This window comes from Stegostoma tigrinum, chromosome 7, assembly GCF_030684315.1.
Source record: "Stegostoma tigrinum isolate sSteTig4 chromosome 7, sSteTig4.hap1, whole genome shotgun sequence".
Taxonomy (NCBI): domain Eukaryota; kingdom Metazoa; phylum Chordata; class Chondrichthyes; order Orectolobiformes; family Stegostomatidae; genus Stegostoma; species Stegostoma tigrinum.
The window spans coordinates 51,714,186-51,858,364 of NC_081360.1; the positions used below are offsets into that span (position 1 = coordinate 51,714,186).

Genomic DNA, 144,179 nt, shown 5'->3' on the forward strand with positions numbered 1-144,179 from the left:
CTTCAGAATACGAGGCCTTGCTACGTCCACATGCTGGTCTCTGTCCTGGACTTCCCTCCAGGACTTGTCCCACTGGGTGGCCTGAGTTTGCTCTGCTCCCACTCTGCATTCTGGCTGCAACTCGCTTCAAGGACTTGACCTGTGCTCACTCTGCTCCCAATCTGCACTCTGGCAGCGACTCACTTCCAGGACTCGTTCCGCACTCGCTCTGGGCTCCAGCCATGACTCACCTCAAGGACTTGGCCCATGCTCATTCTGCTGCCAGTCCAGGCTCCAGCCACAACTAGTTTCTGGGACTCAGACCGGACCTGCTTTTCTCACACTCAAGCCTCCGGCCACAATTCACTTCCCACACTCACTCTGCTCCAGCTGCGTTTTGCTTTCCATGCTGGCCTGCTCCATTCTCCATTCCCTCCAGGTAGGATAGTTTAAAAAGTTAAAAGTTGTGGGGAGGGGTTAACAAAAACTGCAGCAAAGAGGGGGAAAAAAGAAAAGGCAAAGGAACTGGTGGCACAAGAGCTCTGGCTGGTGCATCCTAATCTGCTGCTATTTTGTCCCTGAAATTTAGCATGAAATTTAAGTTCATGGTGACATCAGTTCAGCATGAGTGACTGCCTAGTTGCCCTCTCCAATTCTACCAGGTCATTGGACAGCTGAGATCTCTGTTTTGCTAATGTGTAGTCCCACTGTCAATCTCCAAATGTGCTCTTCCACTGCAGTCGTGGTTAATATGGTTACAGGTCCACTCCCACTTCTCTATTCCTGGAAATCTTTACTCTCTTCTTGCAATGAGAAAAAGCAGAGAGTTCACAGAAGAAGAATAATTATATCTGTAGAAGACGTTTGTGAGGGATGTATACAAAATGGCACTAGGATGCTAGAACCTGTCAGTGTTCACTGTTGGGATGGAAGTTATTACAGGTGTTATCCACTAAGGGGTTTGCCGATAGTATCCGTATCATAGATCATAGAATCATCATCATCGTTGAATCCCTACAGTGTGGAAACAGGCCCTTTAGCCCAGCAAGTCCACACCGATTCTCACAGCATTCCGCCCAGACCCATCCCCCAATAATCCACCTATCTACAATATGGGCAATTTAGCATGGCCATTCCACCTAGCCTGCACATCTTTGGACTGATTATTATCCCTGATATTCTGTGAAAGCCAGCTACAGCATGGAAGTGTTGATATGTGACCAAATGTTCTTCACTTTTGGTGAAACAAGTACGGTACACTGCTTCTCTGAATGAAAAAGGACACATGTTACCTTGACAAATAACAAATATCTGTATTTGTACAGAGACCAAAGGGTGATCAGTAATGGTAGCAGAAAATATGAAAATATGCATTTTTCATTAGTAGCTGGCCACGAGAAAGGTTGATCAAGACTTGGATTTCTATCAAATAATCTTGGTTTCATTGTCAGAGAGAGAGAGAGTTTGGCAGCACAGAAAGAGGCCCTTCAGCCCATTGTGTCTATCCTAATCATCAGGCACCTGTCTACTCTAGTCCCACTTCCTGCACTTAACTCATACCTTTGTATTCTAGGGAGTTTCAAGTGTTCATCTAATTATTTATTAAACGTTGGGTTGGTTCTCACCTCTACTACTCTTAATGAGTTCCAGATACTCACCACCTTTTGGGTTAAAAAAAAATTCCTTAAGTCCCCTGTAAACTTCCTGCTCCTTAACTAAATCTGTGCACCCTGGTTACTGACTCCTCTGCTCAGGGGAAGAGCTCTTCCCATCTTCACCTCAATCAGGTCACTCCTCAGCCTTCTCTGTTCTGAGGAAGACAATCCCAACCCATCTAATTTCTCTTCATAGCTGTTGCGCTCAAGCCCTGGCAACATCCTAGTGAATTTACTCTGCACCCTCTGTAGTGCAATCACATCCTTCTAATAATGTGGTGACCAGAACTACACACACTACTCCAGCTGTGGCCTAATCAATGTTTTATATAGCCTCCATCATAATCTCCCTCCTTTTATATTGAGTCCTTCAACTAATAAAGGCAAGTATCCAATATGCCTTCTTAAGTGCCAATCCATCTGTCCTGTTGTCTTGAAGGATCTGTGGACATGCACATCAAGGTCCCTCTGGTCCTCTGTACTTGATAGCAATCTGTCATTTGTTGTGTGCTCCCTTGCCTCATTAGTCCTCCCAAAATGCACCACCTCACAATTTTTGAATTAAGTTCCTTTTGATGCTGCTCTGCCCATTGGATCATCTTCCTGTGTTTGAGGCTTTCCTCCTCACTATTTGCCACACTGCCAATTTTTCAATAATCTGTGAACTTGTTGATCAAACTTCCTACATTTGTGTTTGGTCATTAATGTGGATCAGAAATAAAGGTTTTGATTTGAGGAAAATTGGGGTTTAATATGATAAGACAAGAACTGGCCAAAGTGTACTATGTGCAGCTAATTGCACAAAAATCTATAGCAGAACAGTGGAAGTCTCTCAAAAAGGAAATATTGAGAATGCAGGGCGAATATGTTCCGGTAAAGGTGAAAGATGGGACCAACTTTTTGCTTTTTATCATTTATATAAATAGTTTAGTGTGAATATAGGAGGCATGGTTAGTAAGTTTGCAGGTGACACCAAAATAGGTGGTGAAGTGGTCGGTGATACAGTACAATGGGACCTTGATCACATGGGCTGATGGGCAGAGAAGTGGCAAGTGGAGTTTAATTTTGGTAAATGTGAAATGTTGTATTTTGCCCAGGCAAATCAGGGCAGGACTTATATTTCTGTTTTGAAAGACTCCCACTGCTCTGATATAGATTTTCCTGCAATTAGCTGCTCCCAGTCCACTCGGCCAGTTCTTGTCCTATCATATTAAAATCAACTTTTCCTCAAATCAAAACCCTTATTTCTGATCCACCATTTTCCTTTTCCAAGACTACAAAATCTTGTTGAGTTATGGTTACTATCACTGAAACGATCCCCCACTGACACTTTGATCATATGCCCAGCTTCACTCCCTTCAGTTAGATGCAGCACCGCCCAGTTTTGTAGGTCATACTGGCTAAAAAAGCTCTTCTGCATACAATTTAAGAATTCTGTCCTCTGAAGTCCTTCACATTTGGCCAATTCCAGTTAATATTGAGGAGGTTTAAATCCACTATTACCCTATTATTTTTACACTTGTCTGAAATTTGCCTACATATCTGTCCCTGATGATTTAGGGATTATAATACATTCCATGATGTGATTGCCTCCCTTTTTAGTTTTTAAATTCTAACCATATGGCCTCAATTGAGGAACCTTTTAAGAAAGCATTCCTCCTAATTGCAATAATTGATACTTCAATTTTGCAATGCCACCTCCTCTTTTCCTTCCTCCCTGTCTTGTTTGAAGATCCTTAACCCCGGAGAATTGAGGTGCCAATACGACCCCTCCCTCAACTATATCTCCATGATAGCCATGTTTTAATTAGTACTGACAGCATATGTCAGATATAGACAGCTGAGATCATGAAAATCCCAGGAGGAGTATAAGGGTGGTAGTAGTAGTAGTATACTTAAGAGGAATGGGTCCACTGCATTTTATCATTTACATAAATAGTTTAATGTGAATATAGGAGGCATGGTTAGTAAGTAATAAAATGTGAGGCTGGATGAACACAGCAGGCCAAGCAGCATCTCAGGAGCACAAAAGCTGACGTTTCGGGCCCAGACCCTTCATCAGAGAGGGGGATGGGGTGAGGGTTCTGGAATAAATAGGGAGAGAGGGGGAGGCGGACCGAAGATGGAGAGAAAAGAAGATAGGTGGAGAGAGTATAGGTGGGGAGGTAGGGAAGGGATAGGTCAGTCCAGGGAAGACGGACAGGTCAAGGAGGTGGGATGAGGTTAGTAGGTAGATGGGGGTGCGGCTTGGGGTGGGAGGAAGGGATGGGTGAGAGGAAGAACAGGTTAGGGAGGCAGAGACAGGTTGGACTGGCTTTGGGATGCAGTGGGTGGAGGGGAAGAGCTGGGCTGGTTGTGTGGTGCATTGGGGGGAGGGGACGAACTGGGCTGGTTTAGGGATGCAGTTGGGGAAGGGGAGATTTTGAAACTGGTGAAGTCCACATTGATACCATTAGGCTGCAGGGTTCCCAGGCGGAATATGAGTTGCTGTTCCTGCAACCTTCAGGTGGCATCATTGTGGCACCGCAGGAGGCCCATGATGGACATGTCATCTAAAGAATGGGAGGGGGAGTGGAAATGGTTTGCGACTGGGAGGTGCAGTTGTTTGTTGCGAACTGAGCGGAGGTGTTCTGCAAAGCGGTCTCCAAGCCTCCGCTTGGTTTTCCCAATGTAGAGGTAGCCACACCGGGTACAGTGGATGCAGTATACCACATTGGCAGATGTGCAGGTGAACCTCTGCTTAATGTGGAATGTCATCTTGGGGCCTGGGATAGGGGTGAGGGAGGAGGTGTGGGGGCAAGTGTAGCATTTCCTGCGGTTGCAGGGGAAGGTGCCGGGTGTGGGGGGGTTGGAGGGCAGTGTGGATCGAACAAGGGAGTCATGGAGAGAGTGGTCTCTCAAAACGTCAGCTTTTGTGCTCCTGAGATGCTGCTTGGCCTGCTGTGTTCATCCAGCCTCACATTTTATTATCTTGGATTCTCCAGCATCTGCAGCTCCTATTATCTCTGATACTATGGTTAGTAAGTAACCCTAACCCTATCACAGGTGACACCAAAATAGGTGGTGAAGTGGTCAGTGATAGAGTAAAAAGGGACCTTGATCACATGGGCTGATGGGCAGAGAAGTGGCAGGTAGAGTTTAATTTAGGTAAATGTGAAATGTTGCATTTTGCTCAGGCAAACCAGGGCAGGACTTGTACATTTAATGTAGGGTCCTGGGGACTATTGCCAAACGAAGACATAGGTCTGCAGGTGGACAAGCTGATGAAGGCACTTGGCACCCTTGCCTTCATCGGTCAGAACATTGAATAAATGAGTTGAGACATCATGTTGCAGCTGTACATTGGTGAGGCTACTTTTCAAATACTGGATACAATTCTGGTCACTCTTTTATACAGAGGATGTTGTTAAACTGAGAGGCTGTGGAAAAAATTTACAAAGGTATGCAGGGACTGTAGGGTTTGTGTTATAGAGTGTGGCTGAATAGGCTTCGGATTTTTACTGTGGAGCATAGGAGGCTGAAGCATTACCTTATTAAATGTTTATAAAATCATGAGGGGCATGGATAGGATGAATAACAAAGGTTATTTTTCCTAGTGTGGGGGAATCAAAAACTTGAGTGCACAGGTTTAAGGTGAGAGGGGAAAGATTTAAAAGGGATCTAAGGGGTAACTTTTTCGCAGAGGTTGTTGTATGTACGTAATGAGCTGCGAGAGGAAGTGGTGGAGGCAGGTGTAATTACAACATTTAAAAGACATCTGCATGAGTATATGATTAGAAAGCGTATAAAGGGATATGGGTGAAATGTTGACAAATGGGACTAGGTCAGATTGAGATGTCAGGTCAGCATGGATAAGTTGGATCGAAGGGTCTGTGTCCATGCTGTCTCACTCTATGACTCTATCTGCTCTACTCATAAGACTCCCGCCATTAAAATATATGTCATCTGACCGTGGTGCTCCCTTGTGCCCTAACCTGATTATATATGCTCTGTTTCCAGACTGAGTTGGCTTTTCTTCTGAATTTGTTTGTACATAATCCATTATTGTATCCTTCATCCTTCCAATTGTCCCTAGACTGGGGCATATTGTCCTCCGCCAACCCAGTCGAGAGATCACCTTGGTTTCCCAGTTAGGAAATCAGCTACTTTCTCACTTACTGGGAAGACATGTAATCAGGAGGTGACGAGTTGAAGTTCTTAAGTGACTATTACTTGATCACTTAAGGGCCTTGAATGGTGGCGTAAGATCCAGTGCAGCCCCCCTCACCCAGCACCTAACTGGTGGGGTCATGAGAAGCTTTAGTATCTCTCCAGGGTCAACTCACCCAATTACTTTCCCTTTCTGCCACCCCTCTTGCCACCTCCACAGAGGGAAAATTTCCACCCCAAAGAACCATGGTTAAGACCTAGGACAAGACAAAGCACTAAGCAAAACACCATTCATATGACACTTTCATTTTTATCAAGTGATTTATTCAACTGTTACTAATAGTTACAGAAACTGAAAGAGCTGCAGATGCTGTAAATCAGAAACTAAACCAGAAATTGCTGGAAAAGCTCAGCAGGTTTGGCAGCATATTTGGAGAGAAATCAGAGTTAATGCTTCAGTTCAAGTGGCCCTTCCTCAGACCCCTCCCTGTTCCAAGGAAGGTCATTTGATCCACAATGTTAACTCTGATTTCTCTCCACAGATGCTGCCAGACCGGCTGAGCTTTTCCAGCAATATCTGTTTTTATTACTAAGTAGTTATTTTTGAAGAAGAACTCTTCGTTGTGCTAAAAGATAACATATTCTCTTCTGCCATCCTTTCATAAGATGCATATGAATCTGAAACATGTTTTTCATTCAAATAATGTTATTGTGTAGTTGTTATTATAGGCCACAAGTTATATATTTAGGTAAAGTTGGGTCAATTCTTAATCCATTTTCTGAAGTAGGGTCTAGGCCCGAAACGTCAGCCTTCCTGCTCCTCTGATGCTGCTTGCCTGCTGTGTTCATTCAGCTCTACACCTTGCTATCTCAATCCTTAACTTTTGACTAAGGTAGAGGCTAAAGCATATGTCTGCTGTTAAGTGTAATGCCTAGTTCACATATGTGTTCTTCAATTTGATTTTAATATGTAGTTTCAGTAATCCAGCTATGACCTTCAGTTTGTCTTTGATGGAATTGGTAGAATTCTACTGAACACAGCAGAACTTTTTTCAACTGAACACAACTTTTTACAAGTTCCACTCCTCCTAGGTGTTTATTTTGCCTACCACAATGTTTTGTGTAGTCCTTCTCCCAATATTTATATTTTGTGCTCCTGTAGCAGCTGTACAAAACTCTGGTGCAGCCACACTTGGAGTATTGCATACAATTCTAGTCGCTGCATTACAGGAAGGATGTGGAAGCTTTGGAAAGGGTGCAAAGGAGATTTACCAGGATGTTGCCTGGTATGGAGGGAAGGTCTTAGGAGGAAAGGCTGAGGGACTTGAGGCTGTTTTCGTTAGAAGAAGGTTAAGAGGTGACTTAATAGAGATATTCAAGATGATCAGAGGATTAGATAGTGTGGACAGTTAGAGCCTTTTTCCTCGGATGGTGATGGCGGCTAGCACGGAGGGGGACATAGCTTTAAATTGAGGGGTGATAGATATAGGATAGATGTCAGAGGTAGGTTCTTTATTCAGAGAGTAGTAAGGGTGTGGTATGCCTTGCCTGCCATGTAGTAGACTCACCAACTTCGAGGGCATTTAAATGGTCATTGGATAAACATATGGATGATAATGGAATAGTGTAGGTTAGATGGGCTTCAGATTGGTTTCACAGGTCAGCGCAACATCAAGGGCTGAGGGGCCTGTACTGCGCTGTAAAGTTCTATGTTTTCAAGCGCAGGCTAGCTGTTCATATCGACTCTTGCATTCTATTGTTTTTAACTATGGACCTCCCATTTGCTTTTAGACCCAGTATTTGTTAATTTTTTAACTGCAAATCTCAACTACCTTTTTAACAGATTTGGTCAATGTATTGTTTTCAGTGACACTATAAGATCCTTTCTGTTTTGTTTTAAAACACAAGTATTTCTGTTTTCTTTTAAATCCCAACATTAATTTGCTTCTATGATAACATTTTTAACGTAGGATATCAAACTCCAAAGTTGACATTTTGTATTCCCACACCCTTATTTCTATCTTTAGTCCTCCAACTGCCATGCTTTATTAATTGTTCTGCTATATTAATTGTGCATCCAAAAGTGAGCAGCAGGGACTTCAACACTGATTTGAGCCATTTAAGGGAGCAATTACAAATACTTCTTGCCCTCCGCTAACATTTCTCCCACATCAGGTGAGCCTGCCATTTCACTGGGAGACTGCCAAGTAAACCGTGTCAAGTAAATACTGGCAGTCACCAACTGAGTTCACGGGGAGGAGGCCCTGGTTGATAGACAACTTCGTAGTTAAGTCCCCAGTGCTGGAATAACCTGCCCACCACTAATGCATTCAAAGGTATCTCAGCACTGAGAATCCCTCTACTTCATTCTGTGCCTTAATAATGGCCACCTCTTGCCATAGCTTTGTCAAGGTGGCTGAGTTGGGGGCCTTTTGATTGGGCTAGCATCCTCAACTGGATGGTGGCCCTGGCAGCAGTCTCTGAATGTGCACCAACAGTAAAACGATGCCCGGGAGTCTCTCCACCCACCAGTGCAAGACCTGCTCCTCCTTTTGTGCCAAGCAGTGGAACTATCCTTGGCAAAATTCAGCTCCATTTCTCTATTCTCACAAGGACGCAGTGCATTATTATTGTTGACACCAGGGATACTAGAATGTCAAACAGTAAAAGAAAGATTGGAATTTTTAAAAATTACTTAGAATTCCTGGGGATGTATCAGATTTCTTTCTCAGGATACTAAACACAACACTTTTTCTAAAAAAAAAATTCATTCATGTGGATGATGGTAGCTAGGACAGCATTTATGGCCCATTCGTAGTGGCCCTTGATAAGATGGTGGCAAGTTGCCTCCTTAAACAGTTGGTGTGGGTACACTCACAATGCCTTTACTGAGGGAGTTACAGAATTTTGAGGCAGCAACACTGAAGAAATAGCGATATATTTCCAAATTAGGGTCAAAAGTGGCTTGGAGGCAATCTTACTAGTGGTGGTGTTCCATTATATCTGGCACTCTTGACCTTCTACATGGTCGTGGTCATGGATTTGGGGCTGTTTCTCAGGAGCCTTAGTGAATATCTGTAGTGTGTCTTACAAATGGTAAGTGCCACTGCTGCTGATGGAGAGATTGGATGCTTGTTATTGTGCTGCCAATCAAACAAGTTGCTTTGGCCTGAATGGTGTCCAATAGCTTGACTGCTGGTTGATCTGTTCTGATCCATGCAATTGGGGAGTATTCCGTTACACTTTAAACTTGCACATTGTAAATGGTGGACAGGATTTGGGGGATCAGGAGATGAATTATTTGCTGCAGGATTCAAAGTCCCTGACCTGGTCTTGAGGTCACAAGCATACACGGCTAGACCAGTCCAGTTTTTGGTCAACCGTATTCTTCAGAATGTTGATAATTGGGATTTCAGTGCTTGTTATGCCATTGAATGTCAAGAGTGACAGCCGGACTCTAGTTTGTCGCAAATGGTTGATGCTTGACTTTTGTGTGGCGCAAATGTTACTTGCCAATTGTCAGCCCCAACCTGGATATTGTTCAGGTCTTGCCATATTTAGACACAGACTGTTTCAGTATGTGAGGAATCTTGGTACTGAACATTGTGCAATCAACAGCAAATATCCCCACTTCTGACCTTATGACGAAAGGAAGGTCATTGATGGAACAGCTGAAGGGGTTGGGCCGAGAACACTACCTTGAGAAACTCCTGCAGAAATGTCCTGGAGCTGAGATGATTGATCTCCAACAACAACAACTATCATTGTTTATACCAGATATGACTCTAACCAGCAGAGAGTTTTCCCTTTGATTCTCATTGACAGTTTTGCTAAGGCTCCTTAATGCTACACTCAGACAATTGTAGCCTTCACATCATGAATTGTCTCTCTCACATTACCTCCGGAATTCAGCTGTCTGATCTGTGTTTGAACTAAGGGGGTTAAAGGCTGAGTGGCCCTGATGCCACCCAACCCAGGCAGTGAGAAGGTTATTGCAAACCAAATGTTGCTTGATAGCGCTGTTAATGCCACCTTGCATCACTTTATAGGTGGTCAAAAGTAGGCTGAAAGGGCTGAGTTGGATTTATCCCACTTTTAGTATCAATGACACACCTAGGCAGTTTTCCATGTTGCAGGGTAGATGCCACTCCTGTAATTGTAATGGAACAGATTGGCAAGGTGTATGGCATGTTCCGGCTCACAGTCTTCACTACTATTGCCAGAATATTGTCAGTACCCTCCAGTTGTTTCTTGACATCACTTGGAGTAAATCAAATTGGTTGAAGACTGGTATTTGTGATGCTGAAAAACTCCGATCGTGGCTAAGATGGATCACCCATTCGCCTCTTCTGACTGAAGAATGTTGTAATGCTTCAGCCTTATCATTTTGACTGATGGATGGACCCCCTTGCCCCATCATTGTTGAAGATAAAGATATTTGTGGAGCCTCCTCCTTTAGTGAGTTATTTAATTGTTCATCACAATTTATGACTGATTGTGACAGGATTGCAAAGGTTAGATTTGATCTGTCAGTTGTGGAATTACTTGGATATGTTTATCACTTGCCTTTTACGCAGAATTAATGAGTTGCCACATAATTTACAGTCTTTAGGAGTAGGCAAGCATACCCAGTGGTAGAGATACTCAGTACTGAGGTGTCTTAGACTGGTGTGCCCTAGAACAAAATGCAAAATCCCTGCAAATGTTCGTCCCCTTGATTTTTTTTTTCTTCCCCACCCTGCTCATTATTGTTTTCATCCTAATAAACCTGTTCAGAATTTATCCCATGAAAATATTGTGTGGTTTGTGCTCACCTGCAGTACTTTTTAAGAATTTCCATTTAATTTGGAAAATCTGCAATATTTAACCTATCGCTCAATGTTTTGACTTAGCAACAATTTTGTTTCTAATTGCTGCAACTAATTTCTCCAGAGCCCAACAGTTTCCATCCTTTACCTCCCTGCTGTGTCTTATCTTTCAACCACTTCCTATCTTAATCCTGCATCAATTACATGTCCAACTTTATACTTACATTAAAAGCATAGGACTGAATGTTGCCAAATTTTGACTAAGTGTCATTTTCATGGCGTTTATGGAGCAATTCTTGTCATGGGCCGTAATGACTTTTTTCATGCAAGCTTCCACTGCACTCTTCATGAATCAAGTGGTTACAAAGGCAGAAATGCTCGACCTGCATGACCTTCAGCTGTTGATGCCATTTACATTCCAACTGAGTGCCGTGTCAAATATCGCAAGATAGGAACTGCCATTCAGAGTCTGCAGCTTAACCATTATTATGGATATGGCTGAGAAAGAGAGATTGGCACTGCAGTTTAGACCCAGGATCCTGGAGGTTCTGGTGAATGGGATAGTAGTCATCCTTATTCTCCCTACTGCCAAAGGAGCCCACAGCATCAGGTGCTGCTGACCTGGACTGAGATATCCACCCAGATCTGCGCAGTATACCTGATAAGAGAGACACAGTAATGTAGAATGTTGGTCTTCTGCACTCTGCAAGTTTAAGTGCCACCACCTTCTTCCTACAACCTCTCACTCACTATCACTCTCCAGTGCACAAAAATCCCAAAGCTACCACTGTCACTATCGCATACTGCATCTCAAGTTCATGCCCTCACCCCCTCCCTTACCCTTTCGAGCTACTAATCCTTCCTGCCCTTTGCATTTCCTACTCACTCACCAAGACACCTCAACATCTTTCCTGTTGCTGCACTGACATTAGCAGCTCTTCAGCCACTTTCATCTCAGAAAATTTGCCAGGTTCATAAGTGATTTGCAAAGCCCTCGCATCACAAAGTACTCTGTGCCCGCCCATGGTATATCAGATTCCACCCTTCGATTTGGAGTTGCCACCATTCACCCTTAGTATCCCCTCTCCGGCCTGATGCAATGATTCCAATCCCCAGTCTTGAATTTTCCACATACCCCAACACACCATGGGCTGCTCTCATAAGCCCTTTGACATTTATTGCCCAAACCCCTAGTACTTAAAACATGGCCACCGTCCTAGATTCAGATGTGAACAGAAAAAGGGAAAAGTCAAAAAGAGAAAAGAGGCATATGTAAGGTTTAGGAAACTGAAGACAGATAGTGCCCGCAAAGAACACAAAGATAGAAGCAGGGAACTCAAGTAAGGAATTCGGAGGGCTAAAAGAGGCCATGAAATGTTTTTGACAAACAGGATTAAGGAAAATTCCAAGACATTTTATACATATGTAAGGGACAAGACGGTAGCTAGGGAAAGGGTAGATCCTCTCAAGGACAAAGGAAGGAATCTATGCATATAGCCAGAGGTGGGTGAGGTCCTAAACAAATACTTCTGTATTGGTATTCACAAAGGAGAAGGACATGGTGGATGGTGATTCTCAAAATTTTGATATTCCAGGGCATGTCAATATAAAAAATGAGGTGTTGGATGTTTTGAAAAGCTTTAAGACAGACAAGGCCCCATTACCTGACGGGATCGATCTCATAATGCTGAAGGAGGCAGGTGAGGAAATTGCTGGGAGCTTTTACAAAATTTTTGTACCCTGTTTAGTCACAGGAGAGGTCCCAGAGGATGAAGAATAGCCAATGCTGTTCCTTTGTTTAACAAGGGCAAGAGGGATAATCCAGGAAATTATAGCTGGTGAGTGTTACACCAGTGGTAGGGAAGTTATTGGAGAAGATTCTTAGGGATAGGATTTACTCATGTTTGGTAACATATGGACTTATTAGCAATAGACTGCGTGCTTTGTACGGGGAAAGTCACATCTCTCAAACTTGATTTTTTTGAGTAGGTGTCAAAGATGATTGAGGGCAGGGCAGTAGATGTCTACATATATACTTTAGTAAGGACTTTGACAAGGTCCCTGTGGCAGGCTGATACAAAAGGTGTTGCCACATGGGATCCATGGTGAGCTGGTAAGATAGATTCAGAACTAGTTTAGTCGTAAAAGTCAGAGAGTAACGGTGGAATGATGTTTTTCTGACTGGAGATCTGTGACCACTGGTGTTTCGCAAACATCAATGCTGGGACCCCTATTGTTTGTAATATATATAAACGATTTGGAAGAGAATGAAGATGGCCTGATCAATAAGTTTGCGAACAACACAAAGATTGGAGAAAGCTGCAGATAGTGCAGAGGATATAGACAGGCTGGAGACTCAGGTAGAGAAATAGCAGATGGTGTTTAATCTAGTCAAATGCAAGGTGATACATTTTGGAAGTTCTATTGCAAGATAGAAGTTTATAGTAAATGGAAGAACTCTTAGTAGCATCAACATACAGAGGGATCCAGGCGTACACTTCTACAGTTCTCTGAAAGTGGCAGCACAAGGGGAAAAGGTGGTAAAGAAGCCATATGGCATGCTTGCCTACATCAGTCGGGACATAAAGTATAAAAATTGGCAAGTCACATTGCAGCTGTATAGAACTTCAGTTAAGTTACATTTGGAATATTGCATACAGTTTTGGTTGTCACATTACCAGTAGGATGTGGAAGGATTGGAGTGGGTACAGAAATGGTTTAACAGGATGTTGCCTGGTTTGGAGGATACTAGGTATGCGAAGAGATTTAACACTGAAGGATGAGGGGCAGCCTGATAGCACTTTACAAAATTATGAGAGGCATGGACGAAATGGATATTCACTTCTTTTCCCAGAGTAGAAATGTCAATTACAAGAGTGCATAGGTTTAAGGCAAAAGGGGAATGCTTAAAGAAAATGTAGGAAGCAAATTTTTGACACAGTGAGTTGTAAGTGCTTGTCAGAAGAGGTGGATACAATAGCAACTTTTAAGTGGCATCTTGACAGACATATGAACAGGCAGGGAATTGAGGGATACAGACTGTGGGCAGGCAAATGCTTTTAATTTAGAAAGGCATCATGTGTCAGCACAGATTTGGTAGGCCAAAGGGCCTGTTGCTGTACTGTACTGTTCTTTGTTCTTTGAAACAATGCCCTTGACTGAATGTGATGGCATCTCCTGACTCACTATAATCCCCTTTCATTCAACTAAAGGCTGCTCCCTTACGTTTTGAGGCATAGCTATTTTGTTTAAGCACTTGCAGTATGTTTGCTGTGTAAATTATTGGCGCATGCTGTAGGTATGATATTGGCATAGCAGAAGGGCTTACAGCAACATGTCCACCGTTTTGACTTTTCAGTGCTGATATCCATCACAGCCTGTCTGGCTTTCTGTCTGCCATAAGAATCAAGAGAGTGCAAAAGTACTGTCAGCATTCAATTAAGCACAAAGTAAATGAGCTTTAAGAAACCAAGCTAAGAGCTCTGAATGTGTCCTGGCAGATGCATGGAATGGATGTGTGCACAGCAACCTGGTAGGAACACAAGGTATCGGTGAGCTCCAAAGTACAGTGAACTGCTGAAGTGGGTTATGAGTTTAGCCAAGGTCGGCCACAATGATGTGGTGCAGCTCCTATTTTGCTGATACCATTCATGGTAACATTCGCTGCCTATGGAGTGTGTCATGAGATGTTGGTGAATGAATGGGAATGTGGAGGCCCAGTGCAGCTTCTGCATCACATAGCAGCTCAGACGTTCAAATCAGAATTGCGCCGTCTAATTTGTCACCAGTGCCTGTGTGAATCAAGGACCGCACTGAAATTAGGCAAAATATTGTCCAGATCTTGCTGCATTTGAACATGGACTCTCTTAGTATCTGAGGAGTCACAAATAGTGTTGAACATTATGCAATCATCAGTGAGCATCCCCACCTCTGATCTTGTGATGGACGGAAGGTCAGTGATGAAGCAGCTAAAGATGGTTCGGCCCAGGACATTACCCTGAGAAACTCCTGCAGAGATGTCCTGGAGCTGAGATGACTGACCTCCAACAACCACAACCATCTTCCTATGTGTCAAGTATGACTCCAACCACCATTTGCTCCCTGATAACCATTAATTCCAGTTTTGCAAGGGCTCTTTGATATCATACATGGTCGAATGCAGCCTTGATGTCAAGGGCTGTCACTCTCACCTCACCTCAGGAATTCAGCTCTTTTGTCCATGTTTGAACCAGGGCTGTAATGAGATCAGGAGGTGAGAGGCCCTCGCGGAACCCAAACTGGGCATCCTGAGCAAGTTATTTCTGAGCGGGTGCTGCTTGATAGCACTGTTGATGACATCTTCCATCATTTTACTGATGATTAAGAGAGGACTGATGGGGCAGTAATTGGCCGAATTGGATTTGTCCTGCTTTTTGTGTACAGGGCATATCTTTGGCAATTTTCCACATTGTCGGTTAGATACCAGTGTTGTCACTGTACTGGAACAACTTGGCTAGGGAAATGTCAAGTTCTGGAGCACAAGTGTTCAGTACTATTGCCAGAATGTTGTCAGGGGCCGCAGACTTTGGAGTATCCACTGTCTCCAACCATTTCTTGATATCATGTGAGGTGAATTGAATTGGCTGAAGACTGGTATCGGTACTGCTGATGACCACTAGAGGAGGCCGAGATGGATCATCCACTCGGCACTTCTGGCTGAAGATTGCTGCCAATGCTTCAGCCTTATCTTTTGCACTGATGTGCTGGACTGTTCTATCATTAAGGATGGAGATATTTGTGGAGCCTCCTCCTCCAGTGAAATATTTAATCGTCCACCACCGTTCACAACTGGATGTGGCTGGACTGCAGAGCTTAGATCTGATCAGTTGGTTGTGGGATCACAAAGCTCTGTCACTTGCTTCTTTCCCTGTTTGGCATGCAAGTAGTCTTGTTTGTTGCTTTACTAAATTGATACCTCATCTTCAGATATGCCTGGTGCTGCTCCTGGCATGCCCTCCTGCACTGTCATTGAACCAGGGTTAATACCCTGGCTTGATGGTAATGATTGAGTGGGGGATATGCTGGGCCATGAAGTTACAGATTATGCTGGAATACAATTCTGCTGCTGTTGATGGCCCAGTCTCATTGATGCCCAACCCTGAGTTGCTGGATCTGTGTGAAGTCTGTCCCATTTAGCACAGTGATTGTGCCACATAACACAATGGAAGTTATTCTCAATGTCGAGGCGGGACTTCATCTCCATAAGGACTGTGCGATGGTCACTTTCACTGATATGTCACAGGCAGATGCAACTGCAGCTGGCAGATTTGTAAGGATGAGGTCGAGTATGTTTTTCCTTCTTGTTTGTTCCCTCACCAGCTTTCGCAGATCCAGTCGAGCAGTTACGTCCTTTAGGACTTGACCAGCTTGATCAGGAGGACTACTGCTGAGTTACTCTTGGTGATGGACATTGAAATCCCCCACCCAGAGTACATTTTGTGCCCTTGCCATCCTCAGTGCTTCGTCTAAGTGTTGTTCAGCATTGAAGAGTACTGATTCATTAGCTGAGGAAGGATGGTATGTCGTAGTGAGCAGGAGGTTTCCTTGCCCATGTTTAACCTGAAGCCGTGAGACTTCGTGGGGCCCAGACTCAATGTTGAAGACTCCTAGAGCAACACCCTCCTGACTGCATACCACTATGCCGCCACCTTTCCTGGGTCTTCCTGCCGATGACACAGGACATATCCAGGGATATTGATGGTGGTGTCTGGGACATTGTCTGTAAGGTATGATTCTGTGTGTATGACAATGTCATGTAGGTGCTTAACTAGTCTGTGAGACAGCTGTCCCAATTTTGGCACAATTCCCCAGATGTTAGTGAGGAGAACTTTGCAGGGTCAACAGGGGCATTTCTGCTGTTGTCTTTTCCGGTGCTTAGGTCAATGCCACATGATCTGTCCGTTTTCATTTCTTTGAGTCTTTATAGCGATTGATACAAATGAGTGGCTTGCTAGGCCATTTCAGAGAGCAGTTGAGAATCGACCACACTGCTGTGGAGCTGGAGTCACATGTAGGCCAGACCAGGCGAGCGTGGCAGACTTGCATCCCTGAAAGGCATTCATGAGCCAAATGGGTTTTTCCAACAATGATTTCATTGGTATTCAATAGATTCTTAGTTCCAGACTCTCTTTTTGTGTTTTTTTTTAATTATTTATTGAATTCAAATTCCACCATTTGCCGTGGTGGGATTCGAACCCGGGTGCCCAGAACATTGGCTGAGCTTCTGGATTAATAGTCCAATACCAGTAGGCAATCGTCTACCCAATGTTGAATGAAGATGTATATAGTGTTGGAGAATGAGTTTCCTGCTCACTTAATGAAGGTGCCTTAGTGGAGACACAAGTTAGTCTCTACGTTTGAGGCAACTCTCAGGCAAAGGAGACTTTATTCCTCAGTACCTCATCTGGCTTAGTCTCTGCATTATCCTCAGTCTCAAACAAGGCTGCAGCAGGGGAGGCACTGGTGTAGTGGTAATGTCACTGGACCAATAATTCACAACACCAGGCTAATGTTTTGGGAACACGGGTTCAAATCTCACCATTGCAGTGGTAAATTAGAATTTAATAACATTCTGGAATGAAAAGTTAGTGTAAAGGTAGCCACTATGAATTGAAAGAAAAAGAACTTATCTATTTCACTAATGGATTTTAGGGAAGAAAATCTGCCACCTTTCCTGGTTCTGGCCTACATGATTCCAGACCCATTGTAATGCGTTTGACTCTTAACTGCTCTCTGGCTAGTTAGGAAGGGCATTAAATGCTTGCCTAACTATTGATGCTTGCATCCTATAAATGTATATTAAAAATATTTTAACATCTTTGGAACTGATTGGAAATCCCTGCTGAAATTCTGAAACAAAGCAGAGATAACCTCCTGGCACAGTTACACATGATCATATCCTTCACTTGTGAAGATATGCACATTTTGGGTGTCCTGGGGACACTGTGATTGTTTCTGTATTCAAGAAGGGAAAGAAGACCATTGCGATAGCTACAGAGAACCTGCCCTCAGATCTGACACCTGGAAGGTATGGATCCTCCTCAGCCACTACCTCTTATTGGCACAGTTTCCATTTTCACACGCATGTCGACAACACTCGGCTCTACAATCCTACCACTTCTCATGACTCCTTTGCTGTTGTTAAATTATCAGAGTTCTTATCTGACATCCAATAGTAGAGAGGCAGAAACTTCCTCCATATAAATAGTGGGAAAACTGAAACTATTCTGCCAGATTCCAGCTCCAAATGGCTCTCTTGCTGTGGATTCCATCCATCCCACTGGTAACAGTCTGCAATTAAATCAGGTTGTTGTCAATTTTCGTGCCATATTTGATCCTGAGTTCCCAAGCTCCCTTTTATACTATTGTTAAGACTGCCTATTTCTCCTTTCTCCCAGAACCACACTGTTTTCCCCCTTGCCCTCACTTTCCACCCTACCAGCCTCCCTATTCAAAGGATCATCCTCCACTATTTCTTTCATTCCAGCATGATGCCACCACAAAGACGTCTTTCCCTCCCCTCTCTGTGAGCGTTCTGAAGGGACCATTCTCTACATCACACCCTAATGACTCTCTTTCACCTACAACACTTCATACCATCCCATGGTATATTCCCGTGTAATCACAAGAACTGTAACACTTGCTGTTTTATCACCTTACTGTCTAATACCCCAAACACTCCTTCCAGGTGAAGGAGTGATTTACTGATAGTTCTTTTAATCTAGTCAACTGATGCCATATTTGCTGCTCACAGTGTGGTCTTCTGTATATCAGAGGAGGCCAAACACATACTGAGTGACCACTTTGTGGAACACTCCACTCAGTCAGTGAGCATCACTCTTATCTTTTGGTTAATTATCACTTTAGTATACAATTTCCCTGTCATTCTCACATTTGTGTCCTCGGCCTGATGCAGTGTTGCAGTGAAGCCCAAAGCAAGTTGGAGTATCAACATTTTGCAGCACTCTGGAGTCAATATTGAGTTCAGGAACTTCAGGCATGTTTCATCTGCCTGTCCCAAATACTCATTGCTGGTATCTGGTTTTCTTAATTTTGATTTCAGCATAGCTGACCTAAATTTTTCTATTTACTGTTAGGAGTGTTGTTAGATGAAGTACTCGCTAGCAGAATGAAGCACAGCATCTTTACTGAGCACTTAGTAATATTTTAAGTGACAATCAGCTGTTTAACAAGCCTCAGAGCAGTCGTTCTCAACATTGATTTCAATTTCTTTATCAAGAGAGTGCCTTGAGCTAAACTAGTTTTTCAGTTTAAGATCCCATCTTAACCATCTTTAGTCCCTATACTATTCACCAAAGATTGCTCCCGTATTTCTGACTGGCCTCTTTTGTCTGTTCTATCTCATATAGATAATTAGTTTATTGAAAAATTAACATGACATAAGGAGCCAAATTGTGATAATGATATAAATGAAATATGTAATCATAATTTATAAGTGTTACAGGCAATCATTAAAAATAAAATGTAAAATAAAAATACTGCACAGTTATAAGTATTTACTTATACATATAATTATGATACATTGTAAAATGCAGGTTTCCTTGTGGGTGTGTTGTTGTTTTGCTGTCTATTTTACACTTCTTCCCTGCCTTGCCTATGCAAAAGTATGTTTGCAGTAAATACACATTTGACTAATGATAGCTGAATTCACAATTTACTTTTAGATGAAGCTGCGGCAATTGATCAAAATGAAGAGGATGACACTGACAGTGACAGTAGTGATGAAGATGAGGAAAGCAATAATGAAGACAGCGATGAAAGCGAAAGCTCAGATGAGGAGTCTGATGACTCATCTGGAAGTGAAGAAAGTACATAATTTTGATTTCTATAAAAAGTGTGTCTCTTTAAAAACAGTAAGTTTTACCACCATTCCCTTTTAAAAACAGTGAGTTTTACCACCATTTCCTTTTTTTAAATAACAACTACAGAGTTAAATTAACTCATCATAAAAAAATTAGACACATCAGTAGTTTAGTATGGAATATATAAAGAACCCTAAAACTCAAACAAAGATTTGTTATATTTCAACTTATTTAGCCCTTCAGCATTGTTAAATATCAAGATCTCTCTTACCTCTGCATTTTACTAGACAGTGTTGACTCTATCAACTCATCATGTTTAAGATTCTATTCCAATAGACTAAATTCATGCCCTGCTTCCATCCTAAATACTCTTCCATGTATTTTTGCAGAAATCTAACAAAAATCAAAACAATTGAAAGTATAATGTACAAGTTGCCTCTTGCCATTAGAAGGTAGTTTTAGTAGGTTATTTAGCTCAAGTCATTTGATTGACTCCTTCAACTTCAGCAGATATAACATTTTTCTGTAATTCAATGTTCTCTCACTATTACTATGCCTTTATAGGGAAGATGCTCCACAACACAAAAGACAAACCTAATTTTTGGGCTTTAGAATAATATCCATCATTTTATTTCTGATTGTTCTTCTTTCACACAAAACTCCAGAATATGAAAAATGCCACTGAAGTCTAAGCAACATTTTGTATGAACAGTAGCGGATTTGGAGACTTGTACTTGTATTGAAAGTTTATTTTATTCAAATGAAGATTGTGTCATAATTGTCTATGATTTATCCACATATAGTCAATTCATACGTCATCTTCACTTATGCAGGGTCTGCAATTCACAAGAAATATGTCTTTCAAAGTTTCCAAATATTCACATCGAAAGAGGTCCCACACCTTTTCGGTGTAAGATAGCAAATCAGCAAAAATTTATTTGTCACATAATTATTTAACTGAATAAATAGTGTAGGACTATTATGTTTACTCAGTTGATTAATGTATATTTTCCACAGTTTAGGATTTACACCTCATCCTACCAAACCCATGTAGTCTTCCTCAAACACACACTGCTCCTGAAGTTCACTGATTATTTAACCCTAAACACATGCACCACTTACCTAATAGGCACACTTCCTTTCTCACCAATTACGCAGTTTCACATGTGCACACACTCATATAAATTTTCTATTATGAATACAAAATTGTTGAAATAATATTCCAGAATCCAAAAGTGCTGATTTTAAGCCTGAAAAATACGTAATGACCCAAATCCAAATACCCAGATAAATGTGGGATCTGATTAAATGTGAGAGTGCAACACCGTTCAATTTCGAGCAGTCATTCTTAAAAAGGTTCTGGCTCTGTTTTGTCTTGTCATTGTATTCAACAATGAATGCTAATAATGTTAGGAAAGCCACTTTGGAGGAATTATTGAAGCCAACAGTATGGAAGATCTGAATTAATATCAGCAGAGATGTAGCTATTAACCTGAGGAACTTCAGCAATTAGTGTATCTTCAATTCAGTGAATGTTATTTTATCTCCCTGCTGAATCTGGCTAAATAAATCTCCATTGGATTCTCCAGTGAGATGCTATTAGAACAATATTCAGTATAGAAGGGATGTATTTAAATATCTACGTATATGTGTGTGTGTGTGTGTGTGTGTGTGTGTGTGTGCGTGTGTGTGTGTGTGCGTGTGTGTGTGTGTAATCCAAGCTAAAAAAACAGTTCTGGAACTATTCTATTGGCTAGTTACATTTACAAATGGTAATTTGAAAGTTACAAGATTAATTATGATGATTAGCCTTTAGAAAAACTAAAACATATGTATCCCAAGTCCTTGAATGTAATTTTCCAATGACTATCTTTTGAAGGTTGTAACTTAGCAGTTTTACGTTTATTTGTGATTACAGCAGATCCTTTAGTTTTATCCAGAGTGAACACTAAAAGATTTTGTATTAACTGGGAAGTTGTTTGGAAATAATGAAACTAAGCAAATAACTTGCATCATTCATGTTATTAACAACAGTGAATTGCATGAGTATGCTTTAACTTTCCTATCTGTGGCACCAAGGTACACAGTGGCATTATTGAATACTTTCCATATAAGGTCTATCATGTTGCAATTATCTAATTTTTTTTCACTCAGACAGGAACATGCTGTACCAGCTGGTTTTGTTTCCAAAGGCTAAAATCTGGTTTTCCCTTTGTGCTAGAGATGATCTGTTTATCAAAGTCAATTGACTTGTATTCTGGCAAGGCCAAATGTTCTTTTTTCATAGTGAGGGAAATGTATGTAATTCATCCTTGTATAGTGTAAATAAACTCATGTATTTTCAAATGCATATGCTATGTAAATTATGTAGTAAATTTTCTGGAATTTATCATTGCTGCTGACCAGTACAGGGAAGAGAGCCTTATTCACACTCCTAACTAAACTAACTAAATTCTAGGCAAACGAAAATTATACAGGCCCAGCATATACGTGACGGATTAGTGAAAAATGCTTTTGAATTGAGAACAGGAATGATTCAATATACTTGGAAGAAACAGTTACTTGGTATTAGGTACAGCCTCATCAAGACTGTAATCATGATGTATTTTATCCCAATATTTTACTGTTTCACTTGAAATTCATGATGTATCTTTTTATTGAGGAAAATTTGGTAATTGATTAAAACTTGTGACATCAAATTGTCCACATATTATAAACTCTGAATTTATTTTCCATTGAATAACATGAAATTTGAGCCAGGTTTGGGGAGCAGTCAGAGTCATTTTACTTGTTTTATACCATCACCAAAGTTAAAATTGCCCCTTTTTTTCAGAAAGGGGAACTGGGTGTTGTAATGGGGGACTATCTTTGTGACCTGGGTATAAATGCAATGATGGGTAAAACTGTCTCCTTGTCCTGCATGTAAGCAACCATCGTGCAACACTTTTGGGAAGTCATGACCCTATTTCAGAATAAGTCGTAGAAGAAAAAAACCTTACAATGACAAGTAGAAAAAACTCCTGACTGATTAAAACTGTGTCATTTCCTTGGCATTAACAGGTGGCGCTTGACCTTAAAGCTAACATTGATGAAAATGCAGAGAGGTGTTCCATTCTAGTACTAATCATAGAATCCCAAAAGGCAGAAGAAGGCCATTTGGCTCACTGAGTCTGCACCAACTCTCCGAAGAACATTCCACCCAAATCCAATCCCCTACTCTTCACTGAACTCATATTTACCATGGCTAAATCCACCCAGTTTGCACATCTCTGACACTGTGAACAATTTAGCATGGCCAATCCATCTAACCGGTACAAGTTTGGACTGTGGGAGGAAACCAGAGCACCCGCGGAAACCCATGCAGACACGGGGAGAATGTACAAATTCCACACAGGCAGTTGCCAGAGGCTGGAATCAAGCCCAGGTCTCTGGTGGTGTGAGGCAGCAGTGCTAACCACTGAGCCACCATGTTCCCTAAATATGACTCAAATAAATTATGACACACATACACAAAAAGGACTTTTTCTTAATTAGCTCTATTTTATGGACGACTCAATACCCCTGAAGTACATAAATAAAATTTCAACAACACTTAAAAGGATTGACACCATAAAGGACAAAGCAGCCCTCTTCATGTGACCCTATCCACCAGCTGCAACATTCACTCTTTCCATCATTAATGCACAGTGGCAGCAGTGTGTACCATTTTTGTGATGTGTTGCAGCAATTCATGTAGGCTCCATGAACAGCAAACCTTACAAATCCAGGACCTCTGCCCCATAGAGGAACAAGGGCAGCAGGTGTACGGGAATATCATGACCTGCAAATTCCCATCCAACTATACATCAGCCTGCCTTGAAACTATATCACAGTTACTTTACTGCTGCTGGGTCAAAATCCTGGAACTGCCTCCCTAACAGCATTGTCATAAAAGTACTGTCATAAAACCATTAAAGGCATTTTTATTTTAATATGGCTGTGATGATTTCCCGTTAAAATGGTGTTCGGCAAGTTAGAAGTAATAACAATTTTATATGTTAAAGAATTGTGACAGAAGGCCACTAACAGAGAATTCATTTGAGATTTTCTTGTTTGGGGATCATTTTATAAAAAATGTGTTTTGCATGCTTATTAGGAACTGTACCACGGAGCAAATGCTTTCAATTTTTAGCTGCTAATTGTATGAATATTGCTTGAGAAGGGGGTCTCTCCATTTATTTGAATTCACAGAATTTACTCTTCAAGAATTAATGCAAGAATTTAACACTATATTTAGTGATTTCTCACAAACCTGAAAATTTCCAACAGACTTTCCTTTTCTGCTTTTAATTCTAGCCAAGAGTTCCTCTGGATATCCCAGGATGTTTTACTTTCTTTTTGCTTAGTTTCCCAAGCTTGTGCTTCTACCAGAACTCAGTTTCTCTGCCAAACTGTTCCACCAACTGTAGTAGACAAACGTGATGCATCCTAGGATAGTGGATACACTGCTAGTAATCTCTCAAAACTCCTTAGAATCTGGAAAAGTGTCAGAATAGTTGGAAACCTGCCAATGTAACACATTTATTTAAAAGGTGAAGCCAAAAGAACACGTAACCATAGGCCAAGACAATAAAATGTGAGGCTGGATGAACACAGCAGGCCCAGCAGCATCTCAGGAGCACAAAAGCTTACGTTTCGGGCCTAGACCCTTCATCAGAGAGGGGGATGGGGTGAGGGTTCTGGAATCGATAGGGAGAGAGGGGGGAGGCAGACCGAAGATGGAGAGAAAAGAAGATAGGTGGAGAGGAGAGTAGAGGTGGTAAGGTAGGGAGGGGATAGGTCAGTCCAGGGAAAATGGACAGGTCAAGGAGGTGGGATGAGGTTAGTAGGTAGGAGATGGAGGTGCGGCTTGGGGTGGGAGGAAGGGATGGATGAGAGGAAGGACAGGTTAGGGAAGCAGAGACAGGTTGGACTGGTTTTGGGATGCAGTGGGTGGAGGGCAAGAGCTGGGCTGGTTGTGTGGTGCAGTGGGGGGAGGGGACGAACTGGGCTGGTTTTGGGATGCGGTGGGGGAAGGGGAGATTTTGAAGCTGGTGAAGTCCACATTGATACCATTGGGCTGCAGGGTTCCCAAGCGAAATATGAGTTGCTGTTCCTGCAACCTTCGGGTGGCATCATTGTGGCACTGCAGGAGGCCCATGATGGACATGTCATCTAAAGAATGGGAGGGGGAGTGGAAATGGTTTGCGACTGGGAGGTGCAGTTGTTTATTGCGAACCGAGCGGAGGTGTTCTGCAAAGCGGTCCTCAAGCCTCCGCTTGGTTTTCCCAACGTAGAGGAAGCCACACCGGGTACAATGGATGCAGTATACCACATTGGCAGATGTGCAGGTGAACCTCTGCTTAATATGGAAAGTCATCTTGGGGCCTGGGATAGGGGTGAGGGAGGAGGTGTGGGGGCAAGTGTAGCATTTCCTGCGGTTGCAGGGGAAGGTGCCGGGTGTGGTGGGGTTGGAGGGCAGTGTGGAGCAAACAAGGGAGTCACGGAGAGAGTGCTCTCTCCAGAAAGCAGACAAGGGTGGGGATGGAAAAATGTCTTGGGTGGTGGGGTCGGATTGTAGATGGCGGAAGTGTCGGAGGATGATGCATTGCATCCGGAGGTTGGTGGGGTGGTGTGTGAGAACGAGGGGGATCCTCTTTGGGCGGTTGAGGCAGGGGCGGGGTGTGAGGGATGTGTTGCGGGAAATGCGGGGGACGCGGTCAAGGGCGTTCTCGACCACTGTGGGGGGAAAGTTGCGGTCCTTGAAGAACTTGGACATCTGGGATGTGGGGAGTGGAATGCCTCATCGTGGGAGCAGATGCCGTGGAGGCGGAGGAATTGGGAATAGGGGATGGAATTTTTGCAGGAGGGTGCTTGGGAGGAGGTGTATTCTAGGTAGCTATGGGAGTCGGTGGGCTTGAAATGGACATCAGTTACAAGCTGGTTGCCTGAGATGGAGACTGAAAGGTCCAGGAAGGTGAGGGATGTGCTGGAGATGGCCCAGGTGAACTGAAGATTGGGGTGGAAGGTGTTGGTGAAGTGGATGAACTGTTCGAGCTCCTCTGGGGAGCAAGAGGCGGCGCCAATACAGTCATCAATGTAACGGAGGAAGAGGTGGGGTTTGGGGCTTGTGTGGGTGCGGAAGAGGGACTGTTCCACGTAACCTACAAAGAAGCAGGTATAGCTGGGGCCCATGTGGGTGCCCATGGCCACCCCCTTTGTCTGTAGGAAGTGGGAGGAATCGAAAGAGAAGTTGTTCAGGGTGAGGACGAGTTCGGATAGGCGGATGAGGGTGTCGGTGGAGGGGGACTGGTCGGGCCTGCGGGACAGGAAGAAGCGGAGGGCCTTGAGGCCATCTGCTTGCAGAATACAGGTGTATAGGGACTGGACGTCCATGGTGAAGATGAGGTGTTGGGGGCCAGGGAATTGGAAGTCCTGGAGGAGGTGGCCTGGACAAAAGGGGAGAAAATGGAGTCCAGATAGGTGGAGATGAGTTCGGTGGGGCAGGAACAGGCTGAGACAATGCGTTGACCAGGGCAGGCAGGTTTGTGGATTTTGGGAAGGAGATAGAAACGGGCCGTGCGGGGTTGGGGAACAATGAGGTTGGAGGTAACCATAGGCAGTTAGTTTAACTCTGCTATTGAGAAAAAGTCATTGTCTGCAAGGATGTAATTGCAGAGCACTTAGATATACACATAACCAGAAGAAATATGATCAGAGTCATCATGGCTTTACAAAGGGGAAATCACGCCTGACAAACTTATTAGAATTCTTTGACGATGTGACAGGAAGGTTAGATATTTGGTTTGCAGAGGACATTTATGACGGTACCACATGTTAAGCTAGTTAACGAGATAATGACCCATGATGTCAGAGGTAGTAAATGAGCATGTAAAGGGGATTGGCTAACTCATAGAAGACAAAGCGTTAAGGTAAAGTGGAACGTTTTCCTAAGTTAGACATTTTAGAATCCTTAACAGATACGGACTTCTCATGTCATTAAATTTCTGCTTGTGAAATTCTTTGTTGATCATACTTTCCTGTTTGTTCTCCATGCCTTTCAATATCTATTCATTGAAAATATAATGCTGCAGATGCTGGAATGCTGAAATAAAAACAGAAAATGCTGAAAAGCTCAGGGGATCTGGTAGCATCTGCAAAGAGAGAAACACAGATAATGTTTTGAGAACAATCTGAATCTTCTGCAGAAATGAGGACTGAGCGTTAGATAGCAGAATGGAAAAGGTCAAGGATAGGTTATACAGCAAGAAAAACTAAATGACAAAAATGTCATGGAACAACGTACAAAGCAAGTGATAATGTTTGTAATAAAGAAACAAAGTATTGGCCCAGTAAGTGTTAAAGCAGAATAAAGCACAGCTGCCTGAAAGCAAAGGGAAAGACAAGATATAGATCACACTTGGTGACAAAATGGAGAAAAGATGTCATGGCCTGAAATTGTTGAACTCAGTGTTGAATCCAGAGGGTTGCAAAGTGCCTATTCAGACGATGAAGTCCTGTTTACTCATGTTTGTGCTGACATTACTGGAACATTGCTATAGGCTGAGGCGAGAAAGGTGAACATGAGATCAAAGTGGTGAATTAAAATGGCAAAGAACCAGAAGTTGGGGTTATGCCTGTGCAGTGAGTAGCTTTCCACAAAGTGTCAACCAGTCTTTGGTCTCCCCAAAGTACATGAGATGGTATTGTACGCAATGAATATAGTACACTAAATTGAAAAAAACATACAAGCAAAACACTGCTTCGCCAAGAAGGATTGTTTGGGTTAGTATGTGGAAAGCAGGGAGAAGGATGTTGCACCTCCTGTAATTGTGTGGAAAGGTACAGTGGAAAGGGGAAATGGTATTGAAAGCCAAAAGGAGTGGACTAAGGTGTTTATTGTAGAGAGAATGCTATCTTTGGAATGCCGAAAGGAAAAAGAGGGAAATATGTTTTTGGTAACATTACCCTGAAGCGGGGTAAATGGTGGAAGATGATCCTTTGAAAATGGAGGCTGGTGAAACAAAGTGAAGAACAAAAGGGAGCCCTATCATGATTCTAGGAGGTAGGGAGGGCAAGGATGATAGCAGAAGTGCAAGAAGTCACCCTAACACAGCGGTGGGGCCTATCTTCTTTCAGCATTTCTGTTTTTATTCCTGTTTACATTTTATACGTTTATAGATTCTAGCACTGACCTTTCAAATCTCCTATGTTTTACATGTTAGAGAATATTAACAACAGTTTAGGCAGTAAAAACTAAATGCAACACATGCTTTAATCATCCTACATTTGATGTAATAGCAAAAGTGGATGAAGAAGATCATTATTGTGTTTGTATAAGTGGTTGCAGGTCTGATGAGATGGATTGGCTGTAGATTGACAAAATGTCCTAAAAATGACCTCAAAATAGAGTTTTCAACAATCTTTCTGAGCCTTGGGAAAAGTTTCTGTCAATGCTGTGGACCATGGATACTGGAAGGTAGCACTGTGCAATATGAGAATAAATTCATGTTCATACATAGAATCTGGTTCCAGTTAGTGGTCAGAGTTAGATGGACTGGACTTGTAAAAGTTGAAAGATATGTACTGCTGATCAGGAAAAGAAATACATAAAATGATTATTTCCTACCTTGCTCTGTACCTTTGTTATTATCTTAAGGCAAACAAAGTGGGAAATTCATCACAAATATATGTAAGGGACTTAAATATCTTATTTGGGTTGCTCCATTGTGAATGTTTATAACAAATATGAAACAGTTTTTCAACAAATGGGCAGATTTTGATTTTTTTCCAGAATTATAATATTTTCAGTCTGAGTGCTTTACATATGCATAAACTATTATTATAAGGAAATATTTGTCATGTGCCATGATACTAAAAAAATTTCAAACATTATGCCTTGTTCAAGAAAGGTTGTAAGGGTGAGCCCAGCAATTACAGACCAGTCAGTTTAACTTCAGTGGTGGGAAAGTTCTAGGGACAGGTATTCAGTATAGAATTAATTATTACACAGAAAAAAACAATGGTGGGTTGATTAGAAATAAAAGGAATTCCTAAAGGAGAAATCATGTTTAAATAACTTGCTGGCATTTTTTGAAAAGATCAAAGAAAGTCTTAATGAGGGTAATGCTGTTAATCTGGTGTAAGTGGACTTTCAGAAGGAGATTGATCTTGGTATTAGAACAAACAGAATATCCTTTATTGTCACTTGTACTACAATACAGAGGAATAAGAGTACATGGAAAAGTTTTCATAACGGCACCATCCTAGGTATAAGTACCTAGGTACAAATCTTACAGAGTTAAAATAACGTAATGTTCTTATACAAAGAGGATTAAAGGAAAGCATAAACATTACTTACTGAGGTAGCTACCACATAGTGAAAAGGTTTTAAACTACAGTCCAATAATAGAAGTTCAGCATGTGGTGCTGGGCTCAAGTCCAACAATTGTCCCCGCATTGCTGTAGCCTCCAGTCCGCTCCTCACCATCACTTAGCAGCAACAGGGGAATTTGTGCTGTACCGGGATTTGTACCTCGACCCCTCCGTTGCTTCATGGACTCAGCCCTTCCATGGCTGCAGGACTCAGCCCCCATTACTCCCGGGATGCAGCCTCTCCATCACTCTCAGGCTTCTCCCACTCGCCTCAGCTGCCTTTTCAGGGGACACTTTCCAAGTTTGCAGATGACACAAATTTGGAAGAATTGTAAACTGTGAGGAGGGCAATGTAGAACTCCAGAAGGGCGTTGATAAGTTGATAGAGTTGGCAGAGAGGTGTCAGATGATTTTCATTGCTGAACGTTGTAAGGTGATACATTTAGGTTGTAACAACATTAAAAGACAATATAAAATAAGGTATACAGGAGCAGAGGTACCTGCATGTAAATACACGCAGATTATTGAAAGTGGCAGCACAGGTAGAGAGAGCAGTAAGTAAAGCATACAGTATGCTTGGCTTTATAAATAGGGGCATAGAGTACAACGGCAAACAGATTATGCCAAATTTATATAATACACTTGTTAGATCTCAACTGGAGTATTGTTTGCAATTCTCAGTGCCACATCAAACAAAGAATCTGAACACATTGAAGAGAGTGAATTAGCAATTTACAAAAATGGTTATAATGATGAGGAACTTAGGTTGTGAAGATAGATTTAAGAAGTTGGGACTGTTGTCCTTGGCGAAAATAAGGCTAAGAGGAGATCTAATAGATGTTTTAAAAATCATGAGGGGGCTGCATACAGCAGATAGAGATGAATTGGTCCCGGTCACATAGGAAAAAGAAAAAAAAAATCATTGATTTCAAGTGATATTCAAAATAAGCAAGGGTAAAATGATCTAAGTCTTTATCATTCAATGAGCAGTTAGGGTATGGAATGCACTACCTTTGAGTGTGATGGAGGCAAGTTCAATTGAGGCATTCAAGAGGACATTGGATGATTATTTAAATAGGAACAATGTATAAGGGATGGGGAAAAGCATGTGATTGGCATTCGGTAATGGTGCTCAGTTAATGAACCAGTGCATGCACAATAGGGCAAATGACATCTTTCCATGCCATAAAACTTCTGTGATTCTGAAGTATGTTAGACACTCACAAACTTTCATCTCTGTGGTTGTTTCATCAAATAGCGGTCAGCACTTCAACTGGCATCCACTGGAGATGACTTAATGAAGTCTAAAGCTGCTCCTAGGTTCATTCATTGATTAGTTAATAACTTTCATCCCCTTTGTTTTGCACCAATCTTGCCTTCCATTGTCAAAGCCCTCCTTTTCCATGGCCACCAACATTGCCTGTTACTCACTTCACCCCTGAATAGCTTCCCTTGTGAGTGCAGTATGATCTTTTCTCCTGAAATAACAGTGTGAAGTGTTCAGCTACAATTAACTTCAGTTAATTTCATCAACATGATCAGACTCAGATGTAGCGATCCTGACAATGCACTGGCCCAGGACTTCATCAAAATCCCAAGCATATATTGCTCCCTTAGGTGAGGGTTGACTATGAACAATAAGCTCCTCAATGTGCCTAATAATTTCCTACCATGAAACCCTCTTGCTTAGTGGTTTAATGTCCTTTAAGGATGATCATGGATGTCAGCTTGGCTTGGCCTGGCATCTTACTTTGTCAGACTGCAAAAAGGCATTGAAAAACATCCCGCACCAAACCCAAATCCTGCTAATCACATTTCAGTTGCTGACCTCTCTGGTAACCTCAGCAATGTTTACCTGGTCCTCTCCAAAAACAAAATCCTCCTACTGTTTCAATTTGTATCTGTTATGACCGAAAGGGCGAAGATATTGAACATGTTATGAACATAACATTGAACAATAACATGTTGCCCCGACCTAATTCTTTTTGGCAACTTGCACTTTGAATTCAGGTGACTGTCCTTAAATGGAGCCCACTACCTTTATCTTGCACCTACCATCAATAATTGAATGGATACTGCAGAGAGGAGCCTCCCACAGAATAATGATAGGTGTTGCACCTCAACTGCAGCAGAATCAGGACTCAGAAATGTTGCTAAATGTCAAGGTGTTGATGATCACAGCAAAAATCAGCCCACTAACTATATACATAGTTGGTCCATTTTCTAAATTGGCTATTCATGCTCTTCTAAATATGACATATTTGTCATGACATTGGGAAAGTTAAGTGATTAAAGCAATTTTGAAAGAGAGGGTACAGTACCTGAGGAAAATGAACATCATAATATCATGAATATGGAAGACAAGAAGAGAAATTGGCTGGTTGGCAGTTTAATGGAATAATTGATTTGGGGATCAAAGTAAAATGGGTGAGTCTTACGGATGAAATGAGCTTAGAAAGTGATGAGGGGAAATGAGAGGAAAGCTAAAGAGAGATGCAGTATCAGATCTCAGGAAGCAGAACCCACGAAGATTTGATTTGCGGGAAAGGGGGAGAAGCAGCTGAATGAATGATATCAATGTTTGTGACAAAAACAAATCCATGAGCTCTATACACTTAAAAATTATGATACCTGGACATTTATTATTCAAGGGCACAAAGTGTTCAGAAAGGGGGGAGATAAAATGGGAGGTGGAGTGGTGGTTGTACTAGTAAAGAAAGACTCATAGAATTGGAAAGAGAGGATGTCCAGAGAGGGGAGCAAAGAGAAAACCAGATTGATTAGAGTTGAGATGTAAAAAGGAATTATCACATCACTGGGGATATTCCAAGTACTAAGTGACAGATAAAGGAGGAAATCACTGAGGGAAAAACAGAGATGCGCAAGAACTGTTTGGTCGGAAATGTTGGGGACTTTAATTACCAAATATCAGTTGGGATAATGTCAGAATAAGCAGTAAATGGGGAATGAATTTCTGAAAATCTTCTTCAATTGAAATCCATTAACCAGTATGTTCTCAGTCCAACTAGGAAGAAAGCATTCCTGGATTTGGGGTTGATGAATGAGGGGCACCAAGTGACTGTGAGGGAACATTTGTACAAGAGTGATCAATGACAACACAAAGTTTTAGATTAGTGATGGAGCAGAGTGAGGAACCGCCCAATTTGGACAAAGGCTAATGTCAATGCAATAGAAAAAGATCTAGCCTGGGTCAAGTACAACCAAGAAATCTCAGGAAATGTTAATGGGTGATCAATAAGAAGATGTTTCAGGTTCAGGCTAGGTACATTCAAACAAGTTGAAAAGGAAAGTGAATGAAAGTCAAGGTTCCTTGGATGATGAAAGAGATAGGGAAAATTATGAAAAAAATAGGTACAATGCAAATAAATTCTTCATGTAAGAACCAAGTCAAGTGCACAGTATTGAGATATGTAGCGAAGAAGAAAATATGACTGACTGGCAGAAAGTGGATTTGAAAATGGAATGGCAGCTAATGTACAAGGGAGCCCAAAATTATTCGACAGGCATGTAAGTAATAGAAGTCAGAAATGGTTTATTAGGGTTTTAAGAGTGTGATATATGCTTGGCATAACAGTGTAAAGTTAGGTACTTTGTGTTAACATATACTAAGGAAGAAGATATCGACAAAATATTTGTAGGAGAGTGACAATGGATGAATTGGAAATTAATCATATATTTTAAAAATGGCTTAAAAAGAGACAACAGTGAACAGGAGCAAGTAATTGTTTTTCGGACTGAGGATGATCAAAAAGGTGCTACTTAGGATCGGTGTTAGAATCACTGCTTTTTTGATGTGTTTCTGTATACGAACCTAGATATTGAAGTACAGAAAAAAATCAATATCAATAATAGCTGGAAACTTAGACGTATGGACAACAGTGTTGATGACACTAGTGGAATGTGACTGGTCATAGAAACTCTAGCAGAATATGAGACAAGTGGCAGATTGAATTTAATATAGAGAAATGTAAGGTGATTAAATTTGGTGGAAGAAGCAGTAAGAGGCAAAATAGAATTTATGGTACATTTTTAGAGAGTGTATGTGGACAGGGAGACCTGGGGATTCATGTATATTGACCTTTGAAAGTGGAAGTATGTATTGAGAGCACAATAGCAAAGTATATGAGATCTTGGACTTCATAAATGATGCAGAGTCTAGGCCCGAAACGCCAGTTTTTGTGCTCCTGAGATTGCTGCTTGGCCTGCTGTGTTCATCCAGCTCCACACTTTGTTATCTTGGATTCTCCAGCATTTGCAGTTCCCATTATCTCTGAACCAATGTATTTCCTCTAGTTCTAGCTACCACACTTATGCAAGGATGGAAGGTGCAGAGATTTACCAGAATGCTCTTGGGAGAAAAATATTTAGGTTACAAACTGCAAGAGAAGTCAATTTAATGTAGCCAAAGAAAAGCTGTTTGGATTAGCTGATGGTACACGCAACAGTGGGCACAGATTAAGTTTTGGACAAAAGATGCAAGGCCAGTGCATTGAACAGTAATGTCCTGGAAATTGCTATCTCTAATAGTGATGGAAGTAGAGATGATGAATGATTTGAAAGGAAATTAGATGGGCATTATAAAGAAATAATAATTGGGGCATGGGGGTCAGTGTGGAGAAATGGAGCTGATGGGATTACTTTATGGGGAGCAAGGTGTCAATGGGCCACCATGACTTTATGACACAATCACCGACTAGTAGGAGGCTGACGTGGTACTGTAAGGAAATTAACATCTGGGTATACCAGGCTGGCCTTGAAATTTACCGGCAGCACCCGATTTATGGCAAATGAATTGATGAAGTTCCCAGTAAAGATTTTTCTGTACTATATTATTTGATGGAAGCACACGAGTCTGTCCACTAAGACTTCAGCAGTTTGTTTCCCCCAAACTAGCAAATATCGTAGTGAACAAAAATAAAGTTGCTGGAGAAGTTCTGAGGAAGGATCGCTGGACCCGAAACGCTAAGTCTTTTTTTCCTTCACCGACGCTGCCAGACCTGCTGACCTTATCCAGCAACTTTGTTTTTGTTCTCGATTTACAGCATCTGCAGTTCTTTCGGTTTTTATTAAATATGGAGGTGAATCTGGTAATGTGGCGGAGGAGCCGGATTGGCAACTCCAGCTGTGCTGAAGGTAAAAACTGGGACTATCTTAGAGTTTTTACACATCACAGTCCAACTGAATCCTGCACAAACCTATGGCTAAATTGTCATTGGATCCTCTGAAAATGTTCCAAAAAAAACTTACAATGCCTTTCCTCTTGAAAACGTAAAACTTCCTGCCCCACTCCCATAACATTAGAATTAACCACAGGGAACAATCATTACTTCAACAGAATGTCTGGCTTAGTTCAACAGGAAAGTAATTAACAGTTTCAGGAATTGAGCATTGCATTCCACAGCCAGCAGCTTCAGTCAGGAGATTGCTGCTACTGCGCTCTAAGGACAATATAAACCGTACCGTCTTCTAGAAGCTTTTTCTGAAGGGTCTTGGCCTGAAACGTCAGCTTTCCTGCCCCTCTGATCCTGCTTGGCCTGCTGTGTTCATCCAGCTCTACACCGTGTTTATCTCGTCTTCTAAAAGCCGTGGGCAAGCCAACGTCTGTCATGATTAGTTGTTCTCCTACGACAGGGGAACCTCTGCACTCTCACTAAAATTATTGACTTTAGCCATGTCTTGAAATTCTCTCCGGTGATCCCCATGTCACCTTAAGAGTCTGAAATGCCATTTCTGGAAGTCCACGATGGACATAATAGACTGGCAGAATGTTGTTAAGTAAAATATTACAGTTGCAAAACATTTGAAATTCCAATTAATTGATATTTTTGAGATACACGGCGACATGCTTATAACTTTAGGGAATTGTAATTCACCTGTAGATAGGTGCCCCTTCGAAGTGTAGGGAAATGCTAATGGCTTAAAGTTACCAATGTATAATTATTGCCGACATTGATACTCATGTGCTGATATTTAAAACAGCTTTAAACAAAAACAAAAAACTTGGATCTAAGTAAGCGATTAGAATTTCATTCCAGGTTTGCAGAATGTCATGATGGGCGATACAAGTAACTCCCTTAGTTGGGAGAGCGGATTTAGTTTAACAGAATACCAATTCCATCAAAAACGATTTTGTAATTATCAATAAGATTTTCAGACTACATTTAGCAACACCATGCATACATAAACACACACTATTTGGTCGCAGTGTCGTCTGTAGTTGAAAATGTAAATAAAATGCAGGACGATTCGCTATCAAGATTTACTGCAAGGGCTCATGTTTTAAAATTGAAATACAACCTCGACTTCAGTCTCGTCCATTTCCCATATTGTTTGAAACATTGGAAGTGTATTAATTTAGTCCCCCAATTTCCAAAGCCCATGAGTGCCATCGTCTCAATGTCTTATGTTTAATTGTCTGACATGGTTCCGGCGTCAATGCATCATCCATTGTTTGCGTTTTTTGCAAAGCAACAAATCTGTTAGTATTTCCCTAACTTCTCAATTTCAGGACTTAAAATCCATATACTTTAAGTATTTTCTAATTTGCTTTCTGCCGTGTGACTTCAATAGTCTTTGCTTCAGTGTCTCGCCGCGAGATAATTTCAATATTTGTGCAGCGAAACATGTAAAGTGCTGCAATTGTGTAATGGAATCGTTCATTTGTAGATTCAAACTTTGCATCATGGACCTATGCGACTGTATTTCCGGAAATCTGAGTGGTGTGGCAATGTTCTCCTTAACTGAACATTTTTTTCGCTACAAATATACACATTGGTTTTATTTTCTCAATTTGAAAAAGTCGATAACGTGAAATAATAATTACATTCCTCAGTAAAGCAAACATAAACAGAATAGTACCACGTTGCGAAGAATTAGTCTAAATTTGAGAGAACAACAGGTGCCCTGATACTTCCACGACAGAAACATTCGCTATTCACCTCGTCTAGGATCATTCCTTTGTCACATGGTCGTTAACCCTGCGTTTTCATTCATCATCAGCCATATGGGTGTGTGGGGTGAAGTGTGTGGTTTGTGGCTGGAGGAAGGGGGTTTGTTATCGTCTGCATGCAATCATACAGGCTGCTGTTCGCTTGCTGCCGATTTGGGAAAACTCTTTTTTAAATCTCTACCATAATGCATTGCACTATGTCTCCCACAAATCGTCAAATGAAATTGGATTTCTCATCTAACATTGTTTTGCATTTATTTGTTTATGTCACGGCCTTCGATAACAACTGCCACATGCTTCCCATAATAACTGATTTCGAAATCCAGTATATGCTGTCGTGCCCGCTTCGAGGCATCGCCGCCTTTCTGATTTTTCCCCCAATGTAATCCTCACACAATCCTACACGCACTTCATTGCAATTGAAACGCTGACGTATTGATCTTCCCACCCTGCTATTTCCTTCGTGTCTCCGCCCGCCCCTCCTTTCACCGCTGTTTAAAACATAACGCCCTGCTTAAAAAGTCATAATTTGCTAACTGCCGGGAATCTCACAGCTCTGCATGTGTTCTTATAAATTTTTTCTGTCGTAAACAAAGTGTAACGAAAGTGCCTGTGAATAAAGAGGCGTCAGCAGACCTGTAGTGTAGGTGTCTCTCCAAGGTGCACCTTACTATCGATTTGACGAGCTGGGACGCCCTCTGCTGTTGGGTCTTGGTTCCTACCGTGCTCGAAAACAATGGTCACAAAGCAATCGCGAACAAACCCACAATGTCTGGCGTTTAATTTTTTAATGACACCTAAATTGGGCATGAACATGGGGGGAGGGGAAGAAAGGAAATTTTATTCTTAAATCTGTTGGATTATGTGTGAAATAGAGTGGATGTACGTTGACAGAGCTTCCTTCTGTCGTGAACAGAAGAAAAGCTGCACAGATTCCTTAAGAAGTTAAGATTGCCACAACCAGCAGAGAACCGGTTCATAGTTTCAAAGCTGTGCTGCACAGTCCCCAGTCACTTAGGTTCCTTTCGTGTCAGAAATTCTAGACTCTGCGGTTAAAATGTAAACCTATTGTTATAGACTCCAACCTTGCTGAGATGCACCTGCTCTCCGTGATCAGGATTCAGAAGCAAGGACTCAAACCCTGAAGGCATCAAGAAGTACCTTCTGAAAAAGTCACGTCACTCCAGAGGAACGGTAGCGGGCGGTAGATTTCTATAGACAAAGCAACCTGCTCAATCTTGTCATGACACATTTTGGAGTAGAGGAGATGATGTGTGAGTCATTCGCGCGTCGTGTCAGATAAACGGACGATTCACACTTTTAAAACAGCAAATCAAACGTACTTCTGAAAAAAAAGGTCATGCTGAACGGAATTTTTGTACTCTATTTATATTCAGACGTCGTTTCCCTTGGAGTATTAAAAGCGCCCTTCAGGCTGACTAAAACTTGCATGTAAGGATCTAATTTAGTTGTCGGGAGTCAGATGGTCGAACCTGCTACCTGGGCGTCTTCACAAGGCGGTAAGGTCCTCGTCATCGTTCACCTGTAACATGCCATTTCATTAGAGACTACCTTTTCCTGTACCGGTCATTTTGATCAAGTCCACTGCCAACTTTCCCGTGCCCCTGTGTATTTATGGAATTGTGGTTGGGAGTTTAAAATCCCAGCGGGTAAGTGAAACCGGTCTTAGAAAACATGGAAACGTCCGATAGCGTTGGGTTTGAACGTGAAGCACATTGTGTCCCGATGCCATCGAGTGGTCCAAACGTTGTCAGGGCGAATTACATGTTGAGTAATCGTGCTATGGAAACTCGCTCGTACTGTGGATTTTGCTCTATTTCTGGATGGGTAGTTACAATTTAATGATGTGTAATTGTGGTGTAATCAAGGGGGATTTGTGCTTTGCGTCATGTCGGTTCGTTTCATGTTATGATTTCCAACCGAAAGGCTCTCACTGACCATTGCATTGTCTATTTTATAGTTTGGTTAAATCGTTTCGGACAGTGTTAGGATCACATTGAATGTAACAATGCTGCCTGGTCCTGTTCGGTACAGTTGGTTAATTCATCAATATTTTGCATAAATAAATGTAAACTGACAATGACCATAACTCCATTGTTGACTGACAATTGTTGTAACCTATGTGGGGAGATGGCACTGTCCTACTGGACCGCGTACCGTTCAAATGCATATTGTAGGTTGCCTAGCGGTGAAGCAAAGGCAATAGAAATTATTTCAGTCGATGCAGTTCGCGAGATCTTTGCCGGCGTTACAACTGGTAAACAGCTCGCAAAGATTGTTTGATATCTTTCCACCTTTACTGATTTCTGTGCTGCTTTGCGATTACGCGCGACATACCGGTGCCAGCGCAATCCACAGCTCTTCCCAACGTCCATCAGAGCACTTCAGCGCCCTGAATGCTAATAAAGTGAAATGTTTGAAAGCGCACGACCGTGCTCGAAGCCCATCGTCCTCACACACGCACGCACACAGACACAAGCGGGCTTAAAGCCAAACTAACAAGGCTGTCCTGTTATTATTTTTCTTACAGAAAGCAGTGTCTTTACGTTGAGAAGAAAGGATTCGAAAGGAGGCGTCAGCCCCAGCTAAGCAAAGAGCTCGCGTCTGTCAGAACCGATGGCATCTTCTGCTCCTTCATCTTCCGGAGCGAGTCAAGACTCCAATTCAACAAATTTACGGCCGGCGGATAGAAGCACAAGTAAGCGATTGCTGCTTCATTTTTAGACAACGCAAGAAGATGACTAAAGCAGCTAATGGTTATTCTGTAGGCAGAAAGTACTCCCAGAAAATTCATAAATGAATAAAACTGCACGTTGACTACTGCTAAAGCGCCTTTTAACATCACCTGTACTGTTACCTGGTTAAAACGTTTCACAATGGGGTCCTTAGCGTTCCAGGCTTATTAAAGTGCTGATAGTTTATTCAATTGTATTTTTTTCTCTTTGTTTACAACAGCTGGAAGCTGCGATTCTTTTTCACACCCGTGGAAATGAGCCTACAGCTGTATGTAAAATAAGTCTTTTAAGCAATAATTTCAACGCGGTTTAGCAATTTATGAAAATACACTTCGCTCATTATCGCAACAGACCCTTTTAGCGCAGAGTCTGAGTGCAAATGTAATTATAGGAGAAAGAGAAAGCGCCTGATGCAGCTAATTGTAGCTCTTATGAACTCGCTAATAGCTGCGACGGCACAGAGCGAACGAAAGCGAGCTATTGAACTGGCAGGGATGAGAATGGCGCTGATGGATCTAATCAGCTTCCCACACTGCCTCAACAATTTTGACATCAGGTACAAAAAAATAGTCGAAGACATAATCGACACTGACAAAGAAAAACTTACCAGAAATAAAGACGGGCATTCCGATCATTACACGTGTAATGTCTCTGCCCTCAAGGCTTTCAGACGCTCCCAGGCGCATTAATTCTTTCCATCTGCCAAGGCGGACAGGCTAACCTAGAATGCGTTTGTATTTCTGACAATCCATTTCAAACTTTAGAATCGTGAGATTCATATTGCCACACTTTGATTATTTCAATGTCTTCATGTTTTCTTATACATACACATATATGTTGATGTGTGTATATCACGTCTTATATATAACAATATACACGCATTGAAACAATGTAGTCGTGAAGTTCACACGTTCGTGTTTGTCCTTGGGAAAGCGATTGTGTAGGAAAAATTCCGGCACACAATTTATGATTTAGCCCAATTTAATTCTACTTGGCAAAACCAGGTTTTTAAAGAGAATGTACAATGTGAAGCATATATAATTTTACGACTCCATTCATGGGAAAGTAAGTGGGTTATAAATGCTTATTTTGGTGTAGCAAATATAATAGTCAGTAAATACGAGCGCACACGGCGTGTATTTCTGTGCTTTCGCCTGTAATTGTGTTTCTTGTTTGTCCGAGCCCGAGATCATTAGCTCATGGCGTGTTTGGTCTCCCAGTCACTGACCTGAGGCGCATTTGTCTGTCAGGTTTTTTTTCGCTCAAGTGTCATGAAGAGAGGCTTCACTTGGACTGTTACAAAAATCGACACAGCAGAGCAGTGATTGTGGACACAGCTGTCCTAAACACACTGAAAAAGAAACAATGAGGGGAAAATCAGTTGGACAGCGTCGACTTTTGCACTGCCAAGAATGTCAAAAAATAACCCATTTCGTAACTAATCCCAGATTTGGAACATGAATCGTAATGAGTAGTTAACAGAGATAAAGGGATAACCTCTCGACGACACACTTACGGTGTATTTGGATGCAAACACTTGAAATTTGAAATTAACATTTTTCTTTTGATAATACTATCTAAATATATTTTCCACCAAATTAAATCTTTATTTTCAAATAATCTTCCTATTCCAACATACAAAAATCTGACAAGTATCTTAACATGTGTTAAATTTCTCCCAAGTAAGGTTCCTACAGCATATCTATCACACGTATTTTACCATCTTAAAGACTTCTTCAATTCTCCGTTGTTTTTGAGCGGGTGGCTATTGTACGGGCTTTGTGATGCCGTTAGTGTTAATTCGAACCATAAACCCGGGCTGTAGATTTGTCAGACTACGGACAGACGTCCAAATTGCTGTTTCATTCAATCGTTGCGATTAAGCAAAACATATAGTGCACTTTCGTTATTATCAATTAAAATAAACAATTAGAATGTGTGCATACTGTAGGCAGTCTACACGGCCAGCATTTTGTGTAAGAATTGAAGAGTCTAATGCTTACAAAGGTCGTCATTCAATAAATTTCATCCTCAAGTGTATAATGGACACAATGATCCCTGTAATTCACCACGCAGGACTGATCAGCAGCCTAATAGCAGTACGAATTGGTCAGATTGTGAAATAAACAATTGCAGAAATCATTAATATGCGAAAAACGAATACAATCCCATGTTAATATATACATATAGGTGGATAATTGTAAAAACGATTGATGTGAAATGCTTAGACTCGTGTGAAACAGTGCAATATTTACTGGTTGACTGCTAGCCATGCAGATCCGAGCTAGTCAAATACCATTTTTCAGCTAATTAATTTCTGGGACACTCTTCCGACCTCATTTCACGCCAGTTTAAGGTTCCAATTTCCCGGAAGTGTGCCAACATTTGTTAGGTATGCAACCCTCGAACGAACTAATTATTTGGAATTTAAGGGAACACAATCAAAAAGGAGAACAAACAAAATACCAAGGATTATTTTCACTGCGTTAATGTTAAAGCGACCGTCATTGTTTATCCAAGTGTGTCAATTCCTGGCTGCAATTGTGCAAGGGTCTTCGACTGCTTCATGCGGAGTTTGGATTTTCATGTATTTGAAAATGTTGTCAGTTTGCCCGCGTAGTAGTAGTAATTACTGCTTTTCAGGAAGATATTGCATTTCGGGAAACTTAACAGAACACTATTCAAATTCAAGTTTTGCCGTTTCTGGGTTTTATAAGTTTTACGAGCTCGATTTATTACTTTATGCGTTTCGTGTAATTCAGTCACGCAATGTACTTACACGGTTAGGTATAGAGGCTTTACAAGAGGGTAGAATCTGGGGGAATACGTTTACCGTTTTCTCATTGTTCCTCTTCCAGCCTATGATACCTGGTGTGGAGTTGCTCACGGATGTACAAGAAAACTTGGTCTGAAGATCTGCGGTATGTTCTTCCGTATTTCACTGCTTTATATAAGGTTATTTGAATATTCTAGATATCTATCAGGGCAAACCGATACACGTGCTGGGCAACTTGATTCCACCCATCATGGGTCAATTCCCCAAATTGCTCGAATGGTCATCTTTAATGTTACATCTGTGCCCTTATTGTTCATTATTAAAACAGTGGATTTGGGCCCCATCACCGATTTTCTCACTTTTTAGAAAATGTAATATATATTACATTTAATATAAATGTATTAATTTATATTAATAAATTAATATAAAGATGTAGCATAGAAAGAATCCGCGATGAGAAATACCCAATACACCATCTAACTCGTCCTAACTTTGGTCAAAGTTTCAATAATATACACGTATTGTATAAAGAAACGACCAAGACAAAATAACATGGAGAGCTGAGAATTATTTTACTTCATGCACGTTTTTTTTGGGTTGGGTGGGGCGGAGGGGGTGGCGTCGGCATTGTCTGCATGGCAAATTAGGGTGGAAAAGCTAAATTAACTTTTTGAGCAAGTGCCATTGGAAACAGGGAGTTCTTCATAAGGCTGATTCAATGCAATAGTTTATTTCGCGCCAGTCGCACCCTGTGGACGTTCCAAAAGACATGGCAGCCGACGGATTGCGTTTTAGTCACTTATAAATGGCCTCACTTGTGGTTTACAGGCAAATGCAACAGCGAGCCTTCCCACCGCAAAGGTTCCATGAACACGTCTGTTCTGATGGGGCTGGTCACGGAGACAAATCCCTGGTGTTTTCTTTGAATTTTGCTTGGGATCTTTTGGGATCACCTTGCTCTCCGTTTAATGTCTGATCCTCGAAAAAAAACCTGAGGCAATGTAGCACTTCCTGGGTACTGCTCTCAAACGTTTGCTTAGGCTATCGAGGCCCAGGTCAAAAATGATATTAATGGCGCAATTCTGCAACACGTTTAATAGATTTGTTAAGAGTTTGAGGGGCTTGATCATAAACAATGGTAATTTCAGTAGAACTCTGAAATACTCAAGACAAAAATGAGCAGCTAGATAAATAGCAACACTGGTCACCTCATATTGATAATTTTGTGAATCAAATGCCTTTCTTCTTATGACTGCACTCAAGTGCCTGTTCTTTCCTGCAAGTTTTCTTTGTGAACGAAACCCCCCCCCCCCCAATAGTTTTAAATGAATTGTGAGTTTACTTCTCACAGTTAATGATGTGAACGAGATTTCCTTCATTCATCCTGCTTTTTTAAAAGAAGATCTGGCTCAACGGGAAGGCAGGATACATAAATAATCATGTTTTCTACGATGCATTCGCAATCCAGCTGGTTTGTGGTGGAATGCATGGACATGGATGAATACCTTTGAACACCTTCGTAAAAAAAACTCGTGGTTTGAAAAAGTAACTTCAGTCGAACTTGGGCTCCTCCTACTGGATGGAACAGGTTTAACACTTGCAATTTGAGGAAGTTTGTGACGAAAGATCCAGATTTTCAATCTAAACACTGTTGGATTAGACACATTTGAAAACATTTCATCCCACTCGGTTTCAAAGCTTTGATAAATGTGACTTTGTGCTAACAAATGACGATAGCTTTACAATGGGAAGGAATCATTGTTTAACCATGAACAAATCTCAACAAACCGAAAATGAACAGTAAACAACCTAATTAATCTCGTGCAATTAATTCCAAAACAGTAAATTTATCCATATTCTGACTATGAGGAAATCGAGTTGCTGTGCACTGGAAACATTTAAACTCTATTTAGATGATGTTCATATAATTGCGGTAACAACTTCCATATTGTCAAGGTTTGGAGTCTTCACCGGCTAGCTGTTGAACCCTGGGAAATTCTCCTAATAGGTTATATGTAACATACTCTAACCTTTCTCTGTTCTCAATGTTTGTCTGCCAGCATCATTCCATTACCCTGAAATTTTTCCAGACTCCTGCATGTGATGTTATTGACCTATCTATTTGGAATTTCCATATTCCTGATCTGGTTTTCAGATTTAACTGCTGCTCTTCCACTCCACCACGACCCTGGCTAAATCTGTTGCTCAACTCGAAAGAAACACCTGTACTTTGAACTGTAGATTGATGCAAATCACAGGTGTAATTCCAGGGGTGTCTTTCCTCCCAATCTGCCATGACAGTTGTATATTTCTAACGGCCCCAAATTCTAGAAACATAGAAGAGAGTTCTTTGGCCCATTGAATTTACACCGGTAAACCTGACTCTAAATTTATAAATTTCCCACTTTATACAACTTGGTTCATGGCTTTGAATGTTCTGACACTCAGCGCGCATCTAAGTACGTTGTAAAGGTTGTGGGGGGTTCCTCTTCAACTACTCTCCCAGGCAGCGCATTCCAGATTCCCCGCACCCTCTGCGTGAACACATTCCCGTCGAATCCCATCTAGACCTCCTGTCTTTCACCTGAGAATTATACTCCCTCATTATTGACCCTTCAACTCGCGGCAAACGGCTGCTTTCCACTCGTCCTGTCCGTGGCCCTCATAATACGCTACCTCACTATCAGGTTGCTCCTCAACCTTGTCTGATCCGAAGAAAACAACCTGACTTTATGCAGCTTCATAGCTGAAATTCTCCATCTCAGGCAACATCCTGCTGAATCTCTTCTAAGCCCCCTTCAGTGCAATCATCTTTTCTGCAGTGTGAAGACCAGAAATGCACACAGTACTCCAGTTGGGGGCTGTTTGCACAGCTCAGAACATGATCTCCCGGCTCTTATAATCCATGCCATCACTGATAACAGCAAGGATCCCATATGCATTCTTAACCACCCTATTAACCTATCCAGCTGCCCTCAGGGATCTGTGGACAGCCGCCCCAAGACCCATGTGTTCCTCTAAGCTTCTTAGAGTCGTGCCATTCATCATTCTTGATGTTTGCCTCACAACCGGCGTCAAAACATAATTAATTCTTCAATATTCTTTAGTTGCAAAAACAAAGCGTTTTGCGCTGTTGACCGCTTTGGGCCGACGATGCATGAAATATATCTTGTTGATCCCACCATTTCCCTTCACCCTCCACTTCAGAAGCACCAACTACAGTATTGCTTTATTGTGTAAAATTTGCGCCCGAGAACGACACATTTTGCTCATGAGCAAAATGAATTCGGCCACAAAGTGGATTGGTTACGGACAGGCTAAATGTGAAGCGGCTCTGGCTCTGGGAGTGAGGGCTATGAAAGGAACCGTGTCCACAGACTGCTCCATCTGGCGGCAGGACACGCCGTTACTGTAACAGCTTCGAACTAATCGGATGTCGGATCTTGGCCAGCTCAAAAGTTTGCATTGCATGTCTTGAATGTGCACCTGAGCAATCACCCTCGAATTCTCATATAACAATGTTTTGAACGAGTTAATTCAGTCGCTGCCGAAGAGAAGTAGATTCTCGTTGTTTTGTCGCCCGCATCCGGTGATGCTAGTTCAGAAAATAACTTTGTATTCTCTCGAACATTAAATTGCGGAGAGGAGCTGCTGGTTTTGATGCGCAGCCCTGGATCAAGTTCTTACAAAGACAATGTAAATAGTGTTAAGGTTTTAAAAGATTGCTCTCATTACGCTGTTAAATAGCGAAAACGCTTCTCATAAATATCTACATGTGGAATATTCTATTTACTGAGATAATCACTCTTCCGAATCAATGGTCATTGTTTTGGGGACAGGATCGATTAAATGTTACGTTTTGTTACCAACAAAAATGAAACGTGATTGCTGAGAATGGTAGCGTGGATTTGCAGCCCCTCACTTCTTATCTGGCCAAGCACCGCCTTCCCCTGGGGTACGGATTAATGGAAAACTTATTAAAAACCTATTCATCACCTCGCTGTTTTCTGAGATAGCACCGGCAGAGAGCACAACCCCCCCCCCCCCACACACACACACACACACACACACCCCTAATTACAACATAAATTCAGTCTAGCCTGAAATAACTCATGAAGAGCAGCATTAGCTCTTGAGGGGTTACTTGTTAGGTTAATATTTCTCAACAAATGGCTGATATCTTTAAGGCAGTTGATTTGTATAAAATGTGTTTTTTTTAAACAAAAGACAGAAAACTAGCGAAGGCTGGTGAACACGAGTGTGAATCGTTAGATCTGGGAAACATGCAGCTCACAGAAACGACATTTGAAATTCTGCAGGCATGTTCAAAAGGATTGACTTGCAATTATATCACGAACATTATTAGCCCGCACCAACAGAAAAAGCGAATACGTCTGCAAAGGAAACAATTCTCCTTGCTCGTCAGCCGAACATTTCGCATGAGAAGTACTTCTCCACATTGTTAACTGGTCAAATGTCAGCGGTTCAAAGCTGAATAGATGATCATCTTCTGGCGGGATCCGCTGAATCCGTGCCGGGGTTGAGTCAAAACAGCACTCATTCTGATTCATCGAGCTTTGCTCAGAACCGGGCCCAGAAGCGAAGATGGAACCAAAAAAAACAAAAATCCTGGCGATTGTCTTTCACAGTTAGCCTAGCATTTCCACTGTTTTGACAACAGTTGAAATTGCCCACATTTAAAACGATTTTAATGCAATGTTACGCACTATGAAAACCCTCGATTTCCTTGCTCATTTGTTTTAGAAAAGCCGCGACCGAAATGATCTTTGTGGCTGAAACTAGTAATTGTACTGATATTATCTCTAATGGCACTGTATCGGTTACGCAGTCGTGCAATGAGCTAGTTTGGAAATGAATCTCGAGATGTCGAGATTTACATTAGATGATAGTTAGCACGTTTCAGTAAGTTTTCATCCATCATTACTCCCTTCATTTTGATAGATTGGAAACTTTAGCCGGAGGCTCTTTCCGACTCGTGTAGATCTTTCTTCCAGAGGCTGCTCCTGGCCGTCTAATGTGTCGGGTTTATTTAGTTAGAATTTACCAGTACACTAAATAACGAATATTTGTTTTTGCATGGCTGGTTTTGTGCTGACGACATCGTGACCGCACCCTCCCACGGGCAAATACTCCTTATAAATTCTCTGTCGGGGGTCACAGCGGATCTCTAATAAGCAAAATCTTTCCACTTGCTACGCATATTCCGACCAGCATTACTTGTAAACAGCACATCAACAGCACAATATGTTTGGAAGCGGGAAGAGAGCATTTCTGACCGGTCTTTCTTGCAATAACATAGGTTTTTTGCAACGGTCCAACAGCATCGAGGATAAAAGCAGGAACGTAAATTCAATGAAAGATCGCCAGTCCTCCAGGAATCTGAATACCAGCGAAAATAGCGAAAGGGTCTCAATATTCAGGCGCACGGAGACTGATTTCTCCAATCTCTACGCCAGAGGTAAGTCATGACCAACAGAGGATCAGCTTAGGCGAAAGCTTGGCGAAGCTATTGGAATCGCGTGCATTGGAAACGGGCTAGTTTTTCAATCAAAGGGGCAGCACGCATAAATTGTTCAATGTGTTCTATGAATCGCTAGTTATTTGACATGTTACCTTTTGTAGAAAAGGATGCTGCCAGACCCGGGGAGTTTATCCAACAGTTTTCTTTTAAATTTTAGATCTTCAGCATCCGCAGTTCTTTTCCTTGTTCTGAAATCTTGTTCTGTTGAGAGGTATTTCTGAAATTTGTGTTTGTAGATTGCGTTAGTCTTTAACGCTGGATCGTACCACTGCATTTTAAAATATTTGTACTTTTAACGGTGGAACGGATTTTGTTCTTGAATGAGCGGCGTGGTGTGCAGCACTCCGCGGGTTTGTATGTTTTATTGAACCCACGAACATCGTAATGTTGCTTTCTTTCATGTTGTATATCGTAGAATACAGGTAACATCTGTGCAATATATTCGTTCTCAGACTTGTTACCGGCGAAAAATGGAGAAGAGCAGACCACACAATTCCTTTTGGAAGTGGTCGACATTCTCCTAAATTACATCAAGAAAACTTTCGATAGGTCCACAAAAGTACTGGACTTCCACCACCCCCATCAGCTCTTGGAGGGAATAGAAGGTTTCAACCTGGAGCTTTCAGACAACCCTGAATCTCTTGAGCAGATTTTGGTGGACTGCAGGGACACACTCAAATATGGCGTTCGTACAGGTAAAGTTTACAGACTCACTTGTTCCATGTTAAAGCCAAGTTTCTGTTCACAAATCGCCTAAAATCTCAGTTTTCACCAGGTTTTTACCTTCATGTGGTTGAGTAGAAAATACTCACTTTTACATAATCTGGAATAGGAAGTTTATGGCTATGCTGTGTAGATCATTCTGAATTCCACACGGGCCGGCGTTGCTATAGACTGGCATTTTGTATATACTATGTTCTGGATGATGGGTGAGAGATTTATTTTATTCCAGGTGACCTTAACACAGTTCCATCATCCGAAAATGCAACCTGGAAGTCCCCCGTTGTCACATGGATGAACATACGACGTGTGCGATTTGGGAACTGCTAGTTTGTTTTTCTCTTCTGTTCCAGGATCCTTTAATTTATCACGAACCATGTTTTAAAATCGGTGGAACAGAAAGGTTATAGCCTAGGTGCCAGTGAGATAAGTACCTTGCTGCTGAAGTTTGCCATAACTTACTGACCTACTTAGCTCCAAGGAGCAGAGTCAATCTCGTGTGTCGGAAAGTGATTAATTTCTTGTTGCTGACTACGGCGTGAATTCTTTATACCACCAAATCAAAAGAGAGTGTTCTGTAGGAATTACAAAACTAACTAGAATATAATAATGACACTTTATTTCCTGCCGACTGAATAGAAAATATTTGTGAAATTATGATTGATAGCCGTAATTATTGTAGTTCTGTCTATAAACAGCCCCTTTGTCAATTTGAATGCGGACATTCGCAATATTCATATCAAACATTTAACCTTCATTTTCATGTGGTATTGGGCTGCGATCGTGATGAAACTGAAAGGCACATATTTTTCTCTGGGTATCTGCTGCAGATTCTGCCAATTCATTTAAAATGCACTTGTGGAGAAGATGTTCAATTTTCCCCATTCCTCCCACTCTCAGCCAGTGCTGGCTGTCCTCTCAGCTTCTGACTTTATTGTAGTATCGGTAATTCTCAGGCACCGTTCTTTGGCTGGTGAAAATTTGGTTATTCACTGATCCTCACTGAGATAATCCCATACAGTTACATCCTCCACATTCCGGAACTCACCGCGTTTTAATTAATTTAACGCATTTGACCGTTTGACGGATTAGAGATGGTCCGGACGTGCCACTACCGGAAACCGGTCTAACAGATGTTGCATAGGAGGTACCATCGAGTTCGGTGGGTCTCTCGATGTCTAACCGGGTGGGTTCGGATGTTACGGTCAAATTTCGATTTCAGCATTCACCGACGCGTTTCTGAAAGCGGCACCTAATGCAATTCTGACAGCAGACTGCATCGGAATAGAAGTGCTACCGTTTTAAAAAAGCCATTAAATTCCGGTTCTGCCCACAACCAGAGCCACAGAAAGGACATGGGCCCTCTTAGTTGCTACTGCGAATATAGATGTAATTACCCAGACAGAAGATACAGACGTCGGATGGCAAGGTGTTGAGCGTGATCCTCAAACTGATCGTCTGCCTAATCTTTATGGAATATTACACCCCTCCCCCAACTCTACACATTTTATTCAAGGGGAGCAATGTAGATATTGATTTGGATTAAAATGAGGCTCCCACACAAAGAGCATCGCTGTGTCCCTGATCCTGGAACATTTGGTGCTGTCATTCAGGGCTAGTGACGGAAGGAAACGATTGTGGGCTGGCCTGGTTTCGTGCTCTTTCTTTTTGTTTCCTGACAGTTCCCGACTGAAGCCTTCAGGATTCTCCAATCCAGCATTTCCAAATTAACAGGAGAAAGGAGAACGTTGGTACTTGCCAGTCTCCACAAGGCTAGTACTAAATAGGTCAATCCCTCGCTTTATCATTTTTATAGCGTAAACACAGACAGTGAATTTCACCCGTTTTGACCACGGGCCACTGGACCCGAAAGCCGTGTTTTCTCTCCTCAGATGCTGCTAGACCTGCTGAGCTTTCCCCCAGCCACTTCTGCTGTTGTTTCTAATTTCCAACATCCGCAGTTCTTTCTTTGTTCAGTGTGTTTCAAACGGCAAATAGTTCATGTCACTCTCCTCCTAAATTGCACAAGTCCCGTTTGGACATTAGCTCCAGTCATAACGCTCCAACAAAGGGACTGCATTACTGCAATCCGTCCAATATCAACAGAACTGACTAAATTAATTCATTATACCATCGCTCGTGATGAACGATAAAACTACAAATGAAGCTCCATGTATATTTATAGGGAGACCCCGATCTTTATACTCCCTTCGCTACTCTTGCGATCAGGATCCAGCAGTTTTCACCATTTGTAAAATAAATACTGCAAGAACTATATTATAAAGTGAAACGCTATCATGCAGCCTTGTGTTGGGGAGGGGTGACGTATTTCCAGTACATTCACGCATTTAATTTTCAAGTTCTTAACCGTGTGTTTATATTTCTAAGGAAATGCAATCAGGCTCGGAGTTTATCTTTCACATTGTTTACAGCGACTTTGTAAATATTGTGCCCCAGTCCAGGTTTCGCAGTGAGAATCCGAGTTGCCTGCCGCAGTCTATGGATTCGTGTACATAAATGTTAATAAACGAAATGCGCGTTTAATGAAAAGCAATCTTCGAAAATAATCTAACGCAAAAGTTTTTGGTTGTACGCTGAGCCGTTGACCTAGAAGTGCATGAGTCCCGTCATTCAAAATAGAACGAGGTAATGGGAAGGATCCGAATTTGATTTTGTTGGCACCTTTTTCTGCTGAAATGTGATTATCACTCAGTCCAGCACTGATTTAATCAGTTGTCCTGCTTGAACGAACATTTCACCAACATACTCTTAAGTAAAGCGCAAGATTGAAGGTGAATATGATAGACACAATGGTTCGTGGTAACCATTTTCCTCTAACAACGAGTGGCTGAGTTTCTGACTATCAGTTCGAGTTTTCAATTCCTAATCACTTTGTTTACTGTCCTGGAATCGATACTCAGCCGCCGTCTTCACCAGGACGCCTTGTTCGGACAAAGAAGGACTGGTTCCAGACACTTAAAACATCCCATTGACGTGTAACGACGACCAAGCGCGACATTCTGCTGATGTAGCGGGGTGACTAATTAAATAATTTTTTTTCATTCCCGTAACGTGTTGTGTTACAGATTTCAAAAGTATACCTTTCATTTAGCATTTTTGAAAAGAAACACACATCACGGAATGTCATGAGTCATTTAGAAAACCTAGAAAGGGTTAAGGGACAGAACAGATAACCCTAACTCCAGAACCCGGAGAACGACAGTGCCCACAAAAACGTCCACTGGTCTCTCAGCCCAATTAACTCAACGGCTTTCCCTGAGCGAGGAGACCGCGTCCCACCCTCACCAACACTTTCCCAAGTTTCAGATTTCGGAAGCTTACAGAACTGTCGCTTTTGTGCGCGAATAAAATGGCGATTTCAGCAAGACTGAAGAGCGGTGGCACATTTTACGCACCCAAGGCGCTAAGTGTGTATTCACCCCCGAGCGACCCTTTGGATCCATCCCCACTCGTAAATGTCTGTCCAGATGCAGAAATACTGGGTGGTTTGACGTCGATTTCAGTGCGGGTCATTTCTGTATGAACGTAATGTGTGAGTGTTACTTAAGGTTAGCGAGAAGCAATCAGTTCCAGGCATGAACCCAGATCCAGCAGGAAATGGATTGAAACATTTGAACGGACTGGACGTCAGGCCCTGCACCTTTTGATGTTTCATTTTGCTTTCCCTTCCCCGCAGGACATCCTCGCTTCTTCAACCAACTCTCATCTGGTCTTGACATTATCGGTTTGGCTGGAGAGTGGCTCACGTCTACAGCTAACACTAACATGTAAGTTCGAGGAAGTACTCCATTCCACTTTATTGTTAGGGACAGCCTCACAAAGGAAGATACATCCAGACATGTCTCCGCGAGATTTTTACAGCTCATCAGACTTGAATGAGGTTACCAGAGGGATTTGAAGCTATCTAGTCCTCTTCATAATGTTGCTGTGGCCCGAACTGCCCAAGGGTTATTTTCCTGGACACGTGATTATCATGATTAACTTCAAAATAAAATTCAAATATCTTTTAGAAATTGAAAGTCCCCCGCCCAGCACCAGAGTTTTAAGTGCCATGGCGAATTTATGACTGTGACTGAATTTGTACACCAGAGAGCGCTGTCTAGCGGCTTGCAGGTCTACATAACTGAGACCGACAGAAAACAAAACTGTCTATGAAAAATAGTGTTTTACGCTAATGTAGTGAGAGGATATGTAAAATAAGTGAAGCACGGTAAGGTACATGACGATATCTGATGTCACATGTGAACATACTTCGAATATTAACCCAAGCAAGTAGTACAGAGCCGCAGAGATAATGGGAACTGCAGATGCTGGAGAATCCAAGATAATAAAGTGTGAAGCTGGATGAACACATCAGGCCAAGCAGCATCTCAGGATCACAAAAGCTCCTGAGATGCTGCTTGGCCTGCTGTGTTCATTCGGTTTCACACTTTATTATCTAGGACAGAGCCACAGGCCTGGGTAGTTCATTCGGACATTAGACAGAAATCCCAAGTCCCTTAGTACTGCGGTCATTCCATTAGTTAGGCACAGAATAAATCTAACTTTATTTTTGTAAAAGGTGCAGTATTTAAAGGCAAATTACGACATTAGGACAAGTTAGAATGAATTCAAACTGAAGAACAGCAAATTTAATACCGATGTGTCTGGAAGTTCTTTCTGCTGAGAGTAATCGAATGCATGGGCAGTAGAACTGCGCCCAGCAAATAGGACCCTGTAGCTGTTGTGCACGATTGTTAAATCAGCCTTCTGTGACAGTGAAGTGAGCCTGATCCTCAGTGAAATGTAATGACATGGCAGCCCTCTATAGGGGACGTTTTGGTATGTTTACAGAGCTGCGATACCTCAGCTTTCCGTTGAATTGTTGAAGTTTCTCATGGGGCCCAGCAGTTCTCCTGGGTACTTTTAAAATGCAACATTGCATTGAGCCCTTCCATTTCCTGACTGCTGGTGTTGTGTGTGCTGCAAGCAGTGTAATCCCAATGAGCCACTTTAAACCCTACATCCTAAGTGTTATGAAAAAAGACCATTATTCTCTTGGAACATTGTTCACCTGGACACATGTTTCATTCCCTTCACCTCTGAGACTTTTCTTCATACACCTGATATTGATGAGTTGATTTTGTCAATGTCCTACTCATTGGTCCTCTAAATTCCATTTTACTCAAACTGACATCTGCTGTCCATGTCCTACCCATTAGGTTCCTTTTATATTACTTTGCTAATTTCCATTGGTGCCTTGTCTCCCTATGCATTGAAATTGATATCTTCACAGTATGTATTCTCACAGAACAACACATTTTAATGTGTTTCCTTCCCTGTTTAAGTAATCTCCAATAAGTCAATTCATTCACTTTGGTCCTTTTTTCTGTGGTTTTTATGGTGTTTGCATTTGCTGACCCCCAGGAACATGCACAGTAATAGAAATGTTAATGTCAGCAGATATATGTTTTTAATGTACATCCCCCCTATCATTTTCTGTAGAACATTTAGCCATTTACACTTATAGAGTTATAGAGTCATATAGCACAGAAGTGGACCCTTCAGTCCTACTTGCTTGCACCAACCAGACATCCCAAACTGACCTGGTCCCATTTGCCAGCATTTGACCCATGTGCCTCTAAACCCTTCCTCTTCATTTGACCTTCTAAATGCCTTCTAAATGTTGTAATTGTACCCACATCGATCATCTCCTCTGGCAGCTCATTCTGTGTGAACTGAACCTGGAATTCTCAATGTTTCCAGTTTTGGTTCTTTTATATGTATTTTTAAAAGCCTCATATAAACCTATATATTTGACCATGCTTTTGGTCTCCTCTCATGTCTTTAATTGCTAGGAATTTGTGCATCATACATTAAGCAACTTAGGATGCTTTATTATGTTATAGTGCTATGTAAATGAAAATGTTACTGTGTTCATAGTATTGGCTTAAATCACCATCCATTAAGCCACCTATCGATCCATTCTTTGAAAAAATTAGGCTAAAATGTGATCAGATTTTCTTCTCAAAGTATACACTGCATTTTTCATTCAGACCTGCAGTGGTTATCTTTAAAGGCTGAGTGTTTTCCTCTCTTTGGTATTTGGTAATCATCATTTATAATTACGTTTGACATTTATTGACTGCCATGGATTACAGTAGCAAACTGCCCTTGGGGATCATCACCTGGATAATTTTACATGACTGATTGCTTTTGGATCTTTGCAATCCAGTTCAATATTCTTAATTATCTTTGCTGGCTGCTTGTCTATATTTATTCTGTTCAGCGGATGGTCTGTGAGTTCAAATAACGGGCATTCCACATTATTTACAATGACATGTTTACAAGTGATATATCATGGTGTTGAACCATTTTTAAAATAAAATTAATTGGATTTTGCTGGGTAAATGGCAGTTATGCCTATATTTCACAGTTAGGCAAAAGTATTGCATTGTCATCCAAATATCTGTACCTGAGAATAATTTTGATCTATTACTTATAAATGAATGACATATAACCTTTCATTAAAAGCATTATGATTAAAAATGAGATGGTAGCTCAGAAGTGTAGTCACACATGGTACTTTATCCCACAGGTTTACATATGAAATAGCACCTGTTTTTGTCCTCATGGAACAAATCACACTGAAGAAAATGCGAGAGATAATTGGTTGGCCCAATGGGGATGGTGATGGAATCTTTTCACCTGGTAGGTAATATTAGCCATTTACTTTGGTAGGATTTTCAATCAATAACAGTGTAGCCACAGAAAAATGATTCTTCTGTCAAGCCAGTGAAAGCAAATATGTTTAATTGAGAAAGGCACACAGAATCTTAGGCTAAATATGAACAGGAATTCTAGTCTTAATAAGCTAAGCAACATGTTGTAAATTAAAGCTTTGGATATCACTCTCTTTTATTAAAATAGATTTTTGTCCAGTTTTTGAAACTGTCTTTCCTGTAGAGATCCGATAAAATGGTCTGGATTTTCAATACTGAATAAAAGACGCTCAATATCTTGAAATATTTGTTCTTTTATGACAGTTTGAATTTTGTTTGTTTTTCTAATGTCATCACTCAGTATGTTCAGCATCAGCACAAATATATTGTGTGACACTGATTTCCTGGAACCCTACGTAACTCTTAGAAATCATAGCCAGATAAGTTTCAGAAAACGTGAAAATGCCCTGATGATTACTTTTTGAATCTCCTACATTATGATACAGTTCCATAACCTTAGTTTCTCTCTAGCTTGCCTTCTTTCCATTTCAAAGTTATTCATGCCATTATTCCATTGTGAATATGGGTCAGTGCGGTGTGCAGGTAGCATTAATTGATCCATTGAAAACAACCAATTTCAACAGGATAACATTTCAAATTAGTCCATAAATTTAACCATTAAATTCAGGAAACTTTTTCAGATGGAATGTAAATATTTAAAGATTTGAAATCTTTGAAATCAAGTTTCACAAAGAACTCTGATTCCTGTATCCCCTTTGTAATTGATTTCCCATTTCAGCTAATTGTAATATCAGGCTGGGCCTTCAGTAGAAGTTTACACCAGGGTTTAGTCCCAGTCTAAGAGAGGTTATGGCTGTAAACACAGAAATCAGTTGTCAACATGAGTGACTACCTTTTCCATATAGAATGAAAATGGATAGGATTTTTAGCAGGTGCCATAACAGAAATCATAGAGTTACTATTATATATTAAATTTATGGTTTCAATCAGCATTTTAGAACACTTTTGAAAAGGTACTTTTGAAATACTCCTGGTAAATTTATTTCTTTTTAGGAGGGGCTATATCAAATATGTATAGTATAATGGCAGCTCGCTACAAGTATTTCCCAGATGTTAAAGCCAAAGGGATGATAGCAGCTCCTAAACTGATACTGTTCACATCAGAAAATGTAAGTTGTGTGATTCTTCAGATTTATTATCTATTTATTTATGTTTCCACATATTTTCTAGCATTAGTAATTTTGAAACCTGTTTCTTTTTACAGAGTCATTATTCAATAAAGAAGGCTGGGGCTGCCCTTGGATTTGGAACAGACAATGTGATATTATTAAAATGTGATGAAAGGTAAAATTCAGTATAAAACCATAGAGTTAATTTCAAATGTACACACATTAATGATTTGAAAATTATAATGTTATTATCTGCTGATTTTCCAACAGTGAAAATGATACATTTTATATATATTTTGTTTCTATAATGATTACAGGGGGAAGGTAGTGCCATCAGATTTGGAAGCAAAAATTATTGAAGTTAAACAAAAGGTATGTGTCCATGTTTAATTCCAATGACCCAGGTGTTTGTCTTTTGTTATTGCTGACCTAATTTCTAATCCCCAACTGCTTAGCACAGAAATTCTTCTTCTGGATTTACTGGCGTATCAAAACAAAACTTGTGTTTTTACAGGGTTATATTCCAATTTATGTTAACGCAACTGCAGGAAATACAGTATATGGTGCATTTGACCCCATTGAAGAAATTGCCGATATATGTGCTAAGTATAATCTCTGGCTCCATGTTGATGTAAGTCATGTTTTCAACTTTAACTCTACAATTCTTGTATTATACTAATGGAAACCTGTACCAGTAATCATGCTTTCACTTATTTGTAGGCTGCATGGGGAGGTGGACTTCTGATGTCTAGAAAGCATCGCCATAAACTGAATGGTATTGAAAGGTAAATGCTGCACTTTCTAACACTACATACTGTCTAACTATTGTGGCACTTGTGGCTTCCATCTGTAGTTGGATACATTCACCCACCCCCCAACTGCTCCATCTAGTAAAACAGTCTTTTATCTCAACTCCAAAACTTTTATAACCAATAAATAAATGTTCATGGAAAATTAAAAGTTCACAATTTCCTTTAATAGCACTATTATTTTTTATCCTGGGTATTTACAGCAATATACAGGATAGTAATCTTTAAATCTTTAAAACTCTAGGATAATCATGGTGAGTTAACAACCCTTGTGGCAGTACAAGTGGAAAAAGAAAAATAAAAATGTTTCCCTTTTTCTGTAAATGGTCGTATGCTTTCTGCTCATGTGAGAACTGTTTCAAGTTTACTTTTCTTTGTTTCCTCTGTTCTTTTCTGTGTTTCTCGTTATGTTTGTCACTTCTGTATCCGCTTCACATAAAACAAGGAAATCAACTAATCACTGGTATGACATCTCGATGGAATGGCTACTTCCTGAGTTGCAAATTTTTTCTGACCCAATGAATTACAATTGAAAAGAAAGCAAATATTGGTTCATCTGTTAAACCAAAGTGAGAAAATAAATTGGTTCTGCTTCATTTAAAAGGAAAAAATAGTTTTGATCATATATTGATGAAGGGCACCAATTTCAAATATAATTTAAAAAAAAACAGAAAGCGCTGGAGAAGCTCAGCAAGCCTGGCAGAATCTGTGGAGAGAGAAGCGGAGTTAATGTATCATGACTCTTCAGAACGCTCAGCTCTCAGTCTTTGTTCTGAAGAAGTCATCAGACTCAAAATATTAGCATCATTTCGGTCTACACAGATGCTGTCAGACCTGCTGAGTTTCTTCAACATTTTTGTTTTTATTTTAAATTTCCAGCACAGCAGTATTTCACTCTATTTTTAAACATTGCTCTTTCCAGATCAGGCTTTTCTGCATTGATTGATTTCTACTAAGCACCTAGCCATTAATACCATCATGCTCTGTGGACCAATTAAAAATGACAGCAAATAATGCTGAACTTTTTTGATTATGCTTTAAGCATATGTGATGTAATTACAGAATGATTTTTATTCAAGGGCCAATTCAGTCACTTGGAATCCCCACAAGATGATGGGAGTTTTGCTGCAGTGTTCAGCAATTCTTGTCCGAGAAAAGGTATTTATTTGAATTACATTTGATAAAGTAATTATTATAAGCTTCTTAGGTTTCAGCTGCTACAGCGGAGTAAGAATGATTTAGCTTCTTTTACAACACAATTCTGCACATGTTATAAGTTCTAAAACCAACATTATCATGGCAAATGGTATGAATTGCAAAAAATGTCATTTTCATTTCGAGCAAACTTTCTTTAAGAGGATCTTTGTCTCGTCATTCCAGAAGTAACATTATTCTTTATTTATAAAGGGGAATATGTATAAGGAATGAAATATCATACATTTCCTTCTATTTCTAAGTCTGTTCAAAGCTCCTGGCGAGATCCCTAATAAGAAATCTTTTTGTGTAACATTTTCAAGTTCTACTGTTGTGGCCTGAAGGTGGAGCACTGCCTTAGTTTGAGTGGAGCTTTGCATGACAGACAAAGCTCTCCACTGATTTACCCATTAGCCTTTTACTGATGGGCATGGTTGTTCTATAATAACCTACCCATGGGCTAGAATCCCAAATTTCAATCCGCATAAGATCTTATTCTCAGATTTACTAGTTTCCCACCAGTGTCTAGAGTTTTAAGTTAAAATTTACCTCTAGACTCATAATATGCTCATGCTCAGAAGCTTTACATATTTGCCTGGATTAATAATTAGTAAGTTGGATGACCTAGTTGGTTGGTCTAATTTTGCAGTGGAATTTGGATTTGAATCCAGACCAAGCTGATGAAAGAGATAACGAGGTGTAGAGCTGGATGAACACAGCAAGCCAAGGAAGGCTTTCCTGCTCCTCTGATGCTGCTTGGCCTGCTGTGTTCGTCCAGCTCTACACCTCGTTATCTCAGATTCTCCAGCATCTGCAGTCCCTACTATCTCTCAAACTGGTGAAAGCTAGTGATATACTTCGGGGACTGAGTTTGATTAGAGTCACACCACAAGACACCGAGAATACAATTTCATGTCGTACGGATGTTGTTCTGATGTTGGTATGGAACAAATAGTTCTCTACATCAGACACCTACAATACCTAAGTTGTTGATGTTTGGTAACACTGAGTGTTCTATCACTCACCTGATGAGCATCTGAAAAAATCTAACAATGATGTTAATGTATTCTTATTTATTTATCATTTGCTATTTCATTTTGTTCACTTGAATAATTTTTAGTGTTCAAATGCCATTGAGGTTGTGGCAATTGTATCTCTGTACAGGGAACATTTCACCCTTAGACAGCTTGTGAAGAACATTACAAAGAGATCCTGATCATTTGGGTCAATGGTCTGAGGAGTGGCAGATGGAGTTTAATTTGGATAAATGCAACATATTGCAATTTGGTAAAGCCAACAAGGGCAGGACTTTATACAATTAATGGTGGGACCCTGAATAGTGTTTAGTGCAGGAGACCGAGGGGTTCAGGTACATAATTCTTTGAAATTTATGTCACAGGTACACAGGGTCATTCAGAAAACATTTAGTACACTTGCCTTCATTGCTCAGAACTTTAAATATAGGAGGTGGAATATTTTGTTGAACTTGTACAAGACATTGGTGAGGCCTCGTCTGGAATACTGCGTGCAGTTCTGGGTGCCCATTAAATTTGAGAGGGCTCAGAAAATATTTACCAGGAGGTTGCTGGGAATTAAGTGTTTGAGTTATAAAAATAGACTGGACTGGTGGGGACTTTTTTCACTGGAGTGTAGAAGGTTGAGAGGTGACCTTATAGACATTTATAAAATCATGAGGGGCATAGATAAGATGAATGTGAAGGGTCTTTTCTGTAGGGTGGGGGCGTACAGAACTAGGACACATATTTTTAAGGTGAGAAGAGAAAGTTTTAAAAGAGCATGAGGAGCAACTGTTTTACACAGAGAGTAGTCCGTGTGTGGAAGTGATGGTTGCATGTACAGTTACAACATTTAAATGACATTTGGATAAGTACACAAACAGGAACAATTTGGAGAGATATGGGCCAAATGCAAGCAAGTGGGACTAGTTTTGTTTGGGAATATGACCAGGGAATATGAAGGGTCTGTTTCCATGCTGTCTGACTCTAAGACTCTAAGACTCTATAATGAGGAAAAATAATGAGTAATGGCATTGTTTCAATTGTCTTTCCACTCCTGGCAATTCTAAACCTTTCATCCTTGCTTCTCTTATCATTTACTTTTAACTTTTTCCTTTATCAGTCATCTGCAATATTTGTCCAAGATTCTGGGCACTCTTGTCTTTTTCCCCTATCTTCAATGACGGTCAAGTTCCAATTGAAATTCAGGTTATGGCTTATATGAAGTGCTTTCATCATGGCTCAAACTCCAAAACATAAAATATCAAGTCTTTCTTTTGCTCACCATCTTTAGATTCAGGATCAAACTGTGAAGTAGATTTGTGGCATGCAAGTGAGCCAGTTAAAGATACAAAGGGATACAACTTACATTGACAGCTGTTTATCAACACCCCTAGGTTTTTTGCTTACACCTTTTAAACATGTCTTTGGATTAAAAAGTTGATATTGGGTGAGCTCGGTAGTACTAGATATGCCCATACAAAATTTGGCTGATTGCAAGTAATCCTACTAGGGTTATTTAACCTTTCTAAAGACAGATTGTTGATCAGCTAACTCATGAGGAAACAGTGAGACTTGAGCTGAAAACTGATGAATAGCATTATGTGGTGTTGAGATTTTGCCTGGTGGGGTGGCAGGCGATGCACCTCAACCTAGTGGAGCCACAGTTTGATGGCAAATGGTATGAAACCAGGACAATGGTGGAGATATAGGACTGGATTTTATGCTTTCCGTCCAGCAGGGTTTGAAGGCAGGGGCATAAAATGCAGCAGGTGGCCTTTTCACTATCTAGTTGGCTTTCTCTGAACAGTCTAAACGTTTACAGTGATAGTGAAGACAGCAACAACTAATGGACTGCACGCCACCATCACCAGTATTGTACCCACAGTGGGGAAGGCCCGCACCATTTGTAAAGCCCAGAAGTTTTAGTTGCACATGCTGATGTCAGGTAAGTGGGAGGACCTCTTTTGCAGGTATTTTGGGCTCATCAAAAGCACTTCTATCTTCTGCCTAGCCTCTTGAAATTGGCCTACCACCACCCGTTTCACCAAGAACCCCAATCTTATGGGATCTTTACACCAAATAATCTTTTGCTTTAATAGTCACAGGCTAAACACTTACTTGGACCTTCCCTCTCCTAGATCAGTAGTGTAGCACATTCTCCTTAATAGCTAGGTATAGGTAAATCATAACATTGAGCTTTTCCTCTCTGCAGCAGGAACTGAAATGTAACTTGCATCGACGTTCGATTGTCTTCTCTTTTAATGATAAACTATAAATATACAAGTCATACCAAGAATCTGACTCGTAAACCGGCAAAAACTCTATTTAAGTAAAACAAATAAATTAAAAGATAACAGCCTGAAATAGCAAAATATGTACTTTTATACTCTCCTTGATACATAATATAGTAAATAATCTTTCCACTTTCTCTCCAAATGTAAATCGTAAAACAGAAGTTCACTTGACAATTAAGTTCAATCTGACCTGAGAGTTAGCACAGACTTAAAACATATAATTCTTCTGTTACTACATTTCAGTGCCTTCCTCAAATATTTATCAAATAACAATCACACATAGTAGTTCAAATTCAACATAAGCACTTGGTTCAATTGACTTAGTTGTTAGGATGTGGGATCCAGAAGAGTAATTCTCTTCTGACAGTGTTTCTAATGATTATAGTAAAATGTACTGAATATCTGGGCAGAGAACTTGAAATGACTAATCTCCATTGTACATAGAAAATTGAGTGACCATTATAATGATTCAGAATGTCTGTGTACTCAATAGGTATCCACAAATATGGCACCATATGGCCACTACATGCTCTATAGTTAAAGTTAGGCCAGTCAGTTAGTAATTATTGAATAATTATGTTTCTATCACAGATGCAGGGAGCATCAGACATGTCTAGATTCATACATACATAATTTCTTTATCTCTTGGTCTTTGTTCCAAATATAAGAAGTACATTTGAAGGAAATTATCAGAGAACTTCTGACCACTCTTGTGTTTTTGATTTTTACAAATGCAATATAGTTTGGTAAGATTTGAACAGAGGGGTTACCTTCAGCGAAACCTTCGAGGTGGAATGAAGTATTTGTATATTTCTGTGAGCTCCAAATACTGCAGATGATTTTTTAATTTTTCCTAGCCATAAGTGTCAGAATTACTTTCTTCCTACTTTCTTCTTACAAGCACCTCCTGCACTGGAGACAATCAACCAAAGCAGTGGGGGGATTGCTTTTAATTCATAAAACTAATTGTCTCAACTCCAACATATGAAGCAATGGGCCAGATGTTGCTCTCACCAGTGAAGAAGTGACACCAACTGTTCATCTTGTTTATGTTTGCTTAGAGAATATCTATGGGGCTTTGCAGTAAAATATTAGAGAATTACATTAGAGAACCAAAATGATGCAACACTGTCTGCAGGAAATCTAGAACCTGGATCTAACAGGACAAACAACTGTACATTTCCTTAACTAATCAGACTGAAGAATCACGAAGTCTTAGAATCATACAGAATGGAAACAGACCCTTTGGCCCAACTGATTCACACTGACCAGACATCCCAATCTGACCTAGTCCGGTTTTCCAGCATTTGGCCCATATCCCTCTAAAACCTTTCTAGTCACATAGCCATTCAGAATCCTTTTAAATAATCCATTTTCTCTGGCAGCTTTTTCCATAAGCACACCACCTTCTGTGTGAGAAAGTTACCCCTCAGGTCCTTTTTCAGTCTTTCCCCTCTCACCTTAAACCTATGCCCTGTAGTCCTTAATGAGCAGTGCAGAGTCTGAACCAGGGTGTGTCTGTTAGAATATTTAATTCAGTTTCAGATCAGGTGTTCAAATTGAACGAAGATCTGGAAAGAGAAGTTGAAGTAAGGAATTGACATAGACGAAATAGAAAAAAAACAAAAATGATCTAGTTTTTATTATTTCTTAAACTTCCAACTAAGTTTTGAAGGAATGAGACTCCATATCTATCAGATATATTTAAAAAATAATGTTTTCAAGACCGGATAAGCCCTGATGTTTTGTGGAATATTTAGCAAGCATATAATTACAAGTGTACGAGGTGACCTAAATGGATTTTCAAATTCATTGCCTAGGTCACTTAGCCATAGCTAGATATCCTGCTTGAGTCTATATGCTGCTGATACTTTGTTTGTGACTTTATTAATGTGGGATATTTTCTAGTCACCCTGTGTGGAGATGTTATTGTACACCTCTGGAGCAGGTGGGAATTGAACTCAGGGTCCTGGCTTAGAAGTAGGAAAATTGTCACTGCACCATGAGAATCCCATTAGTGTGAGAGTTAGCTATATTACTGTGTGTCAGGTATGAATCAGTTGGCAATACTCTTGCCTTTTAAAACAGAACAATATGGCTTGAAGTTCTATTCCAGTACCTGAGCATTTTTTTAAAAGTGCAATATTGAAGAGAAGCTGCATTGTTGTTTGGATGTGACATTAAAACAGTGATGTGGGTGAGTAGAAAAGATCCCAATGACATTATTTAAAATAGCAGGATATTAACCCTGGTATCAGGGCCAATATTTATTTTTCACTCAACAATCCAAAAAGAAACAGTAACACTACTTTGCAATGTTAAATTGGCTATATTTCTTATATTGCAGAAGTGAGTATAATTCAAAAAAATGACTAAAATGTCTTGGGATTTTCTATGGTCATACAAGGCCATTTGGAAATTCTTATAAATCTTTATTTCCATACTGTGCTGATCTATTCACCAGCTTAGGATCATTCAAACACTGTTGTCTCTGTTCGAACATGCACCAAGGTCTGTTCATCCATGATCTCAGAGCTCACTGCTCATTGTTAATTTCTGATCTGGCACTGCTTTGATATTTTTTAAAAAATCTTTATAAGCAAAGTGTTTCACAGCCTTGCTCCTCCCTTTCTCCGTAACCTAGTCCAGCCCTACAACCCCTCAAGATCTCTACTTTCCTCTAATTCATCTCTCTCTCTTCATTTAAGTTATTCTTTACATCCACATTTTTACACCAAGTGTTAGGCCTTCTATTCTGATACCTTCTTTATGTGACTTTGTGTCTAATTTTGTGAAGTACCTGCAGAAGTTTTGCTACTTTAAACATGCCATACAAAGGGATCAAGGGTGTGGTGAGAAAGTGGGAACAATTTACTGAGTTGGATGATCAACCACGATCATATTGAGTGGTTTACCAGGCTCAAAGGGTGTATCTTCTATGTTTCTATATTTCTAAATAAAAGTTGAAGGTCAGGAAACGTCATTATCCAGAGTTAAATTTTAAGAGGATGTAAATGAATTAGACATGCAGCCCTATCATAATATTAAGTAAACATCTTTTTTCCTGGTATCATATTGATTGCATACCTCCGTCCCCTACTCTGCGTCCAGTAAAAGTGCAAGAAGTTTGAATGGAGTTGGGTTGGATTTGAATTCAAACGTTTAAAACTTTAACCTCCCACTTGAAGTAAACCTGCCTGTTTCTTTCTTGTTAAAGTTCTCCTTGCGTTTTACATAAGGGTTCCTCAATATGATTGGTTGAAGCACTTCACTGGTACTAATTTGTGCATGCCATCAGTGTCCTGTAGGGGAGCATCACAAAGGGGATGATGCCCAATTACAGGCAGTTGTCACCCAAACCCCATTGAATATCTATGGACCAAGTGTTGCTCCTTTACCACTGATTGCAAAATGTAGTCAGAAGTCCCATGACATAAATCATAATCCAACAGGTTTATTTAAAATCACAAGCTTTCGGAGCACTTCACCTGATGAAGGAACAATGTTTCAAAAGTTTTGTGATTTAAACAAACCTGTTGGACTATAACCTGTTGCTGTGTGAATTCTGCCTTTGTCCACCCGAGTCTAAAACCAGCATCTCCACATCATGCAAAATGTAGGCCATTGCATTTGGTTCAAAATATAATGTTACATCGTAGCAAAAATCATAATTTTGTTTCTATGAAGAGCAGTAATGGATATAAAAAGCAAATCAAAATCAAATTGACAAGTAACTTAATGAATTTTGGATGCCTATTTCAAGTCACGAATGCTCAGATATCTTGGATCACCTGTGAAACTTCTAACTTTGCTTCGGATACTTTTTAATGTTTCCACCAAAATGATAGTTTACAATGAACTGTTCGGCATAAGAGTACTAGCACAACGGCAACCGTTGATTCTTCCGATGGTCCTCGGTCCAACAATTGAATATTGACCCTGATGGCAGAGTCAATTGAGTTCAAGTCACAGTCATGTGGGGTTCAGTCACCTGACATCAATTTTGCCTAAGCTGGTCAATTGTTGGCTGGAGAGTGTATTTAACACTCAAGTAAGGAGAGCAAGCATAATCTATAATTTGATGTCCTCCAATATGGATGGAACAGTTATGGGAGAGAGAACACTGACACCTTTGTTACGAGGCGTCCTTTCAGCAACTTTAAAAAGAACGAATTAGGACATGGCCACAATAGCCACCGTTCAAAAAGTGGCTACAACCAGCCACATGAGAGCCCTCAAGCCTATCAGGAGCACTGGTCTGGTTACGAACCTTCTGGAAGGGAGCCCTTCTATCCTTAATCTCGCCTCCATGAATATGGTAAACTGGCAAGCCTAATAATGAAGTGAGTTAATATGCTGGTCGGACTATGGGGTGAAAATTCAGCTCTAAGTGAAAATCAACTCAGATTAACATGCTAAAATTGGTAGGCTAAACTTAATGCGTGGAGTTATTCAGGCAGTTAAAACCTAATTAAGGTCTAAATTGAAAGTATCAAGTCATGGTAAGCGGTATTACCACTGGGAATAAGGACTGACTGTTAGAGCTAGTGTTAGCAATAATAATGCTGAAAAGAGTAGAAAATACATTATTGATAGTGGAGAAATGGCAGGCTAATTAAAACATAGATTTTCATGTGAAGAAGTTAACAGCTAGCAGGGCAGAATTTCCTTCCCAGCAGGACAAGAGAGTGAAAAGTCAGGCAGTCAGCCCTCTCACTGTTACCCTGCCATGAGATGCCACTTCAATGATTTCTCACTGGAACTGAGATCCATGCAAATAATTGTGGCCATTTTATACTTAGATACAAATGATGGGGGTGCATCATTTTCTGTCAAATGCACATTAATTATGCTTGGAACTGGGTATGCTGTGCACACACCCTATACTAAGGCTACAATGGGCTGCAAAGCTTCAGTAGCAAATTTGTTCATTGCTAAGTTAGTGGTTGTGTTAGGTAAGGCAAAAGCTTTGAAATAAAAGGTATTTTTAATTTTTGACACATTGGCTGATTTTGCCAGCCACGCCTGGTATTCTGTTTCAGCACCTTTCACATGTATCAGCTCTGCTGGAGTCTATCAAATTCACTCAAGTTGTTCTGACCCTGGGAAACTGTAGCTAGGTCAGAGAAGGCAGTGGTGTGAGAGAGCTAATGTTCACCCAGATTATATACCATTATTTCTAGGAAGAAACTCCATCTGCACAGGAAGGTGATAGATTTACATGATCATATTTTGAAAGTAGAAAACTGTAGGACAGGAAATGGGTTGAAGATAACGTTGGGTTTTTTTTGGAAAGTGTGATGACTGCTGTGTGGTTTTTCTGCTGAAACAGCAATGCTAAAAATAATAGCAGTTTTGGAATTTTATAAACTTTCAGTAAGTTATCTGTAACTAAAAGGGCTGTTCATTTTTTGGTACCTGAAAAATAAAATGAAAATTTAAACATGAATTGATGGATACTAAAATGTACAATATAGTATAATTAAACATGGGAAAATAACAACCACACACTATTTGCTGAAAATCTTGGCTTCGACTTTCTGCTGGAGATACACAAGAGAGCAGGTGTATGTATTCTAATCACATACAAATGACAGGAATTTGTCACATTACTTCAATTCTGGAATATCAGATGGGATCAGAACTCTACAATGCTTCAAGCAGTATAAACACAGCAGAAAATCTAGGCTGTTATATTTAACGCATGTATCATATGAATGTCATTATTATTTTACTTTAGCCATCACACTTTACATACCATGCTTGCTTCCATGTATTTTCTGATTAATTGTAAGCAATGCCACCAGAAGTCTGACAACTTTTAAAAATTACTATTTATTTTTGGGTAATGAGCATCAATATCTGCCATTCATTGCGCATTCATATTTGTCCTGACAGCCTTTTACTTGAATCATTCAGTGTGATTCAAACGTGTGCAATGTTATAGGAAGTTAAGAATCAACCATGATTCAGTGATACAAAATCTTGCAGACTATATTGCAGTAACATAACCACGTAACCATTGTATTTTACGTTAAAACATTAGCCAATCATTTCTGTATGTACCCCACATTTATTCCTGTATCACACTTTGTTGATAAACTCTTTACTATCACAAAGCAATGTTTTATGCAATGAACTAAAAGTGATGACACATGAAATATGCTGCAGTATATTGTGCAAAGCAAAGATTTGCTGTACCCCTCTGCTATGCTTTGTAGCATGTTTATCTTTGTCTACTCGCTACCCTTAAACCACCGTTTATAAGTTTATCTCCCTTTCAGTCCTTTTCTCAGGGCATTATGTATAAAATTGAAGTACTACTTAATCTTTTTTTGTAGTTCTTGATTTCAGTTGCTTACTCTCCCCACCAAACCTTTTCACTTGGGACCACAACCTCGATCCCTTTGTCACCACTGTCATCCCAAGTTAGACTTCAGGGCCAATGTCCCACACTACAAGTCATCCTCCCACCGTTTCTAAAATGACAAGTACTATGTTCTAAGCATGTTTAAGTTCATTCAGCACTGTAAGAAATTATTTCCCTTTTAAAAGAATTCAACTAAAAACAGGTTCCTCATCATAACTGATTGTAACCATTTCAATTCCCCTTCTCCCTTTTTCTAAAACCACAGGAGTGATTGGCAGCTGACAGTTGTAAAAAAAAAGATGATGCCATATTGCCTGTTTAGCTTTTCCTCCAAAGACAAATCTTAACTCACTGGTCTGTAATTTTCAAGATTTCACTTGAATTGTTCTTCCGCATGAAGATATAAGAATTAGGAGGAGGAGTAAGCCATTTGACTCCATGGGTTAGTTCTCCCATTTAGTAAGATCGTGGCTGATTTGGCTGAGGTCTTTATCTCTACTTCCCTGTCTGTCGTCCTCTGCTCTTGACTGACTTGTCAATCAAAAACTGTACAATGGCCTTGAATATATTCAATGATCCAGGCTTCATTTGATTACTGGAAAAAAATATGCCAAAGGCTAACAACCTTCTGAGAGAAGAAACTCCTTCTCAGTTCCATCATAAATGGGAAGCCCCTTATTTTTACACTGTGCCTCATGGTTCTACATCACCTCATTGAGAGGCAAAATCCTCTCAAAATCTATGCAGACAAGCCCTGCAGAATTTTATATGCGTCAATAAGATTCATTATTTTTCTAAATTTCAGTGAGTATGGATGCAGCCTGGTCAGCCTTTCCTCATAAGATAAGCCCCTCATCCCAATAATAGGTCTAGTGAACCTTCTTTGAGTTGTTTCCAAGACACTTATGCCCCTCCGTGAGTAAGGTGATCACAGCTGCATGAAGTACACTGTAGGTATGATTTCATCAAGTGCAGAACAGTTGTTACAAGACTTCCCTCCTTTTATACTCTTATCATTCTTCCAATAAAGGCCAATGCTCAGTTTGCCTTCCTAATTAATTGCTGTACACACATACTGACATTTCATCATTGGTGTACACTGCACTGATGCATTCTGTCATGTTTCTACATTTAAATAATATTCAACTCTTCTACTCTTCCTATTAAAATGAATAACTTCTTATTTTTCACACATTATATTGCATGTGCCAAATTTTTATCCAGTCATTTAACCCATCTTAACCCTTTGGCCAACTCTTTGGATCCTCATACCATCAGCAATATTGGCAACCATAATGTCAGCCCCTTCATCTAAATTATAAACATATATTGTAAATAGTTGATGCCCTAGCACAGATCCTTATGGCACTCCATCAGTTATAGTTTGTCATGCTGAAAATCAACTGAGTCTCTGTTTCCTGTTAGATAGCCAGTCTTCAATCTGTGCCTCCAGTGACATAAGCTTTTATCTTACGTAATAATGCACTTTGCAGCACATTATCAAATTCCTTTAGGAAACCCAAATGCACTACATCTATTACTCGCCCTTTGTCCAATCTGACTTTTATATTATCAAGGACCTCTAATAAACCCGTCAAATAATACTTCTCTTTCACAAACCACCTTGATTCAGCTTGCTTTCTTTCTTTACAAAAGGGCATACAATTTGTCATTTCCCAGTTACCAGGACCACCCAGGACACACTAGGTTATTTTATTTTTATATCAGAGTGCCATATGCTTCCATAAGTTTTTCACTCTCCAGTGAAAACTTAAATCTCAATTTGATGTCGTCTCGACCTTGAAACTCATTAATTTGAACTAATGCCATTTTTTTGGAGAGCTACAAACGATCGATCTGAGTTTAATTCTTATTTGTTTCTTGAGGAAAAGATCAGATTTCCTTTCTCTATCTGTCCAATTCTTCTGCCATGTCATCATATAGATATTCTTATTATATCTTTTAGTGGCACTACTTGTTCTTTAATTGAACTTTAATTCCTAATGTAAGCAAACTTCTATACAATTGATTATTTTGATTTTTTTCTACAGTTCTGCTTTCTGAGTTTATTTCAGCTAGCCTAACACTTTTATTTTGTCAACTATAAGTGCTTCTGAACTTAAAATGTTCCAGAAAGGAAATACTCAGGCTCATAAACCAAAAGGACAAGGCAGCATTGCAGAGTAACTATCTTGATGATAGCCAGAGTGGGAAAGGGAAGAACAGAGTATACAGCATAAAAGAAAGAGCAATTAGGGCTAAAAGGGGGAAAAGTGATTAAAATAAAAGCAAACTTAATGGTTCTTACATAAATGTGCATAGTATTTGAAACAAAATAAATGAATTAATTATGCAAATAGAGATTATGGATATAATCTATAATAATTACAGTGATATGCTTGCAAGGTGACCAAAGTTGGGAACTCAACATTCAGTGAAATTTGAATTTTCGAAGGGAAGGGTTATGGGGTAGCTTTATTAATTCAAGATGGAGTGAATACAATAACAATCATGACCCAGAATCATATAATATAGAATGCATATGGTTGTCAGTGAGAAATAACAAGGGGAAGAAGAAATTTGTGGGAGTAGTCTATAGGTCCCAAAACAGCAACCATTCTATAGGACACAGAATAAATCATGATATAACAAGAGGAAGTACAAAAGGCACTGAGTTAATCATGTGTGACTCTAATCCTCATCTATGTGTGACTTTAATCTTCATCTACATTAGGAAAATCAAATTGGCAAAGAATTCGTAGAACGTATTCAGAACAGTTTCCTAGAATAACACATTGAAGCTAGTAATTTGTATAGAAGAAGGTTTAGTAAATCATCTCAGAGTTAGCGATCCCCTGAGGAACAGTGTTTATGACATGACTGATTTTAGCATACAGTATGAGAGTGACAACCTTGGATTAAATATGTATAATTACATAAGATGAGGACAGAGTTGGATGGAATGAAATGGGAAAGAAATTAGCAGAAAAGTCAGTTGAGGAACAATGTCAGACATTTAAGAAAATCATTCCAGATTTACAACAAAGATATATTCCAGTGACAAGCAAGAGTCACAGGAAGGGGATAAACTGATCGTGGTTAACAAATGAAGTTGAGAACAGTATCAAATAAGATACGGGAAAGAAAAGTGGTGAACTAAAAGATTGGGAAAGTTTTAAAAACCAACAAAATTTGAACAAAAAGTAGTGAAGAGGAAAAAAGAAACCACAAGGATAAACTAGCAAGCAACATAAAAATAGACAGAAAGAACTCCATTAAATATATAAAAGGTGAGAGACAGCCAAATGAACATAAGTCCCTAAGAGACTGAGGCTAGGGAAATAATAATGAGGGCATAGGAAATGGCAGAGGAGCTGAATAAGTACATAACATCTGTCTTCACAATACCAGACATTAATAGTGCTCTAAAAATTTTAAATAATTAAGGGCTTAAAGATTGGGTCAGGGTGAGAAAGTAAGCAAGAATGATAACTATCACTAAAGAAAAAGTACTAGAGAATCTAATGAGCTGAAGACTGATCATTTCCTTGGACATGATGAAAGACGTCCTAGGATTTTAAAGGGAGTCACTACAGAAATAATGGATACATTGGGAGTAATCTTCCAAGAATCCTTAGATTCTGGAGAAATCTCAGAGGACCGGATTGCTAATGTAACACACTTATTCAAACAGGGAGGGAGACAAAAGCATAGTTAACTATAGGCCATTAGCATAACATTTTTATCATTGTGAAAATGTTAGCATCTATTCTAAAGGATGTATTAGCAGACTGTTTAGAAATACGTAATGTAATTAAGCAGAGTTAGCATGAATTCATGAAGTTGAATTCATTGCCTGACAAGTTTATTACAGTGATAACAAAGTGTGGAGTTGGATGAACACAGCAGGCCAAGCAGCATCTTAGGAGCAGAAAAGCTGACGTTTCGGGCATAGACCCTTCATCAGAAATTTGTTATCTCAGGTTCTCTAGCATCTGCAGTTCCTATTATCTCTGATACAAATTTGTTACAGTTCTTTGAAGAAGAAATGAATAGGATAGATAAAGGAGAACTAGTAGATATAATATATTTGGATTTGCAAAAGCATTTAATGAGATAACATTAAGCTACTAAATAAAATGAGTCTGTGGTATTAGGGGTAGTATATTAACACGGTGAGGGGATTGGCTAACTAGTGGAAGACTGGTAGAAGTTGGATAAATAGGGACATTTCAGGATAATGATGGATAACTGGTGGAGTCCTACAGTGATCAGTATCGGGACAACAATTATTTACAATACTTATCAATAACTTGGATTAATGAATTGAATGTACTATCACTAAGGTTGTGTGTGACACCAATGTAGGTGGGAAGGCAAGTAGTCAAGATGATAGAAAAAGTCTTCACAGGGATATAAACGGGTTGAGTGAGTGGGTGAAAGCTTGGCAGATGGAATATATTGTGGAAAAATTTGAGGTTATACAGTTTGGCAGGATGAATACAAGAGCTCAATATTCTTTAAATGGAGAAAGACTACAGGCACCTGCAACACAGTCACGTTTGGGGTTCTTTATGTATCAATCACAAAAAACTAGCATTTAGGTTCAACAGGTTATAAGGAAGATCAATGGAATGTTGATCTTTATTTTGAAGTGACTGGAGTATTAGCATACAGCCCACAACTCTCTGGGTGAAGAACCTCCCTCTGACATCTCCTCTATACCTTCCTCCTAACACCTTAAAACTATGACCTCTCATGGCAGTCAATCCTGCCCTGGGGAAAAGTCTCTGGCTATCGACTCTATCCATGCCTCTCATTACCTTGTACACCTCGATCAGGTCACCTCTCTTCCTCCTTCTCTCCAGAGAGAAAAGTCCGAGTTCAGTCAACCTCTCCTCGTAAGACAAGCCCTCCAGTCCAGTCAGCATCCTGGTGAACCTCCTTTGCACCGTCTCCAAAGCCTCCACATCTTTCCCGTAATAGGGCAACCAGAACTGGACACAATATTCCAAGTGTGGTCTCACCAGGGTTTTGTAGAGCTGCAGCAAAACCTCGCGGCTCTTAAACTGGATCTGCCTGTTAATGAAAGCCAAGACACCATACGCTTTCTTAACAACCTTATCCACTTGGGTGGCAACTTTGAGGGAGCTATGCACTTGAACACCAAGACCCCGCTGTTCCTCCACACTGCCGAGAATCCTGCCTTTAATCCTATATTCAGCATTTAAGTTCGACCTTCCAAAATACATCACTTTGCATTTATCCAGGTTGAACTCCATCTGCCATTTCTCAGCCCAGTTCTGCATACTGTCAATGTCTCGCTGAAGCCTGCAATAGCCCTTGATACTATCAACGGCACCTCCAACCTTTGTGTCATCAGCAAACATACTAACCCACCCCTCAACCTCCTCATCCAAGTCATTTATAAAAACTACAAAGAGCAGGGGCCCACGAACAGAGCCCTGTGGGACTCCACTCAGCACTGACCTCTAGGCAGAATACTTACCATCTACAACAACTCTCTGCCTCCTGTCAGCCAACCAATTCTGAATCCAGACAGCCAAATCACCCTGTATCCCAAACCTCCTGACTTTATGAATGAGCCTGCCGTGAGGAACCTTATCAAATGCCTTGCTGAAGTCCATGTACACCACGTCCACTGCTCAACCCTCGTCAACCTGTCTTGTGACCTCCTCAAAGAACTCAATAAGATTTGTGAGGCATGACCTGCCCCTCACAAAGCCATGCTGACTCCCTTTAATCACGCTATGCTTTTCTAAATAGCCATAAATCCTATCCCTCAGAATTCTTTCCAAAACCTTGCTGACCACAGATGTAAGACTGACTGGTCTGTAATTTCCTGGGATTTCCCTATTCCTTTTCTTGAAAAGAGGAATAACATTTGCCTCGCTCCAATCTTCCCGTACAACTCCCGTGGAGAGTGAAGAAGCAAAGATCTTCGCCAGCGGCTTAGCAACCTCCGGTCTCACTTCCCGGAGCAACCTAGGATAAATCTGGTCTGGCCCTGGGGACTTATCAATCTTAATGTTTGCCAAAATTTCCAGCACATCAACTTCCTCAATCTTGATCTGTTCAAGCCTGTTTCCCTGCTCCTCAAAGTTCTCATTCTCAACAAGACCCCTTTCCTTAGTGAAAACCGAAGCAAAAAACTCACTTAGGACTTCCCCTTATGGGACAATCTAGGACCTAAGGGTATAATCTCAGAGTTATGAGTTACCTATTTAAGAAAGAGATAAGGAAGAGTTTTTTTTCTCTCATAGATTAGTGAGTTGGCGAAATTCTTTCTCGCAGAAGGCTCTGTAGGTTGGGTGGTTGAGTGTATTCATTGCTGAAGTAACCAGATTTTCAATGAGTAAGGGAATTGAAGGCTTTGTGATTAAGGCAGGAAAGTGGAGTTGAGGGTTATTAGATTAGCCATGATTACATTGCATGGTGGAGCTGACTTTATGGACCAAATGGCCACCTTCAGCTCTTACATCTTACAGTCTTTTAGTCTGGAACAGTGTTAAACAGCAAAGTCCCTTGTTGTGCAAGAAAGTTCTCAAAAGATGATAATAACCTTGGTCTTGTTTGCTTCCACAATTTCTCTGAATAGTCTGCCTTTGGAAGACTACGTTCATCAATGGAAACACTGAGTGAGAAGGGATAAAGATGAACACATCAACTGGAGATAATTATAATGAATGAAAAGAAACAATAGTGGATATATTTTACAAATGATCCTGATCTAGATATTTTGTTATTTGTCCCTTAATAGTCTGAGCTTTACCTGTTTTATCTTTCTTCCTCTTATTATTTTTCAACCTTCTACTTTCTTCAATCTAACCTAACAAAAACTAAATGTGTAGCATTCTGAATGATTACATTTTTGTTATGGCAAAATGGAGTAAAGTAAGTTATATTTTGTTCGCAGGGTATTCTCCAAGGCTGCAATCAGATGTGTGCAGGCTACTTGTTCCAGCAAGATAAGCAGTACGATGTTTCCTACGATACAGGAGATAAGGCAATACAGTGTGGCCGTCACGTGGACATTTTCAAGTTTTGGTTGATGTGGAAGGCAAAGGTACAGTAACCTGGGCTGAAGCCTTTAATACCAGCTTGGCATGTTACACATACCTGGTTGTCTGACTTAATGGTTGGGTGGATAGTTTCAACTAAAACTGACCAGCTAGTCCTTGGAAAAGAGAAGGCCAAAGTCCCAATATGCAACAAATGAGACGTTAGATAAATGAAAGATGTAACTTACATCCTCACAGAGTATGAAAGGTAGGAATTCTGGCTCTGTGCTTATGAATACATGAATGTTTGAATAGATTTGGATTGGGGAACACTGGTTAGGATTTCTAACCCCTGAAGTTTTGGCTATAACTAGAGGCAGATTTCTGTTTCGAACCATTAAGTATTAAATTATTTCGAAGACATATTGCCATGTTTCCTGAATTGAGCTTTTGATTTTAGTTTCAATTATGGTTAAAAGTGAGCTTTACATTAACCTGGGTCATATGTTGTTTGCAGGTATATATATTTTTCTTATTAAAATGACAATATCACCATTGGATGGTGCTTCTGTAAAGACTGCCAGTACCAAACAGAACATTCTGGAAAATCATCTCTTACAGGTTTGCAGCATAGTATCAGAAGAGGTTGCCTTGGCAACACATGTGGTCTAGTTACAGCACTGCAGAACATTGGAAATATTTGCTGTAGTGGAATTGACTATCTGATGGTTATGTGCACAAGTACCAGAAATTGCTTCCTGCACCTTGCCAGTGAAATTAAAGGTGGGGTTCGTCACCCTTAATGTATATGACTGTGAAGATCTAAATATTTAATCATTAAACAGCTACTGGTACAATTTTTTAAAATAATGTAATTACAATTTTTTAACAACATAAATCTACATGATTTATTTTAGAGTCCCACTTGCCTTAAAAGTCTTTACAGTAATCCACAGTCTGAGTTTAAACATTCAGGAGGATGTAAAACTTTTACTTCAACGTTTTGTGATGATGTCTAGATAGAAAATACGGAGCCTATATTGTTCTGAGCTTCTCTGCTCAACAGCAAGGTGGATGAACAGGAGAGAAAACGTAAATTATTACAGCAAGCATAACTGCCATAAACTCTGGGACCTCTGCCCACTGTTTAAAGAGTTAATTGCTTTTCAAAATCTAGAATACAGAGAAAAGTGAAAAGGAGTTATAGTATTGAGAGGTTGGTCTAACAGTTTTATAACTGTGGGAGCAAGTACTTAGGAGCACAAACAAATAGAGGGATCTAAAGGTTTGACAATAAAGGGAAAGAGCTGCTTGGAATTGGAAGTTGTAGGAGGTTATTTTCAGGGCAGAGGCATTCCGGGAAGAGTATGAAATTAGTAGAAGGAAGTCTTAGAATGTGGAGGCACTGGGTTGAGTGAGGTAGATGCATGCGCTTTGTGAAGAAATTGATGATGTGAAGTATTTGTTGGATATCAAAGTGGAATAGAGAAGACAGTTCTGGAATAAGAAGTATGAAATATTGGTCACAGGATGCAAAAGTATTTGGGATGGGAGTTGAAGTTTCTAGAATAACTGATGAGTGAAATTTCACAATTTTTAGAGCATGGAAAGTGACTGGACTTTGTCATGCAAGTAACTCTGTTGGATTTCGTGGCATCAGAATGAAAACCTATAGAATCCTTTAGTGACAAGATTCTCAAAGCTGCAAGGGGCCTTAGATATCTCTTTTTAATCAATTAAATACAATACATTTTAAGAAAATGAATAATTTCCTCAACATGCAGCTACTATATGATCACCCATACCACATCATGCATGTAAATGTTAATTTACCTTTTGAGTCATTCTGTTAAGAATCAAACTATTCAAAGCTGGAAAGCAAATATGTACCTGGTCGCTGAGTGAGTCGTTAACCACGACTGCTGCCAACTGTGTGATTCTCCAGCATTCCAAGATACAATACAATATTTTTTAGCTACCAGAATTGAACACATTGTTCACATATGAAAAGTAGATTTAAAGTGTCTCAGTGGCTCTGATGGCATAATGTCTTAGACAGCTGAACAATAATTTAGGTTGCAACTGAGAGCTATGTGCTCCAAAATTTTCCTTTGGAAAGGGGACTTTTATAACAGAAAAGCAAAATGACAGAAAGCAATCAGGAAGGCCAGCAGCAACAAGAAGCTGATGAGGAGAATCCTCAGCTCATAGCTGGGTCATCCAGAGCCATCATATTTGGAACATCTTTCTTCAGAGTCAGCCTTCTCAGCTTCATGAATACTACAGTTCAACCAAGAATCCACAACATTCACATCCTCTGGACAACCACCTAAACAAACATAACACATTAATCATGTATTTTTACAGCTGCAAACTATTACAAGACAATGGAAATAAACAGATGAACTTCAGCAACTTAGAATAGTTTATTTCTTGTCCTCAATTATTGTAATATCTGATCACTGTGGTTGGCTTGATGCCACTGTCTGACTTTCTTCTGGTGTTGCTCCTAGGTTCAAAAGCAATTTTGACTCTCTTGGGATTGTGATGTCCTTTCTATCCTGATGTACAAGTTCTGGGAACAAGTAGTTTCATGTTGGATGTCCAGTGTGTTTTATAGGAAGCTTCTCTCACCACATAAGGGAATTGGCCTGTTGACCTGTTATTGTGCATAACAAAGTGTTCAGGTAACCACTTTTCAGTTGGGTTCAAACTGGACGTTGGATTTCCAAAGAGAGTGATTGGTATTGTTTTTCCCAACCGTATGCTAATTTTGTCCAAACCAGTAAAGTTAGTCTTGTTGAAGGAATCTGAATTGAAAGACAGGGTGTTCTTTCTGCCCAGCGGCTGTCTGAATGGGAGTAGTTCCGTGTCGTACTGTTGGAAGCTGCTAGGTGGCCTGTTTTGGAGTAAAAGCATAAGGTGTTACACTTACTAAATCCCTGCAGTTGACTTGACACAGGCTGCACAGAAGGAGAGGCTCTTTCCTATAGCTGCTTGTAGGTGTGATGCTCTGCAGGTTTTAAAAGTCAAGTCAGGATCCAGTAGTTCTTCTGTTCAGGCTGATGTCACCTTATCCCTGTGTGCTTTGCAGCTGGTAAAGATAATACTTGCATAACCTAGAAACAGAGGAGTCAGGAAAACTCAACTTGGAAACCAGAGCAATTTCTTGGCAGGTTCAGCTTGCATTTGCACAAAAAGATCTTCATGTTGGACAATGGGCACAAACATTTCTGACATGTTCCATGGATCTGGTCACATGCACAACATTGACACCCAACACGTGCCAGGTTCTATGATCCTTGTTGGTACATTTCTGATCGACTTATAGATGATTCTGCTCTTCACTGCTGCACCTCAGAAGGCACTGGCAACTATCATTGTAGTACTCCAGCAAGAATACTGTGTGCTCAGTGAGACAGACCCAGCTCATAGACTGGACCTGGCTGCTTCTCCAGGCTCTTTGCTTGCTCTCATAAAGCTCATTCACTCTGAGCCTATCTGGATGCACACAGCACCCATGCCTTGTGTGCCTTGCCTTTTTACATATTGACCCCTCTGCTTCAGATATACCAGGCTCATCTTACTTGAGTATGACCTAGTTAGTGCAGACATAAAGCCAGGAAGCTTGCCACGTTGTCACCAGGCCTCAGTTCAGTCAAGGTGAATAGCCTTCTCCCAAGGGCTCCTAGCACAGTGAGTTTAAGGCAGCCTCTAATGCCAGTCCAGGTCCTTTCAGGACTGTCAGACTCTGGATCCTCTGCTAGTAAGGGACGAGGAGGTGAATGACGGGCAGCTTGCCAGCTGCCTTGACCCTTTCTGCCCTCTGGTGGGTTGTGTATGTTCCTGGAATGAGACAGAGGCAGGTATTACAGGAGACGAAAATGGATGGACCGGCATTTACTGTTAGTGCAGGTGGAGAGTACGTGGCACTATACACGTTTTGCGGGGCTAGAGAAATCAAAGGTTAGGGTTCATTTAGTGATTGGGGGAAAGCATTGTAGAAAGTAGTGAAAGAGTGGTAGAGCATGATCTTTATGGGAGATGGACCCACTAGCAAAGTTAGAGTGAGTGTGAGGTATTGGAGAGATGATTACGGAATGCAGTAGGTCATTGAACTTCTTCCTATACTACTGGGCATTCCCCCAGACATTTGCTACTGCTGTGATCTAGGTGGTCTCTGCCGTTGGCCATGAGGGACAAGGAAGCCCCACCTTTATACCAGACCCTCCAGCAGAACGTCCAGGATGATGCCCACAAAGTTGCACTCCGATTTCCCCCTGATCTGCCGTGTCCACGACAAAATGTCAGGAACCATGCAGAGCAGCTCCAGATTTACAGCATTTGGCTGGGTGCACCACAATCTTTTAAATATGTCACAGATACAAGCGATGATGATCAATTCTGGAATCTCCAGTTAGCAACAAGTTCTTCCAGGAATGGCATGTAGTAAGATGGGGCCAAGTTGCATATGATACTCTCAATACGTGCTGAAATGTGGAATAATATGGTGGGTTTGTTAAGAATTGGTGAGAAGATTCTTTTGGCCTTATGATGACAATTATTCCACCAAATCCCAGTGCAACTTATTCTTAGCCAAATCACCTTTAGATTCAGCCCTTAGGATTTTATGTAAGCCCCACAGTTCTCTTTTGCTGCAATTTGCCCAGCAACCAACATACTGAATGTATTTAATGAAAGTTAGTGTTGTGCCTTTGTCCAGCCTTGATTCCTTAAAGCCATGAAAATAAATAATAATTGGAAATTAACATGCCACTTCTGAGGTATGCAAAATCTGTGAGACCCTCTGTGTTATTTGCAAGTTTTACATTTTTTTCTGGGAATTGCAAAACAATAAGCCCTGTATATTAAATCTACGCCTCTGAAAACTATGTAACAGCAATTATATATCACCTGCCCAGCATATTTCACCAGGTGCATCCTTTCCAGGATGCTTTGATCAGGATTGCCAAACAGTTAGTGTAAAGAAGAGGAACCAGTGAATCTTACACTTGTCAGAATATAATCGCTATTCACCAACGATAGTTACCTTCTCCAGAATCCACTCTATTTGACAAGTGTGGAGGAGTGAAAACTGTCTTTCATTGCTTTACTGCTGATGGGAGGGAAGAAGAATGTATTTCATGCCACATAGAACCCTGATGCTTCTGGCCTGAAGCCCATCTGAAGTTGGGTCAAGGGCCTCAATTTGCTTAATATGAACAAATGTCACAGACTGTCACAGCTCCAGGGTCAGCTGCAGGTTCCCTGGCTCCTTCCAGCTCCTGGGCCATTTTTTGTGGAGGCAGGACAGGGAGAGGTGGTGAGGCTACCAACAAACAAATGGCAGGCAACCATATGAGTTGTTATATGCCACTTAATGTCTATCGTCAGCAGTCAAATGGGATTTTGCTGCTTTGTTCATGAGTGTGACAGTACTTTCACACCAAATTAACAAAGTACCCAGCTACATTTTTCCGTGCATTTGGATCATGTTGGCAGCAAAAAAAAAGTAATCAGATAATCATAGGTAAAGAGAATGTGGTGCTTCTAGTGAATTTTGTACATGTACGTGTGGCTGAATCACATTGAGATATCCTGTGCGGCTGTATGCGGAGGGTAACAGTGAGTCTGGTGCCTGCTTTACATCTTTCCCCATTTTTACTTCCATTGCTTTGATTTGGGAGAGATGGGCTGCTGACTAGTTGTAGCCGATTTTATACTATTACACAAAGTCAAGATCTACCCCTTAAAGTTGTAAGCCTATTTTTGTGGCTTCTTTAATCTTTATGGGTTTAGATGGTGGCAGACAAATGTAGATTGCCATGTTAAAAAGAATCTTAGCAGAAGACTTGGAAAGTGAGGGACTTTCTGAGGTCTGTCTTGGGGGGTGGGTGGGGAGCAGGCATAGGCAGGTGTGAAGTGACTAATAGACTTTATTAAGACCACTTGATCTTTGTAGATAAGTTTGTACCGAGAAAACAAAAGAAAAAGGCTAAAAAGGCTTTTGAAGATTATTGCATTAACACTGGCTAACATTATTTAATGTCCAATACATTACCTGTAATTCAATGTTTTTAGAGAGCCTTATAAATGTTTTTCATTCATTCTATTCCATGAATTTAACAAGGATTACAGTGTGTGTTAAGTAAAGGTGGTATTTGCTTAAACAGGATCAAATAAAGGAACTTTCACATTAATTAATAACAGCACAGAATAATACTGCATAGTAAATTAAAACACTAGTCTACAGTGGTTGAAGTAGATTCATTTAAAATGTACTTGAAATTTTGAGATGGGGAATGTGTGCAGGACCATTGATTTTGGACTGTTTATTAAGGATTTTTTTATTGAAACTGTACAGTCAGCAAAACCAGGTGCGAGAATTTTAGTGGAGGTCACAGTCCCATCATTCACGGCCTTCCACCCTACAACTAAAAAAGGAGAGGAAAGGTTTGACTTGATGGCTGCTGATTGGCCTAAGCCATGACTTCTGCCCCAATCTGGGAGGAAATCTCACCTACCAGAACTGTCAGCTTTAGAGATAGGTAGCCATTTTCCAGTTCTAGTCGTACTGTTGGAAGCAGTAGTCACGGATGGATTGCAACCAACCCCTCATAAGGATTGTTGTGGGAGACTGGACTGGTAAGTCGGGTGGGGCTATGAGATAGACATTTTTGGCTGGTCACGGGACTTAGGAAAACCAGCGGGGAGTGATCATCATTGTGGAATACTCCATAGGGCACAGGATGCTGAAATAGGAGATCACTTAGCAGCCTCAGATCGTTTGAGGATGGGCACATAGACCACCTGACACCTACTTACCTCATTAGAGTACCAACAGCCCCAGCCCTGCTGCCTTTTCGGCCCAACAATGTGGGTGAAAGGGCCTGTTCCTGTCCTGTATTCTTCTATATTCTATGTAAACCTCTATCCTTACTTGGTCTGGCTGGCATTGTGACTCTAGACCCACAGAATTGTAGTTGACTCTTAACATTTGTCTGGGCAATTAGAGATGGGCAATAAATGGAAATAAATGGCCAGTAAATGGAAAAGCCCTGGGGAAAATTGATGCATAGAGAGATCTGGGTGTTTAGGAACATTGTACCCTGAAAGGTGGCAATGTAGGTCGATAGAGAGGTCAAGAAAGCATACGGCATGGTGTCATTCATTGAACAGAGTATTGAGTACAAGAGTTGGCAGGTCGACCACATTTGGAATACTGTGTACAGTTCTGGCTGCCACATTACCAAAAGGATGTGGATGCTTTGGGGGGGTTGCAGAGGAGGTTCACTAGGATGTTGCCTGTTATGGAGGGCACTAGCTACAAAGAGAGGTTGAGTAGATTAGGATTATTTACATTAGAAAGATGGAGGTTGAGGAGGGACCTGATTGAGGTCTACAAAATCATGAGAGGCATAGACAGGGTGGATAGCAAGAAGCTTTTTCCCAGAGTGGTGGACTCAGTTACTAGGGGTCATGATTTCAAAGTGAGAGGGAAAAAGTTTATAGGAGATATGCGTGGAAAGTTCTTTACACAGAGGGTGGTGGATGCCTGGAACACGTTGCCAGTGGAGGTGGTAGAGGCGGGCACAATAGCATCACTTAAGATGTATCTAGACACATACATGAATGGGCAGGGAGCAGAGCGATACAGATCCTTGGAAAATAGGCGACAGGCTTCGATAGAGGATCTGGATTGACACAGGTTTGGAGGGCCGAAGGGTCTGTTCCTGTGCTGTAATTTTCTTTGTTCTTTTGTTCTTTGTTCTTTGCACACCCTCACCATCTCCTCTACATAACTCTTGGTACGAAGGAAGGGGGATTCCAGCCTGCATGTTAGTAATATACCGATCACCATCATGCAATTCACATGACTAAGCAATAAATAAACTACATAACAAATGAACATTGTTGCTAATGCTTACTTTTAAAGCTAAATTTCTGAAGTGTTGCACAGAGATTTAGGGGTGTAGAGAACATCCACATCCAGATCCACATCCCATATCCCAATCCCCTCACCACAGCATGAGCCCTGAAAGACCTTAATTTCCACGTCTACATTTCCTGTATGTAATACTATACAAGCTGACCTTTGAAGTCTCAAGGGATCATTTCAAAAACTGTAAAAACTTTAATGCCCAGTACAAAATGAACTACCGGTGTAGGCCTGGGCAGTCATAATTTTGAAATGTAAGAAAAAAAGCTATAGGTAACTCATATAAATGTGGAACAGTTTATTGAATAATTTAATTACACAGAAATGTCTTTAGCCATAAAAGAATCTTTTAAAACCTGACATTGTCGTTGTCTTTGACATCAAATGGATAGAGTTTATATAATCACAAGGATCCCACTCTGGATCAGATACAGTGTTTTCTGTTTCAGAAATAACCCTCCACAACATGTCATATTTCCTTATGCCCGTTGAGTTAGTCTTCCACATTTGCTGAACAATCTGATGACAGTTTTGATGATACAATGGCATAAAACATCAAGCAGGACAGATTGTATATTTCCACTCTTTGTGAAGGCTTTTCTTCCATAAACTATCCACCAATTCTATTTGGTGTGATCATTATCACTGAATGATGCACCAAGAGGTTGAACTACAGACGTGAGACCTCCTAGCATAACTTCAAAGTGGATGTTATTTCTTCACAGGTATCTTTTGATCTTATTGTTCATATGGATCGAACGTGTCCCACAATAAACAACACTCTTTTACATAGGCCACAAAGACACTTATTCTGCTGTTAACGATCTTTATCTTTACTTTGTCCTCATCCATCCAATCATTGTCATGGGCATGCACAAAATCTGCCACAAAGGGTTTGATTTTCCACATGGATTTTCATTTGAAAATTATCACAGGCTTTAACTTTGTTCTGAGGGCCATCCAGGCTAGCACCACTGTGAATCTTGACCTGTGCTTTGCACAAGAGCTGTTTTGAATCTTTCTACTTCTCAGTTTGATTGCTAGGGAAACTGAAATTCATACATATTTCATCCACCTTGCTGATGTGATATAATGTGATCTCATGCTTTTGCCACTGGAAACTATTCATTTTGGCATTGTGGTCCTTTGGTAGTTGCTGACCAATCTTGGTCTTCTGCCAAAACAATGGACATTTATGACCCATTAAGTGAATATACCAATTAGTTGCTGCGCTGAAATCTTTGCTGAGCTCAGGGTTTGATACAGCACAGTTGTGTGGGCATATAAACTTTAGTTTATAGTGATGATGTAAATATTTGGACTTTTTCAAGGACCTTTTCTGATAATGCTTCTTAAGATCAGGTCAGGGGATGGACCCTGTTTTCATGATGTATTTGACCTTAGGCAGCTTCAGGGCAGGTTCCTCCTTCTTCCGTTCTTGCACCTATTTTTCACTCATACCAAATTCCTTCACTGCAGCCCATATATTTGAAGAGTTTAAAATATCACACCTTCTAACTTGAAACCAGCTTTATATTTCATTTCTCTGCTGGAAGCTCATTTTCTTTAATCATGCGTCATATTGTGTTTGCTCAGAATGGCCAGTCTTAAACTCCTGCATTTCTTCGTAACCCTGCCTGTGTTAGTTTGTCAATTCCTTGATCCCAGTTGTAAGACAAATAAAATATGCATTTGTGGTTAAAAAAAACACACTTTGAGGCTGACTGCTTGTATGAAATTGAAATTCATTGCTGAAATTCAGGGGAAACTGACTGATTGCCCAGTATATCCAAAAACATGATCTTTTCATGCCTGGAGAAAGAGTTGTCTAATTCATCAGGCTGACTTGTATGCTGTGACCTATAGTGGACAGCCTGACTAGGACTTCTGCCGGAAACTGGTAGGAATGACAAGAAGCTCAGTGAGTGGAGATTGCTGTTAAGGACATGAGAGAACATTCCTTTGCAATAAAATCCTCAATGGAGCTAGAATAGGAATGAGATGATCATGCTTGGGAAACATGGACCCCAGAGATAACGATGTTCCTTTGTGGGGCTTGGAGAATGTCCCTGTGGATTTCTGTCTCAGAAAGAAATCTTACAAAAATAAATTATTTCATCATACCTTGACTTCTGTTTGTTAAGGTGGTAGTTGGTAGCAACTTTCAGTGGGGCGATCCAGCATTTGGCATAACTGGCATGACTGATAGTTGAAATCATATAGGGTGCTAAGTTATGTGGTCTGATCCCAGGTTTAAAAATGAAAGGGTCTCTGCCTCTGGCAAACAGTAAAGCTCTCTGCCCCCAAAATGGCAGTTCAAATACAAGTGAGCATAAGCACATTGAAAAGAGAAAGGGAAACCCCAGTCTACTATTTTAAGTATGCTGGGCAGACAGGTTTAAAGTTGCACACAAATTTAGGAATGATAGAAGATGTAGCTTTGTTTCATTTAGTAATTGTACATAATCAGTGTCCGTGGTTGGGGAGACAGCAGTAGATCAATCCTACTGAGATTTTCATGACCTGTACTCATGAAAACGCCATGATATTTTAGAGTGATGCTTCCTTGTTTAGTCTGTCCCTACTGTTGTGCAAATACATAAAATATTAACAATTTTAATTTGCCTAATATTTGATTGTCAATTATCTGCTTAGATCTTGTGGCATCAATGTTTTACATTACCACAGAAGAAATGCCTCATCAAAGCCAGAGATTTAATGAAACATATCTGTTCTTTGCAATTTGTACAGCCCCAAAAACTCCTTGAGTTCCTTTGACTCCAAATCCATGAATTGTCAAATTTAATGCACTTTGCAAACAACTGGATCTCAAACTCTATCATTATTTCCCTTGAAACTCTGACCTTTTTTTAAACCAACCAACCTCAATTATATCTGCAATGCAGTCTTAATTCCTAGTTTGGAGAGTTAATACAAAGGTTTAATTTTACTTTTTCTTTTCCACAATTAAAGGTATTTGTCCATCTTCCTCCTTCTCCTATCCTTTGTCCCAATGACTACTGTTTATTGCCAGCTTCCTGTTTTATTTTTGATTGAGCTCCTATCTCAGCTACACTCCATTCTTCCTGTTCTATCATTTCACAGCCTCATACTGAGTTTAGTTCATCCTTTAAGGTCACTATCTCTTTCATTGATTTTCCCCCACCTCGCCTCACTTCTTTTCTCCCTCCAGCCTAACTCACTTTATTTCCCTGTCAAACCTACTGCAAGTTTTTTTTTTATGAGAGTGGTGCTATAGATAAATAATTTATTCGTTCATAGGTGAATCTATCCCAAACTAGTAAGAGTACCATCTCCATTAAAAAATTGTTGCAAGTTCTTCACATTGGATGAGTACTACACTATCCACTTTAATGTATGTGGTGCTTTTGAAGCATTATTGCTGGTAATGGAGTGTTTTTGTAATTTATAAACACTTGGTTCTTGCACATTGGATCGTTAAAAATGGTTTTAAAGTTCTCCCTGAATAATGAGTTAATATTTAATCCATTTGCTATACAATTCATTATAGGGCACAGTAGGATTTGAAAACCAAATTAACAAGTGCCTGGACCTGGCAATGTACTTCTACAACAAAATTAGAAAGAGGGATGGATATCAAATGGTATTCGATGCAGAAGTAAGTATGTAGTCAATTGTCTTCCACCAATTCCTTCTTTATATTTGTAAACTGCCATTACCTGCCTTCTTCCTTCCCATTTTGTTTAATAAAATGTAGTTACTGTCAACCCCCACAATTTCTATTCTTTCAACAATGGTCCTCTTTAAACTACATGGCCCGAGCCTTCCAACATTTCCTCCTTCAATCATTCCATTTTCAAACAAGGCCCTCTTCCTCAGGTATTACATCCACAGCCTCCCTAGTCTTTGGTACCTGTATTTCTGTGGTCTACCAACAAAGGCTGGTCAGAAGATTGTGCTAAGTATCTTTAGAAAGAACGTAACTCTGATAATCTTATTCTACTTCAGTTTAATATTGTTGTTGGAATTTTAGGTTCAATGTGTTTATACTGACAAGTTCACAGTTATTATAAACAAATGTTAAGGCAAGACATTTTCTTCAGTTTATCATTGCTTATTTCTCCTGCAGCCGGAGCACACTAATGTTTGTTTCTGGTACATTCCACCAAGTTTCCGAAATATGCCAGACTGTGAGGAGAGAAAGGAAAAACTTGGCAAGGTAGAATGCTGAAAATTTTTCAAAGTATTTATTTCAAACAGCAGTTCTTTAAAATAGACACTTCCTATGTATGCAAATAAAATGTCTGTTTGTCAATTTAATTCACATTTTCGTGTTAAAATGTCAGTGCGTTTGTTGTAACTCTGAGCATTATCCTTTTTATTGTCCCATACCAATACATGTCTATTTCTTGAAAAAAGCTCCAGCACAAGAGCTGACAATAAACATTTATTTATCATTTTTAGATGGCTGTGGTAATGCCATCAGTTACATGTCCTTCCAACTGAAAGAAAACTATCTAAAGCTGACCAAAAGTCATGTCATAGGGGTGATTAGGGGCTTGTGCTGAAGGGGCAGTGGACAAGTGTTCACTTGAGGCATTGATTTTTCCAACATTAATCGCAATTACTGAATAAATAAAATCTTTTAAGTTTAGACAAAATTTCAGATTTTGAGAGTTGAGTTAACAAAGAAATAAGCAGAGTTAAGTTGAAAAAGGTGTTGAAATTTATGAATGCTAATTTTCTGATGCAATAACCAAAGAAAAACTGTTTCTAGTTATGGGAGGATCAATAACCAGAAGAGACAGATTGAAGTTGATTGGTAAAAGAACTGGAGGTGGCATGAGGAAACAATATTTATATAGTGAGTTGTTGTGATTCAAACTGCTACGTTGGTGTAGGTGATAACAGATAGCAACATTCAAAAGAGGGAACCTTTTATAGGGATTTGGGATAAAAGCAGTGGGGTGGAATTAATTAAATAGTTCTTGCAAAACACTCTGGCGTACTGAACCAAATTGACTCCTTCTGTTCTGATCATTCCATTATCTTACAATGGTGGTGGAAGTGCTGAAGATATAAATTTATTTTCTAAGGGAAAGTACTCAGAACATTTTGCTCTGCAATTTTTAATATTTTGTTGGCAACTAAACTTCCCCAATGAAGGGCTAAAGATCTTTTACATTTGAAAAATGGAAGGTACCAGTATGAAATTCAGTGTCAAACTAAAGAGATTATCATCCATAAAAATAATGCATAGAGAAATGTTAAAGGAAATTATCAGCAACAATAATATTATCACTTTTTGGAATCTATCAGAAGAGAAGTAAAACAGTTGGAATTCGATGCTGTAAAGCTCAAATTCAGTAAAATGCAACAAAAGTAGATTCCAGGCACAGTCACAGGAACGGGAATTGTGTGCTGTTATATGCATCTAATTAATGACGTCGAATCTCTGGGTAGCTATTACATGCTTATTAGTTATTAACATTAATCCTCTCAGTTCCCCATGGACATTGACTGCTTTAATCCCATTGGCATGGACTGTGGTGCTAGTTTCTCCACGTTAATAGAAGGGACTTTAACGGTATGCATAAATAAACATAAAACAGCTGTTACAAGACATAACAGGACATTACAGATCACACAGGTGAACCAAAAGCCTTCAACAAAATGTACAGCCATCCTCAGCAATTAAACTGTAAATTTGGGAGCCTTAGTGTAATGTGCTTAAAATAAGTAAAACTCATCATCATTCTTATCCACTGTTTTGGAGGTGGAGAGCATATAGGGTGGAAGGTAAAGCAGCCTGATCTGAAACTAAGATCTTACATTGAAATAAAGGAAACTGTACAGGTATGAGGAGTCACTTGTCTGTGATAGATTGGGTAACATTGTTATAGACCATATCAGGACACAGACATTTGCTAATGTTTAAGCAACAAATGTGCATTGTAACAATTATATGAAAAGTGGCCAAACCATTGTTAACAGAAGAAATTAAGGATGATATGAGGTTCAAAGAATAGCCATATAAAGTTGCTAGAAAAAGTAGCAAGCCCGGTGACTAGGGGCAAGTTAGAATTCAGCAAAAGAAGACCAAGAGGTTGTTTATGATGGCTAAAGAAAGAGTATGAGTATAAACTTACAAGAAAAGTAAAAGCAAACTTTAGAAGTATCTATAAGTATATGTAAAAGGAAAAAGATTAGTGTAAACAAATGTGGGCTCCTTATAGTCTGAAATAATTGTCTGGGATAATTGATAATGGAGAAAAATAAATGAAAAAGCAATTAAACAACTATAATTATAAAATCTATAGACAATAATTATAATTATAAAACCATGAAGAACATGGATATGGTGAATAGCCAAGGTCTTTTTCCTAGGGTCGAAGCGTTCAAAGCTAGAGGGCATATACTTAAAGTGAGAAGAGAAAGATTTATAAAGGGCCTGAGGGGCAACTTATTCATGCAGAGAATGAGCTACCAGAGGAAGTGACGGAGATGGGTACAATTACAATATTTAAAAGGCTTCTGGATGAGTATATGAACAGGGTTTATAAGAATATGGACCAAATTCTGGTAAATGGGATTAGGGAAGATTATGTTGTTTGGTTGTGGTGGACAGGTTAGACCAAAGGATCTGCCTCTGTGCTGTATGACACTATGACTGTATAGTTATATTAGTCCTGGCTTCACAGAGCAAGGAGTCTACTGGGAAGGAGAATGTAATGAAATATATTAGTAGGAAAAATAGAGCTGGAGAAATTAATGGGAGTGAAAGATGATAAATGCCCATCACCTAATACTTTACATTCCGAGGTACTTATAAGAAGTGGCCATGGAAAAAGTGGATGCATTGGTTGTCATCTTCAAAAATTTTGTAGCTCTGGAACAGTCCTGACAGATTGCAACATGGTAAATGTAAGCTGAGTGTTTCAAAAGGGGGGAAGGGGGACAATTAGAAGTGATGCACCAGTTAATCTAACATCAGTAGTGAGAAAAATGCTGGACTCTATTAGAAAGGATATGGTAAAAGGACAATTATAAATATCAACAGGATTGCATAATGTCAGCTTGAACTTATGAATCGGAAATCATGTTTAACAAGCAACTGGAGTGTTTTGCAGATATAACTAGTAGAGTGAATGGGGGAGAATCAGTGAATATGGTGTATTTGGGTTTTCAGAAAGGTTTTGACAATGTCCCACACAAGAGATTAGTGTGCAAAGTCAAAGCATTTGGAATTTGTGGTAATACACTGGCATGGTTTGAGGACTGGTTATCAGGCAAGAAACAGAGCAAACTAAATGGGTCATTTTGAATTGAAAAGTGGTGACAGTTTGAGTAGGACAGGGATCATGGTTTTGGTCTCAGTTACACAGAATATATATCAACAATTTGGATGAGAGAATTAAGTTTAATATTTCCAAATTTTCTATTGACACAAAACTAGATGGGAGTCTGAGTGATGAACAGAATGTAAAGAGGCTTTAGGTGACTTAGGCAACTTGAGTGAGTGGGCAAACACATGGCTGATGCAATATAATTTGTGTAAGTGTGAAATTGTCTACTTTAGTAGAAAAACAGAATGGCAAGGTATTATTTTGATGGTGATAGATTGGAAACTGTTGACTTTACAAAGGGACAAGACATACAGTGATCGTGGCATGTAGGTGCACCAGCAGTTATGGGGTCATTGCAAGAGGGCTTTGTCTGCAATTATACATGAAGTATTGTGTGTAGTTTTGGTCTCCTTAACTAATAAAATGTATATTTGCCATTGAAAGAGTGCAGTGAATGTTCACCAGACTGATTCCTGAGATTTCAGGTTTCTTGTATGAGGGTAAATTAAGTCAACTGGCTTGTATTCAATGAAGTTTAGAAGAATGAGAGGGCATCTCTTTGAAACATATAAAGCTCTGACAGTCATAAAAATGTAGACTCTTTGGTCCAACTCATCCATGCTGGCCAGGTAACCTAAACTGAACTCGTCCCATTTGCTTGCATTTGGCCCGTATCCCTCTAACCTTTCCTATTCGTGTATCAGTCCAAATTCTTCTGAATGTTGTAATTGTACCCGCCTCTACCACTTCCTCTGGTGGTTCATTCCATACACACACCACCTTCTGTGGGAAATTGTTGTCCCTCTGGTCCTTTTTAAATCTTTCCCCATTCACCTTAAAACCTGTGCCCTCTAGTTTTGGACACCCCTACCTTGGGGAAAAGGCTTTGGTCATTCAAATTATCAATGCCCCTCATGATTGTATAAACTTCTGTTAGGTCACCCCTCAGCCTCCGATACTCCAGGCAACAACATCCCAGCTTATTGAACCTCTCCTTGTTATTCAAACTGTCCACTCACAGCAACGTTGTGGTAATATTTTTCTGTACCCAGCTTAACAATATCCTTCCTACAGCAGGGCGACCAGAATTGTACGCTGTATTCCAAAAGTGGCCTCACCAATGTCCTGTACAGCTACAACATGATGGCCCAACTCCTATACAAAAAGGCTAGACAGACTGCATGCTGGGATGATTTTCCTTGGCCGGGATGGGAGTTCCAGAACAAGGGTCATGGTTTCAGAATATGTGCACTGAAATGAGGAGAAATGTCTTCACTGAGAGGGTGGCAATGCTTGGAATTCTTTACTACAGCAAAGGCTATGGAGGACAGGTTACAGAACATCATTAAGAAAGAATTAGATTTCTAGAGGCTAGAAATTTCTAAGGATTTGAGGAGAGAGTGGAAGCTTGGTGTTGAGACAAAGGATTAGACATGATCGCGTTGAATGGTGGTACAAGCTAGATGGAGCATGCCTACCCGACTTTAAAGTTGGGTGACTTGACAGGCAGAGTTGTAGTACCTTGCTTTTGAGGCAGAAAGGTAAGTAACTTAAATATATTAAAGAGTTTGTACTGCATTTGATCTGACCCCATTAACTTTGACTTTCCTTTAAGATGACCTCTGACTGTGCCCTGACCCATTTTGTGTTCTAAGTCCACCTGATTCTCCTGTAGTCTGGTCCCCACTCATTCAGGTTTTATCCTGTGATCTGACACATTATCACCAAGATCTAATTCCACCATAACCTGATGTGCCTATGATCTGACTGTCTTTCATTATTACACTCTCATGATCTGACACCTTGCATCTGACACCCATCTGACAAAGTCCTTACAATCAACGCTTCCCAGCACTGACCCTCTGTGATCTCATCCTTGTTTGTGATCTTAACCTTGCCGTGATTCTATCCCAAGAATCCATCACTGCAATCCCATCCCGCACCCCCATAATACAATACTCCATGATTAGATGTGTTCCACATCATTTAGAGATCATTGATAAAGTGGGTTGTTTGATTTTGTAGTGAGAGCAAGGTTGTATATTAAAACCTTTCACAGTGAAAACAATTTGCGGATCATTTACAAATTATTTGAAAGAAGAGAGAAATCCCATGATTTGTCTCCCTGTCATTTTTTCTCCTTCTGTCCTTAGCTGTAACCTTCTACTGCAGCCCTTCCTGCTTGTCAATAACTGCCAGTCTCTCAGTCAGAATAAAATGGGATCCCTATTTTAACTACTTCCCAAGCCAATAAATATCAGGCCACTCCCTTCCCATTTCCACATACATATCATTCATGTGGCCTCTTTATTTCCAAATCTGACTGTTCCGCAAATGGAGTTTCATGATTCTGCTCAAGTAAATCTGGGTAGAAAACTGCAGCTGGGCAAATGGTCTTTTCGTGTTAGAAACTGCATTTGAAAAAAAACATTGAATCAAAGTGCCTGTAAAAGTGATTCTCAGAAACTACTATCTTACATAAAAAAACTTGCTGCATTGTGTTTAAATGGCACTAACAGTTGAATAACCAAATGTGTTTCAGTTATTTTTCAAATTTACATTTGATTTGGATAGCCTCTAATTATATGTCTTAACTGACCATCAGGTCAGTTTCCTATGGAGAATATCCAATTGCAATGAATAATTCTTTTTAGGAGTGAGTTATAATGATGCAAATAAAGAACCAATGCATCGCACCATTGTGTCATCTTGAAGAACGTGCAGACATTCCCATTTGTGTAAAAGTATGTGTTCCACATCATTTAGAGATCATTGATAAAGTGGGTTGTTTGATTTTGTCGTGAGAGCAAGGTTGTATATTAAAACCTTTCACAGTGAAAACAATTTGCGGATCATTAACAAATTATTTGAAAGAAAAATTACATTTTAAAAAAGTTTTTAAATAAAATTAAAAACCAAAATTGTTTCGTGACATTGTCTGCACATAGAATGAAAAAAATCCTTGTGTATTTTTACCTTTGTGTTTTATCATTTCACTTTGAAATAAATCAGCATCAATTGGTGGACAGCTTTTTGTTCATGCTTTTGAACAATGTTCTCCATCAAGAGAGCTTTAAGAACCATTGTCCCCTTTATTTGTATTAGATTGCACCAAAAATAAAGGCACAGATGATGGAATGCGGCACTACAATGGTTGGATATCAGCCTCAAGGAGATAAAGCTAACTTCTTTCGCATGGTCATCTCAAACCCAGCTGCAACAAAATCAGATATTGACTTCCTCATTGATGAGATAGAACGATTGGGGCAGGATTTGTAACACGTTAACTTGATTTACTTACTGTTGCCATCAATGTTTTCTCCCGAAACTGGTTACCATGTACAACAAATGTGTTTTGTTTAAAGATCTGTGCAACACATTGCAGTACTGTCAGGCAATCTGTAAACCCATTCTTTGTCCAATGAATATTTATTAGAGGTAATTATTTAAGAGATACAATCTCTAAATACATATTATACTTAACAAGTGCGCCTCAGCATGTATGTTTCGTTGAAAGAGCTCAGCAATCTCTGATCTGTGAGTACTGTGGACAATGTGCAGTGAATTTAGCCCATAGAGGTACATGTAATTCTATAATTGTAGACTTACTTAGACTGTGCAGAAACCTTTCTCATAGCTATACTGTGTATCGGTGCTTTTTGTCACAATGTAAAATTATTGAGTGTGAGCACCACATTTTATTCTGAGTACGTTGCCCCCTTAGTTGTGATTCTGGGGTAAGAGTTGCATAATTCTGTGACAGATGTAATTAAATGTCTTTCTAGAAAAGTATTCATTTTGTGTAGATTGTGTATATTAATGTTAACTGATTTTTTTGTGAAGAGAAATAAATGTAATAGTTTTACAGTAACAGAACTGTTTAAAAATGTAGGTATATTACAGAATATTTGCTTATTTATATCCAGAAATTTACTGTCTTACAGAGGTGTCTAGTATTTTCTTCAATTTGTATGTACTGTATCTTTATTTATATACTATCAAAGGAGTTCTAAATGATGTTTATGGTATTTTAGTGTATATGTGAGCCAAAGAATACAGCAAAATAATTGTGGCAATAGTATTTCTATTTAGTCTGGACAATTATGCAGCCTTTAAAGTGACAAGTGAAATATATTGCTACACATATTGAACATAATATATACCTGTAAACCAAGATTTTACGTAAAAATTATAAAAACCTTCACTGGATTTTCTTGGATTTTCAGATATGTTAACTAGATATGCTAATAGCATACAGTTAGTCTGTTTAGTGTAGGAATTTTTTTAAGACAGAAGTCCAAACGCAGAAAATATGCCTGTGGTTGGAGCTCAACAAAGACCTACAAATAGTGCCCAGGGAAAAACAATGTTGCAGCATCATAAAACTTTGTCCTTGATCTGAGTTCTATGAGTGGGATGGACCCAGCAAGACCTATGTGGTTGAAAGCAATTTTATCACTTTACTCAGTCAAATTGTTTGGATTTGTACAAATACTGTGTATTTCAGAGTATTATTTCCAAAGAAGTTGATTAAAGCTTTTAATTTGTGGTGTTCTGTTGGGCAAGAGCAAACTTGGTGATTTTAATCTGGATGTAAATTTGAAAGAGTTTGGGCTAGTTTGAGTTAACCTATTCCTAACAACCGAGCTAAAGATAGCTTACTTGTCACTAAGAGCTAATTTTCAATTCAGAAGCTGGTACATGTGTTTTTGGGACAGTGTTATCTGTATACAATGAATATTCTACCTACCCGATGTGTAGAATAAAAAAATAAAGTGGAAAAAACATTGTGAGACATTACCACAACGGATTTGGTGTTTTATTATATACTACAGTAAAATATTGTTGTAAAAATAGATTACTTTTAGGAAATGTTTAGTTTCCTTGCTACGTGAACTGACATTTCAGACTCTACCCTCTTATTTTGCTTTCTCGGTCATAAAATATAAAAAGAAAGTTGAAAGTCATTTCATACCCTCAAACTATTGGGATAAAACTGAGGTGAGAATACCAAACCTCTACACGTTTAAATTCATAGACTTAAATGTTTATAATGGTATTTTCATAGGTGAATTTACCTTTAGTTAAGAAAATACCATGTTTTAACAACTTTGTGTTGAATCACAGCAATGTACTTTTAAAGCTTCAGTGCAGTACAGCATAGGAACATTACAGTTTTATGGGTTTACGAATAAGGAGCAGAGTAGGCCTTCTGTCCCTCAAGCTTTGCTCCGTCGTTTAATAAGATCATGGCTGATCAGATTGCAACCTCAAATTCACATTCCCACCTACCTCTGATAACTTTATATTCCTTTACCTACCAAAAATCTTTCCACCTCAGCCTTAACAATTAGTGAAAGCTTCTGCTTTGACCACCTTGTCAGGAAGAGAATTCCAAAGACAGTCATTTCTAGGAGAGAAAAGTTGTTGTCTCATCACTGTTCTAAATGGGTGACTTGTTATTTGTACACAGTGACCCCTAGTTCTAGATTCTCCCACAAGAGGAAAGATCTCCCCCTGCAACCTGTCATGGCCGCTTCATTTCTCACGTTTTAATTCAAGTAGCCTCTTACTTTTCTAAAGTCCAGTGGCTACGAGCTTTGCCAGTCCACCTTGTTCGCACAAGAAAACCAGCCAATTCCAGATATTAATCGAGTAAACATTCCCTGAACTGCTTCCAACACATATATACCCCTTCTTAAATAAGGTGACCAGAGCTGTACACAGTACTCCAGACGTGGTCTCACTGGTGTGCCGCATAACTGCAACATAAGATCATACTTTTGTATACAATTATCCTTGCAATAAGTGATTCTCTTAGCTTTCCTAATTAGTTACAGTACTTGCAGAGTAGCTTTTTGCAATTTGCACACAGGACCACCTACAGACTTCTGCAGCTCAGAGCTCTTCAATCTCACTGTTCAGATAATAAGTTCCTTTTTTTGCCCTTCCTTCCAAAATGAACAATTTCATATTTTCCCACAATTCCCTCCATTTGTCAGATCTTTGCCCACCCATTTAACCTATCTATATAGATTTTATAGCCTCCTAGTATCCTTTCTACAATTTAGCTTTCTATCTATCTTTGTGTCATCAGCAAATTTGGCAGCTATAACTTCTGACTCTTCATCCAAACCATTTACATAAGTTGTAAACTGTTGAGATCTGAATGCTGAGGCATAGCATTTGTTGCATCTTGCTATACTGAAGAAAAGACTCATTTATTCCTACTCTTGCTTCCTTTTTGTAAGCCAATTGTCTGTCCAAGCCAGTATGCTACCCATTATACTAAGCTTTCATTTTCTACAATGACTTTTGACGTGATACATTATTAAATGCCTCTGAAAGTCTAAGTACAGTACATTCACTGGTTTCCCTTTATCAACAGCACAGCACCTATTGCTTTCTCAAAGAATCCAATAGATTGATTAAACTTGATTTTCCTTTCACAAAACCTGTTGTATCTATCTGATTACCTCGATCTTATCTAAGGACGCTGTGTATCTTCTTTCATAATAACTATTAACTTTCTCTCCATATCAGATATTAAACTAACTGGCTGTAGTTTCCAGTTTTCTGACTCCCTGTTTGAATATTTACATTTGCTATCTTCAATATAATGGGATGTTCCCTGAATCAAAGGTGTTGTGGGAAGTTAAAACCATTGCATCAACTATCGCACTAGCCAATGTACTCTAGAGTGAAGTCCATCAGGACCCTGGTATTTGTCAGCCTGCAGGTCCAATAATTTACTTACTAGCACCTGTCTCATGATTGTAATTGCCCTGAGTTTCTACTTTCCACCCACTTCCTGTTTTATAATTGCTTCTCGTATAGCGAAGGTTGATGAAGCACACCTGTTCAATTCATCTGCTATCTCTTTATTTTCCATTATTTCCATTAAAATCCCTCATGATTATTGCCAAGCCTTCCTGACAAGGTCCTGTTGTTTCTTCCTTTATGATGCACCCAACAGTGTGCTTACTGCCAGGGATCCTGTATAACTCTCCCATAAATGACTTATTAATCATTTCTCGTCTCCACCTAACCCATTTCCAATTCCTGATTCCTTGAATTTAGGTCAGCCCTTGCGATTGAGTTAATACTCTCATTCCCTAACAGAGTTACCACTCCATGTTCTCATAGATTCACATCTTTTCTCCCCTCTATCCTTCAAGAGTCAGGTCCCAAACTTGGTCATCCTACAGCTACATCACTGTAACTACTACCAGACCATACTTGATATTTTTTCTGCACTCCCAGTTCACCTGTTTTGTTTTGAAAGTTATGTGCATTCATAGATTGGGTCTTTAGTTTTATTCTTTTATTCTTTCTATAACTTCTAGACTTAGTTATTGGTTTACTCATAGAATTGCACTTTCCTTTTCTGTTGTGGTTTGTTTATCATTTCATTATTTATACTATTCTCTTTTCCCGGTACATGGCATCTGAGTAACTTTCCCCTCCGTGATGCATTGCAACTTCTGTAATTGAGCCTTCAGCTCATAAACTCTGAGCTCAAGTTGCTTGAAATTTAAACACTTTGGTCCTGTACCCGACCAGTGCCCACAAGCACCCACAAACTGCAGCTGTGACACATTACCCATTCTGCCATCCTTAAGATGTTTGAATTGATTACTTAATGATTTTAATAATGTGTTTAGATATGCTTTTATACACTTTATTAACCTTACCACCAACTTCCATACAATTTTGGACCTCAAGATTTGAATAATCCAAAGTTACTCATCTATTAGTAAGGGACACACCTCTTAACCAACTTTCTACTCCTATAACAAAAAGTCAACACTGGGAAATTGCAAATATTAAGTAAAGCAAAAACAAAGGATCATGTATTTCCATTCCTCCTTTAGCTTCCTTAATCACCCAGCTCCAGAATGCTATTTTATGTCAGATTTAATTCTGTGAAATGATGTGCTGCAAATAGTGTGTAACTATAGCTGAACTATATTAAAGCTTTAATAGCACAATGGCCTGAAACTGTCTGATAGCAAAACTGTGATCTAAGTCCTTTAAAGTGTACTTTTATCTTTGCAAAGCACTTTCACTGAGTCATCTATAAAATGTTTCTGCACATCTGATGTAAAATGAGAACTTCAGATTTCTAATACTTTTTGAATAAATTTATTCTTATTCTCAGTCTCAGAAATTCTAACACTCGATAGCAATTACAGTTCTATCAAACTTATGCCATTAAATAAAAGAATGTACTATTGTGCATTGACACAAGTATTCTTGCTTTGTATCTTAACCAGAAGTTGTAACTGTTGTATGACAGAAATAGATACAAGCTACAGTAGCTAGATAGAAATAATTACTATAAATGTTAGGACCCAGGGAAGAACTGTCTTCAATCCCTCAGACTCCTCATTCTCCAGCCAAGACAGTACAACATCATCAGATTAATGTAGGCCCCAACATTAACAACTTAAGAAATAAAAACAGAAATTGCTGGAAAAGCTCAGCAGGTTAGGCAGCATCTGGAGAGAGATCAGAGTTAATGTTTTGGGTTAAGTGACTCTTTCTTCAGAACACCTTCAGAACACTTTATACAACACTATCTTTAATAGCTGCCACTGTTTTTCAAGGAAAAATAATTAAGAATTCTAAATGAGAATATTATGTGGTACCACATTTCCTGAGCTGCTGGAAATGATGACAGCTTAGAAGATGATGAGGTGGGTTTTTGTAAGGCACTCTTGTCACAAACAACTCTTGCGTGGCTCCTCCAACAATCTCTGATCATTCGCTGGGTGGAATCCTGTACCTTCCACATACTGAGAGTCCTGGCAGGCAGTATTCAGCCAGGTGGGAAGGGAATACCACGTTCTCACCTCCACCCTGATGAAGCCCGAGGTGGGAGTATACAAGGGCAGCCACCCCGCCCTGCCACCTTGCTGCCCTTGCTTCTGACATTTCCCTTAAACCCATCCCATGACTCCCCTCCCAGCGTCACTCATCTCTGACCTAGGAGCCAACAATGATCCTGGAAAATGTCGTATCAGCAACAGCCATCACATTCCCACTGAAGCTGTGTGTTTAATAGAGTTGTAGGCCTCTAATTGGCTGAAAGCTCTAGGTAGGCAGGACCATAGCTCCGTTAGGATCTTGATTCCAGGGGAAGATCTTGCCAAATATCTGAACGGAATAAGATGCAGCAGGTCTTCACAAAGAGAGACTACACAGGGTTCTCATCAATTTACAACTAAGGTTCCTGCTGCTTCCACATGATTCCATGAGTTAATATGGCTACCTTTGCTGCTCTATTATTGCTGAGGGTGCACCAACTGCATGCGTAGTTTTACTGCTTCTGACAATCAACAGAATGATTCAGGGTAACCCCAAAGGTAGCACAGATCAAACTCAGCCTGAAAAGAACACCATTCTCATTGCCTCCAAATTATTGCCCCAGTCCCAAGCCCTCACTGCATCGCTCTTTGTCCTGTCACCACTAAACTTGCCATTCCTACTGCCACATCATTTGCTACCTCTTTTGCTCTCCTTCTCACATCGTACATCCATTATTTCATCACTTTTTTTGCCACCTTATATCATTCCTGTCTCTGTCCTGCTCACCATCCCACTTCCAACCCTTCACCATTGTTCTCCCTAAACCAATCACCATCTCTCTCACTGCCCTGGTCTAAACTGTTGGCTGCCTGGAATGCCACCATGTTTGCCAAACCTCGCCTGAACCCTTTGTGGCTCAGTCACAGTTCGTGAGGTGGCAAGATGGTTGGTAAGAAGTGTCAGGAGTGAATGGCAAGGAAATGTTGAGTAGAGCGATGAGCATTAGGCAGCAACTGAGCTTGCTGGGATGATGGTGGTATGGGGTCAGTGGATGGGGTGTATTGGAGGTGGCATGGTGCCAGCGAGAAGCAGTGATTATTGGATAGCAGAACATCCAATGAAGCAGTGAGGTGTGAGGAGCTGGGCAGTGAGCAGTGGGGTGTAGAATGCAAGTGGGATGTACCAGGGTAATAAACAGTTGGCAGGGGACAGTGAAGGGCTAGGAGCAGGACAGTGAATAAGAGACAGCCAGTGGGTGGTGAGGGTTCTGTGGACAATGGGCACATAACAGTGATGTCAGAGGAGACATGTTTATGCCAGTTGATGGAGTGGATGCTGAGCTTCTGTTGCAGTTCAATGTCAGGAGTCATAATGTCCATGAATTATATCTTAAAACTTAAAACGTTATATCTTAAAGATGTGTATAGCCATGTAACTTTCCAACAGTGAAGCAATGTTTGAATTATTCCTGCATTACAACAGTGTCTGAGCTTTATGCTTCACTGGCTGTAAAGCCCTTTGGGTTCACCATGGGGTTGTGAAATATACTTTAGTAATACAAGCTGTTACTTTTTCTTTCTTATGTTTATCGGAATGTCCAATCACAAAATGTACTGTATTTAAAGACTTCCTTTTCCTTGTGAACGCAAAGCCATTATGAAAAACAATTAATTTCTTTTCTGTGTCTGTAGTAATACAACCTATTTCCAACAATTGAACTTATTTTCTGCAGAATTAATGGAACAGGCTTCATGTTTCACATCTTCTGAATGATAATGAAATATCGTAGATATTGAACTTTTAAACAGGCAAAACTTTTGTTCTGGGTTTTATTTCAAAGCAGTTGTTACAACAAATCAAAATCCAAAGAAAAAGTAGCAAAATAGAGCACTACTTAACAACAACTGAACTGGAATCAAGCCACAATATATGAATCTATCCTTTTAGAAAGAATCATTTTAATTTGTTGGAATGTAAAATTCTTTTGGTTAAATCTTCTTTCCTGGTTTCCAATTCGCATCGATCATGATGTCACAGAGCCTTTAGTGTTTTTTTGCTAAATATAGAACATTTATCCTTAAGAACTTCTTTGATCAAAAACCATTAATTTTGGTGTTGTCAAGCAAACGTGTTAACAGGTCTATGAGATAATGACTCATAACTGTTGGCTGTGCTATCGTCATAACTACACTTTGACACCTACAGTAACTAGAAATAATATTTTTCTCTGATAAGTACTTTATTTATTAACATTTGAAACACGCTGGCATATCCATCAAAAGAAACATTCTTTTCTCACTAAGTCTTCCATACCTGATTATCAGAGAGAGTATTACTAATCTATCATTTTCTGCTTAGTTTTAAAAGAAAATCTTTAATTTTAATGTAGCTATTTAAAGTAATAAAAATCTAAACTCCTGCATTGAGTGAGCCATCTCTGCTGGTCCTGCCAATTTTCAGTTTGATGTGGATCTTCCACATGTTCAAACAATTCTGGCCATAATAGTGTTTGTAGTTCCGTGGCTCAGCCTTGTCACAGTTTGCTTCATGCGCTGTTTTGTTGTCATTTGCTGTCTTGCTTTCACACTCGCTCGGCTATCTGTTTCGATATCTTGCCACTGCTCTGACCTGCTGTTGAATCATTCGAACACTGTCACGATCTGTTGCATGGATAGAATGAGGATGGGTTGTGGGAGTGTAAGGTCGTTTCAAGGGAATTGTCTATTCACATTCTACTAACTGTATACACTTAAGTCTAGTATGAGATCAACATAGTGCTGTTTTCAGAGTCTGTCCAGCATTATGTAATGATCTATTAAATTGCCATAGCTTCCTATTTACATATTTGATTGTTAACCTTTTACTTTACAATTCCCATTTCTATCAACTTCACCCAAGTCTGCCCTTTTCTCGGCTCATCTGCTGTTGAACTTCTCATCCATGCCTTTGCTAACTCTAGACTTAACTATTTCAATTCACACCAGACTAGCATTCACATTCTACTCTCCATGTAGTTAAGACTCCACAAAACCCTATTGGTTGAGTCCTAACTTGCACCAATTCTATTCCACACATCACCCCTGTGTTGATCTGCACTGCTGTCTGGTCAAATGACACTTAAATTTTAATATTCTCATCGGCCCAAATATTTTGCTCTTCAGATAATCAGAGACTAGACTGACAATGCACCATTGGCTGAGAAGTTTAAACTTACAAAGACCTATTAGCTATCATCTGGACCCCACCAAGAAAGCTCCCACCTCTGAGTTAGAGTCAGAGACCTTGCTCGGTTCTAACTGACTTATGTTGATAGGACTGCATCTGACGGGATGGATCCTGCAACAGAATTCAGGCCCAGAAAACTGTTGAAAGGTAAGTAGGTAACAGTCGTCAACAATGGCCTAAATCACTCACAAACAGAAACAAATTTGCTGGAAAAGCTCAGCAGGTCTGGCAACATCTGTGAAGAGAAATCATAATTAACATTTCAGGTCCAGTGACCCTTCCTCAGAACCGAGAAGAACCTAAATCATTCAATCTGAATTAGAATCCCTACTTCCCAAACATGAGGGCCATCGCTGCTTCCAACTCTTTCCACAGCATCAGTGCTGCAACCTCTTTCTGCCCAACAGTCTTCCAAGATATCTTTGTTCCTCCAATCCCGCACTGTTGGGCATCACCAAGTTGCTCTAATATTGGTGACCGTGTCTTCAGCTGTCAGGGACCTGAGATTTTGATTTTCTCCTTAAACATCTTGCCTTCACTGCCACCATTTTCCCTTTTAAGACACTCGTTAAACTTATCAGTTAAACCAAGCTTCTGGGTGACCTGCTCGAATATCTCCTTGTGTGCTTAGTATCAAATTTTACTTTAGAACTTGTCTGCAAATGTCCTTGGGATATTTAGTTGTGTGAAAGGTGCTATTTAAAATATGGTTGTTGATGTTGCACTGACAGAATTGGATGTCCTGGTCACCCTGTGTGCAATTTGAAGGGATTTGTGGGGAAGAATCCATTGCAGGGGAAGTTTAAGCTTTCCTTCTGAGCATTAAAGTTTCCTCTGGCCCAATTCTGCTTCCTTGCTGGAAGTTGAAATCAAGAAACTTGACATCATCCAGGACAAAGTAGCCAGTTGATCAGACATCCATGCAGCATCTGCATGGAGAACATTTACTTCCTCCACTATCGAAGCTCAATAGCAATTCACCACGACTCCTTAAAGAGCAACTTCAAAACCTAAGATCTCTACTATCTAGAGAGACAAGGGTAGCAAATGCACAGGATCACCACCGCATGCAACTTCCCCTCCAAACCAGTCATCATCCTGACTTGGAAATATATCACTGTTCCTTTAGTGTCATTGAATTAAAGACCTGGGAATCCCTCCCTAACAGCATCGTAGGTTACAGTGAACTGCAGTGGTCAAAACTAATGCTCACCAGCATCTTTTGAAGGGCAACAGGGTTGGGTGACAAATGCTGACCTTGGCATTGATGATTACATCCCATGAATAACTGAAAAAACAATTTCCAGTTTAGGATGCTGAATTTTGATGTTTTCAGCATTGGTGTGTATAATTTAAAAGAAAGACTCTGCTGGTCTTGGGAGTGGCACGGTGGTTCAGTTGTTAGCATTGCTGCCTCACAGTGCCAGGGACCCGGGTTTGATTCCAGCCTCAGGTGACTGCCCATGTGGCGTTTATACATTCTTCCTGTGACTGTGTGGATTTTCTCTGGGTACTCTGGTCTCCTCCTAGTCCAAAGATGTGCCAGTTCAGTGGTTTAGCCATGCTAAATTGCAGGGATATTCAGGAGAATCGTAGAATTCCTACAATGTGGAAGCAGGCCATCCAGCCCATCAAATTCAGCACCAACCCTCCAAAGAACACTCCACCTAGACACAGCCCTAACCTTATTCCTGGTAATCTTGCATTTCCCATCAATTATCCACTTAAGCTACACTTCATTGAGCACCATGGGAAATTCAATATAGCCAATTCACCTAAACTGCACATCTTTGGACTATGGGAAGAAACCCATACTGACGCAAGGAGAACATGTAAACTCCACCCAGGCAGTTGCTCAAGGGTGGAATTAAACTTGGGTCGCAGGTACTGTGAGGCAGCAGTGCTAACTACTGAACCACTGAGCTGCCCCTATGTGAATGGTTGGCTCCTAGTGACTCCGGGATGATGTAACTCATGCCCATTCTGTTACCAAAGGCAGACAGGGTTAATTGTCCTGTCAGAAATTCTTCCTTTTGTTCATTTCCTTAACTGCCGTTGCACCTCTTGTCACATGACAAGTAGTCATTTTGACCCATTATGACTGAAAGCAGCAGATAGCAGTGTGTTCAGAATTGCAGACAGTTTTTAAGACCGTGATCTATTATAGTAAGAGGTAGTCTGAAACAACCTCCAGTACAGATAATTACAAACCATTTGTGTTTTGTTCTCAAGGCTAACAATCTCATTTTAAGAACTTAATTGTTGGCCTGTTACATACTGACTTGTTATTCATTGTGTGTGTGCATTTTGTGAAAAGCATCACATTGTCAATGTAGAAAGGTTATTCAACTGAGCTGAATTTCTGCATGATTTTATAACTAATTTGGAAGCAGGTGGTTGAGACATTCAAAATAATTGAAATACAATAAACCTCTCATCGACAGGCTGCGCTCCTCATATAAACCATCTGTGGTAATAATATGCTATCTATATTCAGTATAGAATTCTGGGTAGGTGACAATATAACTAAAATAAGATACTGTAGACATTTTAGTCTTTTTTCATTCAGGATGGTAGACCAATGCAAAAGGAACAGTGCCAAATATATTCCTATTTCCATTTTCCCATCTCTAGCAAAATTAAGCGATTAGTCTTCCAATTACTGTCGATTGATTTTTAAAATCATTTCAGTACTGCAGTTTTCTTCTTGCATCAATCATGATTAGGCCACTCAGGTTCTTTAAAATTTTATTTTTTTCTTGAACTTGTCTCAAAAAATTGGATAATGCATTTGCTATTATTTCTCAAGCTAAAACCTGTTTTAAATGCTGGTAATGGGCTCACTTCCAGTTTAGTGGCAAAACCATTTTGGAAGGACATTTGGACGAATAAATCAACAAAGTATAATGATAAACAGATTTGATCTGCATCATCAGCTGCATTCTCAGTGCCTCTTTCCCCCACGGAGCTGTGTTTTGTGTCTGTAAGTGTCAGTGTATCACGCAAGTGAATGATGGTGTGCTATATGTTGCTGCTGCTCATTGGTATGGAACAAAGATGAAGGGCTCTCTGTACCAAGCAGAGAAATTAGCTATATATCCTTTCCACCTTTAAGCTTCACCTGGAATGCATTTTTAATGCTGAAATCTCTGAATTTAGTGGTGGAACAGGAAGAGGCTATTCAGCCCATCAAGCCTGCACTTAGATTCAATAAGACCATGGGTGAACTGATTGTGAGCTTAAATCCAGTTTCCTGCCTGCCCCCTTGTTGACTCCTTTGCTGATCAAAAATCTGTCTAATTCAGCCTTCAACATACTCAATGAGCCAACCAATGACTTAATGACTCTCACACTTCCGCTGTACCAGACACACCCACACATTCTCTCCATGGAACTGTAAGTGGATCACAATAGAAGTTCCTAGAGATAAAGATAAAGATGGTGGTGAAGCAGGATGCTCAAACCAGAGCACTTCCACTCCTAAATAATAAAATGTGAGGCTGGATGAACACAGCAGGCCAAGCAGCATCTCAGGAGCACAAAAGCTGACGTTTCGGGCCTAGACCCTTCATCAGAGAGGGGGATGTGGGGAGGGAACTGGAATAAATAGGGAGAGAGGGGGAGGCGGACCGAAGATGGAGAGTAAAGAAGATAGGTGGAGAGGGTGTAGGTGGGGAGGTAGGGAGGGGATAGGTCAGTCCAGGGAAGACGGACAGGTCAAGGAGGTGGGATGAGGTTAGTAGGTAGCTGGGGGTGCGGCTTGGGGTGGGAGGAAGGGATGGGTGAGAGGAAGAACCGGTTAGGGAGGCAGAGACAGGTTGGACTGGTTTTGGGATGCAGTGGGTGGGGGGGAAGAGCTGGGCTGGTTGTGTGGTGCAGTGGGGGGAGGGGATGCACTGGGCTGGTTTAGGGATGCAGTAGGGGAAGGGGAGATTTTGAAACTGGTGAAGCCCACATTGATACCATATGGCTGCAGGGTTCCCAGGCGGAATATGAGTTGCTGTTCCTGCAACCTTCGGGTGGCATCATTGTGGCAGTGCAGGAGGCCCATGATGGACATGTCATCAAGAGAATGGGAGGGGGAGTGGAAATGGTTTGCGACTGGGAGGTGCAGTTGTTTGTTGCGAACTGAGCGGAGGTGTTCTGCAAAGCGGTCCCCAAGCCTCCGCTTGGTTTCCCCAATGTAGAGGAAGCCGCACCGGGTACAGTGGATGCAGTATACCACATTGGCAGATGTGCAGGTGAATTCCATCCCCTATTCCCAATTCCTCCGCCTCCGCCGCATCTGCTCCCACGATAAGACATTCCACTCCCGCACATCCCAGATGTCCAAGTTCTTTCAGGACCGCAACTTTCCCCCCACGGTGATTGAGAACGCCCTTGACCGCGTCTCCCGCATTTCCCGCGACACATCCCTCACACCCCGCCCCCGCCACAACCGCCCCAAGAGGATCCCCCTCGTTCTCACACACCACCCTACCAACCTCCGGATACAACGCATTATCCTCCGACACTTCCGCCATTTACAATCCGACCCCACCACCCAAGACATTTTTCCATCCCCTCCCCTGTCTGCTTTCCGGAGAGACCACTCTCTCCGTGACCTCCTTGTTCGCTCCACACTGCCCTCCAACCCCACCACACCCGGCACCTTCCCCTGCAACCGCAGGAAATGCTACACTTGTCCCCACACCTCCTCCCTCACCCCCATCCCAGGCCCCAAGATGACATTCCACATTAAGCAGAGGTTCACCTGCACATCTGCCAATGTGGTATACTGCATCCACTGTACCCGGTGCGGCTTCCTCTACATTGGGGAAACCAAGCGGAGGCTTGGGGACCGCTTTGCAGAACACCTCCGCTCAGTTCGCAACAAACAACTGCACCTCCCAGTCGCAAACCATTTCCACTCCCCCTCCCATTCTCTTGATGACATGTCCATCATGGGCCTCCTGCACTTTGGGGACCGCTTTGCAGAACACCTCCGCTCAGTTCGCAACAAACAACTGCACCTCCCAGTCGCAAACCATTTCCACTCCCCCTCCCATTCTCTTGATGACATGTCCATCATGGGCCTCCTGCACTGCCACAATGATGCCACCCGAAGGTTGCAGGAACAGCAACTCATATTCCGCCTGGGAACCCTGCAGCCATATGGTATCAATGTGGGCTTCACCAGTTTCAAAATCTCCCCTTCCCCTACTGCATCCCTAAACCAGCCCAGTGCATCCCCTCCCCCCACTGCACCACACAACCAGCCCAGCTCTTCCCCCCCACCCACTGCATCCCAAAACCAGTCCAACCTGTCTCTGCCTCCCTAACCGGTTCTTCCTCTCACCCATCCCTTCCTCCCACCCCAAGCCGCACCCCCAGCTACCTACTAACCTCATCCCACCTCCTTGACCTGTCCGTCTTCCCTGGACTGACCTATCCCCTCCCTACCTCCCCACCTACACCCTCTCCACCTATCTTCTTTACTCTCCATCTTCGGTCCGCCTCCCCCTCTCTCCCTATTTATTCCAGTTCCCTCCCCACATCCCCCTCTCTGATGAAGGGTCTAGGCCCGAAACGTCAGCTTTTGTGCTCCTGAGATGCTGCTTGGCCTGCTGTGTTCATCCAGCCTCACATTTTATTATCTTGGAATCTCCAGCATCTGCAGTTCCCATTATCTCTGATACACTTCCACTCCTTCTGTTTTTCCTTTCTATTTTCTTTTTTTTAAATCCTTCGTGCCCTCTTGGTGTTCTCTCCTGAGGTAGACTGGGCTGGAGGCATGGAGCAGAGTGGGCTAAAGGCCTGAGTGGAATGTAAATGGCCTGTGGGCTGGAGGTTCACGCAGAGCAGGGACGGCCTGTGGGCTGGAGGCTCACACAGTGTGGGGACGGCCTGTGGGCTGGAAACTCTGAGAAGAGAAATTCCTCCTTGTTGTTATCTAAAATGGGAAACTCCATATTTTGAACTATATTTCCTCCGAATCCTATTGTCTCAGAATCCTTTATGCGATGTTTCTAGTGCTGGATGCTTAGGTAGAACAGTGTTTCCAACCCATCTGGTCGACAACTGAAAACAAAGAACTTTCAGGAGTCACCTCAATTCAAACATCTTCATTGTTCAATGATTTCTGAACTTGCAATTTTTTTTTGTCGAATTCATTCATGAGATATAAGCATTGCTGGCTATGCTCCTATTTTTTGCCCACCCTAATGGCTCTTGAGTGTGTTTTCTTGAACTGCTCCTGCCCATGGTGGGTAGGTATACCCACAGTGTTATTAGGAAGCTCCAGTTTGACTGGGACCATTACTACTGCAAGTGCCCTTTTTGTGCCACACACCAACCATATCAGAACTATAGCACTGCTCCCTAGTTCCTTGTTGTTGGATTAGAATCTCAAAACTTCCTTCCTAACAGGCTTTACATAATGCCTTAAAGGATGGAAACAAAGTAGAACAGTGAAAATATTTGGGGAAGGGATGAAAATGGTCAGGGTTAAAGCTGATGAAAACATGACTCTAGTTTTAAAAGAATTGAAATTTGGCAATCTCAAGAGGTGAGTCATTGAGAAACACGGTTGCAATACTGGAGGGAATTACAGAAAGGGGCTGTGACAAGACTATGGAGGGATTTGAAAACAAGGCTGAGGGACTTTGGTGTCGAAGTTTTGTTTAGCCAGTGGGAGGAATAATGAATGAATGAGATTTTGGGTGAGTTTGGATTTGGCGAGCATAGTTTTGGATGGTTTCAGGTTTAGCAGCCAACCAATGACTCAATAACTCTCACACTTCCACTGTACCAGACACACCCACATACTCTCTACATGGAACTGTAAGTGGGTCCCAATAGGAGATCCTAGAGATAAAGATAAAGATGGTGGTGGAGTAGGATGCTCAAACCAGAGCACTTCCACTCCTTCTGTTTTTTTCAGGCTTCATTTCAGGTTTATGTAGGGTAAAATGTGGGAAGCCAGCCAGAAGTACATCAGAATTGACAGGTCTAGACTTACCAAAGTTGTGAATGTGGGGTTTAGCAGTCGTGACCTGAGACAGGGCAAAGTCAGGCAATGTTACAGATACACCAATAGGCCATCTTCATGACAATTGAATGCAGTGACAGCGATGGTGGCTAATGCCTGGAGTTTATGGTTGGAACTAAAAACAATGGTTTCAGACTTCCCAATATTGATTGGAGAAACTGTCTATCCATCTGGTACCAAATGTTAGATAAACAGCTCAATAAGAAGCTCAACAATTTCAAAGCAATGGAAGTGTAGAGAGAGGTAGTGACGAGTAGTGTCGGAATACATGTTAAAAATAATGCTATACTCTTAGGAGATATTGCCAAGGGACAGCATGCACATGAGGTATAGGAAGGAGCCAAAGAATAAGGGCTTGGGAAACACCGGAGCTAACAATATGAGATTTGAAAGAGAAGTTATTGCAAATGATACTATGACTGCAGTGAGGTAAAAATGGAGCAAGGTGAAAGCCGGATAACAATGAAGAGGTTTGGAGATCTATGGTGGGATGAACTTGTCTCATAAGCTGCAGATAAATTGAGAAGAGTGAGGAGGAATAGTCTATGTATTTTTACAGTTGCAAAATCATTTGTGATTTTGATAAGACCTGTTTGGGTAGGGGTGGAAATCTGATTGAAGTAATTCAAATATATACTGCCAATAAATTGTGAGCAAATATGGGAGATAACAACAGAAGAAAAGTTGGAGATGGGGCATCAGTTTGATATGATGGACAAGGTAAAAAGTCTTTTTTAAGGAGAGGGCAATCAAAAACACTGACAGAATGATTAAAACCCTTTGACCCCTCCAGCCTATCCCCATGCTTACCTATCATACTGCATAGACACAGCCTTATCCAAAACAACATGTGTACTTCCAGAAGAAACAAAAAGATATTTGAAAACTCAGGCCAATTATGGAAAAATTAATCTGGGAAGTTCCTCTCCAAAAACATCATTCTCTCTACCTTTTGTAAGATTTGATCTCCACTCCAGCCTGAAACAGATCCAGCTCCTGGGTGAAGGAATTTGGTGATTATGTGTTCATTGCGCCAAGCAGTCAGCTTATTCCAGAAGTTCAATATTCTCCAGGAGATGAACAGCATCCTGTTTTTGAAATCTACCCTTATTCAATTTAAAATTGAGTATATGGCTAGAGTTTTCTCTGGATTCAAATTGGAGAGGCAGAACGGAAAAGACATTTCTGCTGGTTCTCCAAATTGCAACATTGGCTACACTTAAAAATTAATATAACTGGCTTTACTGCATTTGGGGATTCCCTGAGGTCTTTTAGGACACGCTACAAATAAAGATCTTGTTTATTTTCTTACAAATATTCTGCCAGCTCCAGCTTTTATTCTAGATAATTTGCCTACTTTTCTTCAAACAAATGACATAGGATCTTCTACATTAACTCAAGCAGGGAGATGGTGCATCAGTTTTGAATTTCATCTAAAAGATGGCACTTCCAACAATAGAGTATTCCCTCAATAGTCTCAGAGATAATGGGAACTGCAGATGCTGGAGAATCCAAGATAATAAAGTGTGAAGCTGGATGAACACAGCAGGCCAAGCAGCATCTCAGGAGCACAAAAGCTTGGCCTGCTGTGTTCATCCAGCTTCACACTTTATTATCCCTCAATAGTCTACCAGTTTGTCAACTGAAATCCAGGTAAGCAACGTAATCAGTTTTCTGTCTTAGGCTGTTCAATTTACCTTTTTTTATGATGTTGACTGAAATATCAATGGCACATCTTCATTTGTGGCTTGCAATATATAAGACTTCTTGAATTGCTTGCTTGAGGTGATGTAGAAGATCCTATGTTACTATTTTGAAGAAATGGAGCAAAGTTATTCCTTGTGTCTTGGTCATATTTGTTCTTCAGTCAATATCACAAAAAGAAGTATCATCATATTACTGTGTGTCAAAGTCAACTGCGTGCAAATTAACTTTTGTTTTTCCAACGTTACAATAGTAACTACATTTCAAAAATACTTAATTGGCTGAAAATAAAAGAAGTGACCATGAGACGTCTGGTATTTGTGAAAAGTGGTATTCAGCTGCAAGGTTTTTTTTACAGCTTCTGAAAATCTTAGATCCTCGGTCACTGCAGAAATTGCACCTTCAACCATTGTTTTTACAATTTCAAGTGCAGTTAAGGTCCTCTCTTTTGTTACGAATTTTTATTCCACTTCTGTGCCTCAGGTTAGATATTTTGAATCAACTTGCGCAGATGTGTTTTGTTGCCCGTGAAATATTTTACTCGAGCCAGCTTATTACACATAAAATGTATTTGCCTACATTTTCTAACTGTACGAGACAAACAGTTCAAACTCAGTTTTATTAAAATACTCACAAGTTAAAGCAAACAACTCATACACAAATTACATTAACTTTTCCCAAACCAGGCAGACAGCCTGAAGAATGCGTAATCTACAAGCTCTGGTAAACTTGATTGGACTGCTGAATCCAGTTCACTGAGCTCTGTCAACAGGCCACTCAGTGTTCTTCTTACATGAAGGTTGGTCTCACACAGATTTCTTACTGGGTGAGTCTTCGCTGGGGGAATGTCTGCCAGGTATTCCTTCTTATCCCCCCGCTTTCTCAGCCCTTCTGGAATGTTCCCTGACCTCAGCCGATGGGGACACAGGACAGGAGTCACAGTGCCCAATGAGGTTACATCAGGACATCTGAGGTGAACCCATCCCTTTCCCAAAATATGTCTACTCCATGATGCCAAGGTGTCTGGCTGAAACTGGGAAATGCACAAACATGTCCTTCCCTAATGTTCAGTCTCAGTAACTCTTAATGGGTTTCAGATCATAATGACTCTCCCATTGAAAATATGCAACACATAAGAGTCTACAGCATGGAAACTGACCCCTCAATCTAAGTTGTCCATGTCAACCAAATTTCCCAAACTAAAATAGTCCCACTTGCCTACGGTTGGACTACATCCCTCTAAACCTTTCCTATTCATGTGCCTGTCCAAATGTCTTTTAAATGTTGTAACTGTATCTGCATCTACCACTTCCTCTGGACGTTTATTCCACATACGAACCACCCTCTGTAAGAAAACGTTGACCCTCAGGTCTGTTTTAAATCTTTAAATCTTTAAAATGAGTCCTCTAGATTTGAAATTCCCTACCCTGGATAAAAGATTTTTGATATTCACCGTATCTATGCCCCTCATGATTGTATAAACCTCGGTAAGGTCACCCCTCAACCTTCTACGCTCCATTGTAAAAAGTCCCAGCCTCTCCAACCTCGCCTTTTAACTCAAACCTTCCAGTCCTGGCAACATCCTTGAAAATCTTTTATGAATCCGTACCAATTTAACAATATCCTTTCTATAGTAGGGAATCTAGACCCAGCTCAAGAGATTCAACACATAGACAACCTCATCAGGGCTGATTCTTACCTGCTTCTGGCATGTGGTCATTTCATTCAAGCCTTGCTTGCAGGAACTGTTTAGCCAATCGTATGTTGGGCCTGAGATAATGGGAACTGCAGATGCTGGAGAATCCAAGATAATAAAGTGTGAAGCTGGATGAACACAGCAGGCCAAGCAGCACCCCAGGAGCACAAAAGCCAACGTTTCGGGCCCAGACCCTTCATCAGAGAGAGGGGTGGGGAGTCGGTTCTGGAATAAATAGGGAGAGAGGGGGAGGCAGACCGAAGATGGAGAGAAAAGAAGATAGGTGGAGAGGAGAGTACAGGTGGGGAGGTAGGGAGGGGATAGGTCAGTCCAGGGAGAACAGACAGGTCAGGGAGGTGGGATGAGGTTAGTAGGTAGGAAATGGAGGTGCGGCTCGAGGTGGAAGGAAGGGATGGGTGAGAGGAAAACAGGTTAGGGAGGCAGAGACAGGCTGGGCTGGTTTGGGGATGCAGTGGGGGGAGGGAATGAGCTGGGCTGGTTGTGTGATGCAGTGGGGGAAGGGGGCGAGCTGGGCTGGTTTTGGGATGCGGTGGGGGAAGGGGAGATTTTGAAGCTGGTGAAGTCCACATTGATACCATTGGGCTGCAGGGTTCCCAAGCGGAATATGAGTTGCTGTTCCTGCAACTTCGGGTGGCATCCTTGTGGCATTGCAGGAGGCCCATGATGAACATGTCGTCTGAAGAACAGGAGGGGGAGTTGAAATGGTTCGCGACTGGGAGGTGCAGTTGTTTATTGCGCACCGAACGGAGGTGTTCTGCAAAGCGGTCCCTAAGCCACCGCTTGGTTTCCCCAATGTAGAGGAAGCCACACTGGGTACAATGGATACAGTAGACCACATTGGCAGATGTGCAGGTGAACCTCTGCTTAATGTGGAAAGTCATCTTGGGGCCTGGGATGGGGGTGAGGGAGGAGGTGTGGGGGCAAGTGTAGCACTTCCTGCGGTTGCAGAGGAAGGTGTCGGGTGTGGTGGGGTTGGAGGGCAGTGTGGAGCGAATAAGGGAATCATGGAGAGAGTGGTCTCTCCGGAAGGCAGACAAGGGTGGGGATGGAAAAATGTCTTGGGTGATGGGGTCGGATTGTAGATGGCGGAAGTGTTGGAGGATGATGCGTTGTATCCGGAGGTTGGTGGGGTGGTGTATGAGAACGAGGGGGATCCTCTTGGGGCGGTTGTGGCAGGGGCGGGGTGTGAGGGATGTGTTGCGGGAAATGCGGGAGACGCGGTCAAGGGCATTCTCGACAAGTGCGGGGGGAAAGTTGCGGACCTTGAAGAACTTGGACATCTGGAATGTGCCGGAATGGAATGCCTCATCCTGGGAGCAGATGCAGTGGAGGCGGAGGAATTGGGAATAGCGGATGGAATTTTTGCAGGAGGGTGGGTGGGAGGAGGTGTATTCTAGGTAGCTGTGGGAGTCGGTGGGCTTGAAATGGACATCAGTTACTAGCTGGTTGCCCGAGATGGAGACTGAGAGGTTCAGGAAGGTGAGGGATGTGTTGGAGATGGCCCAGGTGAAATTGAGGTTGGGGTGGAAGGTGTTGGTGAAGTGGATGAACTGTTTGAGCTCCTCTGGGGAGCAAGAGGCGGCGCCAATACAGTCATCAATGCAACGGAGGAAGAGGTGGGGTTTGGGGCCTGTGTAGGTGCGGAAGAGGGACTTTTCAACATAACCTACAAGGAGGCAGACATAGCTGGGGCCCATGTGGCTGCCCATGGCCACCCCCTTAGTCTGTAGGAAGTGGGAGGAATCGAAAGAGAAGTTGTTGAGGGTGAGGACAAGTTCGGCTAGGCGGATGAGGGTGTCGGTGGAGGGGGACTGGTCGGGCCTGCGGGACAGGAAGAAAGGGAGGGCCTTGAGGCCATCTGCATGAGGAATACAGGTGTATAGGGACTGGACGTCCATGGTGAAAATGAGGCATTGGGGGCCTAGTTGCTTAGGCCATTGACCACTTGGCCACAGTTAGAACACAACTGTATGGCAGGTGGGCCATGTATCTAGATGTTTGGAACTAGAGGCAGAGACACTACCACTATGCCACATGACTCTATGCATCAGGTTCATTTTTCTTTTAAATATTTTCTAATTAGCACATTCAGAAATGTTATGACACACTTCTGATGCAGGTGAAACTTTAACCTGGACCTCCTGGTTCAGAGGGAGGGACACTACCACAATGCCACAAGAACCCTATGCACTTCAGTACTTTTTACACCCAGAAGTGCTTTTGTGACCAACTGAAAGTTTTTTCGTCCTGTCATCTAATTAGTCATGGTATCTTTTTCATCTATTATCTATTATGTAAATCACCCTTGTTTCTCGATGGATTGATTAATTTAAATGTGAAGCCCATTAAAGGATACATTTCAGGTTTTGCTTTTCTATAATGCACTTCAGGTTCTTCTAGCCTTTTAATTGTAATTTTTCATAATGAAAACGTTTCAGTTGGCATTAATTTTTGACACTAAAAATAAAAAGAGCAATACTCCTGAAAGAGGTAATGGGAACTGCAGATGCTGGAGAATCCAAGATAACAAAGTGTGGAGCTGGATGAACACAGCAGGCCAAGCAGCATCTCAGGAGCACAAAAGCTAACGTTTCGGGCCCAGACCCTTCATCAGAGAGGGGGATGGGGTGAGGGTTCTGAAATAAATAGGGAGAGAGGGGGAGGCGGACCAAAGATGGAGAGAAAAGAAGATAGGTGGAGAGGAGAGTATAGGTGGGGAGGTAGGGAGGGGATAGGTCAGTCCAGGAAAGACAGGCAGGTCAAGGAGGTGGGATGAGGTTAGTAGGTAGGAAATGGAATTCCATCCCCTATTCCCAATTCCTCCGCCTCCGCCGCATCTGCTCCCAGGATGAGGCATTCCACTCCTGCACATCCCAGATGTCCAAGTTTTTCAAGGACCGCAACTTTCCCCCCGCACTTGTCGAGAATGCCCTTAACCACGTCTCCCGCATTTCCCGCAACACATCCCTCACACCCTGCCCCCACCACAACCGCCCCAAGAGGATCCCCCTCATTCTCATGCACCACCCCACCAACCTCCGGATGCAACGCATCATCCTCCGACACGTCCGCCATCCGTGACTCCCTTGTTCGCTCCACACTGCCCTCCAACCCCACCACACCCGGCACCTTCCCCTGCAACCACAGGAAATGCTACACTTGCCCCCACACCTCCTCCCTCACCCCCATCCCAGGCCCCAAGATGACTTTCCACATTAGGCAGATGTTCACCTGCACATCTGCCAATGTGGTATACTGTATCCATTGTACCCGGTGTGGCTTCCTCTACATTGGGGAAACCAAGCGGTGGCTTAGGGACCGCTTTGCAGAACACCGCCGCTCAGTTCGCAATAAACAGCCGTGAACCATTTTAACTCCCCCTCCCATTCTTTCGACGACATGTCCATCATGGGCCTCCTGCAGTACCACAAGGAAGCCACCCGAAGTTGCAGGAACAGCAACTCAAAATTCTGCTTGGGAACCCTGCAGCCCAATGGTATCAATGTGGACTTCACCAGCTTCAAAATCTCCCCTTCCCCTACCGCATCCCAAAACCAGCCCAGTTCGTCCCCTCCCCCCACTGCATCACACAACCAGCCCAGCTCATCCCCTTCCCCCACCGCATCCCCAAACCAGCCCAGCCTGTCTCTGCCTCCCTAACCTGTTCTTCCTCTCACCCATCCCTTCCTCCCACCTCTAGCCGCACCTCCATTTCCTACCAACTAACCCCATCCCACATCCTTGACCTGTCTGTTCTCCCTGGACAGACCTATCCCCTCCCTTCTTCCCCATCTATACTCTCCTCTCCACCTATCTTCTTTTCTCTCCATCTTCGGTCCGCCTCCCCCCTCTCCCTATTTATTCGAGAAACCTCCCCCCATCCCCCTCTCTGATGAAGGGTCTAGGCCCGAAACGTCAGCTTTTGTGCTCCTGAGATGCTGCTTGGCCTGCTGTGTTCATCCAGCTTCACACTTTATTATCTTGAATACTCCTGAAAGATTTAGTAAGAAAAGCTGACTGACAAAGGTCCTTACAAATCTAATTCATGTCGTACAAGGTCATAAATACTATACTGTAATGCTCCTCCTGAGGGAAAAAAGTTACCTCATCTCTGTCTTAAAAGGGAGGCCTCTCATTTTAAACTATAAACCCTCATGTCCCCTAATAATAGCCTCCCCACATGATGGTCCTTTGGGTATTCATCCTATCCAGATGTGTCAATATCGTAAATGATTCAATAAGATTATTTGGCATTCTTCTACAAAACACAGTGGTGCAGAGATCTAGGAGTCCTCATACATGAGTAATAAAAAGTTAGCATGCAGGCTCAGCAAGGATTATTATTTCTAAGCTCCAACGGGCATAGCATTTCCACACATCTGTTCCTAGTTCAGATTTCAAGAATCTGCAGAATTTTATATTTTAATCCCATCTTCTTTACAGTTGTGGTTATACCTGACACCATCAATTTGATTTTCCTAATGTTGTCGATAAAATGACTGAATGACACTTTCGCTCATGCACATGATCCTGTCATCACTAATCTAACCTGTTCAACGCTTCCTCATACAAATGGCCTTCATCCTGAGAACATCAAATGAACCTTCTATGACCTGTACATACAGTAATCAGATCAAATTAGTAGACTTGAACTCCAGAATTGTCTCAACAACACATTAACCAGCTGCAGTAAATCTGCTTTCTTTTGTATTCCATAGCTCTTGCAATAAATAGTATGTTCCATTTGCCTTCTTTGCTGGGCTGCAATGCCGACTTTTTTATTATTCATTATTGAGGCTACCTAGAGCTCTGCACCACGGTGTTTTGTAATCTTTCTGCATTTAAAAAGAATATGCTTTTTTAATCTTCCTGCATATATGGGCAAGTTCACATTTAACTGCACTCACATGTATTTTTTTCCCCTTTGTTCCTTCTTGGCATGTGGATATCACTGGCAAATACGGCACGGCAGAATTCCTTTTCTAATGGGCATTAGTGAACAAAATAGGTTTTAATCCATAGCAGATTCGTGGTCACAATTACCAAGACCAGTTTTCCATTCCAGATTATCATTGAACTTGAATTCCATCAGCTGGCATTGTCAGGTTTGTAGCCATGCCTCCAGACTGTTAGCCTGGCTCCATAGATTTTTAGTTCAGTAACATCACTACATACAAACATCTGACCATAAACTCCAGCCACCACATTTTTAGCCACTTACTTAACCTGTCTCTATCTGCAAAAATTCTTTAGAAGCTGGCACCCTATCACCAATCACCCTTTATTTACAAATCCTTTGACAATAGCACTACCTCTCTCTGAGTCAGGCATTCAGGATCCCAATGTCCCTAACATTTGCCTTTAATGTCAGCCAGGGCTCCCTGATTAAACCAGATTAACACTCCCAATCAGGGAACTCATATTTGATGTGGTTCAGCTGGCTGACCTCGTTACAATCGTTACAATATCCATTCACAGCCTCCTGGCCTGTAGTCAGAAGCAAAAACAGATAATGCTGGAAAATCTTCCAAAGAAGGGTGTCAGGAATCTGGAATATACTGCCTGGTAAGGTAATGGAGGCTGGAAACTTTACAACCTTTAAAAAATATTTGGATGAGCACTTCAAATAGCATAACATTCAAGGATATGGTCCAAGTGCAGGAAATTAGGATTTACACACTTTTAGTAGTGGTTATATTGGTGCAGACTTGATGGGCTAAAGGTCCTTTCATGTGCTTTTTGAATCTATGTGATAGAAGTTAAACCAATTAGCCTATAGCTGTCTGTTTTCTGCTCCCTTCTTCCTTGGATAAGGGCGTCACATTTTCTATTTTCCAATCCACTGAGATCCTTGCAGTATTGCCAAAAACAATTTTTTGGAAGATTATAACCAATGCATTTTGTTATGAAGTTGTGCAGAGTAAGCGTGAATTAGAAGACAGGAAGCTGAAACTTGTTTGTAAAAAATAAATGATAGGGGAGAAGAGGGTATAGTTCCTTGAAGAGTTAAAGTGCTTTTCTAAGCTTAGAGATTTATACAGAGAGGAAAAAGAAATGTGTCTGAAGATGTACAGCCAGTTCTGATATTGAAATGTTTCAATTGGCTGTGTGATCGGAAATCTGAGGCTTGCTTTGATGAATGATAATGGGAACTGTTTTGGCGACTAGCTGGAATCAGCCAAATAATTTGAACCAAGCACTTGGTGTTTGAAAGCCAATTGAATTTAAATCTGAGGGTTTTGACAACCTTGGGCCAATGCTATTTTACGAAAATTGGTATGTCATCCAAGGTATATAAGGAGAGAGTTTTTGAAAATTGGTTTGAGAGCAAACTGCCATCTGAGAAATGAACGTCTAGCTCTCACAAGAGATCATTAAACTCTCTAAGAAAGCATCATCTATCCATAAAAGGTACTATTGCATTTCTAGTTAAGAGTGCTCACAGAAGATTTCACAAAGAAAACATCCCTGACAGCTAGATCAGTGGAAGAATGGCATTTATGACTTGAGAACAGCAGAAGAAAAGTGTGTAGACTTTGAGAGACTAAGTTTTTTAATTTATTTTCTTCATACTTGAGTTTATATATGTGGAACTGCTGTTTATTGGAACAGCATACCATTAGAATTTAGCTCAGTTAGGGAATAGTCGGCAGTTAAGTGGGAATCGTTTGCTTTGTTACTAATTCTGCTAATTTGTTCACTGTTAGGATTAAACAAATAAGTTGTTACTTGTTATTTATGAAGTGAATACCATGGATCTTTCTGCATTTAATGTCCCCTTCTCCATAACAGATGGGGGCTCAGGTCTGGGTTCGGGTTCATTTGTGCATGGGGTCAGAATGGATCTGAAGGGATTTGGACAGATTGGAACAGATTTGGGGTACGAAACGTCCCAGCAGATTTAAACAGACTTGGTGATTGGTGTCCTAGATCGTTAAATAAAATGTAAGTGTGAAGTGGAAAATCTGTGTAATTACTGTGTAATTGCTTGAGGTTGTTTAAATCAAAAGTTGGGGTGGTGAGGGAGGAAATGGCTCTTAACATTGGTAGAGAGGTTCTGGGGTGAGGATGCTTTCCAAATTTGCCAGGAAAGTTTAGAAAGACAGAGGAAGGGTGGACTTTTTGACTTAACAGACAGGTTCGATTTGGGTTTGACCAGGGAAACAAGGAAAGCTGAAATTGTGGAGGAGTTAGTCGAACATTTCTGTATACCAGAGAAACAGGCAAGTGCAGTGCAGTTGAAAAAAAATCAAACCGAAAATTAGACAATTGGAATTAGAAGATAAAGAAAAGGAAAGAAGAGCCAAGGCAGAAGAGGAAGAACGGGAACTGAAACAGTTCGAATTAGAGTTACAAACAAAGAGAGAAAAAGAAAGAGTTTGAACTTCGGAAGCTCCAAATTAAAAAGGGTAGCTGACTTAAAAGGATAGAGATGAAGGTAAAGATAGGCTTAGTGAAGAGGAGAGTGATGACGAGCAAAGCCATCTTCGCCAAAGATCTGGTAGGGATATATACAAATATATCAAAACATTAAAAATATTCAATGTATAAGCCTTCTTCATGTCCTTTGAGAAGGTGTTGAGGCCGATGGACTGGCCAGAGACTGTGTGGGTAATGTTAATTCATACCAAGTTGTTAGACAGGGTGAGTGAGCTGTTTACAGCACTGTTGGATGAGGTGTCAAGAGATTATGAAGATGTCAGACAGGCTGTTTTGTGTACCTATGAATTGGTACCAGAAGCATATAGTCAACATTTCAGAAACATAAAAACGGAACCAGGTCAGTCTTACGTTGAGTTTGAAAGAATTAAACATAGCAACTTCGATAGATGGATGTGAGTATTAAAGATGGAAAAGACATACGAAGGTCTTAGAGAGATTATTCTGCTAGAGGAATTCAAAAACTCACTTTCAGAAATGATAAGAACTCATGCTGAGTAACAGAAATTTCCAACAATGAGAAGAGCTGCAAAGATGGTGGATGAACACGCATTAGGGCACAAATCGAAGTTTTGTTTCCAGCAGCAATTTCATTCTGTGAGGGATAGAAATTGGGGGAAAATGGAGGTCCTTCAATGAAAAACAAAACGTTCATCACACTAGGAGCAGGTGAAAAGGAGGTGAAAGACCTCAGGTGCTTTCACTGTAATGGAGTGGGACACACAAAATCACAATACCAGGAGTTTACAAAAGGCACGGGGATAAAGAATGTGATAAAAGATGCCAAACAGAGATAATGGGAACTGCAGATGCTGGAGAATTCCAAGATAATAAAATGTGAGGCTGGATGAACGCAGCAGGCCAAGCAGCATCTCAGGAGCACAAAACTCTGATGAAGGGTCTAGGCCCGAAACGTCAGCTTTTGTGCTCCTGAGATGCTGCTTGGCCTGCTGTGTTCATCCAGCCTCACATTTTATTAAAGATGCCAAACAGTTGGGATTAGTTGAGGTAGTGTAGGAAATCCCAAAAGGAGTCGAGGAGCTGCAGGAGAGTGCACAGCTTACTCATGGACTGCTGATCTCTCCAAAGACTTCATCTCTGTAGGTAAGGTTTACTCAGTAAGAACAGGGGGGGAAGGTAAAGAAGTTAAAATATCGAGAGCTATGGGAGCTGGCCAGTCTCTAATAGTAAGAGATGAAAGTATTTGTACTTCTGAAATGTTACCTGAGAGAGTGGTAATCTGTAGAATAAATGGAGAGAGATTTAGTGTTCCACTGCATAAGATTAGGTTGGAAAGCCCAGTCAGGACTGGGGAAATGAAAGTGGGAGTGATTGAAAGAGTGTCAATTCCAGAAATACAATTTGTTCTTGGAAATGACCTAGCAAGATTAAAGGCAGGAGTGACACCCCTTGTAGTGGTGAAGCTGAAGGAAAACCAGGGAGCTGAGGAGTTAAATGAAAAATACCATGAAATTTTTCTGGACTATGTGGTAACAAGATGCCATTGTCAATAGTTACAACAACAAGAAAAAAACAAAAGAGAGAGACAAAGGATTTGAGGTCCAGTCAGCTGACACCCTATTTGACTAAATTGCAAATGAAATATCTGAACATGTCGAGAATCAGGCAGAGGTGTTTAGTTCTGAAAGATTACTGCAGTTAGAACAAAAAGATGAAATAATAAAAGATTTATATCATTAAAGCCTACTCAAAAAAGGAGTTGACATATTCCAGCATGTTATTACCTTAAGGATAGAATCCTAGGGCAAAAATCGAAACCTTGGCAGGTTAATGCAGAGGAAAAATGGGTGGAAGTGCATCAGATTGTGTTACTGGTCAAATATAGACAGGAAGTATGGACTGAATTGCGGATGTGGTTGAATTTTGTCACACTTGTCATACGTGTCATATGGTAGGAAAGCCACGGGCAGTAATAAAACCAACGCCTTTCATGCCGATTCCCATACTTCAAGAACATTTCACGTGTTTTATGCTTGATTGTATCGGCTCCCTCCTCAAAACCAAAAGTGGGAACCAGTATTTGCTAACCATCATGGGCACGTTTTCCAGATTCCTGGAGCCAATTTCGTTACGGAATGTTAAAGGTTATGAGATTGAGTAGAGTATACATGAATTGGAAAGCAGAAAGTTACAGTTTGTTGGTAAAAATGATGGTGGGAAAAACTGTGCTATGGCCCCTTGAAGAGTTTGTGCTTTGTCTGCTCTTGGAAGTTTATAAATGCAGGTGCACAGAGTGCCCGAATTGAAACATTTTGTATAGAACAGCCAAGCAGCAACTTTTTCCAAGACAACAAGTTTGAATTTGGCCAATTAAATTCAACCAAGCGCCTAGACACAGAAAGCCAATTGAATTTAAATCTGATGGTGTTCACAAACTGAATCCAATCATATAAGAATTTGATTATGTCATTACAGGTATGTAAGATGAGGGTGATTATGTCGTTATGGGGATATTAGATGAGGACATTTGGAAAATCAGAGGGACAAAATGTTACCAAAATAAGAAGAGCTGCAGAGCTGGAGGATGAATACGCATTAGTACATAAATCAAAGTTTAGCTTCCGACAGCAATTTCATACTGTGAGGGATAGAAATTGGGGACAAGGGAGATCCTTCAATTAAAACCAAAAAGTACATCACACTGGGAGCAGGTAAAAAAAGAAACCCAAGAAGGCAAAAAGGAGGGGAAAAACCTCAAGTGTTTTCACTGTAATGGAGTGGGACGCATAAAGTCACAATGCCAGAGGTTTACTAAAGGCACTGGGGAAAAGGCTATGGTAAAAGATGCTAAACCATTGGGATTAGTTGACGTAGCAAAGGAAGTCAAGCAGTTGAGGAGCTGCAGGAAAGTGCACAGCCTAGTCATGGGCTGGATTTTGAGACAGTGCCCTCTACAGAGACTTCACCTCTGTGGGTGAGGTTTACTCAGTTGGAACAGGGGGAGAAGGTAAAGATGTAAAAATACTGAGAGATACAGGATCTGGTCAATCTCTAATAGTAAGGGATGAAAGTATTTGCACTCCACTAATATGTTATTGAGAAAGTGGTAATCTGTGGAATAAATGGAGAGAGATTTAAATTTCTCAGCTTAAAATCAGGTTGGAAACTCCAGTCGAAACTGGGGAAGTGACAGTAGGAGTGTCAATTCCAGGAATACAGTTTGTACTTGGAAACAACTTCGCAGGAATAAATATGGGAGTGACACCCCTTGTAGGGGAGAAGCTGAAGGAAAACCAGGAAACTGAGGTGTTAAAAGAAAAATAATTTGGAATTTTTCTGGACTGTAGGGTGACAAGATCCCACAGTTACAGATTAAAGCAATTGGGGAAAACCAAAGAGAAAGATGAAGGAGTTGAGATCCAGTTAGCTGACATGCTGTTTGATGAAATGGTCCAAACAGGTAGAGGATCAGGCAGAGGTGTTGAGTTATGAAAGATCACTGGAGTTACAACAAAAAGATGAAACAAGAAAGGACCTATATCATAAAGCTTAAATTGGAATCAGAATGTATTCTGGAGTGTTATTACCTTAAAAATAGAATCCTAGGGCGAAATTGGAGACCTTGGCAGGTTAGTGCAGGTGAGAAATGAATGGAGGTTCACCAGACTGTTTTGCTGGTGGGATACAGACAGGAAGCATTACGCGTGGTCATTTAGGAATGAGGAAGGCAAGGTGCAAGCTAAGGTGCAAAAGCACTTCTATTGGCCTCGATTGCATAAGAATGTGGTTGAATTTTGTCATACCTGTCATACTTGTCAAATGATAGGAAAGCCACAGGCACCCTTAAGACCAATTCCTGCATTTGAAGAACCTTCCACTTGGGTAATAATTGATTGCGTATTTACTAACCATAATGAATGTGTCTACCAGATTTCCATAGCCAATTCCACGTCAGAGAGTCAAGGCAAAAAGTGTTGTGGAGTAGTTGCTTGCTTTCTTTATACATTATGGACACCCCAGGGAGATTCACTCAGACTAAGAGTCCAATTTTACTGCCAAATTATTCAAGGACGTCGTGGGTAGTTTAGGCATCCAACACTTTAAATCAAGTACACACCATCCTGAATCCCTGGGAGCATTGGGAAGGTGGCATCAGACCCTAAAGGCCGTGCTGAGGGCTTATTGCTGAGATTATCTAAATGACTGGGATAAAAGAATCCAATCTATATCGTTTGCCATTAGAGATGACCCAAATAAATCGAGTCAGTTTGCTCCATTTGAGTTGATATTCAGACAGAAGTAAGAGGGCCTTTAAAATTAATTAAGGAAAAGTTGGTAGGTCTGAAGTCAGAGATCTCATAGTTGGATTTATGTCTGAGGTGACAGAAAGATTAGAAAGAGTTGGTGAATTAACTAGACAAAATCTGAAGTGACATAGCATCTAATGAAGCAAGAAGCAAATAAGAAATCTAAAATTTGGATGTTTGCCATTGTGGATAAAGTATTGGTGCTGTTACCAGGGGTAGGAAATCTCTTCAAAGCACGTTATAGTGGTCCCTATCAGTTTGAGGAGATGTTGAGGTCAGGTGAATTATCTGGTAAAGGTGCCAGATAGAAGGTACCTTTATCAGGTATATCATGTGAGTATGTCGAGACCTTACCATGACAGAGAAAGGAAACCAGGGAAATGGGTATTAGTTACTACCCCTCAGTGTGAGGAATCAGACTGTGAATAATTTTATTTTTATGTGCCTCAAAGTCAGTTTAAAAAAGTGAAGAAATTGTTAAAGAATGGGATGGAATAGTGAGCCATCTATCTCAGTAACAGAGGACTGAATTGAAAGCTTTGTTGCAGAAATACGAGGATAGATGTGGGAATTGAATAGGGAGGACTAATACTATAGTGCGTGAGGTTGAAGTAGAGAATGCTGTTCTGATAAAACAACACCTCTACTGGCTTAATCCTCTTAAAGCCACACAGGTACAGAAGGAAGTGGTAATGATGCTGCAAGAAGACAACATCGAGCTGAGTCAAAGTGAGTGGAGTTTGCCGATTATGTTGGTTCCATAGCCTGATGGCACTCAACAATTCTGCTTGGATTATCGGAAGGTCAACATCGTAATTAATTGGACTTAGACCCAATTCCAAGGCTGGAGAACTGTGTGGAAAACCTTGGACAGGCCACTGGTTGAACATCACAAGTTGAACTGACTCCATGGTTACTGGCAAGTACCTTTGACAGAGAAAGCAAAGGAAGTTTCTGCATTTGTAACCCCAAATGGACTGTATCAATTTAAAGTAATGCCCTTTGGTGTAAAGAATGCACCTGCCACATTTCAAAGACTTATGAACAGACTTGTGGCAGGATTGACTAATTGTGCCATCTATATAGATGACATCATGATCTTTAGCCACTCATGGAAAGATTACATGGGGCATTTGGCAGAACTCTTTGAAAGGCTATGGGAGGCAAAACTGGTTATAAAATTAGAAAACAACTTGAGTTCGCAAAGTTAGAAGTGACGTTCTTGGGACATACCTTTGGAACATAAAGATGAAAGCCATCAAGGAATTTTAAAGACCATCTCGAACAAAGGGGTACTTCGATTTTTGGGACCGAATGGATTCTACCAGAGGTTTGTGCCGAACGTTAGTAGTGTGGTGGCACTGCTGATGGGTTTGCTAAAGAAGAACATGAAATTTCAGTGGACAGAACAATGCCAGGAGGCATTTGAGAATTTAAAAGCTGTGATAACCACCGCACCAGTTTTAGCCAAGCCAAATTTCTCCAAACCTGTCAAAGTAGCTATTGATGCCAACAATATAGGGGTTGGAGCTGTATTGATGCAGCACGATGGTAACAGAATTGAAAGGCCAATTGGGCACTTCTCAAAGAAACTCAATTTTCCTCAGAGAAAATAGTCCACCACTAAAAAAGAATTATTGAGTTTGTTACTGGCCTTACAATATTTTAATGTGTACATTACCAACAATATTTTGCAGAGGGTTTTGTATACAGACCACACCCCACTCAGTTTTTTGGAAAGATTTAAGGACAAAAATATGAGACTATTTCATGGGAGTCGTATGTTGCAGGTGTTTAATCTAAGATTGTGCATGTTGCGGGTCATTAAAATGGTGTTACAGATGCGTTATCGCAGGTTTAAAGGAAATGTGTAGATAAGGTAGAACCGCTACAGTCCGTTGTTCTTTACATTTAGAATTAGTATGAAAGATATAACTTTAGAGTACAGAACTATGTATTTTGTGGTAATACTGTTAACATTTAGAAAAAAAGGCCATATTTTCATAATGATGGTTCTTTTTTTCTCTTAAGGGGGAGGTGTTACAATGTGGGGTAGAGTATTCATTAATTGGAAGGCAGCAAGTTGTAATTTGTTGGTAAAAATGATCGTGGGGAGAAGAGTGCTATGGTCATGTCAGAAGCCTGTACATTGTCTGTGCTTGAAAATTTGTTCATGCAAGTGCACAGAGTGCCTGAATTGAAAACATTTTGCATAGAGCAGCCATGCAGCATTTTCACCAAGATAACAAGTTTGATTTCGGGCAATTAATTTAAACCAAGCACCTAGATACAAAAAGCCAATTGAATTTAAATCTGATGGTGTTAACCTGAATCCAATCATGTGTTAAGAATTTGATTATCTCATTACAGGGATATAAGATGAGGGCATTTGGAAGATTGGAGAGAGCTATCCACTATCTGCCAGAGTTAGCACCATTCAGCTCCCAGAGAAAGAAGTGATTACAATATCCCTGGCAGCTGAATTAGCAGAAGAGAAGTGTTTGTGAAGAGAGCAAAGATGACAGGATATTCTGGAAGACAGGTGATGTGAACTTGGAGAGGTTAAGTTATAATTCATTGTTCTCTTATTAATTGGGCTCATTAAGTGGGACTTGTGTTTATTTGAGCAGTGTTCCAGTAGAATTTAAAACAGTTAGGGAGTAGTTAGTAGTCCAAGGGAGAATTGTTGTTTTGTTAGTAATTCAGTTAAATTGTTCATTTTTAGGGCTTAAAATAAAAATTTTTACTTGTAAAATGGAGATCAGGGATTTTCTTTCTTGTAGCCACTCTCTTAATAGATTGAGGGTAGAGGCATGCTTCTCTGGGTATTTTGTGGGTAATTATTACAGGAGAACCCCCTAATTCTCTAATAGCAGTTTGGGACTTGTTTTAGTTTTAATTATCAGAGGGGTTTGACTTTCCCCTTCCTAACATAAGGCTGAAAAAAGCTTTATGGTGGTGTTGCTTGCTTTCTTGTCCCATTATGGACAGCCCTGAGTGATTCAGTCAGATCAAGAGTCCAATTTTAATCCTAAATGATTTCAGGAGGTCATGGGTAGTTCAGGTATCTGACACTTTAAATCAAGTGCACACCATCCTGAATCCCAAGAAATGTGGGACTTGTGGTAAAGACAGTGCTGAGGGCTTATTGCTAGGATTACCCAAATGACTAGAATAAATGTATCCCATTTAACTGTTGGCCATTAGTGATGACCCAAATGGTAGGACTCCCTTTACTCCATTTAGGTTGATATTCACTTATGAAGTAAGAGGGCCTTTAAAATTAATTATGGAAATGTTGGTAGCTCTGAAGGCAGAGATCTGAGTCAGATTATATATCTGAGGTGAGAGAATGAAAGACAACATCTGAAGGTGGTGCAGCATCTAATAAAGCGTGAAGAAGTTAAGAAATCTAAAGCTTGGATGTTTGCCCATGTCAAGAACAAAAAATTACAGCACAGGAGCAGGCCCTTTAGCCCTCCAAGTCTGCACTAATCCAGATCCGCTATCTAAATGTGTTGCCTATTTTCCAAGGATCAGTATCCTGCTGCTCCCTGCCCATTCGTGTATCTGTCTAGATACATTTTAAATGATGCTATCATGCCTGCCTCTCCCACCTCTGCTGGCAATGTGTTGCAGGCACCCAGCACCCTTTGCCTAAAGAGCTTTCCACACATATTTCCCTTAAACTTTCCCCTCAACTTTAAATCAGGACCCCTAGTAATTGAGGACCCCACACTTTTTGGGGGGGGGGGGGGAGAAAGAAAGCTTCTTGCTATCTGCCCTGTCTCTAAATCTCAAGATTTTGTAGACCTCAATCAAGGTTTCTTTCTTTCTTTCCCCCCCCCCCCCCCCCCAACCACTGTCTTTAAAATGTAAATAATCCTCATCTACTCAACTTCTCTTCATAGCTAGTGCCCTCCATATCAGGCAACATCTTGGTGAACCTCCTCTGCACCCCCTCCAAAGCATCCACATCCTTTTGGTAATGTGGCAACCAGAACTGTACACAGTATTCCAAATGTGGTCGAACCAAAGTCCTATACAACTGTAACATGACCTGCCAACTCTTGTACTCAATACCCTGTCTGATGAATGAAAGCATGCCATATGTCTTCTTGACCACTCTATCAACCTGTGTTGCCACCTTCTGAGTACAATGGATCTGAGCACCCAGATCTCTGTGTGAGGAAGGGTCACCGGACCTGAAACATTAACTCTGTTTTCTCCTCCACAGATGCTGCCAGATCTGCTTATCTTTTCCAGCAATAATACCAGAAATAATGGGAACTGCAGATGCTGGAGAATCCAAGATGACAAAGTGTGGAGCTAGATGAACACAGCAGGCCAAGCAGCATCTCAGGAGCATAAAAGCTGACGTTTTGGGCCTAGACCCTTCATCAGAGAGGCTGATGAAGGGTGTCAGCCCAAAACATCAGCTTTTGTGCTCCTGAGATGCTGCTTGGCCTGCTGTGTTCATCTAGCTTCACACTTTATCTTTTCCAGCAACTTTGTTTTTGTTCCAGATCTCTCTGTGCACCAATTCTCCCCAGGGCTTTTCCATTTACTATAAAGTTCGCTCTTGAATTGGATCTTCCAAAATCCATTACCTTGCATTTGCCTGGATTGAACTCCATTACTCCAATCTATCTATATTCTGCTGCATTCTCCGACAGTCCCCTTCGCTATCTGTTACTCCACCAATCTAAGTGTCATCTGTAAACTTGCTAATTAGACCATCTATGCTTTCCTCCAGATTATTTATGTATATTACAAATAACAGTTGTCCCAACACGGATACCTTTGGAACACCACTGGTGGCAGTTCTCCATTCTGAGAAATCCCCTTCCACCAAAACTCAGTTTCCTGTTGCCTAGCCAGTTCTCTATCCATCTAATTAGTACACCCTGGACCCCATACGACTCCACTTTTTCCATCAGCCTACCATGGGGAACCTTATCAAACGCCTTACTGAAGTCCATGTATATGACATCCACAGCCTTTCCCTCATCTATCAACTTTGTCACTTCCTCAAAGAATTCGATCATGTTGGTAAGACATGACCTCCCCTGCACAAAACCATGCTACCAATCATGAATAAACATGTTTTCTTCCAAATGTAAATAGATCCTATCCTTCAGTATCTCCTCTAGTAACTTCCCCACCACTGACGTCAGGCTCACCGGTCTATAATTACCTGGATTGTCCTTGCTACCCTTCTTAAACAAGGGGACAACATTAGCAATTCTCCAGTGCTCCAGGACCTCATCTGTGCTCAAGGATGCTGCAAAGATATCTGTTAAGGCCCCAGCTATTTCCTCTCTCGCTTCAGGTACCTGGGATAGATCCCATCTGGGCCTGGGGACTTGTCCACCCTACTGCCTTTTAGAATACCCTACACTTGCCCCTTCCTTATGCTGACTTGATCTAGAATAATCAAATATCTATCCCTAACCTCAATATCCATCAAGTCCCTCTCCTCTGAAAACCGATGCAAAGTACTCATTAAGAATCTCGCTCATTTTCTCTGACTCCTTACATAACTTCCCTCCTTTGTCCTTGAGTGGGCCAACCCTTTCTCTAGTTACCCTCTTGCTGCTTATGTACGAATAAAAGGCTTTGGGATTTTCCTTAACCCTGTTTGCTAAAGATATTTCATGACCCCTTTTAGCCCTCTTAATTCCTCATTTCACATTGGTTCTACTTGCCTGATATTCTTCCAAAGCTTTGTCTGTTTACAGTCGCCTAGACCTTATGTATGCTTCCTTTTTCCTCTTTGCTAGTCTCATAATTTCACCTGTCATCCATGTTTCCCTAATCTTGCCCTTTCTATCCCTCATTTTCACAGGGACATGTCTATCCTGCACTCTAATCAACATCTCTTTAAAAGCCTCCCACACATCAAGTGTGGATTTACCCTCAAACAGCTGCTCCCAATCCACATTCCCTAGCTCCTATCAAATCTTGCTATCATTGGCCTTCCCCGAATTTAGCACACTTCCTTTAGGACGACTCTTGTTTTTGTCATTGAGCATTCTAAAACTTAGGGCATTTTGATCATTATTCCCAAGGTAATCCTCTACAGAAACTTTAACCAGCTGGCCAGGCTCATTCCCCAATACCAGGTCCAGTATGGCCCCTTCCCAAGTTGGACTATTTATGTACTGCTCCATAACACCCTCCTTGATGCTCCTTACAAATTCTGCTCCAACTAAACCTCTAACACTAAGTGAATCCCAGTCAATATTGGGAAAATTAAAATCTCCCATCACTACGCCCTGTTGCTCCTACACCTTTCCATAATCTGTCTCCATATTTGTACCTCTATCTCACTCTCACTCTTGGGAGGCCTGTAGTACAGCCTCAACATTGTTACTGCACCCTTTCTATTTCTGAGCTCTGCCTATATTGCCTCACTGCTGACTCCTTCACATTGCCCTCCTTCAGCACAGCTGTGATATCCTCATTGAGCAGTAGCACAACTTGTCCACCCCTTTTACCTCCCTCTCTATCCCGCCTGAAGCATCTATATCTTAGGATATTTCATTGCCAATCTTGCCCTTTCCTCAACCAAGACTCAGCAATAGCAATAACATCATACTCCCAGGTACTAATCCAAGCCCTAAGTTCATCCAATTTACCTACTACACTTCTCGCATTAAAACAAATGCACCTCAGACTACCTGTACCTTTGCGTTCGTTATCTGCTCTCTGCCTAATCTTTCCCTTAGTCGCACTGACTTCATTACCTAGTTCCTTACAGGCTTTAGTTACTACCTCCTTACTGCCCACTAACCCCCTCATTTGGTTCCCATCCCCCTGCCACATTAGTTTAAATCCTTCCCAACAGCATTAGCAAAAGCACCCCCTAGGACATTAGTTCCAGTCTGGCCCAGGTGTAGACCATCCTATTTGCAATTGTCCCACCTCCACTAGAACCGGCCCAAGGTCCCAAAAATCCGAACCCTCCCTCCTGCACCAACTTTCGAACCATTCATTTTTCCTGCCTATTCTTTCATTTCTACTCTGACTAGCATGTGACACTGGTAGCAACACTGAGATTACTACCTCTGAGGTCCTACTTTTTAACTTGGCTCCTAACTCCCTAAATTCTGCTTGTCGGACCTCATCCCATTTATTACCTATATCATTGGTGCCTATGTGCACCACAACAGCTAGCTGTTTACACTCCCCTTCAGAATGTCCTGCCGTTGATCTGAGACATTCCTGATCCGTGCACCTGGGAGGCAACAAACCATTCAGGAGTCTCATTTTCAACCACACACCTGCCTGTCTACTCCCTTACAATTAAATCCCCTATGACTATAGCCCTTCCACTCTTATTCCCGCCCTTCTGTACAGCAGAGCCAGCCATGGTACCATGAAACTGGCTACTGCTGCCTTCCCCTGATGAGCCATCTCCCCGAACAGTATCCAAAATGGATACAGTGGTATGAGATCCCTTCAACACAAGGTATATTGATTCCTCTCAGATTGACAATAAATTGAGTCGATGAATTATCTGGGATAAGTGCCAGTTACAAAAAACTTTGTCGGGTATGTCATGTGAATCTGCTGAAACTTACAATGATACAAATAGGAAACCGGTGAAACAGGGATTAGCTACTGCCCCTCAGAGTGAGGAATCAATTACAGATGATGTGGATTTTGATGTGCCTCAAAAGAAATGTAATGAGGAAGTCCTTATGGAATGTAATAGGATAGTGAGCTACCTCTATCAGGAACAGAGAACTAATTTGACAGGTGTGTTGCAGCAACTTAAGGACATATGTAGGAATAGAATGCAGATGACTAAAACTGTAGGAAATTAGATTGAAGTATGGAGTGCTGTTCTCATAAAACAACACCCTTACAGGTTTGGGATCAGAGATAATGGGAACTGCAGATGCTAGAGAATCCAAGATGACAAAGTGTGGGGCTGGATAAACACAGCAGGCCAAGCAACATCTCAGGAGCACAAAAGCTAATGTTTCGGGCCTAGACCCTTCATCAGAGAAGGGAATGGGGAGAGGGTTCTGAAATAAATAGGGAGAGAGGGGGAGGCGGACCAAAGATGGATAGAGGAGAAGATAGGTGAAGAGGAGAGTAGGTGGGGAGATTGGGAGTGGATAGGTCAGTCTGGAGAGGACGGACAGGTCAAGGAGGTGGGATGAGGTTAGTGGGTGGGAAATAGAGGTGCGGCTTGAGGTGGGAGGTGGGGATAGGTGAGAGGATGAACAGGTTAGGGAGGCGGAGACAAGCTGGGCTGGTTTTGGGATGCAGTGGGGGAAGGAGAGATTTTGAAGCTTGTGAAATCCACATTGATACCATTGGGCTGCAGGGTTCCCAAGCAAAATATGAGTTGCTGTTCCTGCAACCTTCGGGTGGCATCATTGCAGCAATGCAGGAGGCCCATGATGGACATATCGTCTGAGGAATGGGAGGGGGAGTTAAAATGGTTCGCGACTGGGAGGTGCAGTTGTTTATTGCAAACTGAGCCGTGGTGTTCTGCAAAGCAGTATCCAAGCCTCCGCTTGGTTTAATCCCCTCACAGCCACACAGGTACAGAACAGTCTGGAAGCAATGTTATGAGAAGACATCGTTGAGCTGTGTCAAAGTGAGTGGAGCTCACAGATTGTGTTGGTTCTGGAATTTTATGGTACTCAACAATTCTGCATGGGTTATCGGAACATCAACCCTATAACTAAACCAAACTTATACCCAATTCCAAGGCTGGAGGACTGTGTGGAAGAAGTTGGACAGCCATTTAAATCACCAAGTTGGACTTACTTCATGGGTACTGGCAAGTGCCTTTGTCAGAGACCATGATAGAAGCTTCTGCATTTGTATCCCAAATGGGCTGTATCAATTTAAAGTAATACCCTATGGAATGAAGAATGCACCAAGCACATTTCAAACTTATGAACAGAGTTGTGGCAGGATTGACTAATTGCATTGTCTATATAGGTGACATTGTAATCTTTAGCCATTCATGGAAAGATCACATGGTGCATTTGGCAGAGTTCTCTGAAAGACTATGGGAGGCAAATCTGGTTATAATTTAGCAAAAACTGAATTCACGAAGGCAGAAGTGACATTCTTGGGGCACAACAGCGGACATGGAAGGATGACCCCAAGGGATGTGAAGATGAAGGCCATCGAGGAGTTCCCAAGACTATCCTCAAAGAAAGAGGTGCTTTGATGTTTAGGACTGAGTGGATTCTGTCCAAAGTTTGTACCAACCTCAAGTGTGGTGACACTGCTGATGGATTTGCTAAAGAACACAAAATTCTGGTGAACAGAACAATACCAGGAGGCATTTGTGAATTTAAAAACCATGTTAACCTCTGCACCTGTTTTAGACATGCCAAATTTCTTGAAACACTTCAAAGTCACTCGCAACTCCAGCGATATAGGAGTTGGAGCTGTATTGATGCAGGAGGATGATTGTGGAATTGAAAAGTCAATAAATTATTTTTCTAAGAAACTGAAAGCGCCCTAGAGAAAATTCTCTACTATTGAAAGAGTTATTGAGTTTGGTACTGGCCTTACAACATTTTTTAATGTTTCTATTACAAGCAATGTTTCCAACACAGTTTTGTATGCATACTACAGCCCTCTGATCTTTTTGGAAATATTTTAGTCTCATATTCTTGTCCTTTTTCATGTAGTCTTATGTTTCAGGCTTTTAATTTACAGATTGTATATGTTGTAGATTGAAAAATGTTATTACGGCTATGTTATCATGGGTTTAAAAAAATGTGTAGATAAGATTGGACTGTACCGGTTCTATGTTATATGTGTATGCAGAATTATATGGAAGGTGTCACTTTTGATTACTGACTTATGTATCTCATGATGATGGTGTTAAGATTTTTTAAAAAGCCACATTTCATAGTGATGGTTCATTTTCTTTTACTTAAGTGGGGAGGTGTTATGAAGTTAAGAATAATTACAAATTAGAAGGCAGGAAGCTAGAAATTTTTTGTAAAATAAATGAGAAGTGAGAAAGATGTGTGGTTCCTTTAAGAGTTAAAGTGTTTTTCTAAGCTTAGTGATGTATACAGAAAACAAAATGTCTGTATGTAGCCGAAGATATACAGATAGTTCTGAAATTGAAACATGTTTCAATTGGCTGTGTGATTGGAACCTAAGGCTTGTTTTGATGTTTTGGCAAAGAGCTGCAATCAGCCAATTATTTTAAACCAAGCACTTAGTGATTGAAAGCCAATGTGAATTTATATCTGATTGTTTTGACAACCTGGGGCCAATGTTATTATAAGAAAACTGATATATCATCCAAGGTATATAAGGAGAAGGTTTTTCGAAAATCAGTGTGAGAGCGACCTGCCAGCTGAGAAATAAACATTTAGCTCAAATAGGAAGTTGCTAAGCTCTCTAAAAAAAGCACCATCTATCCATAAAAGGTACCATGGCACTTCTAGCTAAGAATCCTCACAGAAGACTTCATAGAAATGCATTCCTAACAGCCACATCAATTGATGAAAGGTGTTTATGACCTGGGAAGAGCAGAAGAAAAGCATGTAGACTTAATTTGTCTAAGTTTTAATTTTTTTTTATTACTTGAGTTTATATAAGTGGGACTTGTGTTCATTGGAACAGCACACCAGTAAGATTTAGTTCGGTTAGGGAATAGTTGGTAGTTAAGGAGGAAATGTTTAGTTTGTCAGTAATTCTGTTATTATGTTCACTGTTAGAGTTAAATAAATAAATTGTGAATTGTTATTTATAAAGTGAATATCAGAGATTTTGTTTCATTTAACCACTCCTGTTTTAATAGATAATAAAGGCAAGGTGAACTTCTCTGGGTGTTTTGGGTTTAATTATTAGAAGGGAACCTCTAATCCTGCCATCACAGATTGGGTGCTTGTGTTTTAGTTTAATTACCAGAGGGTTTCAAACTCCCCTTCGTAAAAATTGACAATCTGTGCAGATACGTCTTTTAAGGAAACTGCAGGGGATGGGCACATTAGAAACGTGGAGCTTATTCAAGGAAAAGCTCCTGTGTGTCCTAGATAAGTATGTACCTGTCAGGCAGGGAGGAAGCTGTAGAGCGCAGAAGCCGTGGTTTACGAAGGAGGTGGAATCTCTGGTCAAGAGGGAGAAGAAGGCTTATGTTAGGATGAGATGTGAAGGCTCAGTCAGGGTGCTTGAGGGCTACAAGTAGCCAGGAAAGACCTAAACAGAGAGCTCAGAAGAGCCAGGAGGAGACATGAGAAGTTGTTGGCGGATAGAATCAGGGTAAACCCTAAGGCTTTCTATAGGTATTTAAGGAATAAAAGAATGACCAAAGTAAGATTAGGCCCAATCAAGGATAGTAGTGGTAAGTTGTGTGTGGAGTCAGATGAGATAGGGGAAGCACTAAATCAATATTTTTCAACAGTATTCACTCTCGAAAACGACAATGTTGTCAAGGAGAATACTGAGATACAGGCTACTAGACTAGATGGGATTGAGGTTCACAAGGAAGAGGTATTAGAAATCCTACAGAGGGTGAAGATAGGTAAGTCCCCTGGGCTGGATAGGATTTATCCTAGGATCCTCTGGGAAGCCAGAGAGGAGATTGCTGAGCCTTTGGCATTGATCTTTAACTCATCATTGTCTACAGGAATCGTGCCAGACGACTGGAGGATAGCAAATGTGGTTCCCCTGTTCAAGAAGGGGAGTAGAGACAACCCTGGTAATTATAGACCAGTGAGCCTTACCTCAGTTGTTGGTAAAGTGTTGGAAAAGGTTATAAGGGATAGGATTTATAATCATCTAGAAAAGAATAAATTGATTAGGGATAGTCAGCATGGTTTTGTGAAGGGAAGGTCATGCCTCACAAACCTTATTGAGTTCTTTGAGAAGGTGACCAAACAGGTAGATGAGAGTAAACCGGTTGATGTGGTGTATATGGATTTCAGCAAGGCGTTCGATAAGATTCCCCACAGTAGGCTATTGTACAAAATGTGGAGGAATGGAATTGTGGGAGATATAGCAGTTTGGATCGGAAATTGGCTTGCTGAAAGAAGACAGAGGGTGGTAGTTGATGGGAAATGTTCATCCTGGAGACCAGTTACTAGTGGTGTACGGCAAGGGTCGGTGTTGGGTCCACTGCTGTTTGTCATTTTTATAAATGACCTGGATGAGGGCGTAGAAGGATGGGTTAGTAAATTTGCAGATGACACTAAGGTCGGTGGAGTTGTGGATAGTGACGAAGGATGCTGTAGGTTGCAGAGAGACATAGATAAGCTGCAGAGCTGGGCTGAGAGGTGGCAAATGGAGTTTAATGCAAACAAGTGTGAGGTGATGCACATTGGTAGGAGTAATCAGAAGGCAAAGTACAGGGCGAATGGTAAGATTCTTAGCAGTGTAGATGAGCAGAGAGATCTCAGTGTCCATGTACTCAGATCCTTGAAAGTTGCCACCCAGGTTGACAGGGCTGTTAAGAAGGCATACAGTGTTTTAGCTTTTATTAATAGAGGGTTCGAGTTCTGGAACCAAGAGGTTATGGTGAAGCTGTACAAAACTCTGGTGCAGCCGCACTTGGAGTATTGCGTACAGTTCTGGTCACCGCATTATAAGAAGGATGTGGAAGCTTTGGAAAGGGTGCAGAGGAGATTTACTAGGATGTTGCCTGGTATGGAGGGAAGGTCTTATGCGGAAAGGTTGAGGGACTTGAGGCTGTTTTCATTAGAGAGAAGAAGGTTGAGAGGTGACTTAATTGAAACATATAAAATAATCAGAGGGTTAGATAGGGTGGATAGGGAGAGCCTTTTTCCTAGGATGGTGATGGCGAGCACGAGGGGGCATAGCTTTAAATTGAGGGGTGAAAGATATAGGACAGATGTCAGAGGTGGTTTCCTTACTCAGAGAGTAGTAAGGGAATGGAACGTTTTGCCAACAACAGTAGTAGATTCGCCAACTTTAGGTACATTTAAGTCGTCATTGGATAAGCGTATGGACGTACATGGAATAGTGTAGGTTAGATGGGCTTGAGATCAGTATGACAGGTCGGCACAACATCGAGGGCTGAAGGGCCTGTATTGTGCTGTAATGTTCTATGTTCTATAAGATGCTAAGGCACAAGGCACAAGTCAGGTCTAACAGTTCTCTGCACCTTTTTCCTGCTGATCACAATTGTTTTGAGTTCATTCCTCCCTATTACCAATTATCAATACCTTTGGGAACTTTTCTCAGTCTCCTACTGTGAAGACAGATTCAAAGCTTTTGTTCAAAATCTCCTCCTTACTATAATATCCTCTACTCCGGACACTTTTGCTCCTTCCACTGGAATGGCTTCTTCTATCATGGTTTCCTGATCAGTTAGTGCATCTATGTTGCATGTCTGTAGTCATCTAAACAAGCTGAACAAATCTCCAAAGTGTTGGACAATTGCAAGAGCTGAAGCTCTGGCACTCCTGTCTCCTGAATCATTATCTGCCTCGCTTACTCTGAAAATCATTTGTCCTTGGCCATAGACTGACACAGAAGACCCTATTCTCAGGGTTGTGACTACCTCTGAAACAAAGTGTCCAGGTAGCCTGCCCACTTCCAATTTCTGCAGCTGAACCTCCAGCTCAATGACATTGAGACAAATCTCCTTGAAATGAAGACAATTGGTTCGAGTCTATTAATTTAGTAAATTGTGTTAAGTTCATGATAGGACATGTTACTCACACTGTTTCAGACATTAACCCTTCCACATCTTTGTATTAAATGATTGTACTTCAGACCTGGGAGACTGAGGGTGCCGTAATGGCAGCAATCATTGCCTCCTCCATTGAGTCTTCAGTGATAGAGCTGTCAGCCTCTGAAGCAGGGTCTCATTATCCTCTGAACTTCCTGCTAGATTGTGTGCCATCTTTGAGAGTGAGCACGGCCGTCAGAGCATTTCTCCAATCAGCACATTGGACACCTGTCAGGCTATAAAACTCCACCCAGAGTTTTCCCATTTCCTTCTGCATTTCCCATTAGCAAGAACTTTTGTGGATAAGATAAACAACTAATTATGGCAACAAAAGGCAACTAGGAGCCATTCATAGATCAATGAGTCTTTCTGAAAAGCACGTGACTGGCACACTTTATTGACAACCTGGTAAAGAAAGTTTGTAAGTGCACAGCAGAAAGGCATTGAAGCATCATTGCTATAAAGCCAGAAACTGGTAGTAAATGGGCAACCATAATGTGATGCCAGCAATCATAACAGCACCAAAAAAATCAAAGAACTGCAGATTTTGGAAATCAGAAACAAAAACAGAAATTGTTGGAGAAACTCAGTGGGTCTGACAGCATCCATGGAGAGAATGCAGAGTTGATATTGAAGATCCAGTGACCCTCCTTTAGAACTGAATGTAGATAGGAAAAGATTGGTATATATGCTGGTGATGGGATGGGGGGAAGGGGGAGAAGTAAACAATAGATGGAGATTGAGCCCAAAGACAGAAAGAAACACAGTGGGCAGATAAGGTGAGGGACAATGGTGAGAAGGTAGGACCATCATGGTAACTACAACTGGTGCAGAAACTGAGTTTTAATCCCACAAGCTATAGCTTTTCTCAAATATCTTGTATGACACTGAATCAAATGCCTTCTGGAAGTCCATTTACAGCACCCTAACATATTACCCTCATTGACCTTTACTATACCTCTGTACAAAAACACCTGAAAGTTTCCCCTTAGAATTCTATGTTGGCTCTTCCCTAACCCTAAACCTTACGCTAAATTTTTTCCATGTGACTATTAATGATATCTTGAATAATTGCTTCTAAAAACTTACTCACTCCTGATGCTAAACTGACTAGTTTGTAATTGCTGGGCTTATCCTTACAAATGTTTCTGAACAATATGTAATTAATTTGAGGTCATTAGGGACCTGTTTTAGCCACAGTTACCTTATTTTGTGGCAGGAAACTATAGATCAGAAGATTAATAAGATTAGGTTAAGATTGTTTTGTAGATTTGTAGTCATCACATCCTATTTGCTTCAGGAACTCCACACCATTATTTGTTTGCACCAGATTGGAAAGAACTTCCAGGAGAGCACTAAGATGTTCTGAAAGCCCTTTTCATTTTTATTTTGATTTTATATCCAGAAGTGCTCTTACATTCAACTGAACAGTTTCTCCCCATTTCCAAGTCAGCTTTTTTTCTCACCTATTAGCCATCACCAGAAAGTCACCCGTGTTTCCCAACTGAGTAATTTACATGCAAAGCCCAGTAAGGGTGAATCATTTTCAATGTACCATCAGAATATTAAACAGGCGCTGCGGATCGATATACAAACTTCCTGTTTTTAGGCTGTTCTTCTGGCTCAGTGGTAGTGTCCCTACCTCTGAGCTATGGGAGCTTCTGGATGACAGTGTGATCCAAGGAAAACACCTCTATGATAAGGATCTATAGCTGTAGGAACTTCAGCTCAGCTTTACTGAGCTTGAGGCTGAGCTGCAGACACGGTGGCATATCAGAAAGGGGGAAAGGAATTGGTACACTTTATTCCAACAGGTCATCACACCCTTTAGTACAGATTCTTTTAACTTTGTCAGTGGCCAGTAGAAGAGGGTGTGACTATGAGGGGGGCAGGTAAGGGGAACCAGAGCACAGAAAGCACAAACTATGTTTAAGGATTTTTCCGTTTGTTTGGATGAAAGTGACAGCTGTAGGGTTGGTAAACTAGCTGATTTTATTACCATGGCAACGTTCATGCAGTGGGAGCAAAACAGAATGCAGTGATGGGAGGGAACAATACAGAGTGGAGTGTCGACACTGCAGTAAAGGATGTGAACTTAGACAGCTGTGTTGTCTGTCCAGGGTTTGGAAAATCTGCTGTGGGCTGGAAAGAAACTTGCACCCGGGGTAGGGAGTCATTGTGGTCCAAGCTGATACCAACATTGCAGGTAAAATTAGAGTTCTGCAGAGGGCCTACGAGAAGTTAGATGCTAAACTGAAAAGCAAAATCTTGAAATCCAGAACCTCTGGATTTCTGCAAACTGCCATAGGGCAAATAAGATTAGAAAAGTGAACACAAGGCCGAAAGGCTGATGTGGGAGAAGTGGGATCTGCTTAGTGCGGCACGAGCTCTAGTACTGTGGAAAATTGGATCTGCTGCATTGAGACAGCCTGGTGTTCTTGCACTTGCATAACTAAGAATTAGAGAGGGCTTTAAACAAACGGTGGTCAAGGAATCTAGCTGGGGTAGATGTAGCAAATCAAAGGATAGAGCTGATGCATCAGAGCAAAATAATGACATGGGAAATAAAGTTTAGAGAATAGCAGGAAATGAACTACCAGAAAAGAAACTAAGATATACCAATTGTTCAGATTAGATGCTAAAAAGACAAAAAAAAAAGACTTTTTCTGATGAAGGGTCTAGGCCCGAAACATCAGCTTTTGCGCTCTTAAGATGTTGCTTGGCCTGCTGTGTTCATCCAGCCCCACACTTTGTTATAACAAAAAGACAAAATCAAAGATTCTGCATCTGGATGTTTGTAGAGTTGACAATAAAGCAAATGAGTTGACGCACATTGAAGTGAATGAATATGACCTGAAAGTCATGACAGAGACGTGGCTGCAGGACAATTAGAATTGTGTCCTGAGTATTGAGGGGAATGTGACATCCAGGAAGTAAAGGAAGCTAGGCAATGGTGGAGGTGCAGCACTCTTAAAATGGTGTTGGCTCAGGAGGTCAGCATGTAGAATCTATTTGTGTGAACATGAGGAATAATAGGGGACAGGAGTCACTAATGAAAATGGTCTTTTGGCCTCCGAACTGTATCCATAATGTGGGACAAAATAGTCGAGAAGAAATATCGGGGGTTCATGATAAATAATCACAAGCGATTTTGATCTACAAGTGAAAATGTCAGATGGACCATAGAGTTCATAAATTTTGTCCAAAACTTTTGCTTAGAGTCATGCATTCTGGAACCAACTGGACTGCATATTATATTAGACTTTATATTGCATAAAGTGACAGGATTAATTAGTGACTCCAAAGTAAATTTACCTCCCAGAAATAGCGGCCACAATGCAATTGAATTTTACATCCAGTTTGAAAGAGGGGTGCAGTATTTTAAACTTGAAAAGGACACTATGTGGGGAAGAAAGCTGAGCTGGCTGAAGTGAACTTGGCTAGAAGATAAAAAACAGGGAAACAGTGACAGGCATTTAAGGTGATATTTCAGAATACACAACAAAATAGACATCATTCTGTCATAAAGAAAAATTTGACGGGAAGGCCCCACCATCTTTTAAGGAAATGATGTTAAGGAAAGCAACAAGCTTTAATATTCTTTACATAGAAACACAGAAGAAAGAAGCAGGAGGAGGATATTCAACCGTTCGAGCCTGCTCTGCTATTCTTCATGAATGTGACAGATCATCCAACTCAACAGCCTAATCCTGCTTTCTCCCCATAACCTTTGATCACACTCACCCAAGTGCTATATCTAGCCTCCTCTTGAATACATTCAATGTTTTGGCATCAACTACTTCCTGTAGTAATGAATTCCATAGGCTTACCACTCTTTGGATGAAGAAATGTCTCCTTATCTCTGTCCTAAACGGCCTACCAAGACTCATCAAACTGTGACCTCTGGTTCTGGACACACCCGCCATCAGGAACATTCTCTCTGCATCTACCCTGTCTAGTCCTGCAATCCTAACCTAGTCAATCTCTCCTCATACGTCAGCCCTGCCATCCCTGGAATCAACCTGGGAAACACTTGCTGCAATCCCTCGAGAGCAAGAGCATCCTTCCTCAGAAAAGGGACTAAAACTGCGCACAGTATTCTAGGTGTGGCCTCACCAAGGCTCTGCATAGCTGCAACAACCTATCCCTGTTCCTGTAGTCAAAACCTCTTGTAATGAAGACCAATGCATCATTTGCCTTCTTTACCGCCTGCTGCACCTGCAGGCCTACCTTCAGCAACTGGTGCACAAGGATACCCAGGTCCCACTGCAACCTCCCTTCTCCCAATTTACAGCCTTTCAGGTAGTAATCTGCCTGACATTTATCCAAATTATACTGCATCTGCCATTGATTTGCCCACTCATCAAACCTGTCAAGATCATGCTGAAGGATCTCTGCATCCTCATCACAGTATACCCTCCTCCCCAACTTGGTATCAGCTGCAAACTTTGAGGTATTACATTTTGTTCTCTCGTTTGAATCATTAATATATATTGTGAATAGTTGGGGTCCTAGCACTAATCCCTGTGGAACCCCACTAGATACTGGTTGCTCATTTGAAAAAGACCAATTAGTTTCTGACTCTTTGTTTTCTCTCTCCCAACCAGTTTTCTATCCATCTTAATACACTTCCCCCAATTCCATGAGCTTTAACCTTGCACAATAATCTCATATGCGGTACTTTGTCAAATACTTTCTGAAAGGGTGAATATGCCGCATCGACTGGCTCCCCCTTGTCAACTCTACTAGTTATATCTTCATTGAATTCCAAAAGATTTGTCAAGCAGGATTTCCCCTTCATAAGTCCATGCTGACTCTGTCTGACCCTGCCACTGCTTTCTAAGTGATCTGCTATATAGTTCTTGATAATGGTTTTAAGAACTTTCCCCCCAGTACTGATGTTCGGCTTATTGGTCTATACTTCCTGGTTTTCTCTCTACCTCCCTTTTTGAATATTTGAGCGATACTAGCTACTTTCCAATCTGCAGGGTCTGTTCCAGAGACTATAGGATCCTGGAAGATGGCCACCAATGCATCCACTATTTATAAAGCCACTTCCTTAAGTCCTCAAAACTCAAGTTCTTGTGTGCCTTGATGTCTAAAAGGAAAAGAAAAAGTTTCTTATTAGCACGCTGGATGAGCTGGAGGATGAAGCAGAACTGGGGACTGGTGCAGTCCTGAGCTAGCATGATGCAATGCTGTTGGACAGAGAAGTCGAGTATGTGCATATGACGACACAGGGCTGTGAGTGTGGATCTCGGGATGTGATGAGATCAGCTGTCTGTGGAACGTCGTGGAGATAACTATAATTTTTGAGTGGATTCAAAGAATGAAGGATGAAACTTGATTTGGAATTCAAGTGGGGTGAGTCTGAGCTGGAGGCAGTCTGTAAGGAATGTGATGTGGCTGTGAAAACGAATTTTAGCAAATAACTGATCAAACACTAAAAGCAAGAATGAGATTAGTGATGGTAGAGAAGAGGAAAAAATTGGAACAGAAATCCTGTCAGAGAGAGGAGCAAAACATCTTCAAGGTGGGCATGATTAGAAGAGAAGTGATGTGGAGGTGCCAGTGTTGGACTTGGGTGGACAAGGTCAAAAATCACATGACATCAGGTTATAGCCTACCAGGTTTATTTGAAAACACTCGCTTTCAAAGCTCTACTCCTTCCTCAGGTGTAAGTGTGGAAGAGGAGGTATACCAACACTGAATTTAGAAGCAGTAAGGTAACAACACCTAAAAATGGCTCGCTGACCACCTCCTGTTGAATCCTTAATCAAAGAAAGGAGATGCAGGCTTCTATTGATGAAAATACAAATCCCAGAAATGAATATTACAGATCCATTAATATTACAAAACAGGTTATCCAATCTTTGAGAGATCTAATGTGTACTTATGCATGTACAAATCCCAGAATTTCTTTCAAATGATTGACTCGAGATCATTACAGGTTTTGTCAGTGTTTACAAGAGATGACATCTGAGGTCAGCAAATACATTTTAGGTGTTTTTTTTGACCTAGAAGAGAAGTGGCAGTGAGTTAAATACTAAATAAAATCAGAAACAAAAACAGAAATTACTGGAAAAGCTCGACAGGTCTGGCAGCATCTGCAGAGAGAAATGGGAGTTAATGCTTCAGACTGAGTGCCCCTTCCTCAACTGGAGATTAGGACAGTAAAAGGCAGATTAATTGAAGCATATGAGGATCCTGTGGAGTTTTGACAGTTTGGATGTGGAGAGTATGCTCATGTCAGAGAACCTAGAAGCAAGAATCACTGTTTAAAAATAAGGTGTGGCTCATTTATGACTGAAAAAGGAGGAGAATTATTTTCTTGCAGAGGGCTGAGAGTTTTTGGAAATCTTTTCTCTCTTCTTGAAATGGTGGTGGGAGTACAATTTTGAATACTTTAAGGAAGAAGTAGACAGATTCTTGTGAAGCAAGGGATGTGAAATGGTATCAGGTATATGCGTTAATGTGGAATAATCTAATCAACCATGTTCTTATTGAATAGCAGTGTGCCGTTAACTGAGATTGTCAGATGTTTACGTGAAAATAAGTCTGTTAATTCCAACATATGGTGGTCATACCTACTGATGAAATTCGCTACAAGTCATTTCAAGCCTATGCAGCATGCTAAGTGTTCATTGCTGCCAATTAACTTCTGTGGCATAGAAAATTAGCTTTTAAAAGTGTGAACTCTAATTCTTTCAGGATTAAAGTGTTGGACATTTTCAATTGGAACGTTTAACTTTATTTTATTTCTGTCTCTTACATTCTTTCTATTTATCAATCTTT

The 144,179-nt window shown here is 40.9% G+C and overlaps 1 protein-coding gene across 5 annotated transcripts; it reads left to right on the forward strand.

Moving 5' to 3' along the window:
- The first annotated feature begins 36,569 nt into the window (after positions 1-36,569).
- On the forward strand, positions 36,570-94,296 carry LOC125453815 (glutamate decarboxylase 1). 5 transcript variants are annotated; one of them, XM_059647266.1, is made up of 17 exons: positions 36,570-37,335; positions 38,367-38,534; positions 41,430-41,492; positions 46,668-46,826; positions 47,342-47,584; positions 51,307-51,397; positions 54,208-54,320; positions 55,406-55,521; positions 55,617-55,696; positions 55,839-55,893; positions 56,036-56,152; positions 56,242-56,306; positions 57,410-57,488; positions 74,145-74,294; positions 85,701-85,808; positions 86,280-86,369; positions 92,602-94,296. In XM_059647266.1, exons 2-17 carry the CDS (start codon positions 38,453-38,455, stop codon positions 92,773-92,775), a joined length of 1,785 nt encoding a protein of 594 aa, XP_059503249.1. In that variant the 5' UTR covers positions 36,570-37,335; positions 38,367-38,452; the 3' UTR covers positions 92,776-94,296. The 5 variants fall into 5 exon arrangements, with proteins under 5 accessions (XP_059503249.1, XP_048389750.1, XP_048389752.1 ...); XM_048533793.2 differs by lacking the exon at positions 36,570-37,335 and adding an exon at positions 37,374-37,485; XM_048533795.1 differs by lacking the exon at positions 36,570-37,335 and adding an exon at positions 37,577-37,663.
- Positions 94,297-144,179: the final 49,883 nt, after the last annotated feature.

Coding starts and splice junctions, on each gene's coding strand:
- LOC125453815 (XM_059647266.1), top strand. CDS start 38,453: ATGGCATCTTCTGCTCCTTCATCTTCCGGAGCGAGTCAAGACTCCAAT. Junction 55,697..55,838: donor TTATTAAAATGTGATGAAAG/GTAAAATTCAGT, acceptor TAATGATTACAG/GGGGAAGGTAGTGCCATCAG. Junction 86,370..92,601: donor GAAAGGAAAAACTTGGCAAG/GTAGAATGCTGA, acceptor TATTTGTATTAG/ATTGCACCAAAAATAAAGGC.